Source organism: Rousettus aegyptiacus, unplaced genomic scaffold (genome assembly GCF_014176215.1).
Source record: "Rousettus aegyptiacus isolate mRouAeg1 unplaced genomic scaffold, mRouAeg1.p scaffold_m13_p_7, whole genome shotgun sequence".
Lineage (NCBI taxonomy): Eukaryota > Metazoa > Chordata > Mammalia > Chiroptera > Pteropodidae > Rousettus > Rousettus aegyptiacus.
In genome coordinates this window covers 103,259,645-103,381,540 of record NW_023416310.1, presented here as the reverse complement: position 1 = coordinate 103,381,540, position 121,896 = coordinate 103,259,645, and the positions used below count along the sequence as shown (strand labels likewise).

The following is a 121,896-nucleotide window of genomic DNA, read 5'->3' as shown; positions in this document are numbered from 1 at the left end:
AAGAAGTCCATGAATATGCACATACTATTCTTGAAGTAGTTGTATATTATATTTTTTCTAGGTAGTTACTGAATATTTTAAGGAGCTTTTAAATGAGAAAATGTATTGAAAGATCTTTGTAACATGTTTTATAAATATAACATTTGTTTTAAGAATATCTGAATTTGCCTTTTTTGTGAAAAGTAAAATTTAGGAAAACTTTTTCACATCAATAAGGATTGTCATGTTTAAGGAATCTGAACTTATGTACAATGTGAGCTATCATGTTTTGTTGTACCATGATTCCGTACACCTAGTTTTAGTTTTAAAGTGTGATTTAATTATGATTTTGCCAATCAGTTATTGAATGAGGTAGTCCACATTGCCTAGATATTTGCTGTATCTAATTACTATTCCACAAATAATTAAGTACAATATATCAGTTATGTTTTCCTTTATGTTTAATAGGAGTGCTCTGAACATTGAGAATATATATCTTTTAGTGGTACACAGTTCTTGAAAAAAGTCTTGATTTTTACATTGCCATTTGCAATATTTTTAGCAGCTTGCTACAATATCATTTTAATAAAAATAAAGTGTACTCGATGATGATAGAGAAAATATTGTTAAAGACCTCTTGGGGCAGGAAAAGGCTCAGTCATAAGGTCACGTGCTTATTCATTTTCGGCTGCATCATTCTGACTTATTACTTTCAAGAATAACTATAATATTGCTACAAAGTCCATTGTACTGAGAAGAACTTCCCTTGAACTTCACATGGAGACTGAGTAAAGCTCTTCTATTTGTTTTTTGAAGTACTCTCTCAGTTCAGGTCTCTTAGCCTTTAATGTTGGTGTCAGCAAGCCATTTTGAACTGAGAACATGTCCGAATGGATGTGAATGGCTTTAACCTAAAAACCAAATGCAGAATACATCTTTATCAGGAATATAACAGCATTTACAGCATACATGATAAAAATAAACAGGCTTATGAGAGTAAGTATATTAACATAAAAACACTGACTATTTAAAAGTCAAAATTATGTTAATAACATTTCAGCCTATTTGATGTGTCTGAAAGCCACCTTTTTTCCTTCCTACTTCATTTAGCCAGTCAACAGAAAAGAATTGGTTACTTACTCTGTGCCAGGCACTGAGGACACGAAGCGGAATCACGAGTGCCCCTGTCCTCAGGGAGTGCACATTCACATCCAGTACAGCAGACACAGTGGGCAATTATTAGACAGTGGGGTATACATGGGATGCAGGGCAACTGAACTCAGTTATTGCAGGGCAGCAGGAGGAACAGTCAGGGAAGGCTTCCTCAACCAGGTGAGTGTTAAAGAATGAGTAAGAGTTTGCCAGCAAGGGAAGAGAGGTTGGCGGAAAAGGGCTTTCCAGGCAGAGGCAACCCAAAGAACAAAGCTGTGGAAGTGAGAAATGGCTGACCGTGGGAAGGGAAATCCAAGTGGTTTCTTGTAATAACATAAAATAGGAGGTGAAGGGGATGAGAGATGAAGCTAAAGTGGTGGATGGGACAGTTTATGAAGGAGCTCCAACTTTATGCTGAAGACAACAAGGAGGGACTGAAGGTTTTTATAGGGGGAAATGACATGGCTGAATACGCATTTCTCTTGAGAGAAAAGTGAAAATGGCTTTTAATAACGTTAAGACTCAATGCAGAGAAACCAATCAGAAGGACCTGGCTGATCCACAGCAGAGAAGATAAGGGTCTGCACTTAGAGCAGTGGCAGAGATAGAAACAAATAGCAGTTCTAAGAATGATTCAGAGATAAACGTGCAAAATACAGTGAAGAGGGAGGCAGGTGGCCCGAGGGTCTCCCAGGTTTCCAGCGTGAAAGGCTGCATGGATGATGGGACCACTCACAAGAGGAATATAAAGTCTAGGCAGGACGTGGTGAGTCTGCCTGTACAAAAAAGTTTTGCCATGGAATTTTATCACTTCTCTTGGAAGGAAGCATGGAGGGATCAGACTTAGTGATCACACTGCCTATTTCCATGAGGTCTCCCCATGCAAAGTCTCTTTGCAAGGCTAAATGGAGGGCCAGTGACAGATGAACTGATCTACGGGTCTGGGTAGGCTCCTCCCACATGGGGTTCCAGTTGAAAAGGTCACTGTCATTTCTACGAGAATTTCATAACCTGGGCTTGAGCTGAATCCTGAAATAACATTGTCTCCAAGACATTGTATCCTGACTGACAACAGAGTCTAACTTCAATGATTTTGGTGAGATAATAGACCCAGACCATTAAATAGCAAACAGGGTTATCAATTGCTGTAACATAGACTTTTAAAACTTAATCCAAAATACATGCTAAATACACATATACGTACATTTTGTTGTTTTGTGTAATTGATATTTATTGAGCAACTCCTATGCACCAGGTATTGTGTCAGGCACTAGGGATACAGAAAAGAATAAGACATGGTCCCTACCCACACAGAGCTTATCATCTCCTTAGAGAGATGCTACAGTATGAAATGCTACTACAGAGACAAGCACAGAGAGGGGCACCTTTGGCAGGCAGAGTCAGTTGCTTTTCTAGTACCCATTCTCTACTTCTTCCATGCTAATAGAACCCTAATTTGGATTCTATTTTGGGGACCCTAATTTGGGGCCAAAACAATCTATGTTAATCATGATATGACTGTTCCCCCATTTCCCAGCCTCTCTTGCAGCTAGGGGGTAGCCATGGGATATATTTTTGGCTAATGAGAAGGGAAAGTTTTTCTTTCCTAATAAAAGATTCAGAGATAGCTATATCTACTCACTCTCCCTTTTTCTTTTCTTGAATATGAACAATGTTCAAAGCTATAGCAGCCACCTTGTGAACACTAAGAATGGAATGTGGAAAGACAGGCAGAGCCTAGGTCTTTGAGGACCTGTACCTGCCCTGGGCTGCCTATCTTTGAATTTCCTATGTAAAAAAGAACACAAAACACACCCTAGGTATTTAAGACACTGTGGGTTTTTTTGTTAGGACTGAATGCATTTCTGATACAGCACCCAACCCAGGCTTGGGCAGGATTCATTAAGAGGGATGCCAGAGATGAACTCTGAAGGACAAGAAGGCTTTGGCCAGATGAAGATAGCAAATGAGGGGGCATGACTGTTATATGGCCTGAGGCGATGAGGATGCTCTAAGCAGGGGCAACTTGTGCCAAAGCACATTTAGGGCATCACAAATGTAAGCTGAAAAGTATATAGTAAAAATGAAGAAGAAGAAGAAGAAAGAGATGGGGCTAGGGAGACAGACTGGAAACAAATTATAAAGAATCAACATGACAAAGTAGGAAGTTTGGACATGATCCTTTAAACAATTTTTAAGCAGTGAGAGAAAGAGCCAATGGCTGTTTAGAAAGATTACTCTTAGTCATGTATGAATTGAAGTGAGATAAAAGTGGAAGTTGGAAGACCAGCCAAGAGGCAACACTGATGGTGATTTGGGCTGTAAAGTTGGCTGTGTAGATGGAAATAAATTTAGGGGGTAGAAAGGACAGAACTTACAACTGGTTTGGGTAAGTAGTAAAGGGAGATAATAAAAATGGCTTGAGGTTTGTGCTTGAGGAGAAAAACTGGAGAAGGAACAGAGAGATCCTTTGAAGATGAGAAGATTAAATAATCATGTTAGGTTTAAAATGCTTCTCAGACACTCAGGTGGTCTTTGGACATAAGCTATGTAAGTATTAGTATGTACGACAGAGCTGCATCCTGGGCTTGAGACAGAGAAGAAGCGACTTGAGAAGTAGAAAGAAACTGGAGTGTCGGTTACAAAAGCCGAGAAAACAAGAGAGAGTGATCACTGTTATCAGATGCTACTCTCACATGAGAAATGTAAATAAAATCAATGAACATAATTGGAAAATGACTTATCTCAAAGATTAATGTATACATCACCTCATACCCATTAGGATGGCTCTCAACCAAAAAACAGAAGATAATAAATGCTGATGAGGATATAGAGAAATCGGAACTCTTGTGCATTGTCAGTGGGACTATACAATGGTGCAGCCACTTTGGAAAACAGTATGGCAGCTCCTCAAAAAATTAAAAATAGAGTTACCATATGACCCAGCAATTCCACTTCTGAAAATATCTCCAAAAGAATTGAAAGCAGGGTCTCAGATATTTGTATAGTCATGTTCATAGTAGCATTATTCACAATAGCCAACATGAGGAATTAACCCAAAAGTCCATCAATAGATGAATGGATAAGCAAAATGTGTTATATACATACAATAGAATATTATTCACTCTAAAACAGGAAGGAAATTCTGACAAACACTATAACATGGATGAACCTTGAGGACATTATGCTAAATGAAATAAGCCAGTCACAAAAAGACAAATACTATATGATTCCATTTATATAAAGTACCTGGAGTGGTGAAATTTATAGAGGCAGAAAACAGAATGATGGCCTGGGGGATTGGGGAATAGGGAGTTGTTTCATGGGTATAGAGTTACGGTTCTAAAATATGAAGAGTTATGGAGACGGATGGTGGTGATAGTTGTACATTACAAATATATCTAATATCCCTCAAATGGAACACTTAAAATATATAAGATGATAAATTTTACGTTATGTGTGTTTTACCACAATAAAAATTTAGGAAAAAAATCAATATATGCAAATAGTGGCAAAAATTCAACATGTCACTGATTGTTTTCAAAATCTCTGATGCTAACAGTCTAGTGCCCTGGCAGGAGGGTATTTTGAGATGTGATTCACTGATTTTTCAGATCAGAAACTCAATAAAACAGCTATATTTCCAACTTCCCAAAAAGCTTCTAAGATAAGTTCTAACAAATTCTAACTTTTTTAAACCCATGCTTGTAATTTAAATAGGAACGTTTTCAAATGAGCACAGCATTCATAAATCAGATTTAACTTAGTCTCTTAGAAATTTGTTCAAATGAAGGATTCACTTTTGTTATAAGAGGAACAGAGTTTTAAGGGATTCATATGTGTGGTGGGGGACTCTAGGCTAAAACTAGAGCTCACATTATAGGCAGCTGCCTCAACTTTACACATTAAAAGGATTTCTATTTGGATATCCAATATCAGTAGCTGGAAATTTGGGCTATACATAGGTATTACCAAATGTTTCAAAATTAGTTAAGGTTTTCAGAAAAAATGTTTTGTTTAAAAACTTAGTGTTCTTGATAGTCAAAGGAAAAAGGAATTGGTAGGGAATATGGCTGCTGTTTTTTGTAACCTCTGGAATATACTTTTTTCATTTGTTTTTATCAACATAAACCATCCTAGGGGACCCAAAATTCACTGGAAACAGGTCCCAAGGGAGATGTTTTCAGACTAGAGTGTGCTGGGAACTAGGGGTTCTGTAATGGCTATTGCTGCGTGTGGCATGGAGGTGGGCATGGATAGGTAGGGGTGAGATGAGGTGGGGGAGGGATGAAATGAGGTGGTTGGCTTGAGGTAGGTGGAAGAGAGGCTGAACCTCCCGGAACAGCACTGCTCTAATGTTTAGTGCATGCTTGACTTTCATAGAAGTTGTCATCTAAGTTCTGCTACTTAAATAAATCACTGTTTGACAAAAAACTAGTAGCTTGAAGAAAACACGAACATAATCTAAATCAAATTCAATTCTAAATTCAGTGATTTAATTTAGTAACTTATGGTAACTGTAATAAAATGAAAAATTAAAAAACTGACAGTGCTGATGTCCTTAATTTTTTTTTTTTTAAAGTTCTCTTCTGATAGAAATAGTATCACAAAAAAAGACTTTTAGGGGAGCTTTTGAATCTTGTTTGCTGGTATATGTCGTCAGTTTGGCTCAATAAACTCTTACAAAAATTTTTTTAAAAAAGACTTTTGGTTAAGTACAAACCATCTATCCACCTTCTTCTGTAAATGAAATAAATCATATACATTTAAAAAGAGATGCAACTGACTAGATTTCAGCTCAGGATTTCAGCCTGGGTTTCAGTTCCTCTGTGTCCCTAACAGCATGTGGAGAACACTGTGCAACTGGGACACGAGTCCATGCTCAGTACAGGGATTGAGGTGAACACTTTTAAAAATCCAGTAGTGACGAGAGAAGCTAAAACCAATACAGTTCAGGAAAGATGGATTTCAGAGGGAGAGCTACAGAATGCTATTTAGATGGTGATTAGAATGTAAAGGAAAACATTATAGTCTTAGGAAGAAAGGACTGCATCAACAGGTAGATTTTGAATATCCGTCAAAACAGCTATCTGCAACAAGCCTAAAAGGATGATGGGGGAATATGCAGTTCAGTGTGACTCTGCAAAATAGTCTCTATCTGAGCAGAGAAAAATATCATTATATTTTCTACTAAAAACAAACTGTTAAACGTGGGGGGGTGGGGCGGGGAAGGAACACGAATCTTTAATGTCCCTTTACACTTAACACAACATGAAACTCATTTTCCAATTTGTAATAAGCAAATAAGCAAGTTTTTTGTTGAGGAAAGATGTTTAATGTTAGCTTCCTTTCTGAAACTATACTCTTGTCACTGAAAAGTGATTCAGAAGTTAAAAGTTAAATTTAAAAGTGATTCAGAAACAGAAAAGTTAAATTTAGAAATACTGTAGAAAACATTTAACTATTGTATTGGAATAAAATACCTGAAAAGTGTCGATTTATGTCAACTCATTAAAGCACAGAACTTTTCATAATTTTTAAGAAACATAGTATTTTGTGTTTTTCAATGGTATTACTCAATGAAATACCTTAACACATAATATTGCTTGCAGATAATAAACACAGAGTGAATAATTTAGGACAGAAGAATAAAATTTTTAAAAACCATTTAAATTAATTAGGAAAATGCTTAATTCATTTTTATTTTAAAGGCAAATTGGTTAGGTAAGTATTCATTTTAATGACAGGAAATACAATTAAATATTTTTAGTGAGGGCTTCCCGGTCAGAATTTGAAAAATCTATCAAGTGTCAAAGTTCACTTTGTATTGCCTATGAAAACTAACAAGGCATATACAATATCAAGAAAATGGTTAAATCATAGTTAAATATGCTCAAATACTTCCCAGGTACCTGCATATTTTAATTATTGATAGTTATTGCTATCTACTTATTAAAATATACCTTCCAAAGATCTCCATAAATTAATATTGTCTGGCTTAGTTTTAGGAATTGTCTATTTCTAGAAATTAAATTACATTAATTTTTTACCTAATTCAAAGATTGATTCATATCAACCTTGCCCATTAAGTCTGAATTCTTAAAGCTTTTGTTGAATGATTTAAGCCTGGGCTTGGATACCTGTGTGTGCGTGTGTGTTTTTTTTAAAAAATTAAATGTTAAACCTTAACTAATCATTCATTGTTGAGGAAAAGGAAAAGGACAAGATGACAATGGATCGAGAATTAACTCAATTAACATTGAGCTTTGCAACACAACTGGACCATCCTCAGGGATGAGGCTTGGCCCTTACTCTCCTGTGGTTGACTAAGGGCACATGCTGGCTGTGGTGGGGAGGATGCCACTGACCAACAAAGAAGTAAAAATCTTGGCAACAAAACTCAGGCCTTTGGGATGCCACATGACTTCTCTGTATTTGATGTTACCATGGTGAAGGCAGAGTATTAGAGCAGTAACTCTGCTCGAGGTGTATGGAAAGTCAAGAACAAATCTCCTTTCAGTGAAAGCTCTAACATGAGCAAATAGTTAACATGGAAACTTAGCCAAAGGTCCCTCTTAAGTGTTATCTTAAGAGTTGGTATTTTTTTCCAGGAGGAGGAATCTAAATATTACCATTCTCCACAGCCCTGGGGCAGGTCACAAAATCTCACACCCAGCAGGGGGCGTGCAGGCCTTAGGAATCACAGGAACTAACCAGCTTAGCAGCCATGACCCCAGGCCTCCTGCATCCCCCATGCTCTTATGAGCCAGCCCTTCAGATCAACACTTAGGCCCAGACCAGCCAGGTCTCTGACCACCAATTTTTGGCCTCTGTTCTACATGGATCATGCGATCTGGTCAACAGCTCCCATTCATGGAAGAGCAATGAAGTCAGTTCTACCAAATTTAGAAATCGAAATAATTATTATGCCAGAACTGACCTTTCATTTAGAAAGATAAATAAAATTTGCCTGAATGCTTCAGATTTTATAATTTTTTAAAATGAAGATTTATTCACCCAGGTCTTATTTGACCTAAAACATGCTGTCAGATGAGAGTAAGGCAGTGTTTCTCAAACTAGGTTAATGTAAAGATCTATTTCAAAAGAAAAACAATTCTCTCAGTCCCTGAAACTATATTTAGATTTCCTCAGATTGAAACTTTAAAAAATTAGTCTCAATCTATGGCAATGTTTTTTAATTGCAAATAATTGCCATGAGAACTTTATATTTAAAACTGGTTTTAAAATGTTCTTAGGTTATTATCAAAATGAACATACAAAAAATTTAAATTCTCACAAAACTTGCAGATCCCTAATACTATATTTGGGGACTCTACTAGAAATACAAAGTTTTATGAAAAAATAATTATATTAATTACAAAACAGAAATACTTAAATATCACTATATTAATATTTTTATGCCAGAATTTTTCTTTCTGAATTTTTGACTAAAGAGGATGTATAAATGGTATATGAAGGACCAAGTATGCTTACGAACTTCATTATAACAAGAACCCCAGCGTTGAAAGGACAGAAAGTCTTAGAGAACGGCTGTGTCCTCTCCTAATATATTCTTTGTTTCTTCCCCTTTGGAGAGGTCATGCTGGGCTGACAGATCACTGGCCACAATTTTTCCCATGTCCTGGCAAGTAAGCTTGCCTGCTGCAGCCAAGAAGACTGTCCCCATAAAAATAAAAATAAGACAGGAACAGGACTCTGGCCTGGAGAACTGCAGGCAGCTTGGAGACAGACCGGGTACACGTGATCTACTAGTGATGGCTAGAGTAATATTTCAGTTTTATAAATGTTTGTGATTATAAGGACAGTCTCACTTGACATATGACCTAATATTTTGGTTCAAGACACACACTGTTACAAAGTCAGCCTGGAAAAGGCCTTCAGGGGTCTGTTGGAATACAGATGGCCTGCAGGCCACAAGCGTGGAGCGGGGAATCTAGGTCAGGGTCACTGTGAGTTAATTTAATTCTCATCACTGCATGAAGGACTGTAAGAAGTATGGGAAAGGTAATAGTTACCTGTTCAAAAGAATGGAGCCCACTTTCTTTCCCTAACTTCACCATGTCTTCCAAAATAGCTTTCTTCAGCTCCTGAATTAAACCATATAGGTAAAATTAACAAGACCAAACACACATTTCACACCAACATGCTCCCTTTCTCCCCAACTGGGGCTGACTCCCTGGCTATGTACCAATTACCACCTCTCATCTGGCAAGTTAAGTGCCTGGCATGGCCAAAGGAGTAACCACAAACAGGCTAACAGACTACTTGATTTTTTTAAGTAACATTCTGGTCAGTCTGGTGAGTCCCAGGGTCTCTGTCACCCCCAGAAGAGCCCAGGGCCCAGTGAGAATGTTAGGGCCCATGGCTGCTGTTGAGAAACAGGCCAAGTGACTGGAGGGGCTGCTGCTAAGCATAGAGGCCCTCTTCCCCAGGATCCTACATGTGCCACAAGAAGGTTTCTGGAAAGTGTGAGTGACTAATGCTCTAAGCAGGAAGAACTGCTGCTTCTTCAATTCCATTACTGTCTTTCTAAGCCCAGTAGATACGAAATCCACCTCACATGTGGAGAAAGCATGGCCAGTGAGTCAGAAGGCCTAAGCTCACATCTGACACCGCTGTTAACCAGTTGTATGGCCTTGGGCAAGCCACCACCCTCTCTGGACTCTCCTGCAAGTTGCAAAATAAGAGAGCTGGACAAGCTTTATGTGATGTTCAATAGTTTCTCAAATTTTCTAAGACATGTGACTCCCTTCAACAATGAAACAGATGAACTTGTGTTTTAGGATTCCCACTATTTATAAAGTTAGAAACTTCCCTATGTGTTTAAATTTCACTGGTCTACTGTTTTTCTGTCCCCTCATTATAAAAGGCCCAGCAACCTTTTAGGGAACAGTCCCACAGTACAGACCTTATTTGTGCAGAGCTCTGCATACGTCCCTTCAATTCCTCTCTTCTGGGCCCAGGAAGGCATAACTTCAGGGTCGGGCACTACGATGCCCACCAAATAGGCCTGCAATCCCAGCGAAGAAACATGGTCATGATGAAAGCTTTTTTTTACTCTGCCATATTTATTTCAATTTTTTTTTCTAAAAACATTTTTGAAAATTTTGATATAGATACAAAATTAAAGATATTAGTACAAGATATACCAATCACCAAGATAAGACAATTACCAAAATTGACAAAAGCTTTTTTAAATCACGAAAGTACTTTATTATTTTTTTAAAAAATACTTTATTAGAGTGCAGTTGGCATACGATATTATATTAGTGACAGAAGCTTTTAAAGTGGTTATTTGTGGTCCAGCATTAAAAATAATCTCTTAGTATTCTCAGACTCCACCCTTTTCCAAAAAGTATATGCCTATGTTATGAAATATTTCTACCAATATATCATACATTCTTGACTGTTTATTTTGTGATCTATTTCTCTAACTTCATTAAAAAATTAATAAAGTACAAGCTTAAGGATATTAAGAATCAGTTAAGTTAGGCCCATAAGTACTTTTGAGTCTCATGCTAACCTTAAATGAGTACATCTTCAGGATGCTAACAAAATAACTCTATGAACCAAAGCATATATTTCTCAAGATGTCTAGACCATTTTAAAATGGTTTCATCGATACGGTCCTCCATTTCATTAATATAGTTCATTATTTAAAAATAATTTAATAATAGTTAATTACATAAAGCCAATGATAGCACAGAATATAGTCACAGTGATCTGACTTTGAATCTAAGTAATTTTGAAAGCAGAATAAAAATCCTCTCCAAATAATTTAATCTCGAAGTATATTAATATATTAGCTTAATATATTAAGTTATATTATCATCGGTGCCATTATTTGCAATACTATACCCATTTATCTGTAAAGTTCATCTGTATGTTTCAAAATCAAAACAGTAGGAACCCTGAATCTTGCTTTAGCATCTTGCCCCAAAATTCCTCTTGTAAGTAGGTAGAGCATAAGTTAAAAGTAGTGGGAGTGTCTATTACTATTGCTCCAAGCAACTTACTTACCTAACTACAATTTATATTACTATAAGCTATTAAGATTTTTCCTTTATAAAGGAATTTTCTCTCATGAGCTAGTATGTCGGATTAGATATTAATGTTTACCACTTTAATTAAATACCAAATGCGTATGGAATTATTCTGAGATAACACTGGCTTTTTCAGCAGACCCAGTGACTGCGGAAGGGCTGCAGCACAGGGGACTCACCTTTAAGCTGTCCCCATGGACATAGGTTTGTGCCACAGGTTCACTCCGGACATAGATGTTTTCGATCTTCTCCGGTGCGACATATTCTCCCTGAGCAAGTTTAAATATGTGCTTCTTCCGATCAATAATTTTAAGAGTTCCTGCCTGCGGAGTTGGACGAACAGCTTTATAAAGAGATGGCATTCAGAGCCTGAACCTCTCGCTCCTTAGGGCCGCAGCCCCTCCCTCCTGTCCTGTCCCACCCTGCAGACCCCACCCAGATGCTTTTCCATCTGACGCCTCTGCTCTTACAGAGCCACCAGTCAGCAGGAGAGCCACCACGCACCACAGGCTGATGGCTCCTGAGCTCTGTTGGGCCCTAAGTGTCCAGCCCTTTCTTTCCCCTCAGTATCGACACCCCCCTTACTCCCCCACCCTAGTCCTGCCACCCTCACACCCAGCAACAGGCATCCTCCTCAGAAGGCCTTCCCACTGGGCTACCCTCTCCCCCAGGCCCTTGCTGTACCTTGCTCTAGTTGTCCCTTTTCTCACGGGCATCTTCAGATTCACTCCCTTAAGCCATGCTTAGGTCTCTTGCCCCAGCTACTGCCCCCACTCCTCTAAGTGCGGGCTTTCCATACCCTGACACGTGGCACAGCTCTGGCAGAGGCCCCCAGTGATACCCATCTGATGAGCCAGACAGCATTAGGAGTCCTCACCCTCCAGGACCTCTGCAGCAGGCAGGCTAGCCCTTGGGCAGTGAGTGCTTGCGCCCCCCCCCCCCACTCCCCCAACTCCAGGACTCCCACTCACCTCCCTGCCTCCCTTCGACCTTTTTTGAGTTTCTCAGGTGATTAGGTGGGTCTCTCTCCTTTGGCTCAACTCTTCAAAGTTGCACATTCCTCACCTCCACTGACAGTTCTTGAGGTAACTACCATTTATCTTTTCGTTGGCCACTCCCATGTCTATCTAAGCTTCCAGCTAGACCTCTTTACTGAGTTCCACACCCAAAACCTAACAGTCCTCAGAACGTTTCAGAAGCGAGGCCGTTTGCAGAATGCAACATGCCCTAAGGGAAGCTCATTGCATCCTCTTCATGCCTGTTTCAGTCCCCAACCCCCAAACCTGGAGATGGCCTTGCCATTTGCCTCTCTTGGGACTTCCAGCAGTCAGGTTCATCCATCTTCACTCACAAATGCCTCTCCCAACTCCCTTCCTTTCCCACCCAAACCACTTCCTGACCAGACTTCTGCCTACATCTGTCCCTGCTCCATCTGTTCCATCCACTAGAACTGGAGCAATCTCTACAGAAGAGAAAAATAAGTAGGCCCTGTTTTGCTCGAAATCTAGGCTGGACATCATGTGCTTTATCTGCACTGGCTCCTTTGGTTTTCACGGCACCCCATGAGCTGGGATCACCACCTCCATTTCACCAATGAGGAAAGTGAGGATCAGTGAGGTTACTTAACTCCTCCAAAGCCACACAGCTAGGAGGTAGGGGAGCAAGGATTTGAATCAGGTCTTTCTGGATTAGAAGCCTATACTTTATTCTTGATCTATATAATACTATTTCAAAATAATAATAATTTTAAAAAATTGACTCCCACAGACTGCCTGCCTGCTGTCTTGGGCTTTGAGTTCAAGCACAACGTCAGGTGCTTTACATGAATTAATTCACCTCCTTCTCACAACCCTCTGCAAGGCAGGTGGTTTCATCCAAGTTACAAGGCCTCAGTGCCAGAGCCAAGGTTTTGTGGGACTTCAAGCTTTTTACAATTTTGGGGAGCCCTCTTTAAGAAAAATAATATAAAGTGCAGACCTTGGAAGGGGTCTGTGCAAGTGAGGGGACCTAACGCCTAAGCTTCCTTAGCTGACGGGACGATCTACCCTCTTCCAGTGTGCAGGGCCCTGCTGACTTCTCCAGCCTCTATGGGTCCTCAGAACTGCCCGCTTCACACCTAGTGTCTCTCCACTGTGCACGTGCTGTTACTCCTGCCCTGACTGTCCTCACTCTCTCCTCTCACTCAGAACATGACTCATACCCTGAGACTTAGATCCAGCAGATGCCTGTCCTCCTTTGCCCCTCTCCTCAGGAGGGTTTGGCCCAGAGTTCAGGGCCACCACACTGGGCGGCGAACTGTCTAAAGAAACGTCTCTCCCCTGAGCACAGCCAGTCTCTGGCCCAGGGTACACACCAAGGACACATCCATGTCTGCTGCAGGCATGAGGGGTTTCTTAGATCCAAGCAGGGGAAAATCAGCTCGCCAGCCCAGAGGACCCCTGGAGAGCTCATCACTGCTCACATGCCCAAAAATTCAGCTTCTCAGAACATCCACTCAACACCTTAGCACCTTCCTGGAGACCCAGAAAAGCTTCCTGGGGCTGGGGGGTGGGGGCTGCATCAGGCAAGGGCTCTCAGTTTCAGCGACACACTTTTTCTGGTACTAGCTTTCATAAGCATCTCCTATGCGCCATGCATTGTGCTTACCTCAGAGGTAAGCGATGGTATTACCCTATTTTTGAAATGACAGAATGAGGCACAATAACTGGTTTGGGCTAACCGCTGGAGACCACAGCCAAACAATGCCACGTAGCCTCATACTCTTATTCAACAAGTGAGTCAATCTGGAGTCCCGGAGAGGGATGAGGCTTTGCTCACATTCATGAGAGCGACTGCTGGCAGAGCCAAAGGAACTCAGCCATCTTTCCACCCATTACCAAGCTTTTCCACCCATTACCAAGCTTTTCCTACTGCTCAGTGCCACCTCTCAGCTGGTGGCTGGTGGCTGTGGGCTCCCAGCCCCTGCCTTTCTCAGACCTCCCAGAGCTTTGAACCCCTGCTCCACGTCCTCTACCCATCGAACTCCACAGCACTGTCAGGCCTCTTTCTGAAAACCATTAAGGGTAGGGAGTGGGTCTTACACTCCAGCTTTACCTTCCCACAAAGATCCCTATCACCTGCCTCCGGAGGGTGGAGAAGAAGCTTTGGAAGTGAGGTAAGAAAGAACCTCTCAAGCACTGGAGGTGTTCCTGAATGACTAGCTGTCGGGGAGAACATGGAAAAGACTCCTGTCTCAGAATGAATCAGATTTACACCCTCCCACCACCCAAATGTTTGGAGCTCCCTGGTTCTAAACATACGTACCGGCAGCCACTGCCCGATGTCTCCGGTGTGAAGCCAGCCATCGCTGTCCAGGGCCTCCTTTGTCTTATCTGGATCTTTCAAGTAACCTTTGAACACATTTGGTCCTCTCACACATATCTGTAGGGACAAACACCCAGCTTCTCTCAGCCCAAAGCATAAGGGTTCCTGGTGTGAAGCTGTCATGAGGTATGTGTAGAAAAATGTACACTGTCCCTCAGGAAAATCCACTGTGGAAACTGCAGCGATGAAAACAGGACAGGCACAGCCACCGGAGGTCTGAACTGTCTCCTGGCTTCTCTCAAGCAGCATCTTCTCCATCCTTCCTCTTGGCCCTGGCCACCCCCGGCCTCACTCCATCATCCCTTCTTTCTCAGGGACACCCTGGCATTTGGCATATGTTGCTTTGTGTCACTGCATAGGATCTCATCACATACCAGTGGCTGGCTGATTCTGCCGGAGGTGCTTAAGCCCCCTGCTTCGTGACCAGGCAGTCAATCAACCTTCTTAGTCACTCCCTCTGAATGAACAAGTACAGGCCAGCTCTATCTACCCCATCTGGCCTATTTGCAAATGGTCATATTTCTGCTGGGACAGATCCTCAAAAGCAGGCCATGCCAGTTAGGAAAAAATGGATTTTTAAAAAACCTCAGGAATTCCAAATCTTGATTTAGACTGGCCCAGTCCCAGCCTTGTTTCATTAAGAGGAGAAAAAATGCTGATTCAGTTGAGTTAAATTCATTAGTAATTTAAAGTGATCTTACACATCGAGTTAAAGGAAAATAATTCCACTTCTATTTTTCTTCTTTTACTCACTGTATGTAACATCCTCAGACATAAATGGCTAAATGCTAAAGTTTACCTCTCCCTCTCCTTTGCGGGTCCAATAGTTCAGTTCCTCGACATCAACGAGCTTGATATGGTTGCAGGGCAGAGGCGCGCCTACGTGCCCTAGAAGATCAAAGCAATATAGTCAGACCAATTTCATCACTGAAGATGCTCCATGCCATGCAAAACCCCCAAGTGGGCAGGAAATTATGGATGGAAAGCAATACACTTTTAGATGTGCAGTTGTCACAGGCAAGCACTCACAATAAAACAAAGTTCTAGAGAAAGGAGAGGCCGACTTCTGCAGGGCCTTTGTTTTACACTTGATTCTTAAAGAGCCGGACAGGCTTAGCTGGCCTAGCACCAACCTACACGGGGTCCAGAGTGGGGCTCATACTCACAGCAACCACACCGTCAGGGTATGTTACAACAGAACCCATATTAAAACATTTTCCCCATTGTCAGATCACATGTCTCAGTTTGGTTTTCATAAAATATAGTCACCATCAACTTTCCTCCAGTCACCAGACTGTTAAAATGTGCATGGTAATGATCTACACATCTTGTCAAAATGTGGATTCTGATCAGTAGATCTGGGAGGAGGCCTGAGATTCTGTGTTTCTTACAGGCACCCAAGTCATGTTTCTGATCCACGGACTATAATTTGAGTAACAAAGGAATGGAAAGCTAGACAAGGTAACTCGCCCCTTAAAAATAAGACTTCATATCTTCTTGGTGTTATATACTCCAACCAGAAAATTACATCGAAGTCATCTTCTAGTAATTTTCTTGTGGTTGTTAGAGAAGTCACTGGCAAGGTGGAGTTTTAATTAGGTGCTGGCCAAGGTCCTGAAAGAAGAGTGAGCCTCGTAGGTGAATGAAGCAGTGACACTTTGGTTTCTCTCTTAAATGAGAGGTCGCAAAATCTTTTACATCATTGTACAAAGATATCTATCTTCTCATACTCAATAGCCTTTGCAAGTTTTCATGGAAAGGCTAAATGAAAAAGGCAACACCTCAAAAGTCTTACACAGGAAAATGGAGAAGATGATACAGAGGGAAGAGTGTCCAAAAGGAAGGGTATACATGAGCGTGATCTGTAAATGTGACGGCAGCAATAAGAAAAAGTTAGTGAACTGGGACCTCAGAAGACAGTTCTTGTAGTAGATTTGCCAGTGGTAGAAACATCAAAGAATTTATAAATCAAAAGGCTTTATTCAGCTAGAGTTTAAGAGATAAAACTCAGGGTGGGGGGAGGGGTGGAGAAGTGCTTCTGTACTTGATTTGGCCAAATATGATTTCAATTTAGAATCCACCTATCGTATTTCTGCTGACCACCCCAAGGTGCCCTGAAAACAGGTATTGCATTACTGAGCATATTTCTTGTGCATGCACATTTCTCAAGTCTTCTAGTTTGTAGCTGAGCAAACTTAAGCATAAAGAATGGCCCCAAGCTCACAGAGAAAGTTGGTGCCTGGAATGATTCTTTGGCGGAATGGTTTTCAGATTTCTCCAGTTCATAGTCTAAAGTTGTGATAGACAATACAGGGGCTACCTACTGCTTCCTTCTTGCCCTGAAAGAGGAGTGTCTTTAGAATGAGGGCTTGGACAGGAAGGAGCTGTTCCTTCCTGAGGCTGCCACTGCCTTCTAGACCTTAACATACCCGAAGGGCCCTTTGAGAAATAGTGCTCTGGCCATTAGAAAGTTGCCCCTCCTTCCTTAATCACATCCAAGTCACAGCCTGCTTTCCTTCATTCCAAATCGACTGTAAGCAACACTGTGCGGTATTTAGATTCTATGAAATTTAACATACTGACATTTACTGATATTATAATCATTTTTCTACCTGGAGCTCTAATTTATGATCCACTATTTTACTTTTTATATGACTTCTATTTATCTATAAAAGAAATGGAAAACTACAAAAAAAAAAGGTAGGAAAATACAAAATATGTAACAAAGAGAACAGATCCATAATGCTACAACCTGAACGTTACCACCATCAGTATTGTTCTTCTATTTCTGTTGCTTTCTTCCAAAGTGCCCAAGTAAATTTACTGTCCATAAGAAAGTTTGGGAGCCATTTTAACTCAGCAGTGCCTTGTGAACCACTTCCACATCTCCCATCCATCCTACCTGAGGTCCAGTCCCCAGGTGTGGTGAAGGTACATCCAGCTGTGCACTCAGTTTGGCCGTAACCTTCATAAACCTTCAGCCAAAACACAGAAACTGCACTGTAGGCACACACACTCCTGAAACTGGCTGGCTTCCCTCTTCAGCCAGCTAAGTTCCCACTGAACATCTGGCTGCTCCATGCTGGGCACAGGAGAGGGGAGGTGCTCTGGAGGTAGGGAACCCCAGCTGAAGCTGAACGCAGACAACAGGTGTGGCTACTTTGCATGGAAGGAATGTTATTTTTACCACAGACACTTAGTAGATAAAGTTATGTGGTTTGGGGCTAAATATTTCTGACCTATTTTCAACCACTGATGCTATTTTTCATTTGGATAATATGTATTAAAGACAAATACTTTAAAATCTACCCTATGTTTTATTTTCTCTCTGTAAGATATTCCCCACCAGAGCCCCATGTGTTTGCAGGACTACACCACATGACAGCTTGTCCTTAGCAGTGGTCAGGCCGTACTGGTGTAGAAGAGGAGGACATGGCTTCAAAAGGATAAGAATTACAGCATGCACACTGATGAAACAGTGTGCCTACTTTACTTAAAACCCATCAGTCACAACAATGTTACTACACTCTGCACATGTAGGAACTTAATATATATTAATTGAAAGGATAAATGAAGGAATGGATTTCTTAGAGATGACAAAACTTATTGAACCAAATGACAAAACACGAATGGACTTTCATCATCCCCTCCCTTGTGCTCTTTTTCTGGATTGGGCAATATATTGCAGGCTGGAGAATGCAGAGATGCTGTTACAGGTATGGTACAGGTTCTTCAGCACATTGATGATCCACGTCGAGTTTATCAAAACCCTTTTCCCAGAATGAATACACCTGGGCTCTCCAGAATGCCTCAAGGTCATCCTGGCTTTCACTGGCTCTGGGATTTTTTCATCTTCAGAGGAGGGAGTTTTTTTTTCTCCACTAAAATATTACCCCCAGGATCTTTCTCTGTATAGTAAAGGGTTTGATGTGTTTCTGGCCATGCCCTAGCAAACATCTCATTGCCCCTAGGAAAGGCCACAGAAGGGCAATACCTGGCACCCTAGAGCCGCCCGGAGGAATCCCAGGACTTCTGGGGATGCGGGGGCTGCTCCAGTCACAATCATCCGTACACACCCACCAAGACTGGCCTGTGGAGAGAAAGAAGAACCTGCCAAGGTTTGTGCTGCTGGAGGTGACATCTATCCCATCTGGGACTCATCCAAAGGTCAACATTCAACAACCAGATGACACATGGACCCTCATATAGGGATCAAATGGAAGGCTTGAGCTTGCACAACACATGAGTTGAGGACATCCCTTCTCTTTCAAAATGAACCAACCCAACCAGCTTTGCAACTCAACCCACAATATGGCCAACTCTTTTATGTTCTTTGAGATAAGTGCCATTAATCTATGTGGCATTCCATAATTTTGGATCTTTCCTTAAAGCACATAGCCACTCTCTCAGTCCCCCATCATTTGTGAGTACCCAAAACAGTTACTGAGGGCAATTCCGCCTCACTGCCACCTCAATGGCCTGGCCTCATGTCCTTTATAAATCAATGCCATGCTCCACTATATTTACCATGCGCTGCAGAGGACAAGGAATTCTTTTAAGGAAATTGTTTCTTTAAGTTGAGCCCAGAGAGTTTAAATATTAATTTTCATAGCTAAAAATAGAGTAGTAAGAAAAAAGCAAGTAATGATACTAATTAACTACAAATTCCTTGGGTAATGCGAAGCTTGAAAGCTTTAGTGGGGATCCAGAAATGAGTATTTCATGATCACCCTGGTTTGGGAGAGGTTGGAAGGAAACAAGAAGAGAAAGGAAGATTCTTGGCTAGCTGTCTAGAACCTGGTACTGCTGGAAAGCCACCATGGTCAGGCCATAGAAAGGGCCAAAAGAACCTCAGGCCCCAGGAGCTCCTGGGTGAACTTGACACCCAAGGGCAAAGCTACCCAATACCTGTGGAGGCCAAGGGACTGACTCCTCAGAAGTTCCTCTTGCTGGTTGCCTTTTGACAAATATAATACAACTCCAAATAACAAAAATGAGTCCTTTAAGATTTTGATGGGGAGCTTAAGCTTTGATTTCATGACAGAATAATTATTATAGGCCACTGGGGGTAAATTTCTCTGATTTTTCTGTAAGGCCATCCTTTGGACATCTGAGTGTCTTTCTATAATCACTTGTTCTTTTCCCTACCTGAATCTTATTAAAGAAGAGTTCATCCCAGATACTATCATTCCTGATGATTCCACTTCGGACTTCGGCCTGTTTACGCTTTGCTGCAAACTCCAGAAGCCAGCGCTTTAATGGTGTGTCTGCCTGGCTGAAGATCTGAGGAACAGAAGTTGGAAATAGCTGTCAGGCCTGCATGTCCCATCTCTAAACATACCCATCCTCACCCTCCAGCCCCCCACCTCAGGAAGAAGGCCCAGAGTGGCCAACAGAGAAGCCACACTCCATTTAGCCCTGAAGGTCAGTGAATGTGTGACATTCAACTAAAGGTTAACACTACTGAGATCTGGACATGTTGTGGAAATAGTAATTCCTGAAAAAAAAATCTCCCAAATGAGAGTTCTGGACAACAGGAAGAAAACAGGAAAAGGAAGGGTGAGAGTCAGGGAATACAAGAGAGGAGGCAACTTCTAGAGCTTGGGGAAAGTCTGCCTGGGGCTCCAGACCCCATCCATACAAGTAGAAATCCAGCCCTTCAGCCTGACCAGAGACTCCTTTTTGGGCTCACCTTGTCATACATCCGGTTCAGCAGTCGTGGGACCACAGGAAATATGGTGGGGCACAAAGCCTTCATATCATCCGAAAGGAGACGGATATCTCCTTGAAAGAAACCGACACGCCCTCCATGGCAGTAGACGACAGACTGGAGGGAGAGGAGAGGAAAGAAGGAGTCTCTCAGGGTGGTCACTCCTGGCTGCAGTCCAGAGCTGTCCACAGTTCTGCCCTACATGGAGGGCGCCCATGACCCCCTAGCCCAGCTCTGGCTGCTGCCACGAGACACTGGATACCATCTGAGGTGACACCCTCCCCACTCATCTCAACCCCTTCCACTTAGACCCAGTCAGGCATGGGGAGAAGCAGAAGACAGAGTAGAATCAGAGCCCTCGGGAGATCGAAGTCTCACTGTGCCTGCCCCTCTTGCTCACGACCAAACCCTGGACAGGGGCCTTCTTTGGTGAATCAGATCTACTGAGCAGTACTAGACTCTATGAATGGGTCTGCTCCAGGTCTAAGAGTCTGTGGCTTTTCCTGGGGTATCTCAGCAACTCTGAAAGGGTGTGCAGTGCCCACGTGTACTGGAAATGCTGCTGACATTGGGTGGGAGGCCAAGGCAGAGCCTGGCTGGTTGCTAATGGGGCTAGGAGTGTGCCAGGAGCCTAAGATATGCTCTTTCTCTAATATAATCCAATAAGCGAGACAGTATTTATATCTCCATTCTACAGAAGAGGAATGCGAAGCTCAGAGAGGTAAAGGGACCTGCCCAGAGTCACAAAACTAGTTTATAGTAATTGCTGGCATTCTAATCTAGGTCTGGAAAGCCGGAAAGCATGCAGATATCCTAGATATCCCCCAAGGCAAGAAAGGAGAAGCCGGGAAGATATAGTTTATTCACAGGCTAGTTCCTTGAGTGACACATGCATGGAAAATTCTTTGTCAACAGCATGTGGACTCCTCTCTCCCACTCCTCCTGCACCCCCATAAGACCTGTCTCAGGGCCGATCATAATGCCAGTCCCACCCACAGCCTGAGGGATCATGACAGTTTGATTCCCCAACTTTACTGTCTTTGCTTTTTCAGAAATTCCTGAGTAATTTAAGTCAAGGAATATCAGTGTTTTGGCCATAAATGGAGCCATACTGCACAGTGCTTGAATGGTAAAAGCACTTCTGCAAAGCTGTGGCGCTCCCTGAGCAGATGCCATATGCTGGGGCCTCTTTCAGCCCTGGTGTGTCCACAGGTAAGACAGGTCAGACTTGGGATCTTCCCTGGAGCAATGCTCCTAAGAGGGACAGATGGGGTAGCCAAAGCCCTCTGACCCCTCTGGCTCCTGTGGAACCTTCTGAAGATAAAGCTATTTAGTTCTACTCCCTGGCACCACTGACAAGTGATACATCCTGCTAGGGTTCTAGGTCTGGACACAGATTGTGCCTCCCTGAAGCCAGGGCCTTACCTGCACCATTCGCTCAAACATGTGTGCTAAAGGCAAATAGGAAATGTGCACATCCGCACAAGTGGGAGCCCACTGACTCTGCAAGAAAACAGAAGGAGCCCAGGCAAGGCCCGTCAGTCCGGTGGGTGTCTTACCTGGATCACTCTCTCAAACATGTGAGCCAGAGGCAGGAAGGAGATGAGCACATCGTCCTGTCTCGGAAAGATCACTTTCTGCAGGTGACGGGCATGGGAGACAGAAAGGAAAGAAACACTGACAGGAAGACAACAAGAGAGTCATAAAACAATAAAGAGAAAATGGTCCTGAGGGGGGCAAACAGGAAGAGGGGGAAGGGAGGTGAGGAGGTAGGGCAGACAGAGAGAGGTGAGATGGGAGAGAAAAAGATGAGAGAGAGAGAAAAGGAGGGAGGGAGGGAGGGAGGGAGAGGAAGAAAAAGGGGAGAGGGAGAGAGAAGAGAAGAGAAGAGAAGAGAAGAGAAGAGAAGAGAAGAGAAGAGAAGAGAAGAGAAGAGAAGAGAAGAGAAGAGAAGAGAAAAGTTGAAGGAAAAAAAGAGAGAGAGGGAGAAAGACAAGGCAGCATAGGAAGCGGAGCGTTAGGTCACAGCGCCAGTGGGTCTAGGTTATCTGCAGAAGCAAAGAGCCAAATGAAGCACACATAAACCAGCAGAGCAGAGCTCCGCAGTGAAGTCTCCTTTTGGGAAGGGCCTGCATCTCACTCGTAGTCAGTCGGCACCAGACCGCGGCCCGCCTCCTGCCCCACAGGCCCCAGTTCACCAGTCTCCTTGAGCCACCTGGGCAGGGATTCAGAGGTCCCGGCTTGTCAGCACATACTAATCCCCTTTCCAGAGAAAGAGACCCAGAGAACCCTAGATCTATAGCAACCGTGGCTAGGGTACCTGTCCCACACGGAGGAGGGGGCGAGGCCAAGCCCCAAACGGATGGCTGAGTCAGGCCTCACAAGCCATGGCCTGGAAACAGGGCCTTTAAGAGAGGGAGCCGAGAGGGAGCCCTACTGTGTCTGCCCAGCCCACGGCTCACAGATGGACTGACTTCAGAGACAGGGATGGGGCTGAGGGATAGGCCACGCCTTCGGGAGCAATCCTTTGCTGGACTTTGCCGCTCTCCGTCATTTGTAGACACCTGCATTCTCCTGGGCTGACTTTTGGACAAGTTCGGAAAAGCTCTGGGAACCTGGCTCATGATTCCTGACCTGGGTTGTACCAAAATATGTAACTGTTTGGGGCACGTGCTCCATTATGCCACCTGCCATGGATGTGGTTAGTGATCTTTCTCCACAATAGTGAAAAAGCTTAACTTCTATGAAAAAATGCATTGCTTTCTCCTTAAGGAAACTGCAGGACATTCAGAAACTCGCCACTTATGGGAAAAAGGTTCTTTCTCTTAGCCAGTTATAAGATGCTAACATGCTTTTTGTCAGTCCAAGATATCAAGCTTTTTGATTGTATATTTGCCTTTTTAACTACAGCCTTATAAATTAGCAGTTGCCACTGTTTCTCAGACTCTAGCAGTCTTTAAACACAAAATGATTGAATTAAACCCTGACCTGAAAATCAGGCTATTAAGGATTACTTTCTAAACAAAGGTACACACAAAACCACAGGTAACTCACTTTTTGAAGTTAAAAATGCAAAAACAGATTTAGGTGTTTTTCCTTCTCGGATCTTAGCACTCTTAGAAAAATCAACTGAATGGGCATGGATCATTTCCATGTTTGGGGTTAAAAGTGTCTGTGAAAGTGGGGTTGCCCTAATGAGAATACAAACTCCTGCCTGTGAAAGGCAGTCCAGATTATGTTGGGGAAAAAAAGGAAACAAACATAAAAAAATCTCTCAGGTCTGAAGGTATCCTCAAGAGACACCTGCATTAGTGCGCCTACTTTATTCACCTCTGTCACTTTCAGAAAGCCTGAGAAATCAGCCACCACGTTCCCATGGGTGAGCATCGCACCTTTTGGGTTCCCTGAAAAGAGAAAGCAGGAAGACGAATTAGTTGGAAGCTCAAGGGCCACTCCTTAAGAACAGTGTCCAAGTCAGTAGTCCCAGACATCCTGCACTGTCCACCCAGAACTCTGGCCTTCGTCCACAGCCACCTTCAGAGTTCTAGGCAGATGAATGCTGCTTCAGGGACCTTTATCCTGGAGACACTCGAGGCCCACCTGGAGGCTCCCAGTATCTTAGGACCAGAAGGCAAGTGACACAGCTGCACAGGTGGGGTGCCTCATGGGGCTGGCAACTTGTGGCCTGAGCCTCACCCTCTCCTGCCTCCCTTAGGGAGCACAGCTCTCAGCTCCCAGTCTCACATACACCCAATACCCTATGATGCTCTCTGGGCCTCAGCAGACCTTCTCTCCAGAAACCAGAGGCCGACTCTTCTAGCAGACTTCCTTGCTGCATCCAGCACCTGGAAAAGCCCAGGCTCAAGCCAGGCTGGCAGTCTGAGGGCTGAAGCAGCCCCTCCTGCCTGCTCGTTGGCAGGGATGGGGCATGGATGGTCTTGCTTTGTCATGGCATGACCTTTTGCTACTGCTGGTAAGGAAGCCCAGGGCTGCTAGGATGACTCAGAGCACAGAGGTCTGGTGGGGACCCAGGGTACAACAGGCTGGGGAGGGAGGCTGGCCTGGACACAATTTCATGCCGGGGCGGACACCACACGGCTGCTGCTGCGTGGATCTCACTGATCCTGACCTGGCCTTTCACTGCCAGTGTGACGTCAGCAAGCCATTTCTCCTCTCTCTCTCTCTCCTTACCTGTAAGATAGGGACAGTGATACCCACCTCATAGGGCTTCTATATGCTCTAAGGACACAATCCATGTACAAAAGATGTTAAATTAGAAGTTTCCACTGAGGCAGCAGATACAATAGCTATAAAATCCCAAAAGAAAGGGGCAGGCCGCGTGCAGAATTTCCCCAAGAAATAACAAACCAATATGTTACCTTTGCAACCCTCACCCAGAAATAGGAAATAAAAGGGCTAAGTAGAGATTGAGAGTATTATACTAAATCAGCAAGTGTCCATGAAACAAAGAGCGAGTTTTAAACGTTTGCCACAAACCATCTCCCTGCTTTCCTTTCCCCCTCATTCTCCCTCTTGACTTCCACCTGGTAGCAGAGGGTAGACATCTTCATCAGCAAGAGAAGAAGTACCAGAGTGGCAGAGAGGAAAGGCGGACCACGCCTTGCCCACTGAGCCAGCAGCCAGTTTAGAGAAGTACCAATGAAGCGGATTGGCTGACACTTACAATTCTGAATTAAGTCTCATCACATGCCAAGAAGAAAATCTTCCCCCAAATGGTTCCACCACCAGGATCATGAGCTAAATATCAGGTTCAGATCATATTTCCACCTTTTCCCACTGAAAGAACAATGTGGCTACGGATAAAGCTGGGAGTCAGGACATTTGGTGTAGCAGGGCAGCTGTGTTTGGCTTGGTGATGCTGAGGCCGCACATGGTTGGTGTGCTGACAAACGGGTGACGAACAGTGGCATAGCTCGGGCTTAGACTAATGCCAGGGAAACCCATGTGTGCAGCCAGGGAGGCTTGCTCACTGCCATAGCTCTGCCCTGGCACCAGTCACAGAGCTGGAGCGGGAGGCTTGGGCACTAATTACCACCTGTTTTCCAGGCTCCATACATCCCACTTCTACCACGCAGAGCACAGGCAGGATGGCTTAGCTTCCAATTGTGATTCCATAGCCTGGAAAAGCACTGTACATGAGCCGTGCCCTCTCCGGCTGAGCAAAACACACTTCTGCATCATGAAGATCTTTTCCAGATATGGGGGCAGCATCTGTGACCAAATGACCCATTAAAAGCCTGAGGGCGCTCTTGATGACAAGGGTCCAAAACTAAAGGCCACAGTAGTGACCTGCTCCCCAACTCAGGGCCAAGAGACATGTCACCAAAACTTTACGTTGTGAAACTCGTGACACAAAGCAACATACATCTGAAGGGCATTTTTGAATTCTGGGCTGGCTCTGGATGTCAGCTCCTAGAGAGCGAGGGCTGTGTTCTTCCTCCTCTGTCATGGTTTAGCAGGGTGTGTGGAAATCCTCGAACCCACCTGAGTTCATGGCAAAAAATCCATCTCTATTCATCAAAGCCATGCTGATCATGATCCACCCACATGGAAAGCCCCTCCTGTGGGGCTGGTGTGGATGTGCCAGATGCCTTAGAGGCTGCATCCGCAGAAGGTGGGGGGAGCCCTAGTTCACTACCCACCAAGTGTTATCATCAAGGCGGGCTGTCCCCGGTCTAGAAAAAGAAGGCTGGAAACTTCTTGCCTGTTTAGGGCAGGGCAAGCAACTTCCCAAGTCATCAAATGAGACAGAGAGGCAGTAGCGGAAAAAGCACTGGTCTGGGAGTTGGGAGAGCAGGGCATAAGTCCTCTGCCTTTACTTGCTGGTGACGTCCCCTAGGACAGTCCCCATGCCTGCTCACCTCAGGCCATGCTGAGGCCCCAGCGGCACAGTGAGGGGGTGAACAGGGCACTGCAGACTGCAGAGTGCTGTGCCTGTGACCATGGTCCTCAGGCGCATTCTGCCTCCCCCAAGAAGTAAGTCTTCCTTGGCTGTTTCCGCTGATGCTGGTGCATGTGGCCCTCTGTCAGCACCAGGCATGCAATGTGTCATTTATACTCATCCTCTTCCTGATGGCCTTCCCCATGGCACAACGGCTCCAGCCGGCAGAGCACTTACACCGACCTTTCACACACCATTCCATCTCCTACTTGGCACCTTTAACCACCTTTGTCACAGTTGAGAAATCAGGGACAGTGGTGGCAGAGAGGTTAAGTGACTGGCTTGTAGCCTACCAGCAAATGGCTATCAGCCACCAAACCTCACACTTCTTCTGCAGTCCCTGATGCAAAGGCCAGGCAGGGTCAGGAAGCAGAGGGGTGAGAGCAGTTCTCACAAAAGGCTGATGACACCCCGCAGCCCAGCCCTCCTCTGGCTCCAGTTCCTGGTAGTGGTGCCCCACCCCAGACCTCCCAGTACACACTGTGCATCCATATCCAGCCCTGTGCTGGGCACTGGGAGTAGCAGGAGGGACCCAACATCTGGAGCCAGGCACAGGATAAGTCTCAACCCATGCCTACAGAGGGCACCATTGACCTCTGCAGTCACCCCACCAAGGCTGCCAGGGAAGGGTGCAAGTGGCCCTGGGTGGTGGCCTTTAGTGCCTCCACTTACCTGTCGTGCCACTTGTAAAACACACAATGGAGAGGTCGCTGGGCTTCGGCGGCTGCAGAGGTGAAAAGAGGCGTGTGTTAAAGAGACCTGGTGAGGGGCCTAAGACCCCTGGGCCCCCCCACCAGCCAGCCCCTCTGGGCGCCCCCACCCACGTGTGTGCTGTGCGTCGGTGCACGTGCATGCCCCTGTGTGCTACAGTCACAAAGTGGCCAGGCAAGTCCCCAGGAAAGGGGGAAAGAAGCTGGGGAAACCTAACGGGGGCACGAACATCGACCTGTCCCACCAACCTTACACCCAGTCCCACTGCCTCACCCCCTCGAGTGGATTCTGGGTGGGATCAGGCTGCAGTGGCCACATCTAAGCCTCACCCAAAGCTCTCCCTTTCCTAAAGGATGCAGCCCAGTTCCCTCCCCCCTTCCCACTTTCTCCCAAATGGCTGAGGTTGGACTTAGGAACAGGAACCGAGCTTCCCCTGGTGTCACCGAGACTGCTCTGCATCAGGCCCCTGCCCTGGTGCTGGGCACAGAGTCCTGGAGTCGCCAGGAAGAGCCCACTGTGACCGTTTGCACATAAAGGATGGCTTCCCAGAGGGGGTGACGCAAGTCGAGTACTATCTCTCAGATGAAGCGAGGATGGACATTTCGGGAGAGGAACTAGCCCAGGCACAGGCAGAGGCACAGAGGCAAGGGCACGCTGACGGATCAGAGAGTAGTTCTCTACAACTGGGACGCAGTGTGTGTGAGGTGGGCACGCACCAGGGGATACCCCAAGGGCCCTGGGAAGACAGGATGTGACCTGCTCCGGCCCGAGTATGAGAAAGCCCGTGGGGTGGGGAGGGGTGTGGGGAAGGCTAAGCTGGAGGGAGGGTTGGAGGCAAGAGGCCTTGTTAGAAAGCTGAATACCCCCACACATGGCTCCTCGCAGGAGGCAGTGACCCTCACTGGGGACTAGATCCCAGGCAGAATTGCTAAGGGATGGATGACACACAGAAAAGTTCACACAGCAAAGATGAACAAAGACAGCATATGCCACAAGGCCCCTTGGCCCTGGGGTCCACTTCTGGTTCTGTTGCTGCTTCTGTCCTTCCCATCCTCTGGAGAGTTCACTACATTCAAAGGGAAAAAGTAAGACTCCGAAAGAAAAGGTTACTGGAGAACCAAGGGTGGCCAGGATTGGCTGTCCCTTTTTTCTCCTCCACCCGCAAACGACTGACTCCTGTTCCAGGTCCCTCTCTGGACCCTCGCCCACAGAGGTCTTGGGAGTCTGACTGGGTATTTGCTGAGTTAACACTGGGGTGCCACTCTGGCCTCTCTGCTGAACTCCTGCACATAGGAGGGGCTCTGTGAGGCTGTGCCCTGCACACTATCTTCCTCAATAAAGACCTGCTGGCAGATGAGCTTACCACTGGAACATGATGATTCTGTTGGCCACAGTCCTAGAAGAGGAAAATGCTGATTTTAAGTGCTCAAAAGTTCTCATTAATCAAAGAAAAAATAATCAAAAACAAAACAAAACAAAACAAACAAACATACAAAACAAAAAACAAAAAAACAACTCAGCACAGTGTGCCTTGCTCCTGTGCCAAGCCCAGGGTTCAGGATTCTCTGCCCATGTAGAAACACTGCCTCAGTGGCCTCTTCTCGGATACACGTCAGGGCCTAGGCCACCCCCCACATCACAGACAGGGCAAGAAGGCTTGAGGTGCCCATGGTACATCTGGACACAACCTCAGGACAGAGTGGCTCGGTGGCCTGGGCTTCCAGATTAGTGGGCAGGGCTGAAGGGGCAGGTGGGTCTGCCAGTGTAGGTGTGGCCCCTCAAGCTGTAGAGGCTGAAAGCACATGGGCATTACAGGTACCGTCAGGAGCAGAAGGAGAACTGGAGGGCCCAGGGGCATAGATCCCATATGGCAGAATTGAGGTCAGTTGCTACTGAGCCAGTCCTGAAGCCCTGGAGGCCAGGACATCCTGTGTTACTCCAGCAGGCCACGAACTGCCACCAACCTGACATTTTTGGGGAGGTCATGCACAGAAAAATTGCTTCTATTGGTTGCTGGGGACCTTGGACACATTTGCAAAGACCTCTCCATGGCTCCAGAACCTCACGTCTACTATCCTCAGGCTCAGATAGGCTGACGGCTGGCTGGAAATGAGGAGGCTCTAGGCTGGTACCACCATCTGCCTGTTGGTGCCTGTGCCATTAATTGTGCCAGCCAACTGAACCTGTCACCAAGAGGATGCTGTGGGCACTGACTCCATCACCTACCACCAGCCCTTGTGAATCCTGCCCTTCTCAACCCTGACACATCCTGATGGCCCACGACATCCACCCAAGGGCAGGAGAGGGGCAGATAATCAGCATCTCTGGCTTGGTGGCCAATTAGCTGTGGCCCAGCAAACGATCCCAACAGAAGCAGCACCTCACCTCCACAGCCTGCATAGACTTAATGACCACTCCACACTCCTGCCCTCTGTCTTTCAGGGCTTCCTCGAACGGTTCCATGAGGATGATCAGCTTGAGCCCTGGAGTCTCCTTCCTCTCCACATGCTCCAGCAGAAGCAGGGCCTTCTGGGGTTTATCCACAATCACGGTGCTGATGTCAGCTGCAGGGACCATCAAGAAGAGTCAGGCTATGTGGGCACAGGCCGTGACTGTGGGTGGCATGTAGTGGGCAGCAGAACTATGGGCTGTGTGTGCCACAGCTGGTATGCAAGTGAATAGGTAAGACGGGCCATGTGGGCCATGCGTTATGTACAGAGGAAGGTGCACGGAGCCTGTGGAGCCAAGGGCAGAGGCTGCAGTATCTCCTGGAGCTGATTCTGAGCTCCCCACCTCTGCTTCGGGCTCAGCCCCCATCATCCCAGGTCAGCTTGAGGTATTTACCACCCCAGCATCTGCCCTAAGCTGCAGTGAACCGCACAGGGTAGGCGGCCTGTGTGGGAGGTGGTGCAGAGGCTCCTTCTGGCAGCCAGACCTGTAGAAGGAGCCCGTGATAAAGTCTAACTGGAGACAGCTGGACTCAGGAAGCCAACTCAGGGGCCAAAATGGAAGCCTCTAGCATTCTCTGATAGTGAAAGGAAAGTGCTCTTTTTTAGTGTTACGCAATTGGCACAACCTGAGATGCTGCCAGTGGCAGGGAGGGAGCAGTGGTGGGCTCACCTGTGTTGATGATGTAGCGGATAGACCCAGGGCCCAGGGTGTCATAGAGAGGGACCACCACCATAGAATACGTATAGCAGGCAAGCTCCGCGATGATCCACTGTGGAGACACGTAGGTCAGGGGTCGGGGAACACAGAGCAGAAAGGAGGGCTCAAGCAACCAGGATCCGTGCTGTGGGTCCTGTGCCAAGGGGGCTCTGTTCTAGCCCTCCGCATGTGGCAAGCTAATGGGTTGTGCCTGCCCACCCAGTTTTCTAGACCATGCTCACCCCAGGGAATTCTGGGACTCCAAACAGCCCCAGGCAGAGGTCCTTCCTCCCCACTGGCTGAGGGAGCAGCTGTGTATGGGGCTGGGTTGGGTGTGGATGCAGCTTGGCTAGGATGTCCATTCTCAAGAAAGGGCAAAGCCAAGGGAGGGGGCGGGATGGTGGGTGGCATGGCATGGACCAAGGATCCCCATTTTACTTCTTCTCTCCCAGGCCCTACAATCAATATGCGGGGCCAGGGCTGTTCTATGGTACACAAACCCCTCTCCACCGATACTTCTAAAACCAGTCAAAGCAGATGCTCACCTCTGGTCGATTTTGGGCAAAAACACCAATAAACTGATCTGTACATGCTTTACAATTGTGCTGGAGAAGTCCAGACCCTAGAAATTCAGCTCTGTCGGCCACCTGCACACAGACATGAGAAAGTGATAAGAAGGCAAGGACTCTTCAGCAGGGAAAAGAGAGCCCCAGGTGGGACTTCCACAGATCTGAGAGACCTTGTCCCCAACTCCCTACCCAGGTATACGGGCAGCTCTGCGAGACTGCCGCCAGGGGTTTGGCTGAGAGGCCAGGAAAGAAAAATATGACCCTCTGAGACCCAGCAAGGTACCCACCAGCCCCAAAAGTGCCAGGTCTACATGCGCAGGCAAGATGGAGACTGTCCTCTATCACTTACCTCCTGGTAGGACAGCCACTGATATGGCTGCTTGGGCTTCCTGAAGCCAAGACAGGGTCCATTTCCTGAAGAGAGAAAAGCAGGCTTTGTGCAAGGCAGGAGGACAGGGTGGGGCTGCCACCTGCACCTGCCCATCAGAACACCTGGATGGGCATCCTATATTGTGGGGTGCGCCACAGCCCTCTCTGGCCTGCTGAAACCCCAGAAGGCCTAAAGTCCACAAGCACGGCATCGCCCCAGGGATCAGGGAGGTCCAGGAATGGGGGCTGACACAGTGCTGGTTTCTACCATGACCTGTGTGATGCGGCCTCGAAAGCACATGGAGACCTGGGGCCACTGGACAGAGGTGGTACCTCTGAAACCACCTCGCTTGACCCCATACCCTGGGTCACCCAGACATCTCAGCTCAGGTTCAGAACCATGCCGGATAGTGGCTTTGTAGTTCAAGGTTCACCAGGGGCTGCCAATGGGAGATACAGAGCATGGGCTAAGAGTTGGCTCAAGCTCAAGAAGTCCTAGGGCTGGAACAAAGCTGAGGTCAGTTCTTCAGCCACAGAGAGTAGCTACTTCTCTGACTGGGTAGGAGGAGGGCCAAAAGTGGCCACTGCCCTCTGGACCTGGGCACCACTCGCTTGCCATGCTCCAGTACCATGCTGGCTCGCCCCTACCCTTGCACTGGCTCAACCTCTGCCCTAGCCCCTTCAGACTCCAATGGCCCCTCTCACCTGAGATGCTAAGCCCACGACGGAACACCTGGTACATGGTCCTGGCATCGTCGTAGTAGTGAGTAAGCAGCTGAGGGCCATCCCCGATCACGGATCGCCGGGCCCCACCACTGTCCTATGAGCCAAGCACAGGCCAGAGAAGCTGACTGAGGCAGGCAGGGGCGTCGGGAGGGGGCACCAATACGCATCAGGCTGTATGCAGCTTGGATACACACCCAGGCCACGCCACCCGGCTGGGGCTGGGGCATGCTCTGTGTACACCAACACGCACGGCCTATATTCACTTGGACTGTGCACATACAACTTGTGCACACGTTCATGTCCGGGTGGCTTGTATATACTTGACCTGCATGCATCCACACTCACAGTTGGCTCATGCGCATGGGCCCAGCATACTTGTCTCCCATATGCACACGCAGCACCCACACCCTAAGTCAGCATGTACAAAGTGTCTAGAATTTCAATTGCTGTTCACACTACTATGGTTCACTGTTGGCTGAAGTCAGGCTATCCTTGGTGTCAGGATGAACCTGTCAAGGTGTCCCCATCCCACCATCTGCTGCTGCTATGCTACTAGGTTAAGAATCATTTGGGTGCCATCCATCATTCACATAATAGTGTGAATTAGTTTGAGGAGTGGCTGACAGTACTTTGCCAAAAACAGAGGGCTAGAAGGCTGTGGAGGGAACAAGGCAGTGAGTTCCTGGGTCCTCAGCAGTGGGGATCTAAGTGGGAAGGCAGCAAACACTCTCGATGCCTTGGGCTAGGGAGAGGAGCTGGGCTTCTCCTGTCTCCCCTCCTGGGACTCCCCAAACCCAGAACTCTCCAGTGCCAGCACTCCACCTCTTCGCTGAGCCTAATTTCGGCTGCATTGGGCTAGCCCATGGCTCACCACCTCTTGAAACACTGGGTCTGAGGGAAAATCAACTGTTTTGTAGTGGAAAGTTATGTTTGGCTAGTGAGTGTTTCCTAAGTACCAGACCCATGTAAGACCTGTGTGGGAAGCTGGGGCATGTACCGTCAGACTTGGGTAGCAGTCAGGGTGTCAGAAATGGTAGAGCAAGAGACTGCGCGTGCCAGGAACAGAAGGAGTTCAAGTGGTGAGTGTATCAGGGAGTGGCCAGCTGAGCTGGGATTTGAAGGATGTGCAAGGCGTTGCCAGGCCGTCTAGCCTGACGCAAGAGCAAGTGCAAATGCGTGGGGCAGGAGACACAAGTGCATCCAGGGAACTGTAGGCAATTCATGGAGCTCCAAGTGGTAATGGAGGAAGCTAGAGTGGCTGCAGATGAAGGCAAGGAGTCTGGACTTTAGGTTTAGGACAATGGGTGCCAGGGGAGGATTTTAAGCTGGGGTGAATGATGTGATCCAAATTATGTTTCTCACCCAGCAGCACACAATGTAAACGCTACCAGTCCCTATATGACCTGGGCTCCTCTTACCTCTCTCACCTCATTTCCTACTCTCTCCTTTGCCTGCTCCACTGCAGCCACTCTGGCTTTCTGTGCTCCTGGGGGATGAGGTGAGGGAGGGCTCAGTCTTCCTAGGACGGGAGGCTTTAGCTGTGGCCATGGGCTGTCCTCCCAGCCAAACCCGCAAGGTAACTGTGGCCCCCACACACTGAGCCAGGGCCACTCTCCATCGAGACCCTATCCAGACCACTGTCACCTTCAGCCCAGATGCATCGGTTACCTACTGATGCTTTCGCATGCCACAGCCACCCTTCTACAGCAGAAAGTGGCCCTGTCTCTCTCTACTACTGAACACCCAAAATAAACCCATGCCCACCCCAAGGGGCCCTGCCCAGTTCATGTGACTTTGTCCTTGTTGACCTCTTCAGGTGAGTTGTCATTATAGGTTTACCAAAACCAACCAGTTTTAGTGCTTTCTCTGGATCATCTCTACTCTTTTTATTACTCGCTTCACTGTTGAAATTGAGGCCCAGAGAATTAAAAAACTGCTAAGGACCGTGAGAGGCACAGCCAGGGCTGCTGGTCACCAAAGGCCTCTCTCGCCACCACCCTGCTAGCCCACCCTCCCAACCACACGAATCACCACTTCCCAGAGCCACCAGGTGCATTATCCCATACCTCCACCTTTTCACACATTGGTCCTTCTGCTGGAAAATGCCTTGAGGGTCCTGGCCCTACCTTGACCTGCGCCCTCTCCTACCAGGCAAAACTCTGCCATGCTCATGATCACCAGGATGCACTGTTAAGAGCAAAACTCAAGGTGCTGCACAGTGTACATAAAGTGATATCATTCTAAAGGGGGGGGGGGGTGGATATCTATGCGCTTGCTCATAGACAACTGTTAGCACGGTTCTCAGGGGAGGAGAACTGGGAGGCCAGAAGAAGAAGAGGGAAGCTTTTCAGTATGTGTCCTTTCGTTCCCCTTGAAAGTGTGGATATGTTATCTATCCGGAATGAATACAATTAAAGTTTCAAATAAGGCAATTTTTTAAAGGGCGAAATAAATTCCATAAGCTTAATAGAAAACCAATCTCACCAGTCCTTCTAGACTGAGCCCGGAACACCCCTGTGTAGGCCGGGCCACTGCACCTTCTTCCCCTTATGTGCCCAGGGAGGCAGTATGCTGTGGTGAGCTCAGCTCTGCGTCCTAGCACCAGACCAGGGCTGGGTAGAGGGAGGGTTTGCAAGGGAATTTACCTGGCAGCCCCCTGAGAACCTGCTTAGAGGCCTCCTATTGAGGCACCATTGAGCCAAGGTCCCTACCTAAAAAGCAGGCAAACTGAAGACCAGGGCAAGGCCAAGGTCAGGCTCTGCCAAGGGTTTGGGTTCTAGGAGAGGCAGAAGGAGTGCGTGGTAGGAGACCCTGTCCAAGGCCTCTGCGGCTTGCTGGCTGGCTGCCAGGGGAACCTGGGCTTCTCATTTGAGGTCAAACAAGCCACAAGTTTACTTCTACCTTCAAGATGTCTGTCCTCTGCTCACTAGTTCCCACAGCTCATCTGCTCCCACCCTACTCACCTCCACTTCCTCTGACTGCATCAGGAGATCGCACGGTGGTTTCAAGGCCTTTGGCCGGTGAGTGAACCAGTAGGCGAGGATGGCGGCCAGCGCACCCATACTCACGAGGGTAGTGGCTGAAAGACTGCGGAAAAACTGACCCAAGTCACCCAGCTCGGGCAGCCGCAGCATCCTCAGGATCTCCTGTGTCTGCATTTTCTCCAGAAGTGAGAGAATGAATTCTGCAGGAAACAAGAGGCAGGTGAGGGTGTATGTCTTCCCACCTGTCTTGGATGACAAGTGACACAATGACGTTGGCCAGGTCTTGGACTTGTGGGATATACAGCCAGTCTCCTGGAAGGGCCTTTCCGGTGATAGGCCAGAACTCTAGCAGTCACACCTGCAGTCAGACATCTAGTCAGTTTTCCCAGGAACCATATGCTCAGGCCCTGGGCCACCACTGACAACCGCTTCCATATTTTCCAAGGGCTCTGAAAGCTCTGAGTCAATGCTTCCTGAGCCTCAGGGCCTGGGTGCTCTGCCTCTGTTGTGTGGTCACAGTATTTTGCTTATCTTTGCTCCTAGGGTGTGCAGAGGACAGATGGCAGCAGGCATGCCTGGCACAGTGCCCAGAATGAGTGGGGTGAAGGCGTGTGGACTCCTCCCACTCCACCTCAAAGCTCCCAGCCCCAGGCCCTGCCCCTGAGGGAGACACTGAAGGCAACACGGGCAGAGCCCACAGACCAACCCTGACAGACACCTCTAGCCCTCATGATGTGAGGGCTAGGAACCACCTGACAAGGGCTCAGTGGGTGGTACTCAGCAGGGTCCCCCCAGGCCCACATCCTGGCCTCCCACGGGCTCGCCTCGTAGCAAATTTGGAGCCAAAAACCTACCAGGGTGAGAGGTGATGCTAGTGCCACCTTTCTGAGGACTAGTTGGCCCCAGACTGCTGACCACTGTGCACTGTGGCTCTGCACCGCCACAAACCAAGCACCAAGAAGAGCAGTTGTCCCCACCTGTGCTATCCTCTCTGGGACCCCATCAGCTAATGTCCAGAGGAAAAGGGGGGTGGCAGAGAGGAGCAGGTGTTAAACTGGTGGGAAGGGAAAGGAACCAAGGCTCAGAGGAAGAGGGCTCAGCAAAGTGCTTGTACAATCCCAGGGTAACCAGCATCTCTTGTGATATTGCATATGGTGGTCATGGTGCCACGTTCACCCACCACGGTCCAGGTGGACACAGTGGGCCTATCGGGGGGACGTGGAGGATGCCCTGGGGTAGGCAGTGGGAGCACTTCTGAGAAGCACTGATGACTGATTTTGATTCAAAGAGAACAGGCTGCCACATCCTCTTATTAGCTGATAAGTGAAGCAGTGCTGGCAGGGCAGAAATACAGCCAGCAGGGCTCAGGGTTCTGCGCTATGCCCAGGACTGAGGAAGGGAGCCAGGGCAGGCCAGGCACTGAGTGCCTTTATCCCCACAAGGACCTCCATGGTGTCACCGCCCAGTACGACCTGAGGCTAGAAGTGCTACATGACGCCTGCAGGTCTGCCAGCCCTGTGGGGCTGGCGGGTCCCAGGCAGCCATGCACTACCCACAGGCTTCCTCCTGGCTCATGACTTTTGGAAGCACGACTGAGGTCTCCCTCCTTGAAGAAATAAGAGGCCCCACAGCAGCCACTCCGCAGCTATGGGATGTGAGCCAGACAGCCACTGCTTGACCCCTGAGAGAGTGGAGATCAGCTGAAAGGCCAATAAATGGTATTTGTGCTAAACTGTAACATCACCACACCAGAGATGAGATCAGTGATGTGCAAAGTCATTGCTGAAAAAGCGAGTAAAGCTCCTCAGTTCAAACCCCTTCTCCTCCACTTAGAAGCTATGCAAGATGGAGCACATACCACCTCTCTGGACCTCCGCTTCCCCATCCTTAAAATGGGGACTGGATCGCTCAGGCATGCAAAGTTCCTTGTACTGCATCTGGCACAGTCGGGTGCATGCCGGGACTAAAGAGATGGCTAAGGGGGTGCTTATCAGACGAAGGAGGCTGCTCAGCCCAGGCTGGCCCCAAAACTGGGCAGAGGTGGCTGGGCCTATGCATTGTGTTTCCATAGGAGTTTATGCTCTACAGATGGTACAATGAGTTGACTGAGTCCCAAGAACACTTACAAACTACCCACAGGCTCTGGGTGCTCCCTGGGGAGCAGAGAAAGTGAGCCCCCAGGCAGCCAGAACATTCTCATGGAATTTCTAAGACAGAAATCCGGTTTGGCCAGCAGCCGCCTTGAGCTGGATTAGTCCTAAAGCCATCCCGCAGGAATGAACCAGTCCTGGCATATTGATCAAATTAAGGTTCTTCATCAGCAAAGTGGAGGCCCAGCTGTGGACCACAGTAAATTCAAAGAAAACTGCTCTGGGAGGGTCTTGGCCAGGTGGCCAGCTGGCTTTCTTGAAACAGTTATTTTCCTAAGCTGCGGATGGGGACACCGAGTCACATCCAAGGTCTATCAGCTAAATGACTCACCTGATAGTGGACAATCCAGATATGCCACCAGCTCCTGGGGGCGGGGGGGCTCTGAGCTGACCGACGTTTCTTCTAATGGGCCAAACTGACTTAAGCAGTTGGGAAGCTGAGCCCGCCCCTAGATGTCCCTGTAGAGCTCCTAAAAGCTCAGTTGTATGGTCCCGAAAGTTTTAGAGAGAATCCTAGAACCTCACTACCACCAGTCCCTTGTCCTTGGCAGTTGCTCATGGGCCCAAAGCTGTAGCAAAACATGGGCATTTGTTGCAATACTGGATTTTCACAGACCACAGCCCAGAATGGCCAAAGCCATATACCTATCCATTGTCCGTCCATCCATCCACCCACCCATCCATCCATGTATTCACTTATCCACCTACCCACCCGCCCATCCAACCACCCATTTACCCATCTACCCACCCACCTACCCATCCATCTACCTGTTCATCTATCACTCACCCACCTACCTATCCATCTACCCACTCACCACTCATCGACCCATCCATCCCGTGCATCCATCCACCCACACATTTACCTAGATGGCCCCACTCTCATCTAGCTCAGTGTTGGGTACTGGGATAAGGCAGATGGGGGCCTGCCCTCAGTCCCACGGGGAGACACGTGATGGAGCAGGCAGTGCTGTGCAGTGTGGTTTGGGCTGTGATCAGGCATGAGGAGCCAAGGAGGTGCTGAAACGGGTATGGAGAATCAGGGCAGACTTCTGGCAGGGACTGAAGAGTAAAGAGGAAAGGGTGTCCCAATCAGAGGGAAGCAAACATACCAAGGCTGGAGTCGAGAGAGGCCAGGGAGCACTTAGGGAACTGAATATTCCAGGCAGGAAGCAAAGTCTTGAGCCCGTGAAATCTTACACAAGGGTCAGCACAAGACAGAGGATGGTCTCCCCAATGTGCCAAGGTTTCAGAAATTACCCAAGTATCACAGTCCCCAGGAGAAAGAGAACAGACCCTGTCTAAACTTCCTAAATTCTCAGGCCCTGGGAAGCCCTTGCCTGCACATTGCACTGTCGGATCCTGACAAGAGCTCCATGAACTCATTATAAAGTGGGAACACAGAGACTCCACTGAAGAAGTTACTTGCCATTTACAGGTACACAGTGAGCGAGTCGGGGAGCCAGGTCTCAAGCCTCAGACTACAGCCTCCCAAATCACTGCCGTACGGTGTGCCACCGCTGCGCCCCTGCCAGCACTGCGCCATCCATATCCACAACCCATGCTCTCCTTTGCAGTGGGAGAGCTCTAGACCGGCTCAGAAGAGCCCAGGCCCAGGCTGCAGGGGCTAGGGGGCAGCACTGGGCACCAGAGCTTGCAAGCAGCAATAAGCCAGTCAGGCCAGTCACTGGCTGTTTGCCATGCACACTCTACGGGTGGGCTACTCCCCAGCCTCGCATCAAGCACTGGCCATCTTCTCATGGCTGGGTCATTCTCCAAGAATCCCACTCACCTGGGGCAATGGAATCGATGGGAAAAGGACTTGGCCACCCACTCCTCCCTGGGCGCCTACATAGGTGGCTACCACCTAAGGAGGTGTCTGAGGTGGCTGCAGCTCTGTGCTGGGGCAAGGCCTGCACTCTGCTCTGGCTTCACAGAGTCAGGACTGCTCACATTTACCCTGAGATTCCCTTCAGACGTGGGGGCCACTATAGGGCAGAGCTACAAATTCAGGTCCTCTGAGGACATGAGCCTCAGAGCCAGCCTGCACCACCAAACCCTTGGCATGTGACAAGGCAAAGCCTAGGTCTGGGAGTCCAGCCTCATCTCGTTATTTCACAGGGCCTTGGCCTCCTCTGACTGCCATGCCCTCCCTCTCTGTTGACCTGGGGTGGGGCTTGGTGGTCCCTAGGATACTAGCCATGGCTACCTCCTTCTGTGCCCAGGAGGCTCTCCTAGTTGTAACAGCCTGGGGCGGGGGGTTGGGGGAGGATGGCACCCAAGGGAATCAGTGGTGCTGGTGTTGCCAAGCGAGTGGCTGTGAGTGTTTGTAAATATTCACCTGGCAGGAGGACCCAGCCCTCAGCAGGAACTAACTTTCTCTTCTCCAGCACAGCCTATTCTTTCTTCTCCGGCACAGACTAGTTCAGAATACCAAGTGGTGGCACAGGCTGGGGGTCTGGAGCTCCCCTGACTCGCCATGTCCTCTGCTGATTCGAGGCACATGGAAGGTAAGTGGTGGGTAGTTCTCAAAAGCCAGGAAGGGAGAGAATGGGAGGAAAGGGGCCCTGGTGGGAAGCATATTGGCTTCAAGGTGGCAGCAGAGGCAAAGCCCCACCCAGAGCACTGCTCCTGTGAGGATGACCCTGGGGACCATGTCTTGGCTCTAAGGACCCTGTGCCAGTCCAGTCTCCTAAGCTCAGCACTCTGGACCTTCACGGTCTAACTCAATGGATGTCAGGACCAGCTCCAAAATACCTCTCCACCTCCACAGCCCTTGGCCTGGTACGGCAACCACTGAGTGCCGTCCAGACCCCGACACGAGCCTCATCACATGTCTCCTTACTCTGACCCATGGTTTCACTGATACCAAAGTTACTTTCCTGATACACAGATGTGACTATATCATGCCACTGCTCAGAAACCTCATCTGGCTCCCTACCATCTCAGGACAAAAGTCCAAACTCATCATGCTGCCACTGAGGTCCTCCATGATCCTCATATTTTCCCCTTAGAATCCCCCCAGCTTCCCTGTGTTAGCCTGGAGTGGAGTGGGGGTTCTTATGATGGGGTTCCGGGCCTCTGCAAACTTCTCAGGCCTACAGAAAGGGTGGCAAAACACAAGATAAGCCACCAAATCATTAAAGGACCTGCTCAACTCCCAATGAATAGCTCAAAAAAGAAAATCGCAATCTCTCTCAAGGCCCAGGGTTCTCGGAAATGATCTAGGGAAAGGGCCCGAAGGAGCATCCTGGTGCTGAACTGACCTGTGTCCAAATCCTGACTCAGACACTTGATAGCTGTATGACCTTGGACAAGTCACTTCACCCCTCTGGGCCTCATCTCGAAAAAAGCTCATGGACAGAGAGTATGGTGCCAGGCACATAGAGAAAGAAAGACTCAGTAGACAGTAGTTAGCTGAAGCGGTTCCTCCATCTCTTTGCCAGCCATGAGGGCTCAAAGACAACTTGCAAAAGTACATGCATTCACATCCTACCTTTCCAGCGGGCTCCTGGCACTGGGGAGGCAGCTGAGCTGGTCCCACTAGTACCAGCCTCTATTTATAAAGGGTGTGTGGGGCTCAGGGAGAGAGCTTACCACATCTTGATCAAAGCACAAAAGTGGCGAAGGCCCTGCCCCAAGTCTGCCCTCCTGGGGATAGCCGATTGCAATGGCCTCCTGCTCTGAGAAGCCGGATGGTGTCGGAGTCGTTAGCAGTGGTGGCAGAGGCTCCCTGGCAGCCGTGGGAGCAGGTCTGGCAGGGACCGGGGCACAGAACAGCTCTATGAAAAGCTGCTGGCCCCTCAAGGGCCCCGCTGCCCCACCCCCTCCATCTGCACACTGGGCGGTGCTGGCTCAGATCAGCTCAGAGCCAAGCAACCCAGCCTTAACCCCCATTCTGCCAGGTTGCCAGCGCCTCAGTTCACACCCCTCTGCACTCTCCACCCCCACTCCATCTTCAGTCCTGGAGAAGAGTTTGCCAAATGGGTTACTTAAGGACAAAGCCTCTTTACACATCCATCTGTGACACTGACTACGGGCCAGGGCCTCAGCCATGGGATGGAAGAGACTGGAGACCTGCAGCCAGCAGGAGTGCTGAGGTGGTGGGAAGGAGTGGGAGTGGGGCTGGGGATGCCAGGTCTCTGGCGCTGAAGGGGGCCTGCACCACCACCAAAGAACCTCCACCTCTAGCCCCACCCAGGGGCTGCCCCCTCTCCCCATGCCAACAAGGTCACAACCAGTTTACTCGGGGAGAGGAAGGAAGCTGAGCATGGTCTCAAACAAAACATCTGCTCAGAGATGCTCTGGGCAGTGGGCACACTGCAGACTTAGGGTCAGGGCACAATAGCTCCTTCTATAATGCCACTTTCCTGGGTTGCCAGGGGGTGGCCAACCTGGAGTCAGAATCCATACCTTGGCCTGTTGGAACCAAAACTGAGCTCTGAACTCTTTCAGCCTCTGGGAGACAGACTGAAACACTAAGGTCCCAGGGCCTCATTCCTGCAAGGTCTGTTTCCATAGAGTGAGGGTTGGGGATGAGGATTGGGTATAGCCTTTTGTTCATGTCTACTTTGTGGCCGAGCACACAGTAGGCACATAGTGGTTACTGCTAGAGAGTAAAAGGCAGGTCCAGGCTACATGACCCAGCTCACCGCCCACCCCTGCTAGGCCCTAGCCACAAGAGGTACTTCTGAGCCTTCCAGGACTAGGCTACTGCCCACCCAAATCCAACTCACTTCTTCTGTAGCAAGACCACCCCAGGCCATGGCTCCCTCTTCAGAGCTGTTTGCACAATCTGCCTGGCAACTCTAGCGCCCACAGGCCTTGCAATACCTTCCCTGGGGCTGATACAACTTTTACTTCTCAGCCTGCCACCTGGAGTGAGCCATGAGGAGAGAACTTCCTACCCCAGCAGCCCTCACGGGGAACTTGGCACAAGCCTTTCTGGGCCCCCAGGCTCCAGCCCTCCCTAATCCACTTGGAGGAAGATTTCAAATGCACAACTGCCTGAGGACCCACGTTTGGCCCACAAAGCCCTTTGTCCTTCCTTCTTGGCAGGTCCCCTACTTTTCTGTAGATGTTTTCTGAGATGTCTGTAAGTAAGAGGAAAGCTTCCTTTAATGCTTCTCAAGGGGCAGAAGCATTAAATGCTTCTGGGGAAGAAAATCCAACGGTCACAACCAATGTCCTGGCTGAAAGAAAACTACCCAGGGTGCCAGAGACACGAGGCCATGGCAGCAGTTCTATCCCAGGAAGCGTGTGGCCCAGTCACTAGGTTAAGAAAAACACAAATCTCATCAACACCCGTGCGACCCTGACCAGCAGAGACACAAACACGGAAGCCCGCACTTAACTCAGTATCCACCCCGTCCACACAGGGATTCACACTGGTCTCCGCTGTGAGAGAGAGGCTTTCTCTCCATCTTCCTCTTGGGTTTTAATTAGCATCACAGAACCACTGATGTCTGGGGCAGAGATGGGGCCAAGAGCCTCCCCAAGCCAGGAACTGCCAGGTGAGACCAACTGCACATCCCCTGGGAGAGAAGCGAAGTTGCTGGGTTACAGGGTGGCTTACCCACCGAGCTCCCGAGGAGCCTGATTAGAGCTCTGAAGGTTCAATTAAGTCTCTTGAATGTGAAAGGCCCAACTGAGGTCGGCTCTCCCTGACCACCATGCAGGGCCATCTGTCCCAACTAGCTCAAACTCACTGTGAACAAGCCCCTCACAGCAATACACTCTGTGGAAAGCAGCCTCCACTGCCCTCCGCCCCCCATCCTCATGCCAGCACCTCTCAAGAATCTCACTCACCCTAAGACCTGGTCAGGGACCATGGGCCCACATTCCTGACGACAGCACCGGGAAACCAGGCTCAAACAACACTTTCAGGAACTGAAAAATATAAACAGCCTTGAGAACAGAAGAGAAAAGAGCAACACAGTGTCTTTCACAAGCTCTGAGATAAACGTTGTCCTTACTAAAAATCAAGCCCTACAAAATTCTTAGAACAAAGCTGGGCAGCAGAGGCTAAGACAGTGGCAGCGTTCCCTTTGGAAACATTTACAGGTGACGATGACCTGGACCGATGGTATAGATGAACCTGAGCCTCATCGTCCTTCCTTCCACACCAAGCCCTGGGACAGCAGGCATGACCCTGGGGTACTGGCGAGGGCTGTGAGTGCCACACAAGCAGAGGAAAACCCCCTGGCCAGGCCCCACTATGCAGACAGCCAAATCCTGGGGCTGCAACATGACCCTCTCTCCTCCCTTCTGGCCAGTCCTGGGCTCAGGAACAGCAATCCATTTCGACACTGGCCCAGACCAAGGACACATGGCAAACCGTACGGCTTCAAGCTCAGTAAAGAAAACATGTGTTGCTCCTGGCATGCTCTCAGAGCTTAACTGCAGGTGGCCAGGGTACAGGGTACAGGATGTGACCTCCTCTAGCTAAGAGGAGCTCCATAAAATAGGGAGGGTCCTTCTAAGATATGGCTGGGGCCGTTGAAGTGGGGGTAGCACGAGAGGGATTTGTTTGCTTGCTTGTTCAGCTGGGGACACCCTGCTCAGGGATCAATGCACAAAAGGCAGAACCTAAGGCACATCCTCAGTCGAGGGGGGGGGAGCAAAGAGAGGAGCAGAAGGGGGAGTGTTCTGAGAAAGGGACAGAGACACAAGCAGGTTGGTAAGTCACAGGAAGGGACTGTGAGATGTCGGGGCTCCTGGGAAGCAGGCAGGGGCCTGGCTGCGCTGAAGCCTGGGGCAGGAAGCTGAGGCTGGGTGGGTAGCCATTTCACTGCAGAAGGAAAAGACTGGTTGGTACTGTACATATGCCTCATGCCTGTGAAGTCGCAGCCACAAGCTAAGGGCACCCACCAGCTCCCCAGACCTAGTGCCCTGTGGTTTTCGGATGTAACGGTGCCCTAGGCAAGCTGTGCCTCTAGGTCCCTGCCAAAGAAATGGCTGCTGCAGTGAGAAATCAACATATGTCCTTTACCCAGCATTCCAGGTGTCATTGTTTTTTCATATACCAGACAATGAGCAGAGAAAAGAAAGGGTCCTGCAAAGGACACATTTACCGTCTACCCTTTGGTTAAAGGTAGGTTTTCCAGCAAATTTGATAAATAGCGTAATTTTCTGGTTTCCCCATACTTTGACAAAGTTCCTCTTCTAAATGCCAGAAAAACCAAATCTGAATTTCACTTAGTTCAGCTGAGCTGGTGAATGGGACCCTGACACCTCCTGGATCAGCCCTCTGGAGGCCCGAGCCACACAGCAGCTGCTACTGCCTCTCACTGATCTCTGGCTGTGAAGCCCTATAGTTGGCCAGTAAGAGCCCTTGGCGTCCACAGAGTTAATGCCAAGGCTCAAGCAGCTCAGCCCTCAGCTGGGCAGGGAGCACTGAGAACTCAGGCCTCCTTTTCAAGGCCAGGGTGAATGGGAAATATGCAAATGACCACCTCCAAGCAGTGGCAGGGGAGGGCATGCTGCTGGCAGGCCTGTATCTCTCCACTCTGAGCCTGTCACATGAAAGGGTTTGTATTCCTGCCACTGGCTCCAGCCTGGCCAGGCTGGGGCTGTTCTCACCAGAAAACAAAAATCTCTTTCAGACCAAAGTAAAATGAGGCCCTGGCTGGCTGGGGAGGGATGCAGCCGTTGTTCACACTGGCCCACAGAGAGCACCAGCACTTGGAGTCTCACTGAACCCGCCATCTTTCCAGAGGGAGCCGGAGGCTCTGTGGCTGCAGAGGAAAGCAGTGCGTCAGGTCAGGGGGAGGTGGGACCAAGAAATGGGATGGCCCATTCTGAAGCTGCATTGGTTTTGTCCTTTTCAAAAATAGTAATGGCTGTGTCTCAGGGAGCAATCTTTTTTTTATATGAGGAAACTTCAGGAATTCTCACAGTGTTGATGGTAAACATGGACAAAGAAATGGGAAGAAAAATGTGATGGTAAACAAAAGACCTTGCAGTGCACAGAGAGGACTTTTAGGAATGGCGGCCATGTGTATCCTCTGCCTGCCACCCACAGCACTGCTACCAAAAGCACGCTTGAGCTGTGGATTTATAGTAACCCGGAGCCTAGCTTCTGGGACACTCCAGGGCTTAGGACGCCATCTTCAACAGAGGCACCATGACAGGTCAGACTTCAATTTTGTTCAGTCTTTCAGAGGCCAGAAATGTTAGGGTCACCAGGAGCTGTCCATTAACCACAGCACAAACCTTGTACCCTATGGAGCATGGAGACTACTCAGACTCCCACTAATAGGAGACAATGACACAGTAAGATCATTTAGCTTGAGAGGAAATCTAGGACAAAACCACTTAAGAACTGCTTCTGAACCAATAGGAGGGGTGGCGGCCCCTCCACAGACCTCCTGCAATCAAAGGAAAAGGAGCCTTGCCAGCCTCTCAGCCCAAAGAAAACGCCCATCTCTGATGGCTGGCCACTGTTGCCTCCCTCTGCGGGTCTTCCCACTGTTAGTCGGGGCCATACAGCGTGCACAGAGTTCATGGAGCTGCCCCGGGGAGGAATAGCAGGGGACAAAAGCAGAGGAGAAAGGACACCTCGGTCCAGATGGAAAAGAGGGTTTCACAGGTCACAGCCTTCCCTGATGTCCGACCTAGGCAAAGAGAACAGGGACACATGTACCCAAATCTCCCACAAGCCTGCTGGCCAGGGAAGACCTGCTCTCCCGTTCTATCCACCACCCCAGGCAGAGCCAGGCTTGGGGGGGAGAGCCTGAAGACAGGGCTGGGCGCTGAGTATGGGTAAGTCAAAGGTATCCCCCAGAGAGCCACACCAAATCATCTGCTGGGTGGCACAGTCACCATTAACCCTGAAGTCCTCTAGCCACTGAGCAGGATCCTGGGATCTAGGTGGCTTCATGCAGCCTCAGCTCTAGGGGGCCAGAAGCTCTGCACCTTCCAAAGGCAAGGGGCCACTGTAGGTCTGGATGGGGCCCAGCTGAGTGCTCCTTCTCCAGGCTGATTACAGCCTTCCTCTCATTGGCCTCCAGGGCCTCACCATCCAGCCTCTGGCCAACCTCCCTGTCCGGTCTCACTGGCTGGCCCACATCCCATCTTGCTGCTCTCTCTGTCCCAGCTCTAACTAACTTCCCATCCCAGTCTCTGACTGTCCTAGCTGGCCTTGCTATCTTATCTCTGGTTGACTTCACTGTCCCTCCCAGTGGCCCTTCTGCCTATTCAGCAGGATCTACAGTCAGTGCCCAGAAGTGTTTACAGCCAGAGCAGGGGCAGGAGGTAGTGGTCAGGAGGAACCCCACCGGGGATCTCAGCCCCAACAACAGTCCACACACTAAAGGCAGAAACAGCATTTTGTAGCATGGCCAAGTCATACTTGGTCCCTCAAGATCCATCTCTTGTGCTGGTGGGCTAGGCTGCGGTGTGCTAGGAGCAAAGCAAGGTTCCTGGCAGGGATGGTTAGTGGGATCTGTCTCAGCGTCACCCGTTCAACCTCTCCTCTCTCATTCCTCAAATAGCCATCAATAACCAGCTCTGTTCCTGTTCCCTACAGGTACCAATGCAGATTTGCTTCTCCCGAGGTCTGAAAACAGTTGCTGATTGTTCTCTCACTGGTACCACCCTGGCCTGGCTTCCTGCTCTAAAGCCCCAGGAGACAGCACCTCAGACAGCAGGCTCGAATGGGCAGATGGCAAATTAGAACCTAGCCATCTCCAACTCTCCACAGATACCTCCAGAAAATACCTGGAGTAGCTTTTGAAAGAGGAAAGGTATCTCTAGGAAGAGCAAGTGAATAGGCACAGGTGAGACTTCTGAGGATTTGAAATCCTTCAGGTGCTGAGATTACAGGCTGGGCCTTAGAATGGCTAGCTTAGCTCGGCTCAGAATCTGTCCTAACCCACTTGCCATCTTCCCACTTCTGCCAGTCACAGACCTCAAGCCTCACAGGAAGCCACACAAAGGAACCACACAAAGGAACTAGGTCTGGGAATGACCACACCAACCATGGGCTCCTAGAGCAGCTGAGTGGCGACAGGAGACCACCCCTGGGCATGCTGAAGGACAAGCCTAGGGCACAAAGTAGCATCTCGCCCATCACGTTCCCTTCCTGGGACCCACGGGTGTGGTTAGTGGGGACTCTGGCCAAGCTAAGTAGCGAGTGACCAGACCAGCCAGTGAGCTGTGGACTTTGACCTCTCACCACTGCTTGGCCGGAGCTCCCAGCCTACCAGGAGACTGGAAATGGAACTCCAAGGAAACAGTGGGCTCTTGTCCTCAGAGAAGTCTACGTTTCCCAAAACCATTTACCCTGCAGCTGTAGGTTCCATCATTCGTTCTTTCACTTATTCACTCATTCATTCCTTCATTAAACACTTCTGGGACACCTCCTCTGTTCTGGGTTGTTGGCACCAAAGGATCTCCAGTGAAGGCTGACTTGGCCATGCCTGCAAGGAGTTCACACCTGCCTTCCCCTACTGTTTCTACCATATTGGCATTGTCCCCCAGCTGGATATACAGCCTGGTACCTAGTAGGAGCACAGTCAAGGATGGTTTTTTGTTAATTAACTTGTGGCAAGAAAATAGTATATAAAACACTTCATCATTAAAATAAATTATTTTCAGAAATCTCTTCATATCACTCACTTATGCAATACACACTGTATGCTGAGCCCTGGGTTGGGGCACAGAGAGGAGACACCCTGGCCCTGCCCTCAAGGAGGTCACAGGGCTAGTGGAGGAGGCCAAAGACTGTAGTTCAGTGGAACATGTGCCACCAGTGGAGGTATATGGCTTGTACAGTGCCGGGGTAGTGCCGCCTTGGCCATCCACATGCCCAGTTTTGGCCATATGTCCCTGATAAAGTCCATGCAGCCTGGTCTGACATTCTAGGGCCTACATAGCTCAGCCCCGACCATCACCTCATTGGCTACACAGTATGTCCCTAGATCTCATTCATTACTACTGCCAATCTTTCTTACACGGGTCCCTCGGCCTAGAATGGCTTTTCTTTCCTTACTTCCTTTCTGCATGTCAGAATCCTACACTCTCTTTCAGGAGAGCTTAGCTCAGGTGGTGATAACTTTAGCTAACACTTAATGAGCTCTTTCCTGTGCGCCGGCTCCTGCCCTTGGCATTTTACACCTATCCTCTCTTTGCCTTCCCTGTCCAGGGACCACTCCCTTGCTTGTACCCTTTGACGAGTCTGCTGGAGGGGCTCAGACCTTGCCTGATCGTGCCTGGTGCTCCTTCCCCAGACTGGAAGCCTGAGAATGGGGTCTAGCTCACAGCTCTTAGGAGTCACTTCCCCATTGAACTTTCCTGTGTCTCAGTACCTCATCTATTAAATGGGATAACACAGCACCGTGTTGTGGGAAAGATTAAAGATTAAAGGAAAGCTTGGGGAATTGTAGAACACAGTGCTTGACACATGGTAGGTGCTCAGGGAAACAGTAGTCAAGTCAGCATGTTTGCAACAATACTTGCCCCTATAAAAAAACTTCCCCCGCTCACAGTACTTCATTCAGTGAATATCTGAATACCTACTAAGTGCCAGGCACTGGCTAGTTACCCAGCACAGGTTCTGTTATAAAAAGACCTATAACTTTTGCTTCTTTTTTCAAATAAGCCAGAGCTTCATGCTCACTTATCCTGCTTGCTGCGTGTATGGGACAGCTCTGGGTCCCAAAAGGGACTGTGGCTGAGCCAAATTCGGCCTTCTGAAGATCAACCTAGGAGTCCTTATAATCAATCACGAGGGACAGAAAACTAGCCGTAGAGTAGAATGGCCGGGTTCTGCTGCCCCCTGGTGTCGGTATGCTCTCACTGGGACCACCTCTATGTCCTACCACAGGCTGGGCAGGGTGAGAAGGCACTGAAGTGGTGTACCATGTACAAATCCGGGACTTCTTTTGTGTCCTCAGCTGTTCTGCTTGGAACTCCACCACCTATCGGGGTCCTACCTGCCTTCTTGGGCCCCCTGCCATGGCCCCAGACCTCATACTAGTCCCCTACCCTCTTGGGAGCCTAGGATGGGGGTAAGATCTGATAGGGGTGAGCTGAGCCAGACTGTGCAAGTCTGAACCTGCCTAAAGCCAGAAGGCTACCACACTGGTCTCCGGCACCAGGGCCATCCTCCATTCTTCCAAGGTCACAGCTGATAGCCCCTTCCTGGAGCCCAGCCTCGAATGGGCTATCCTCAGGCTCTATCCATTCTCGGAAATAACATCACAACAGCCTCCCACTGCTCTCCCAGCCTTCACTCCCTTCCTGCTGGCTTATCCAGGCCACTGCAGCTAAATTGAGGGTTTCTCTCCCCCCTAAATGAAACTCTCTCCTATCCAGACTCCATCTTCCTCTCGCAACCTAGGCTCCCCAGTCACAAGACCCTGAAGACCTACCTCCACCACAGTTTTTCCTCCATACCTTTGCTGGCCTGACTTTCTCTATCTGGACTTTGGCCTCCCTGGCTTTGATAAAGACCCCTATATGCTGCAGAAGCCCATTCAGTTGTTACTGCTGGCTAGGTAAATGGTTGAGCAGACTGGACCCTGTACAATAGCACCAGACTGCATCAGCCTAGAAGAAGGGGTGCTGTTTTAGAAATTCATAGACTAAGAGAACTGCCTCTTTCTACTTTGCACAATGGTGCCATATAAGCAGGCAGAACTACCAATCCATTGCTCCCATAGTCCTCTGAGTGCTGAGGGCACTGAGATCAGGCACAGCATCTGACTCATGCCGGATCTATTTTATCGGTTTCCTTGTTTACTACTTAACACACAGGTAGAATTGTGGGCTGGCCTCCCCGGTCGGGAGCAGGACAGATGTAGCCCTTGCTCTCCAAAGACTCAGAGCACCCTGCTGCTCCCTCCAGATAGTCAGTTCCTCCTCCAGGTGGCTCCCCCCACCTTGCACGTCACTCTCTCCTTGTGGCCCCTTGAAGGCAGCCCTCGTTGCACTAGGCCAGATTAGGTGGCAAAAAGCATGCAACTCTACTAAAGGGTGACATCACCTCAGGAGTATTCTCCTGTTTCTGGCTGAGCCAAAGGGATCTGGCAGCTGCCATGGGACCCTGGAGATTATAAGGCGGAATGTGCTCTCAGTTTTAGCTTGGGAGTCCCCTCTGCCCCCAGAGAAAGGCTGGGTCCAGGCAAAGTCCAAAACAAAGTGGATGCAAGATCTGGGAACGCTGTGACGTATGTCTGTGGTGTTCTGTCCAATGAACACCACACGCCAGCCTCAGTCTCTCACTCTTACAGTCAACGTGGCAACTTTGAGGAAACTCCTGTTTGCATTGAGAAGTTTGGCCCCTATAGAAGCAGCTGCCACTTGCCCCAAGACTCCCCCTGCTTGACCACTCCGAGGCCAAGGTCAGTCCCTGAGGCAGTTTTCCTATTTGGAGAGGCACCTGACCACTTTGGGAAATGCTCCACAACAAAGCAGGAGAGAAGGCCAGGCTGAGTCAGTGCCTGCTAAACCCCACTTTCAGACAAGGACCTTGCACTGTGTGGGGCTCTTTATCATGGGCTGCTGATGACTCCTGCCACATGTGGCCCTGTAGCCCTCAGGCACCTCTTTGCAGCCACAGAAACCAGTGCTCCAGAGAACTGCCCTTAGACCAAACCATGGCTAGATGGAGGCCTCCGAAGGGTAGGGCAAAGGGGTCCTGGTACTGGGGAAAGGCTCTGAGACTATTGCCCAGACAATAAATGGCGGCTATTACTACTATCGTCATTGTATTGATAAATCCTGCCCCTTACCCCTGTCCCCAGCTCTAGGCCCAACCTTGCCTGTTGGATGAGCACATCAGGCCCAGAGTGGCCCTGCACGGCCTGTCCTCAGACACTAGCAGACAGAAGGAGCTTAGGGAGAGAAGGGGATTAGAGAGGCCTTACCCGCTCCCCTCCCCGGCTCAGGGGAGGTGTCTCTGTGGTCTCAGGGCAACGGGCAGTGAGTGGGGGAGCGATAACCTGGCCCACAAACTTCCTAGGTTCAAGCCTAATTCCACCAAGGACTTGGCAATAAGTGATCAATTAAAACCTCAGAAGGAACCCCAGTCTGCCAGATATTATTTGTGTGACATTGGTCAAGCCAATTAGCCTCTGAACCTCCATAAAATGGAGAAAGCACCACCAACCTCCTAGGATTTGCTGTGAATATTAAATAACGCGTGCAGAGTTTCAGGTAAGGATTCCGAAAGGGTCAACTTCTTTCCCTTCTTTGGCTTAAAAAAGACTTTATTACCTCCATTGATGCTGCTGTTTGAATGTGAAACAATAAACACTATAACGTTCATAGAGGATTTGCTCTGGGCTAGGTCCTGTTTAAGGCCGGTGTAAGGTTCAAGCACTTCACATACATTAACAGTCTGAATCTGCACATGGGGGTGATGGAGTGGGGGTGGGGTGTAAACTCTTTAGAGTATTATTCCATGCTCATAGAGGAGAGCCGCTGGTGCAGGCAGCAGAACTGGTGGATGAACCGGCCTGTGGTGACACCCCAGGTGTGTGGGGAGAGCGCTGAGCTGGGGGACCTAGCCCTGGGCAGAGCTGAGGAGACCAGTGAACCCTGGCTTTACAGATATCTTGTATTCTGGCTGAAGGGTAGGCAGGGATGGGTCGTGAGGAGAACCCCTTACCGGGATCAGGAAGTCCCAGGTTACCTGGCTGACCTGCTGCAGGACCTCTGCGACCAACACCCTCAGTTTCTAGACTCTGGAGACGGACAAGGATGCATTAAGCCTGTCACTGGACTTGGACTTGGAGGACGAATGGGCTCAGGGCCTAGTCTGAACAGTGGACGACCCCCGGCATAAGGGGAGGAGGACATGGTAACTGGAAGGAGGTTGTTGTTTGGTCGCAGAGAGCAAGGCCCCTTATTTCTGCAGACCCAGTTGCTTCCCAACCCGTCCGTCCGGAGACCACCAGAATTTGGGCTGTGGTGACTTGGGCGACCCGGCGGGGGGCGGGGGGCGGGGGAAGGGGGCGTTCCTTGAAGGGACCGCTCAGCAGCTGGGGCTGAGGGATCACCCCCACCCTGGACCAGGACACCAAAGCGTGCGAGGGTTGGAGGTCAGGGACGAGGACAGGACGGCGACTTACCCGCGAACAGCCACAGAGAGCCCCCCGAGACGAGGAAGAAGGTCAGCATGTCGGTCAGCGGGGCCCGCCCTCGCCCCCGCACAGCCTCCCGGGCTGCAGCCCCGCAGCTCCACAGCCTCAGCGGTCGTCGCGCCGCCGCCGCCGCCGCCGCCGCCGGGTATTTTTAGCCCCCGCCCCCTGCTCCGCAGCGCCCCCTCCCTGTGCCTCTGCGGAGACTCTGCGGGAGGGGGAGGGCGCGGCGCGCGCTCCGCACCGGAGCCCCCCGCCTGCCCGCAGACCGCCCGGGCCTGGGGCGTCCCCCGCGCTCAGAGGCGCGGCTGAACCGCCGAGGCCCCGGGCGGGGGAGGGGCCGGGCCGCAGCGCGGAACAGCAGTCTCCGCCCTTGCCCCCAACGTCAGGACCCGGCGTTCTGGGGAAACCGGCAGGAGAGGCGCGCACCGGCAACCAGCGCGGGAGCGTGACGCCGCACCCACCCCACCAATTAGCGACTCTTACCTCGCGCGACGCTGGCTTTCGTGGCTGAGCAGGCTCAGGTGGCAGAGGGGTCGCGGTCCTAGGAGGCATACATACCTGTGGGCCAGTGCCCTCTGACGCAGATGCCCCCAAGGGCCTTAATTTGCGGACACGCGGACACTGGGAGACTCTGGGTGCCAAATCTGCGAGCCAGTAGGAGGGGGGCAGTGAGCGTCTCTCCAGCCACTAGCTAAGGAGGCTAGGCCAGACAGTGCCCAGATTCTCCAGGAAACCAACTTTAGATCTCCCCTTCTGAGAAGATTGGATCTGAGGCCACCCAAGGTCAGAGGGGGCTCCATACAGTTGCAGGCTTCCAAACGAGGTCATATGAGGTTACAGGAAGACACATGGAATCACAAGTGTCTCATGAGGACGCAGGCAATCATGGTCTTCATACACAACTATAAGTGGCAACACATAGCTACAATGAATGGCCACACAGTCACAGATGGACACACCTTCTGTTTCAGTGTTTGTGATTAAAAGGAGGAAGCCCAGCTGTACATTCTTTGGAAAAAATAAACGTAGATATTCTGGTGGGCTGGACTTATATCTAAATTTCAGGGTCAGCCCCTCAAAACAAGCTTGTCCTACTAGGCCTCCAGCACCGAGGACAGCGCTTAGGCAGCCCAACTCTGTCTCCAGACAGCCCTCCCAGAGCAGGCACTAGCTGACCCAAGGAGAGGAGGATAGGAAACCAGAGAGCTGAAGTCAGGCAGCAGGGGGTGGAAGAGCCAGCGAGCGGTCTCTTCAGATCTACCAGAGACCACCTACCCAGGCCTGTCTGTTGTTGGTGCAAGTGTGCAGATGTGTGCCTTAGAGACACTTCCCATGTTTATAGTAGGATCCTCCACCTTCTTCCCCATCATAGGATCTGTACTCCTGGGAAAGATGCTCCTGCTGTAACTCAGGAGCAGTCTGGTCAGGACTTTGATGGAATCTCTCATGCTCCAGGCTTGGTGGGACTCCTTCAAGAGAGTCGCATGGCTGTCAGAATCCCTCCCTCCTCCACACCCTCCGCAGCAGTTAACTGAAGACCTGCTGCTGCTCAGGAGGAGACCCATAGGGAACCAGAAGACTGGGCAGAAAGAAGGTATATTTCCAGACTAGACTGGCCTAGAGAGGTTGGCAGACAATATCCTACATAAGCCAGGGGCCCACAAAGCATTTCTTCGCAGAGCAGGGGCCCGGGAGCCAGGCAGCAAGCCCCAGGCCTAGCCCTCCTCTGCGGCACTCAGCTGCAGAACTGTTTCAGGACCTTGTGTGGCTCCTGGCAGCCTCTTCTGTAGAGTGATGTCATGGGACACATTTAGCCTGGCCTCCTGCAGGATGTTGCATCCAGTTACTCTTCCTACAGATGTCTCTGCTACTTGTGAATATTTTAATTCAAAAACCTGTGCTGGAGCTGTGACAGATTACAGCTTAACTGAGTATTTTTCTGTTTTCCTCTGAGCATGGCTTGGTCCTGCCTAACGGATGAGGATAGGAAAGCCTTGGGCCTGACTGTGGGATCATAGCTAAGTATCTTTCCTTTCTAGGTCTGTTCCCACCACTGCGTAAGGGGGAAATGTTCTTTTCTGTGGGTTCTTGAGGTCTTCTTCCTCTCTGTGAGTCTCTATCTATGGACCATCTGTAGGCCTGGGCAGTTGTGACTCAGGCTTCCAGACTGTATGGGTGTGGCAGTCATGGAACCCAGCAGGAGGGAACATGGGGCCCACGGATACCTAGACCAAGCTGGAGGGTCCTTGAATTTCTCTCTCAGTAAGGTCAGCCATGTTAGTGGCATCTCTGTCAACATCTATGTCCTCCAAGATCAGGACCTCTGAGAGAGCAGGCAGGCAGGATCCTGATCATGTTTTTAAGCCTGGCACAGGATCTGGCCCAGAGAATGCTGAGAATGTTATCCCACTCAACAGAGCAGTAGACTGAAGCCTACAAAGAAGAGCATCTGCCTCAGGTCATATAGCAGTTCTGGCCTCTACACTCGCATTCATTCATCCTTTCCTTCACTTGAAGACGTTCAGAACAGGCTTCCCGAAGATGTGCCACTTGGGCATATGAATTATTTTGAGTTAAAGGAATTCAAGACCCTGTGGGCTCAGAAGAAACTTCTACCTCAACCTTAGATAGAGAATTTAAATTAGGGGCCTTGCCCATAATAAGGATTATCACCAGTAATAACTTTTTCTGACCTATCTACAGGGCAGGGCAAACTACTAATGACTGAACATCTGGTCTTCTTATCATCCTGCAATGACGTGCCTTCCCTCTGAAGCCCCAAGGCACCTTATCTCCTCCTTAGCTCAGAATGTTACACATATCTCATTTTAACTTTCTATCTCTGAACCTCTCATGTATGTGGTGTCTCTGACTCTCTTGTGTACATGGGGTTCTTTATATATATATATATATATATATTTATATTTATATATAAATATATATAGTTACATAGTTATATAGTTATTTTCTCTGGTTAATCTGTCTCATGTTGCTTTAATGATTAGACCAGCCAGAAGAACCTAGAAGGACAAAAGTTTCCTCCTTACACCCCTACACAGTCATTCAGTCATTCAACGAATGTTCATTAATATGTGTCCTGCCCCCTGCTGGGCACTGGGGGTGGGGCGGAAAATACAAATAGGAAGCAGCAATAACAGCAGTCTAGACCTCCTGGAGGAGGAAATATTTGAGTTGTGCCTCAAATCTTGCCAGGTATCGAAGTTGGACAAAGGATATCAATCCCAGTCCTGGCTTCTGATTTTGTTAAGCTGTGAAGTTCTGGGCAAGCCTCTGCCCCTTTCTGTGTCCATTGGTATAAGTTGGGGATTATCTAGAGGCTTCTGGGCATCAGGACTAATTAATCATGACTCTGTTGCCTCTGTCATCACAAGTGACCACCCTCTGGTCTATGGGGCCCAGTGTCCACTCTGTGTCCAACCTGCTAGTGGCCCTAAAAGCCAGCCAAGAATGGGCTCAGCCACTCTGGGCTCAGGTTTCTTGCAATGAAGTCATCTTGGACATCTGGGCCGTAATTCTCTGACAGTGGTGGATCCTCTGTTTTTTGAGCTTGCTAACATTTTTTTTAACACTCTCCTATAATTTGATAGTTCCCCACATTGTAAGTGCCTCCTTCTCATGGTAGAATCCAGAAAACCCTCTTTTCCAGCCTCTCTTTCAGGAAGAGGTGGATAAATGACTTAGACTGTGCTAGCGTGATGCACCCTCATGACTCTGATTCCAAAGTCGGCGATGAGCAGAAGGAAGTCCCATCTTGTTGTCACAGGGCTGGGAGAAGAAACTGTGGACAGGGGCTAGTTTTGGGATTTGTTCCTAGAAGCCAAGATTCGACCCTGTTTCTTGAACCCTCCCAAATATGCTGTGACCGTAACGTTCTTTAATATGCTCCTTTTCTGCTTAAAATGGCCAGTATGAATTTCGTTGTTTGCAACCAAGAACTCAGACTGACATACTTACTGTCCCACTACTAAAGGTCTTTCTAGCCCTCTAGAGGGTGTGGGTAGGGCTGGGCACACAGCATACTTCCCCCTACCCCCACCACAGCATACACTAAAAGATGAAAGCTCTGGCTGGTGGGCTTGGGTGAGTTGAGCCAGATCTATGTTTCTGTTTATTCTGACAACCATGAATCTGGAGAGCTAGGCCAAAAACTGGAAACCCTATCCAGAACAAAGTCTTTGAATATATGATGAAACAGTTGAAGAGCTGCAACAAAGTTCAACCCATGTATTTTACTGAATAGCGGTGTTCCCTCCCCAGCCCCAGATTAATAAAATTGTTCAATGTAAAAATGTTGGAAAATACAGAAAAACATAAACTAAAGTCACTCGTAATCTCATTCTCCAAGGATAATGACCAAAGCAATTTTGTGTATTTCCTAATAATACTATCTAACATGTATATAGTGCTTAGGATGTGCCTGGCACAATTTCTAAGCATTTTACATATGGACTGAATTGTGCCCCGCCAATTCATATGTTGAAGCCCTAACCTGCAATGTGATTATATTTGGAGTCGGGCCTTTAAGGAGGTAATTACAGTTAAATAAGGCCATAAGAGTAGAGTCCTAGTTCAGTAAGACTAGTGTCCACATAAGAAGAGAGACACCAAGGAGCGCATGCACACAGAGAAAAGGCCGTGTGAGGACACAGCAACAAGGTGGCCATCTGCAAGCCAAGGAGAGAGGCCTCACCAGGAACCAAGTGTGCCAATTCCCTGATCTTGGACTTCCAGCCTCTAGAACTGTGAGAAAATAAATTTCTGTTGTTTAAGCCACCCAGTCTGTGATTATGGCAGCCCTAGAAGACTCATACAGTATGTTTATTTAATCTTTACATCAACCCTGTCTTTTCTCTGTGCATAGCACAGTTCGATAAATATTTGTTAAACGGATGAATGATGGATAGTTTATTCAGTACTATATGCTACTTTAAAAAATATGGCCACATGAGTATTTTCCCAATGTTATTACCTTTTTAAATTTAAAAAGAAATGGATACATAATAGTCATTCATGCACTCATTCAGTTATCAAGTATATGTTGAGTCCCCACTATGTGCAAGGCACTGAGTAGGTACTGGGGATATAGCAGTGAAAAAACAAGAAGTTCCTGCCTACACGGAGTGCACCTGCTCTATGGAAATGCCAGTGGCCCACTGTCAGACATGAATCAACCTCCTTCATTGGGAATATTGCTTTTAATTAAAAATTCTCTGATGAGCCAGCCAAGCAAACACAACAACCAGATAATTTTCCTTTAAAAAGGCCAATAAAATAACTAGAGGGCCTCTGGGACTTACCCAGAGTTATAGAAGGACAAAGATAAAGCCTTTGGAATTTGTCCTGGGCCCAGAGGGTTGGGAGTTAGGGCTGATCAAGCTACCAGCACTGGTCTCTGAGAAGACATCTGTGCATGTCTCCCACTCACACAAGGTCAGGATTTGATGAGAAATAAACCATATTTTTAAGAATTTGAAAATGAAACAAACAAAAAAAAATTGAAATATAAATGAATATTTATACCATCTTGGAGTAGAGGATATCTTTTTAAGCACAACAAAGAGGGCAGAAACCACAAAGGAAAAAGATGGGTAGATTTGAAGATCTGACTATTTAAATGTCTGCATGTTAAAAACCGCCATTAAAAAGTCTAAAAGATAAATAGATAACTTGCAAAAAATATTTATACTACAGGCAACAGATAATGGGTTTGATATGCAACCCAAATCAAGAAGAAAAAGACAAATAAGCAAAGGACATGGACAGGCAATTGAAAAAAGAACTGTTGTCCTCTGCCTAGCTGCCCACCCAGGTGAAACGTGAAGCTACTGCCTGAATGGCAACATCCATTTTTGTGTCTTTTCCTCCAAAGACTGTGGCAGGGTCCCCTCTCCCAGACATGTCACGGGGATGCTAATCCCTGTAAGAGGAAGGAGGATCAGCATTCCATAAACCCACCTCACTCATCTGGACGCTCCTGCCCCCACCATCACTATTCTCATCTACCCAGAATCAAGACTCTTTTTCCTAGTAGCCACCTGAGCAACTCAGTCCTGAGCAACTCAGCAAGGCCAGATGATCTCAACAATAAAAGAAGGGTAGAGATCAGGAAAAAGTGTGGACATCTGAGGGGCTAATATCCAGCAAAGTCTTTTTTGAAGGGAGTTTGGCAAGGTGTGACACAACCTTAAAAAATTCTTAACATTTGACCACCAACAGCAGGATTAACGCAAAGGGGAAGAAGATCAGGACTTATATATTCCAAGGATTGTCATTGAAACATTATTTACAATAATTTGGAAACTATCCAAATGTCCAATCACGAAGCTGAGTTCGTTTTTGTACATCCATAGGACAGTATATGCTCTGCTACCCACAAAAATGATGATGCTGAAGATTGCACAATGACAGAGAGAGATGTTCATGGCACGTGGCCAATTGAAAAATGCAGGTTATAAAACAGTACACTCAATATGATTCCAATTATGTTTAACAGCATTTATATATTCGTGGGAAAATGGAAGAAAGGTTAATAGTTCTTATCACCGAGTGATGAGATTATAAATTTTTTTCTTTGAATTTAACTGTATTTTCCAAATGAATAGACATTTTCGTAACAAGTAAAAACCTAATATAAGAAGAAGTAATTTCTAGACCCCTTTCTTGGTTCAGAAAGGGCTAGGGTGCTGGAGAGGGAGACGCAGGTCATGGGAGGGTCATTACAGAAATCAGAATGATGTCTCCTCCCACATGGCACAAACTACAGGGTATGAGTAGAGGGACTCACACCGGACTCCTTGCTTCCTGGGTCTTTTGGTATCTGCCCCAGGCCTCTCCTTCTTTGGTGGCTTTGAGGAAACCACACTGAGCTTGGCCTGGGGAGAGAGGTCAGGGCTAGAGGTGGCCAAGAGGACCTTCAGAGCAGCTCGTGTTGGTCCACAGGAAGTTGCTAAGGGAGGGGAGCAGGGCAGAGGCAGAGGCAGAGGTAGACCTTCTTAGAAGTGGTGGAAAGAGACGCTCTTGAGGAGGGGCCAGGTCCACAGCAGTCAAAAGAGAAAGACTTTCCCAAAGAGGATGGGACATCCCCTGGAGGCAGGCAGGAGACCTCCCAGCCTCAAAGCTCATTACAGGGAACCAAAAAATCAATGCCTAAGACACTCCCTAAAATCAAAAACAAAACCAATGCTTTGGGAGGTCACCCTCAGGGCCAGGAAAGAAGCAAAGTACTTCAAAGGTGAGGAAAAAAACCACTAGCCAGAAACCTGCTAGAGGCACCGGAAAGGTGCAGAACCTAGAAAGACCAACTGGGTGGAGCCTGAGACATTTGAGCTGGCTGTCCTATCCTCCCTAATCCTACAGAGGCCCAAGAAGGGGCAGGGTCTTGCTCAAGGTCCCATAGAAAATTAAGACTAAGACCAAACCAAAACTCCGGCAGTCTGACTCCTAGCCTAATGTACTATCCGCTACTCCCTAGGAAGAATTTTTTAAACTTGAAAACACATGTAATCTCATATTATAGAAATTATTTGAAATCATTTAAAAATATTATTTATCATCCAATTCGATTTACTAGGTAAATGTAGACAGAAATCCAAAACTTGATGTGACATTAAAACTTTAAACAACTAAAAAAATAGGTCAATATCAGATATAAATATAGGTACAAAAATCCTAAATGAGATTTTAAACAGATGGATTACATATGTAAATTGAATTTTACTAAAATAAAATAGAGGCTATCTCCAGGGATCCAGGCTGGTATGGACGAAGCAGCCAGGGGTAGTGCCTGAAGATTTGCTAAGCACCATCCAGGAGCAATTGCATGGTGAGCTCATGTTCTACCCCTAGCAACTATATGATATAAGAATTATTTATTATTATCTAAAATCATAAGGATTATCTCTGTAGCAGCTTCTTTGGAAAATATTGGTCTCACTCTCTCCTTCATTCCATTGAGGGGGAAGAAGAAACTTTCCCCTACAGTCCTAGGTTCTTTCAGCTAGGAAATAATGAAATTAACATGAGACAGATTAACCAGAGAAAATAACCAAATTTAATTACATATATATGCATGGAACCCCACATACGTGAGTGAGTCAGAGACCCCACATACATGAGAGGTTCAGAGACAGGAAGTTAAAATGAGAAATGTGTGACATTCTGAGCTGAGGAAGAGAAAAGGGCTTCAGAGGGGAGGAAGGTCATTGAAGGGTAATAAGAAGAGCAGATATTCAGTCATTAGAAGTTTGCCCTACCCTGTAGATAAGTCAGAAGATTCTGGCAGAGAACTCTGGACTTCCATTGCAGTGGGGTGGAAAGTCCCATGGCAGCAAGGCCTTGACCATCTTTTACTTCTGCGATGGTCACAAACATTGCCAGAATTCACATGCTGTCCAAACGCAACGAATATTCATTCAGCAATATTAAGTCATATACAGCAATGAACAAGACCAAACCTGCATCAGGGACATCCCAAGAGAGACAGACAATTAAAAAGTGAACACACACAAAGAAGATGATTTCAGACAGTGATAAGTGTTATTAACAAAACATATTGACTGGGTAGGTGCCATGAACTTGGGGTCCTCATGCCTGGGGATGAGAGGGCACTGACTCGTGAGAAAGACACTGTAATTAGGATCAATATGATTTTGTGGTGAAGGATATTAAAGACCCATAAGATGTTCCTTTTCTTTCTTCCCACTGCTCATCCTGTGTTATCTGGATCCCACACTCACTTCTGCTGATGTGGCCCTTACCCCCATGCCCTCTCACCTCCATTTCCAGAGTAGCCAGCCCACCCCCATTTAGCCTGTCTCCTCTACAGCAGTAAGCAGTGTATTCACAAAAAGCCAAACCCATTATTGAAAAGCCACCTATGACATGTCTCCACTTGCATTCTTTGAAAAAAGATGACATTTATTTGGTTTTCATTCTGGCTATTACAAATCTAATAATACACGTTCGTTACGAAGAGTTGGAAAACTCAGAAAAGCACCAAAAGAGTACAACCCCACCCCTCAATCCCAAACTCAGAGACAATCACTTACTTTTGACACATTGGCTTGTGTCTTTCCTGACTTCTTTTTAATCACATCTTTTTTTTTAAAAAATTTAAACCATACCTTATGTTCCAGTTCATAAATTTTATAATGGAATGTAAGAGTCCATGAGAGTAGGAATTTTATGTAGTTTGTTCACTGCTGTTTACTAGCACATGGTAGTCACTCAATGTTGAAAGAATGTATTTCATAACTTATTTTCACTTAACGCAATGTAACCATTTTCTGGCATCATGTGTATTCTCTTATGCCATTATTTTAAATGTTTGCATAGTATTTTGTCCTATGTGTTCACAAAAACTTATTTATCTAACCCCGTGTTGTTAGATATTGAATTTGCCTTGAATTTTTTATACTTTAGATAACATCATGCCGACCATCTTTGAATACTCATATATAACTATTTCTGTACATTATTTCCTGAAGATAAAATCCTAGAAGTGGAATTGCCGGATCAAATGTGCTTACTTAAAATTATGTACATTTTGCCAGATTGCCCTTCCATTCCCAAAAGGCTGATCAAAACCCATTTCCTCAATCCTTTGCAGTGGAATCTATTACCGTGTTTTAAATTTCGATGACTGATAGAAAAAAAATGCGCCTTATTTGAGTTTGTCTTTACTTGTGATATTGACTAATTTTTATGTTTACTAGCCTTTTCTGTTTTTTCTTTTTTGTATTGCTTAGTCACCTTCTTGTCCCTTATTCTTTTCATATGTTTAATTGATTTGTAAGAGCTCCTCATATGATAAATATTTTAGGGATGCAAAATTTTTAAATTTTCTGTAATATTTCATTTAGTATTTTAGCTTTCTAATTCAGTTGGCCTATTTCTTGCTGGTAACCACAGACTTAATTTTTGTGTTATTTATTAATTATTTATTGTGTTATTTTAATTTTTAGTGTTATTCTCCTTTCAAAAACATCTTCTGGCCAGTATTGTACGTGTATGTACATTCTTTAATTAAATGTAAATTTATTCTGTTAAGTTTAAAATTGAGATGGCATTAAACATAAACATACTTTGGGGAGAATCGACATCTTTGTAATATTTAGTATTTTAATCCTGGAGTATAGTTCATTTCTTCATTCACTGAAGTCTTCTTTTATGTCCTTCTATTAAGTTTTAGTGTTTTTCATCCAGGTCCTGCACATATCTTGTTTATTCTTAGTTATATTTCTATTTTTTGTTGCTCTTGTGAATGAAATATTTTTCCTGCGTATTTAGTTATATGCATTTTCTATTTAATAAATATTCAGCCACCTTATTAACACTCTTATTTAGTACAAAAGTCCTTTGTTGCTTCTCTTGGAGTCTCTACCCTCTGGGTACTCACTTGAGGTCTTTCCTCTTTCTTTCTTCCTTCCACAGATGGAGCCAGAACTAGGCTTGAGTACCTCACAGCAGGAGAACTGATGTGCCCAATGCTCCTTTTTCCTTCAAGTGCTGTTGTCTGCCCCTCACCACCTGAGGATATCCTCATCCTTCCTAAGGGCGTAGTTTAGAGGCCCATCCTCCCTGCTCCCAAAAGGCCCAGAGTGACTCTGGCCCAAAAAGTACTGCCCCAGGGGAAATTGTTCCTAATTATCCACCAGAACAGGTTCTACTGGTACTTATTTCTGCTTAATGATTTCTCCTTCATTCTAAAGTTCCACAACACGTAACTCTTATTAAGTGTCTCCTGAATGCCAGATGGCTGAGCAAAAGTGGGTACGGAGTGGAGGAGGCTGCATGGAGAAGAAGCTCTGTGGCTTTCGGTCTGACTCTCTGCAGGTGCTGGTGGTTGAATCACCTACCACCCTCACTCCTTCCCCACGGTCTCTGAGAATTCACCTTGGGAAATTGTCCTCTCTTCACTGCACACATGGCCCAGCCTGTCTATCCTGCTGTGTTTTACATTCCCCCCACCCCCACCTCCTTTATTATTTTTTTTTAACTTGAAGGCTTTCATTCTACAGGTTAAAAATACTTTATCGAAATTATTTTGAACAGGGTTGGAGCAGCACAGCACACGTACGCAGGACGTGCTGGTGTTTTGGGTGGATTCCCCTGGCTGCTCTGTCATCACTGAGAGTTCGTGGTCGGCCCTGGGTGTTTCTACAAATCAGGGAGTATTCTCTTTCTTTCCCTCCAGGGTTTGTCCCCACATTAACCACAATGACACTATAATATCTTCAGGGAGGAGAGGCAATACCCTGGTTACTGGGGCTATACTTGCCATCTTCTCCCACTAAAAATATACATGGGCTCCTAAATTCAAATCTTCTCTTGCCAAGAAATTAACTCTTGCTTTTCCTTTTTTACATTAAAAATCCTCTATTCCTAATTTTAAGAGAATTTATTGAGAAAATATGTTGCATTGTGGATTCCCGTTTATATAATTTTAGTCAGTTCCTGTTAATAGGTATAATGGAGAGAACACAGGTTTGGGAGTTGGTTGGCTTTGGGTTCAAATCTCATACCAGCTATGGGATCTCAGGCAAGTGACTTCAGTTTTCTAAGCCTCTATAACCTCATCTGCAAAATTACAAATATTAGTACAAGTGACCATAAGCAATAGTGACCTAGCAGCAGTCCCCAACCTTTTTTGGCACCACAGACCGGTGCTCCTATGAGAATCTAATGCCTAATGATCCCTCCTAGGGAGTGGCTGCAAATACAGATAAAGCTTCACTCACTCACCTGCTGCTCACCTCCTGCTGTGTGGCCCTATTGCTAACAGGCCACGAACCTATACCAGTCTGTGGCCCTGGGGTTGGGGACCCTTGAACTAAAGGTTAATTAGAGGGTCACTGGGAAGTATATCTCACATGCTCCAAATGCAAGAATATGGCAGGGCCTACGGGGCACATTTGGACACAGGGATGCGGGTGCGGTTGGAAATGAGGGCCCCTGAAAGTTCAGACCGCATTATGGACTAGCTAAAAATCTTTACCTAGGATTTGCTTTGAAATACAGCATGGTTGGGCCAGAGCCCACTTCTAGTCTCGTTTTTTGTATTGCTGTCTTCCACCTCTCACTGGCACTGTAGAGACTCAACAATGGATTCCTCTGTTTCTTAACTCTGCTTCTCTGGGCACACTTGCTTCATTTTTCATGTTCTCTGCACGTGTGCACTCTTTACAGCAAAAGGACTAAAATTCTAATTCCAAATTCCCAGGGAAGAACTCTAGCAAGTCCAGCTATTAGGCTAGTTATTGGTCATCATGACCAGGGGACAGGGTCACATCATGTGAACATGGCAGCCCCTATTATAAACTTGTGGATAGTGAAAGAATTCAGAAAAGGTCTCCGCAGAATGTGCCACTTTGACATATAAATTATTTTGAGTTAAAGGCATTCAAGACCCTGTGGGCTCACAGGAAACTTCTACCTCTCTCTTGGAGAATTTAAATTAGGGGCCTTGCCCATAATCAGCATTATCCTACCCTGTAGATAAGTCAGAAGAAATAACTTCTTCTGGGCAGAGCAGAGGTATGGAGGCAGATGAGAGGATTCAGGGGAGAAACTTGAGGTTTTCAGGGACTGGGGGCTCCAGATGGTGGTTTACATCAGCTCCCAGTTGTTCTATGGAAAAAGCGTCAGAGAAAAGTGGCCCGAGAAACCTCTGTGGCTGCAGTCATGGGAAGCCCCACCTGAGAGAGGCCATGGAGTGGGGTGTGTGTGGGCAGGTATCAAGTCACCCTGAAGCTTTTGGTCATAGATTCCACATTTGCTGGGGCCTGGAATCCCTGGTGCCAGTGACCATCTTGACCACTACAGCTCCAAAGGCAGGCAATGCCATATCGGAGAGGCTAGAGGCTAGACACTGCTGCCCTCGTGAGCCTGCAGTCAGACCTAGGATTCTGCCGAACTGAGGCCACTCAGGCCAGAGGGGGGCTGCTGCACACATTTCCTTTCTACTTTTAGTTGAGCCAATGTTGTTGCTGGGGCCTTGGCCACAGCTTCCTGCCTTCTTCTAAGATCAGAAGCCACAGCCACAGTCTCGGTGACTGCCCTACCAGACTAGTGTTGGCTTCAGAGACACACTGCCCCCACTCTCAGCCTTTCCCAAGGTAGGTGCTCTATGACTTGGGGCAGGGGTGGGGCGGTGGGGGACTTTGTGGCAGCCAGCTTGATGTCATGAGAAAAGGTAGCTCAGGCCCTGGATAGATGGGATAGCTCTGGGCAGACCTGCATTTCGCAGAGGTGGGGCAGAGCACTTGCTATTCCAACTCCATACTCTGGAGCATCCCGCTGATCCACTGGGCAAGGCCACAGATACAGGTACTGAGGGGCCACCCGCGGTCTAACATCCCTAGGCTGTGACCTTCACCCAAGCTCTCACTGGCCCCAGGATGGAAACCTCTCACTCACACCCCACCCCTGCTCTCTCACCAGAGTAATTTGTCTGTGGTGCTCTGTGGAGCCACTCTCCCCATCACATCCAGACTGTTGCCCATGTGTGAAGGAGATTCTGTTCCATGACATGACTGCTGCGGAAACTTTGTGCTAGATCCAGCTAGATTTGGGCCAGAACAGAACTGCTTCTTGTAAATTTCCTCAGAGACTGACAGACCTCTCGCCTGTGCCCCAGGGGTGCTGGTTCTTGAAACAGGCCCTGCCTTGGGCAGGTACGTAAAGTGTTTCCCCTTATCTAAGGTGGGTCATGTCCCCGTACCCCTATCCATCCTGTTCTGCTCTATGTAACCCTTGAGCGCCATGCCTGTCACATGGTGTGGAGGACATCCACGTCCTTTTGCCAAATACATACCTAGTATATAAGTTCCCTTAATACACTTTTGATATAATGATGAAATTATCAGCCTCTTTCTTCAGTCTTTATACCCTGGGAAATTTTATCTAACACCATGCTGCTTCTTCTGACTGGAACACCTTTCCCCCTGTCTTCACTTGGCTGGCTTCTTATCTTATCCTTCAAGAGTCAGTTCACGGAGCCCTCCTCCCGGAAGCCCTCCATAAATCCCCACTGGGTTGGCAGAGAGCACTGTTCTCTGCTCCCACAGCCCCTCACTACACTGTACTTCTCAAGGAGACTGCTCTGGGCTCCCTGAGAGCCACCTTGACCATCATATTTAAAAACACTATCCTTCCTTTCTCTTAACAACATTACTGGTTCTCTTATCCTGCTCTACTTTTTTCAAAGCATTTGTTACTTTCTAACATGCCATATACTCTTTCATTAGGGCCTTATTATTATATCTCTCTTTCTGTTAAGCTTCTCAAGAAGAGTTCTTAGGCTATTTTGTTCACTTATGTGTCCTAGACCCTTAGAACAGTGCCTGGCAATTAGTGGGTGACCAATAAATATTAGTAGAATGAATGAATAAATAAATGAATCATTGTTCTCTGTTTACTTGTTGGTGAGCTTCTTGAGAGCAAGGCCTGCAGAGAAGCCAACTTTGCTCACTCAGTGCACCACACAGGACCGTGCACAGAGCAGGCATCGATAAATTAGTCCTTGGTCTAGCATTCAAAACTCCCATCATCTATAATCAAGCTTTCTTGCTGTCTTCATTCAACAAAATGGAGTGGGAAGAGGTTCTGGCCAAAAGAGTAGCCACATGGGTTGGCGTTGCCCTCTTTACTATAGGTCACACACAGTTGCCCACTTTATCAATGCCTGGATCACTGCATAAATGGAACAGATGTTGCCCAAATCTCCTGCCAACCTAGAAATGGGCAGTTGTACTTGGATGTGAGTGATTCTAACATCTGAGCAAGTGTGTGGGCATGAATTGTATGTGACAATAGGGTACTGCTGTGGGGATGTTCAGAAATAATTGAGGGATATTGTAGGGACTTGGATACATGCGGGCAAAGGGCAATTTACGCAATTGTCCCAATTCCTCAAACTACAGTGGGAGAGGGAGTTACAAATCACAAATCAATGAGAAAGAAACCAATTCTTTATTAAATGGTGATGATAAAAATGACTATTTGGGTCAGGGGGAGGCCAGTTAAAATTCCTACACCATGCTAAACAAAATTAATTCCAGCTGAATAAAAACATAGTGAGAAAGGTGGACAAATGGCAATTAAAAGAGGAGAATAAAGTTTTCCATTCACTGGGGCATTCTAAGCCCTGAGCAGGTGTCTGATCTAGCAGTGGAGGTTTCCTGGATGGAAAAGTGTCTGAGATGAAGCCTGAAAGGAGGTATGGGAGTTGGGGTAGAGGACATCAGTGTTCCAGAACAAAAGAACAACTTGAGCAAAGGTCAGGAAGGGAGAAGAAGGAGCACGAGCTGTTCAGCCTGGGTGAGCACGGGGAATGACAGAAGATGAGGCTAAAGGAATGAGGAGCCATGGCCTTGAACACCGAACAACAGAGATTTAGAGGAGCAGGGGAGTGAAATGATGATTTAAATTTAAGAAAGGTCCCATCTGCCTTCTGGGTGGGGGCGTAATTGGCAGGGCAGGACGGGAGGATGGGATGCTAGTAAAGTGGCTGTAGCAGACACCAAGCGACAGGCCAAGAGGATGGGGATAGGGCACAGAGCCAGGAAGAGCTTCCCTTACAGAAGCGAGTGACTGCTTAGAGGTGGAAGTGAGCAATGTGAGGGTAGGATGACCACTCGTCTTGGGTTTCTGGGTGAATGGAGGTACCAGTCATGGGGATGACAAAGACTATGGGAAGAGAAGACTCAGCTGGTGCAGGATGACCCAGATTACAATGAGATGAGTTTGAGGTCCTTATGGAGTACCCAAGGGGAGACAGCCTAGAGGTGGTAAAGGAGCTGTGGGATGGTGGCTGTCCCAGTCTAACTAGCAGAGTCCCAAGACTAAGCCTAAGGAAGGCTGTTTGGGGAAGCAGACAAAGGTAGAGGAACAAGTTATAGAGACTAAAAGGGCTGTCAGACAGATAACCAGGAAGGCCTAGCACTAGGAGCCTGATGAGTAGTGATGTGGCTATGGCAACCAAATAAGGATTCTGAAACCATTTGGTGAGATCCCTGGGGTAGATGCCCCCTAAAATTAAATGCCCATGTACTTCAACTATGGCAAGGCCTCGGGCAGTGTCCACTTTATGGCAGCCTCTTTGGGTGGTGGGCTCACAGACCACATTAGAGCAGAGGAAAAGGAGAGATGAGGTTGGAGAGAAAAGAACTATTACCCAGACCTCAATCATCCTCCTTGTCACTTGTAGTCCCTGGGCCATTGCTTTCCTAATTAATTTTCATTATTTCCCAAGAAGCCAAGTAAAGGAGACCAGATAACAATGACATAAAAGAAGAACAGTAAGAAATATTAACCTGGTTGTGTTTTCTTGGTAAATTCCGTAGCCCCACAAGGCTTCCCCAATTCCTATAGCTGGAATATGAAGCATACAGGACGTTCAGGGAGCGATGTCACCTCAGAAAGAGAAAAAAGAATTTTGACTTTCAAAAACCCTAGACTCACGGTATTCAGGACACAAAGAATGAATATAAGATGATTTAGGGCTAGACTTCTTGCCCAATTTGATAAAGGTTCCCTGGACTGGTGGGAGGGAGCATTTGTGGTAAGGGCAACCAAGGGGAGAGTGAAGATGTCTGAGAAAATGGAAGCCAAGGTCCTATCCCTTCCTTGGGTTTGGCCAGAAGGATTTGAGGGATCTCAGTGCAGAAGGGTTGTCCCTTGTCTAGGTTAGCTGGAGGTCTTCCAAACTAGTAGAGGAGGGGGAAATGATTTAAAAAAAAAAAAAACTATTACAAAAGAACAAAAGAAAAGAAATAGAACAGGTAGAAAAAATAGAAGTCACTGTATAAAATGATAAATTTATTTATCATTTAACAGTAATATTACATTCAAATTAAAAACAACTAAACATTCTAGGTAAAAAATAAAGACTGTCAGACTAGATTTAAAAGAAAAATGAGAGATACAACTAAATATAATAAAGTTTAAAGTAAAAGACTGGAGAAAGATATACCATGCAAGTGATAACCAAAAGAAAGTGAAGTAAGACAAAGCGAAATAAACACTTTAAGGCAAACATCTTTTATAAACAAAAGAATTTTTAACATTCATTGTCATTTGATAACAATGAACTTTTTGATTCAAGAAGATACAATATTATATTCATAACCTCAAAATGTGTAATGAAAAACAGACAGAACTACAAGGATAAAAGATTTTATCCTTAGTGAAAGATTTTCATATACCATTCTGTGAGTGACAGAATAACATACCAAAAATTTTAAGAATTCAGTAAGGATACAAAGATTAAAATGACACAGTGAGAAAACTGGACCAAATGGACATTTTGACAAATGTATTTTGTATAAAATGCTGTGTCCAATAACTAAAGAATATAGATTCTTTTCAAATATACAAAGAACATTTAAAAAACTGACCATATACTAGACCATAAGTAAGTCTTAGTAAATACCCAAAAATGGTATCATCTATAGGTACACTGACTAAAGTGGAATCTACTAGGCACATGCTAAGCACCTGAAATGTGGCTAGTCCTAATTAAGATGTTCTCTATGTGTAAAATATATACTGTATTGAAGACTTGGCATGAAAAAAAGAAAAGAATCTAAAATAAGGCATCGATGATTTTTTTTATATTGATTACATGTTGAAATGACAATATTTGGGTGATACAAGGTTAAATAAAATCCATTATTAAAATTGATTTCCACCTGCTTCTTTTTACTTTTTTTAATGTGTCTACTAGGAAAGTTTAAATCACATATGTGGCTTGCATTATATTTCTATTGAATAGCACTGCTATAGAGCATATTCTCTGCCCACAATACAATTGAGAAGAAATTAATAGCTGAAAAGAAAGAAAAAAATCTAGAAATCCCTAAATACTTGGACATTAGAAAACACACTACGAAAATGAACTACATGTCAAAGAATTCAAAATGGAAATTAGAAAATATTTGAACTGAATAACAAAATACAACTTATCAAAATTTGTGAGATATTGTTAAGGCAATACATAGAGCAACGTTTAGAGTAAGTGTTCAAAATCCAGCCCACAAGCCAAATCCAACCCATAGCCTAATTTTGTAAATAAAGTTTTATTGGAACCCGGTTACACTTCCATTTATTTATTGCCTGTTGCTGCTTTTGTGCTACAATGGCAGAATTGAGTAGTTCTGAGATACCTTCTAAGCCAAATATATTTATTATCTGGTGTTTTATAGAAAAAAAAATTGGTTTAGAGCCTTAAGTACACATATTAGAAAAGAATAAAGAATGAAAAGTAACAAGTTAGTGATACATTTAGAAGTTTGGCAAAAACAGCAAAATAAACCCAAAGAAAATATGTGAAAAAAAAATAAGAGAGAGGAAACAGTAATGAAATAGAAAATGAGTATACAATAGAAATGATCAACAAAGCTCAAAGTTGGTTTTTAAAAAAAGACTAAAACAATTAACAAACCTCTATGGAATAATAAAGAGAGAGAAGAATTAATAACCAATATCAGAATCACAACTACTGATGCTGCAGACATTAAAAAGAGCATATTTTTAAAAGCCGAATGCTAACAAAATTTAGAAAAATTGACGAATTAGTATAAAATTATAACCTCAAAATTGACTCAAGGAGAAATAGAAAACACGCATAATCCTATAATCTATAAAATAATGTATTTGGTAAGAAAACTCTGACCCTAAATAGCTTCCACAGTAAATTCCACCAAACATTTAAGGGAGACATAGTGTCAATTTTATACAAATGCTTCCAGGTAGTATAAAGTGAGAAAGCATTGCTGTGATACCAAAACTGCACAGATTATATGAAAAGGCACTATCATGCCATTCTCACTAGAGTGGTTATTTACCTTATCACCCAAACCAGGGAACTATTGAGATGAAGCGGAAGTGCTATTAATCATAATGCCAGGATGACGATTATAAACTGGGATGTACCAAGAAAATCAGGACATACGTTCACCTAACTCTCACTCATAAACAGATGTAAATTTTTTTTTAATTAGGACATGCAAAGTAGCAATACAAAAAAAAATAATAATAATGTATGATAGGTTTACCTGGAATACAGATTATTTTAACATTAGAAAATAAATGAATGTGAGTTACCACTTTAGCAAATTAAAGAAGAAAACACACATGATCATCTCACTATATATGGAAAAAAAATCTGATAAAATCAACATTCATTCATGATAAAAAATGCTGAACAAATCTAGCAATAGAAGGGAACTTCCTTAATCTGATAAAGGATATCTGCAGTGTACTTAGAAGAAACATCATACTTAATGGTAAAACAACTAAATCTTTCCTTTTGAGATCTGTACCTAGACAAGGATGCTTGATACCACCACTTCTATTTGACAACGTACAGGATGTCTTCGCCCATGTAGTAAAGAAAGAAAAAGAAATAAAATATAAAAATAAGAAAAATTAAAGTAAAATGTTACTATTCACAGATTATGTATTTATATATGTATAAAATCCAAAAAGATCTATAGGTAAAGTTTTAATATTGATAAGAGAGTTTACAAGTTTGCTGGATATAAAATCAATCTACAAAAACCAATTATATTTCTCTATGCCAGAAAAAGACCTTTATTCATATGAAATTTTAAAAAATATACAATTTTTACTATTACACCTAAATACCAAGTTCCTAGGAATAAATCTAACAAAAGTTCTCTACTGAGAAAATTTAAACTTTATTAGAGACATCAAAGATACATAAAAAAAGGACTATATTATATTCATGGATTATAAGGATACCATTTTACTTAAATTGATATGTAGAATCGATGAAATCCCAAAGTCGCAGCATTTTAGGGAGTGGAGTAGGGGTGGGGGAGAAATTGAATAAAGAACAGCTAGGTCATTTTGGAAAAAAAAAAAAAAGTCAAGGTAGGAGAACCTGCTCTACCAGATACCAATATATAAAATCATATTATTTAAAACAGTGTGGTAATGATTCAAGGAGAGACAAATAGTCTAAAGGAACAGAACAGAAAGCTCAGAAAGAGACACACACCACATATATACGAATCCTCGAAATACAACATAGATGGTGATGGAAATTAATAGGGAAATGAACAAATGAGTATTAATATGGAAATAATTTAAAGCAGAGCCCTACCTCATACAATCCCAGGTCAATTAAAGACATCGATGTGAAAACCAAAATTATAAAGCTGTTAGATAGTATACAAGAAAATCTCATAGTTTCAAGGAATTCCTAAACAAGATACAAAAGCACTACCCAACAAGAAAATATTTGACTACATTAAAACGAAGAACTTTGATTCCTCAAAAGATACTGCGGGTGATAAGATAAAAAAAAAAAGAGAGAGAGAGAGAGAGAGAGAGAGTAGAAGAAGACATGTACAACATATATAACTCACAGGGCATTAGTATCCAGAATATTAAAAGAAATTCTACAAATAACAAAATTGCAGAATCCCAGAGAAAACTGAGCAAAATGTGAAAAGTTACTTCACATTTGACGAAATTCAAATGGCTAATAAACATATGCAAAGTTTCTTAACCTCACTGATAATCAAGACAAGGCAAATTTAAATTTTGAAAATCTGACCATTTCAGACAATTTCACATGCTGGCAATGACATGCAGCAACAGGAATTCTCAAATACTCCTGGTGGGAACATAAATTGTATAACATTATGAAATCATTTAATATTATCTTGTCAAGTTGACTGTATTCCATGACCAAGCAATTCCACTCCTGAGTGTGTGTATATACCACATAGAATAACAGACTTAGTGGCTTAAAATAACACAAACTGTCTTTCGGTCCTTGAAGTGAGAAGTCCTAAAATCAAGATATTCGTAAGGCTGCATTCCTTTTGAAAGAACCTTTTCCAGCTTCTAGATGCCTCCTGCATTCCTTGACTAGCGGCTCCTTCTTCTAACTTTAACGCTCAGTGTAGCATTTTCAAATCAGTCTCTCTCTCCTTTTCTCTCTCTCCATCTCCCTCTCTCTCTCTGGCTGTCTCTCTACCTCTCTGACCTTTGCTTCCCTTGCTTCATTTCCTCCAGATCTGATCCTTCTGACTCCCTCTTATAAGGACACTTGTGATTCTATTGGAACCACTCAGATAATTCAGAATAAATCTTCCCATCTCAAAATCTTTAATTTGTTTAATCACGTTTACAAAAGTAAAATAACATATTCATAGGTTCCAGTGATTAGGACATGAACAACTTTCACAGGGCAGGGATGCATCATTCTGTCTAGTAAATATACGCACCAGAATAATGTTCATAGCATATTTGTTTACAATACACACTGGAAACAACTCAAATCCATTTAACCTTTACAAACAGGCAAAGCCAAATCATATTGTTTAAGACTGTTTATGTTGGTGATATACCAAAAAGAAAACCAAGAAATAATCATCATAAAAGACAGGCTAATAGGTTACCTCAAAGTGGGAGGAGATTGTGATCAGAAGGCAAATGTGGGGAAAATTCTGGAGCTTTGGTAATGTTTTATATTTTGATGAGCACTGGTCACAGGAGTGATTGCTTTATAATTATTTGTTAAGCCGTGCATACATGTTTGAAACCCTTTTCTGTATGTGTGTTCTATTTCCATTTTTTAAATGTAAAAAATAAAATAAAATTTCTTGCACTTCGAATACAGAAAAATCAAAGAGAACTAGAAAAACCTTTAGAATGAAGAGGGTTTGGCAAGATGGCAGAACCACTGCCTTTTCCATCAGCCTCTCTTCCTCCCACCCTCAGAGTGCTCCATGGGAGATCTAAATCTATTTAGCTGATTTTCCCAAGTGTCAAATGCACAGAGTACAAATTTTCAAGGAGAGCCTAGGGCTGCACCGGACCTTGCTGTGAGCTATAGGTTCACAGCCACTAGTGCCACCCTCACGTGGCACTTCCACCTACTTGCCGTCCTACTGCCCAGTGTCTGAGCCCAGGATGTTTATTATCCCAGGACTCTCAGACCAGTCAGTCCCTTACCCCTCCCTGCCACCCAGGACTCCTAAGGCTCAGGGAGGAAGCTGACACGGCCTCACCATGGAAACCTCTGGGTCTGGTACACATGGTCTCATAAATGGGGGGAGGACTACGGGCTAACCAAGACACACAGGAAGGCAGGCACTGCCCTCTGGGTGAGTGAGGAGGCTGGGGGTGCAACACAGAGGAGAAACCGAGTCTCAAGGTGAAGAGGCAGTTCCAGGCTGGCAAGTGGCCAAGGTCTCCTAGGCTGAGGAAGGACAAGGGATCGGGGTGGCGAGAACGCTTGCCTTGGCGCTTCGAGGGCCCTGTTGCTGCACTGAGAGACCTGGGTAATGGGAAACCTCAGAAGAGTCTCGGGCTCTATTGAGAAAACACCTAGACTGGGCTTTTTTTTTTTTTTTTTTTTTTGTGGTAAGATACATATACATAAAATGTCAGATTTACCATTTTAACCACTTTTTAAATATACAGTTCAATGGTATTGCATACATTCATATTATTGTATAACTACCATCACCATTTATCTCCAGAACCTTCTCATTTTCCCAAACTGAAACTGTACCTATTAAACACTAACTGCTCACTCTCCCCTTCCGCCAGCTTCTGGCAACCACCGTTGTGTTTCCTGTCTCTGAAGGAGTGCAATATATGTCCTTTTGTGTCTAGCTTGTTTCGTTTAGCACATAAGATTCATCCATGTTGTAGCATGTATCAAAATTTCCTTCCCTTTTAAGGCCGCATAATATTCCATTGTATGTATATCCACATTTTGTTGATGGATACTTGGGTCGTTTCTACCTTTTGGCTATTGAAAATAATGCTGTTGCTACAGACTGAATGATTTTGTCCCTCCAAGATCTAATCCCCAATGTGATGGTTTTTGGAGGTGGGGCCTTTGGGAGGTGATCAAGTCATGAGGGCAGAGACTTCATGAATGGGATTAGTGTCCTTATAAAAAAGAACCCAGAGAGTTCCCTTGCCTCTTCTTCCATGTGAGGTTGTAGTGAAACGCGGCCACCTCTGAGCCAGGAAACAATGACTCATCAGACACCCAATATGCCAGCATCTTGATCTGGAATTTCTCAGCCTCCGGAACTGCAGGAAATAAATCTCTGTTGTTTATTAGCTACCCAGTCTATGGTGTTTTCTTAAAGCAGCCCAACAGACTAAAATAGCTGCTATAAACATTGGTGTACAAATACAGACTAGATGTTTCAAATAAGGAATTAAGGCAACTTCAGTTAAGAAAACAGATATGAAAGAGACCAGTACCATCACAACAACCAAGATCAGCGAGACCATAGGCTCCACATCCACTTCCTACCTGCCGTCAGTGACCTCATGGTCCTGTTGGGCAGAAATAAAGTGTGGCATTCCTGGCCATGGATCTCCTGAACTCACCACAGGCTTATGGAGTACTGGACAGTGGAATGACAAGGACGACAAGAATATAACACAGTAGTTAAATCTGAAGACGTTGTTTGAATTAAAAAAGTCCCTTGCAAACCTATGAGACTAGTACACAAGGAAATGTCTGGAAAACGTTAGTACCCAATAGCCAAGCAAATGTCTCAACCTCATCTCCTGCAGATTTAAGATAAGCTACATAAGCAGCCAAATGCAGGGTCCCGTTTGCCGAGGGGAGGAGGAGAAGAGGAGGGATAGGACCCACCAATCATAGAGCCCCATACGGAGGGCTGTGGGAGTCACCCACAGAGAGGTGAAAATGCACCCAAACTGTCTTCTCTCAGTCTCAGGGAACTTTCTCTTCTTCTGTAGAAGTGCAATTTTACCCACACTTGACAGATCTCCTACAGAAGTTAGGGCATTTGAACTGGGAGGCAAATACATGGAGATAATTGGCTTTGGAGATAATTGGCTTTGAGTGAAGGGCATGGAAGAAACTTCAGCAGGGGCCATACGCAGGGCTTACAACGCTCTATGACTGCAAGTGTCCGTGGAATGACTGCAACATGGCGGGGACACAAATGAAACATCACGTTTAGTTTTGCCAGTTACTCCCTTCGATTGTGTCCCTTCCCACCCCTCATTCGTGATTCCAGTCAACTTTTTGGACAGATTTCCGATTCTGGAGTCGCTTGCAATATAAAAGAAAATCTAGCGCAGCTTAGAGACAGTCTGACACCCGTTTCTTCCCCTCCCCACGGCTGGCCAGCTCTGGCCACAGAGAGCTGGCATGGTGGGGGGAGGGGAGGGCATGGTCTTATCTTTCTCCACTCTCCTCCCTCTTCAGGGCCCTTTCCTTACTGGAAAGAGATCTCTTACATGGCAGATACTATTGTCATCCTCTTATCTGTTGTTAATTTTCAGATGGGGCTTTTCTGTGGCAGGTGCATCCCCACAGGGTACGTGCACGCATTCTTCAGGACAGGAAGAAACCTCCTGACTTCACAGTTCCTCGTCAAGGGAAAACTCCTTGCTCTAGTCCCTGTGGTCATCCTATAACCTCTTCCTCATGGATCACCTTACCTGGCAGGTGGCCTTCTTCATTGGGGATTTAAGCCCTTCTAACTTCTCAGTGTCTACTTAGGCCATAGGAAACCATATATTTTTGCTCCACGAAACTGGGGGAGGACAGAAGGCTACAGGGCCCTCTGTCCTAATGGCTGTTGTCTTGGCTCAGACAGAGGCACAGGGTTGTCTTTTCCAGGGTTATGGGTAAAAGCCTCCTCAGCATCCTGTTAAACTGTCATTTAATCCTGAGGGGATAGTAAACAAGTAAATGACCTCTAGTTGACAGTTAACTAGGTAGAAGGCAGCATTGCAGTTCCTTAGTGTCTGTCTACTAGAGTCTGATGGAAGGGGATTAGAATATGAAAAATGGAAGTACGTTTCATATCATGTGGTATGGGCTACATTCGCCTCATCCCCTAGACCTCCAGCTATGGCTTCCAGGAGGTAGAAGGGGCAGGAGGAGTGAGACAGACCCAAAGGCTTAAATAGGAGTAAGGGGATTGGAGTGGGGGTGGGGGGTGTCAAGATCCCAAGCTAATGAGGACTACCTACCTACCTGTTCCTTGGACTGGAAGGAGCCTTACAGATCCTTAATGGAGATTTCCTTAGGAAGACAACTGGGCTGCATTTTCCCTGAGGCCTGGCCCAACTGGGCTAACCACAGTCACCAACTGGGCAACGGCAGGGGTGATGTGAGTAGAGAGCTGTCCAGAAAGGCTGCTCTGACAGCGGCAGGAAACAGGGAGCAGTGGGAATTCAGGCAGCCAGGCCGGGGTCAGAATGGGGGTGCTCCTGGGAATGACAAGAAGCGGACAGAGCAGAGAGAGGTACTAGGAGGCGGTGTGGGCAGTGGGTAGAGGGATGAGTACAGGGCTGGGGGTGATGGTGGTGAACAAGCCATGGAGGAGGAGCAGGGTCTGGGTGGGCCCAGTCAAGAGACAGCACAGGAAAATACGATGGAGACACTCAAAAACAGAGTCCCAACAGGAATCAAAACCACAGCATGAAAGAGGCTAACTGAGGAGTGTGGACACTGAGACCTAGACCCAAATCTGGTGTCGAAAGCCTCTAGAAACGCAACACTAGGCACTAAGTGACTCTTTATAAAGTGTTCCCACCTCCCCCACCCCGCCCCGCCCCGCCCCGTCTCCCCTCGCCCCACTCCCCAGAGGAGAGGGGACCCTTTTGAAGTCTGAGTTACATGTGAAGATGACTTCGCTCTCTCTCAGAGCTCTGCTCAGGGGCTCCTGAGAGGGCTCCAATATTAAAGTAAATAACTCCACAATTGGGAGGGATGATTAATAACTGAACTGAAACCAAACTCGAGCAGTGCAGTTCAGAAAGGCAGACATTCAACAGCTGAGATCTGAGACAGAGTGAAGATTATCGATGAGGTGGGCTGGAGACCAGGACCGGAGCCCAGCTCCGAGCCCTGGGGGGTGTGAAGGCCTGGACTAAGCGTGTCCACACAAGGTCGAGAGAGTTTGTGGGCAGCTCAGTGAGGACTTCAGGGCATCACCCAGCGTTTTAAGGAAGATACTCAAGTTCCTTGAGAATTCATTACGATCTTCTGCTAGGATGTGTGCTCTTCTCCCTTTGAAGAAATCAGAAACTTGGGTCAGGTGTAGAGAAGGTGGAAGGGGCGTGGCAAGTGCCAGGCTCATCCTGGGCAGGGGGCCTCCCAGCCCCGCTGCAGGCAGCTTACTGGAGACGTGGGTGTGTTTATGCGAAAGGTTTGCAGGCGTTTCTGCTCCTGCGGGCCAGAGGCAAGAGAAGCGTCAGCCTTCTGGGGAAGCCGGGAAGGTAACAAGGGTCTCACTGGGAACCGCGGGGCCTCTGCGACTAAGAAGGTGCTGGTGGCAGCTCTGGCCCCAGCTCCGGAGGGGTTGGTGGCAGGGGTGGCAGTAATGTCAACCTAAGAAATGTCCAAACCTATAGAGAGTTTTTACAAGAGTTCATTTGAGTCAAACTGACAAACAACATGCGGGAGAGCAAGATCTCAAATGTGCCGGAGAATAACGGTTTTGCAGCTGCTTCTGTGCATTTGAAAGTAGAGGGAATTTAAGGAAGATTACATGAAGGAGGTAAAAAAGGCAAGGCAGGGACTGGATTACAGGATAGTCAAAATTATGTGCTCCTGATATTTCAAAGATGTGTTAACCTAGATGCACAGAAATATTGGACAGGGCTTGCTTACCTTTCGCTAAAGAAGTTACAGGCCCGGGGTACTGACGACCCACCAGGACCTGCCCAGTGAGGAATTTATGACTAGATCACTCCGTGAGGTTCTTTCCCACAGAACCCACTTTTTTCATCCACAGTAGGGACTAGGGGGTGAAGGTGAAAATGCTGCTCCTGTTTGGGGAAGGGCAAGGCAAGGTCATACACTTTGACCTGGAGTGGGCTCTTCTAGGTACGTGGAGACTCCAATGCTGGAGGAATGCTTCCCAGCCTCACATACCTCAAGCTTCTTCAGGTATTTATGACGGTTAAAGATAAATTAGAGAGACGGATGGAATTTCTCTAAGGTGTTCCAGAAGGCGGCAGGTGAGACTTCCAAAGGGTCTTGTTTCACAGGGACAAAGTGTGTATAAAGTAAAGCTGGGGAGGGGCTGTCCTTCGTGTGGTCTTATCTGCTATCCCTCCTGCCTCCTTCCTGGGGAGGCCTTCACAGCACTTTCCATCATCTCTCCCAGCCTTCTGCCTCACCAGTTCCATCCAGTCCCAGACCCCAAGGAGCACCTAGCTGCTTCAAGAGCACAGCACCTAAAGTCATCACAGCTTATTCTGGCAAAGCCTAATCAAGGCAGGGCCAGTCTCAGCTCCTGTCTCCAGGCGGGTGGTGGAAGGGGCCTGGATGAATGGGGGAACTTTCTGAAGCAACCACCAGAGAACCCAAAAGGAAGGAGGCCAGCTTTGCCAACATAAAATTTGAGCACTCCCAAACTTGGGAAAAAACAACTACTACACAACCTCCACATGAAGCAAAGAACAGGCTGATGGCAGTGTTTGCAGTGAAGACGCCAGATGAAGGTTTAAGACAGGCGGGGCCATCCAGGCATGCCTGGCCCAAAAAGCAACAGATAAGGGCAGTCACCCAGTGGGAGGCAGTGGGCCCTCAGGGCTGAGCTCCCACTTTGGACACATGCTGCTGATTAAAGTCTCTAGCTTCCTGCAGGTGAAAAGAGAACTAAATAAGTGCTGTTGGCCTGGGGCCAGCATGGCCAGGTGCTCACAAAGGTGCATTTAGAGATGACGCACCAGGAGCAGCAGGCTTCAGGTTGAGCTCCAGAGGTGCCTAAGGGCAGGGGGTTTGGAAGGCTGAGGGGAAGAAAGAGGATGAGAAACGGGAGGCAAGAGGATCTCCACTTCTCTGACCTGCTGGGAGCTGCGGTGGTCCTGCCTGACCCTATAGAAATCTGAAGAGGCCTGGCCTGCATCCTCTCTTAAAGGCCCAGTGGTGGGGGCAGGGCGGGAAATGGGGTGATCGGTGGGGAGAATTTATTTGAGCCAAAACTGACTACAACTGCCAGGGAGCAAGATCTCAAATCCTCCAGAGGACAGTTTTGCAGTTTCTTTTATTTTTATTTCTTAATTTCCCTCCTTGAAATTAAGGAGGGAATTTAAGGAAGATTACATAAAGGTGGGAGAAAGCAAGGTGGGGACCGGATTCCAGGATGGTTTACAAGATAATGTGCTCTCTTGAGGGCAGTTACACCTATTTCAAGAGGCTGTTAACTTAGTGCACAGAAACAACGGACAGGGCTTGCTTAAGGCAAAAATAAACCTTTCACTAAAGAAGTTATAGGCCAGGGCGTGACTATCCACCAGGACCTGTCCAGTGAGGAATTCATGATTAGATCACTCTATGAGGTTCTTTCTTTGTAGATACCCTTTTTTATCCACAGAACTTCCATGCCAAACACATCGACTAATTCATGATGTTCTAGAACTCAAGATCAGTAAAACTCGAAAAAAAATATTCTCAAATGGTTTCACCTCACTCAGCAAGAAAGATAAGAGCCACTTCCCATGGGACAGAGTGGGCACAGGTCGGAGGACAGCCTGGCTCTGAGCTCAGCGTATAGCTGGAAGGCAACTGAGTCCAGGGCTCGTGCTGCCTGTTGTGTCAACCAATAGACTGACATGGGAGTTGGACTTTTTAGAATAAGCGTTTCTTGTCAGAGCACTGGTGATCTGAGGAGGCAGCGCTCACAAGGTGAAGCCCACTGCTCCTGGTGCGTCATCTCTAAATTCACCTTCGTGAGTATCTTCAAAAACTGCCTTGCCATCTCAGTCCAGCTTAGGGTATTTAAGGGAAAATCTGCACATTATTCCAGGGGCTACGTGGCAGTTCTGGGGGAGGGTCCGTTGTGCTTCATGGAGCCGTTTCTCTGGCAGTGTGGTCATCCGGTGGCATTAGCAACTCAGGAACAAAGATGGGAGCAGTCTGGAAAGAACACTAGACCAGAAGGATTGTGATCAGTAAGCATAAGGCCATGAACCATAAGTTTCAGGGCAACTTTCTATGGCAGGGGACGTTCCAAGCTTGGGGTCAAGCTGCTGGGGACAATCTATTGTTAAACTAGAGGGCAAGGAAAAGTGAAGCTGAGGATGCTGCGAGATCTCTACTCCACGAGTCCCAACCGGGCCTCTCTTCAAGCTGGGCCTGTCTGTGCCTCTGCCCCACCGGGATCTGGTCCTGCTATCCCCCGCACGGCCCACCGGGATCTGGTCCTGCTATCCCCCGGCCCACCGGGATCTGGTCCTGCTATCCCCCACAGCTCTGACCCTCTGCCACTCCCACTGGCCTCCCACTCTCTTCCCGAGAGGCAGACAAGATTTTACCTGGCAATATCATCTACATGGCTAACAATCTGTGTGAAGTCTCAACCATTTAGAAGACTACTTCTTAAGAGCCAGGAATGCTGTGTTACTACTATTTAAGTCCCAACATTGTCACCTCATAGTTTTTGGATAGCTTCTTTGAGAATGGAAAGTATGAGGCTATATGCCTGTCCCTCCCCTGGCTCTTGGTTTTGTCTGAAATAAATATGATGAACACAGTAGGAATGCATGTCCCAAATCTCTGTGTCCCAGGTGGAAGACAATAGAGTGATGGGCACTGAGTCACTCAACATTTATTAATAACAAGAACATGATCACTCCCAGTTACCCCAGTATCAGAGCTGTGACTAGTAGGCTTGAGGTCAACAGACAGAACATTTGCATCTCCAAACCCAGCTCTGCTTAGGAGCACTTCCTCTGTGACATTCCTGGCTCCAGACCATCCTTCAGGTCTTAGCTGTCCATTCTTCCAGCCTTCCCCGATAGGCCAGCCTAGGCGAGGCTGCCCCATTCCTGGGTTCCCCTACCTTCCCCAGGCTTATCATTCTAAACTCAGATTCTCCATCTATGTTCTCTTAGATTGGACGTGGGGAGGAGGTCCACTCTGCACAGATGGGCCCCAAGGTGGCCATGTCCGTGCAGCATGAGCTAGAAAGCTGAGGGTGTACAGATTGAGCTATACAGGCTCTAGGGAAAGACAGAGCTGGTCAGGACAGGAGGCCAGGTCTTTCCATCTGGGCCCACCCAGGCAGCTTTTTCCTAAACTTTTTGCTCAGGTGGACACGTGAAACCTAATGGCACTGCTTGGCCAGCCAGGAGCCCTGAGCTGCCTTCTGTATTGACAAAAGCAGGTGATGTGGTCAAGGCCACCAACGGAAGTGTGACTGAGATCATGGGCAGACTTAATCTGACCCATGATGCCAGAGAGAGAGTGGCAGGGAAGACTGTCATGATGACTGAGGCCTGGGGCCCTGCTGGTGGTGGGCACCCCAGAAAATCCCACTAGGCCTGTGGGGGTGAGTGACAGAAAGGAGCAAGTGTGCACCCTTGGGGCTAGGACCTTGGACACTGTGCCCACTTGAGAGAACCGAGGCCACAGATGGGACAGAGCCAGGCCTGCAGGTAACCAGCAGATAGGGCCCAGAGACCCTCAGGGTCTCTTTCCTGCAGACCCCAGGCAGCAGTCCTGGGCTGGCTCTCCTGCCCCAGCCCTAGCAGGGCCCTTCGTGCCTGCCCAGAGCTGGACGCCCTCAGCTCATTTCCCTTCCTGATTGCAATCAGCCCAGCTTGTAGAAGAGGCTCTCTCCCTGGGCTGGGCTGATGAAGATGCCGCGGTGGAATCATTTTCATACAGACGGCCAGGCCTCTCCCACGAGTCACGCAGGACTGTGGCCTGTGGGGAGACGAGAGGGGCTTTCTATGATTTCACTCGAAGCACCTTCTTTAGAGTCAAGGCCAAACTCCAAGGAGATTCCCAGGGGGAAGCCGAGTCCTCTGGTCCTGTGAGATCCCAGAAGTGCTATGGAGGGTACCCAGTTGTCCTCTACAGCAGCAGCTGGCAGCCCCCTCTGAATCACATTTGCGTGGTGGTAGAGACTGTCTGTTCCTCACACAGGAATAGGTGTTGGGTTGCACTCACTGGATAAGACCATATCTTATCCTCACCCTACTGTCCTACCTCCTACCTCCTTCGCTCTAGCCGTCCTTGCTCCCTTCCCTGCCCACCAGGGCCTCCTCCCATGGTCCCATCACCCTGCCTCAGGGGCCTTCCATTCTACACTCTGGCCCAGTGAACCCTTGAATTTTCCCAACCTCTTCATACTTTGACCCCAGGCTGCCAGCCCTCAAGGTCATCCCCAGACAGTCAGCTCACAGATTCCCAAATGTGCCACCCAGCATGCTTCTAACCCATGTCCCCAAACCCTCAAGAGCTGACTGCCTATTTCACTGGGAACACAGAAGCCATTGCTCACTCCTGCCACCAAACCCACGGACTCAAGTCACTGCATCTTCCCCACCAGATAGCCTGGGCCCACGCACGCAGCCTTTCCCTGAGCTCTGTGCTCAGGGCGGCATGTGACACCTGATGGTGGGAGCCCGCCAGGCACCCACTGTGCCGGCCCAGCTTCCAGCTATCTCACTCACTCCCCGCTCCTCTCCGGCAGAGAGGTACTCGGGCCTCAGTGTTCGGACAGATCCTTCTCTGACACCTTGACTCTTCCAGCTGCCCCTGTCTCTCTCCTTCCCTTCAGAATAAAACTTCAGTCTTCTACTCTCTCTGTCTCACCCTAACTTCCTACTCGGCCCATTGCCAGTGGTACCTGCCTCCATTACACACTAAAACTGCTACCTCCGAAGCTCCAGTGGCCTTCTTGTCCATAATCCCAGAGACCCTACTGTCCCCTCCCCACCACCCTGCATCAAAGCCTGATCTGTCACTTTCCAGTGCTGTTGAGGTGGGTGCTCAACCTCTACGCTCAGACAGACCTGCTTGCAATCAGTCCTGGAGGTGTCACTTCCTGGCTAAGTGAACGCAGCCTCCCTGAGCCTCAGCTTCCTCATCTGTAAAATGGGGATAAGAGCAGTACCTGCCTCATAGGCTTGTTATGAAGATAAATGAGTTAATCCATAAAAAGAACTGAGTGCCTGGCATTTACTGAGTGCGGCTCAACCAAAGTTACCTGTTAAAGTCTACATTTATCCAGTGGAATCAACCACTGGAATCAACCAGATCCAGCCTCCTTATCCTCTATGGTCCAGAGACCCACCCCCACCCAAGGTCCCCTCACTGGCCACCCTGCTGTCCTACTTCTTCCCAGCCTTTCTTCCTACAGTAGCTAGAGTGGGCGTCCTGGACCCAAAGTTTCAAGGGACCACAGCCCTCCCTGACTGAAAGCTCCCCAGTGCTTCCAATGTTCCTTGTCTGAAGCCTACATTTCCTTCTCCTATAAAGGTCAAGATGTAAAATAGCACTACTCTGTGCTACAACACAAAGTCAGGACTTCTAAAGAAACATTTGTTGGAATGTTCAGCTTTTATTGCTTTAAAATTCACTGAGCTTTAAAATTCCCTCAAAAGGCCATTTACATGAAAAAATATAGAGAGAGAGACTTTCCTCCATAAGAAATCACATCTTTCTTTGTACATAGGTCCATAAAACTTTTATATAGAGGGTAACACTGAGCTGCAGTTGAGTAGTCAAGAAGCCCTGGGTCTATTTATATGGGCAAATACTTTTCGACAAAGAAGCCAAAAACATACAGTGGAGAAAGGAAAGCCTCTTCAATTAATGGTGCTGGGAAAACTGGAAAGCCACCTGCAAAAGAATGAAACTAGACTGTTGTCTATCATCATACACCAAATTTAACTCAAAATGGATTAAGGTCGTAAACATAAGACCTGAAACAATAAAATGCATAGAAAAAAAAACATAGGAACTAAACTCAAGGACCTTGGACTTAAAGAGGATTTTATGAATTTGACCTCAAAAGCAAGGGAAGTAAAAGCTAAAATAAATGAATGGGACTATATCAAACTAAAAAGCTTCTGCTTAGCAAGAGAAACCATCGACAAGGTAAAGAGATAACCATCCAAATGGGAAAATATATTTGCAAGCGACACCTCCGATAAGGGCCTAATATCCAAAATATACAAAGAACCATACAACTCAATAACAACAAAAAACAAATGATCCAATCAAAAAAAGGCAGAGGACCTCAATAGTCACTTCTCCCTAGAGGACATATAAATGGCCAAAAAATATTTGAAAAGATGCTCAACATCACTAGCTATTAGGGAAATGCAAACCAAAACCACAGTGAGATACCATCTCATACCTGTTAGAATAGCTATAACCAACAGGACAAGTAATAACAAATGCTGGAGAGGACATAGAGAAGAAGGAACCATCCTACACTGCTGGGGGACTGCAAATTGGTACAGCCACTGTTGAAATCAGTATGGAGGTTCCTCAAAAACCTAAGAATTGATCTACCATATGATCCAGCAATCCCTCTACTGGGTATTTATCCCAAAGACTTGAAAACTCATATCCAAAAATATATTTGCACACCGATGTTCATAGCAGCATTATTCACAGTGGCCAGGACATGAAAGCAACTAAAGTGTCCTATGATAGATGATTGGCTATAGAAGCTGTGATGCATATATACAATGGAATACTACTCAGCCATTAGAGGAGATGAAATACTGCCATTTGCAACCATATGGATGAACGTTGAGATAATCATGCTAAGTGAAATAAGCCAGACAGAAAAAGTTGAAAATCACATGATAACACTTATATATGGGATATAAACCTAAAAGCAACAAAGAAGCAGGACAAACAGACAGAGACTCATAGACATGGAGCATAGGCCTAGTGGTTGGTTACAAGAGGACTAATGACTAATGGTTACTAGTGGGGTGGGGAAGGAAGGAGGAAGTAGATGTGGTAGAGGGGGTCAAATATAGGGTTTAGGGGGAAGGTTAAGTGAGTAAAGGAGATCGAATATACGGTAGCTGAAGGAAACCGGACTTTGGGTGGTAAACACACAATAGAATATACAGATATCAAATGATAATGTATACCTGAAAATTATATAATTGTATTAACCAATGTTACCTCAATAAACTTAATCTAAAAATTTTTTTTAAGATAAATAAGTAAATAAATAAATAGCCCTGGGTCTCTAGGGCCCAGACCCCTATCCATATCCAAGCTCAATGTTTAGATCAGAACATCTTAAATATCACGTGAATTGCCTGATAATCTTGTCAAAAGGCAATTTTCAATTCAGAAAGCCTGAGTTAAAGCCTGAGGGTCTGCACTTGTAACCATCCCCAAGGTAATGCTGAAACTGCAGAACCGAAGTCCCAGCTGAGAGTAGCAAGGCTTTCAGTCTGTCCCTCCCCACAAGACTGTGAGCTTCTTAAGCAGAGGGACATGTCTGTTTCATTCACAGTGCCTGCACAAGCAAGTGCTAAATAAAAGTTGGTGGAATAAATTGTGCCTAGTGGGTCTCCAGTCCTAAGGCTCCTCATATGTGGCCTCATTTCATGTGTGCCTTTGAGATACTCTACATACTTTCTATGGATGGTCTGGGCCCAGATCCCAGGCTCCTCCCAGCCCAGGGCCTGGCCCACAGCTGAGTCAGGAGCCATGTGTTTGGCTACAGGCATTATTCTCACAGCATGGCCCTGGGTCACAGCCTCTTCACCTGCCTCCTCTGCAGCCACATCCTGGTCCTTGTCTTACCAGATCAGCTCCTGCTCAGAAGTCTGAAACACCCAAATTCCCCTGCCTCAGCATAACCTGCCTCACCTCCCCACACTGAGTGCGTCACAATGCACCTCGACCCTGGCTTTTCCATCCTGCCTCTCTTCTTCCCCTTACCCCGTCCCAACCAATTCAAAGAACTCTTCTCATGCCCTCATCACACTCACCCCTTTACCAAAACTCCTGTCCTGGGCCAGTGTCAGGGCCTGACAGTCCCACGGGGCAGGGATCTGCCTCTTCCTTCAGGAGCTGCCCTCTGAGCCCCCACCTGCCTGGTTTTTCTGCTTCCAATCTGGCCGCTGCTTTCCTGGTCCTTTATGGCCTCCCCCAGGGTCAGTCCCTGCCCCTTCCTTGCTCTGCAAACCCTTCCCACTGGGCCTGCATCTACCAAATCCAGGCTCCAGCAAAGACCGGGATCCAGACCCCTGCAACACTGGCCCAAAATTGGCCTCCAACACGAGCCTAAAACCAGGGGGTTGCCTTCCTCTATTCTCTTCCATCACCCCTCAGAAGCTGCCAATCCCGCCATCTAAACCTCCTCAGGCCAGCCCCCTCGCCCTATCTCCCAGTAACAGCTTCTTCAAGGATCCCTATCCTCAGGTCACTGAGCCCAGCTCCTTTGTGCCACCAGAGGGACTGCCTAGTACCTGGAGCCAGGCGTCCAGCAGGGGCTAAGATCCCACAGCACAGGACAGAGTTGGGCTGCACTAATGCACCATTAAAAGAATGGGCATTTGGTGCCTGGGTTCCTCCCAGGAACAGAAAGTGTCAAGGATAAGCTGCCCAAACTCCATGAGGCAAACCAATGGGGGCTTTAACCCCAGTAACTCAGTTTGGGAGGAGTGTCAAGAAGTGTGCTTCTTAGTGGATAAGCTCACACATGGATGGTTAGCTGTGTGACAGGCTGCTGGACAAACTCGTCTGTTCCAGTGGGCCTTTACCTGGCCACTCACACAGGAGTAGGCTGTGCCAGGCGGGGCGGGCAGCAGGTCGTGGCTGTCCAGGGGATGGCAAGACCAGGTCCCACTGAGCAGGAGGCTCAAGGATGCTCAGAGTCAGGCAGTCCCTCACTTGTAAGAGAGGTCCTCTCACCTACCCCCACTCTGCCCAGCGGCTAGCCCATCTCTTACCCTCCTTGGCAAGACAAGGAGATACCCTTTGAGTAATTTCTTCCCAAGTTTCACTGATCTCGAGTACTAGAAAGTGATGAATAAGTCTGTGGTTTGCTGTGGAGGTTCCAAATGAGATAAAGATTCTTCCGATGCCCGCCCCCCAACCCATTTGTGGGCACACTGCCACTGTGTATAAAAGACAGGAGTCTGTCTCGGACACTTCAGAACACCACGAAGGACCAGGACAACACAGAATGCATCCTACCAACCCAAAGATGAGCAGCCTCCCCATCCTGCGCCTTCTCCTGCTCCTGCTCACAGCCCATGCCCCTCAAGCACAGGGGCGGCCCTTGATGACAAGCTTGACTGAGGAAGACGTCAACATGATGATAAAGGAAATTAAGAGCATCCTGCCCAAGCCGCCTTTGCCTCCACAAGTGAGTAGCTGGGACAAGGTTGGCACAGCATGGGGTCAGGCAGGTAGGTGCCACAGTCCAGCAGGACTCACGGGCTTTCTCTTTCTCTTCCTTTACAGGAACCGTTGGACGTAAACGAGATATTCATCCTAACGGTAAGCTCAGCGCCGTACTTGGGCACATCTGGGTCCCGATCCACTTCCTGCCTGGCGTACCTCAGACATGTCAGGCCACTTTGCCTAGCCTTGGTTTTTATATCTGTAAATAGGGTTAAAGCACCGATTTCAGTGGGGTTATTATGAGAATTAAATGGCACAATGTGCATAAAGTTCCCAGGTCAGTGTCTGGTGCTTAACAGGTGTTCAATGTATTTCCCAATGTATTTCCCATAGCTATAATATGAAATGGTTTTTTGTTTTCTTCTGTTTGTTTTTAATTAAAACACGAAAAGGCAGCTCTAGGTGAACAATACCAAAGGCTTTAAGCTCAGTTTTTGGGTGCAGGGAGCGGCCTCTGAACTGGCAGGCTAACATTCCGCCATGAACTTGCCTGCTTCCTTCCTTTCCCTTAAAAACTGCCCTCACCAGCCCTGGGCACTATCATTTGTAGTTATTTTTCTAGCTCCAGTTGGCTTTAGTGATTATCTCACTTGTGTGCATTTCTTGGGTCAAACAGGGGGCTGAACTCTGCCGAGCGTATTGGCCGTTTGTGTTTCCCCTTTTAGCCACGTGCGGTTCATGTGCTGCACCCACTTCCATGTTGGAGTCTCTGATTGTCTTCCTGATGCCTAAGACCTCTTAACTCAGTCAAGGCATTATCTCTGTTATCTGGCCTCTGGGCTGCAAATATTTCCCTTGGCCAGCCCTCCACCTTCTGCCCAGCTCCTTTTGAAAAATGCTGTTTCCCTAAGTGCGGAGAGGTCCGCCTAGGCCCTCTAGAGGCTCCAGCAGGGGGAAGTATGCCTTGCTAGGGTATGCGCTCACCTCTATGCCTATGCCCTTTGGGGGCATAACCTGGGCAAGGAGATGAGGAGGGGACTGTCCAAGGATGTCCCTGAAAGAAGTCGTAGGCAGGCTATGGGGAGGATACTGCCCAAATTCCCCCTCTTACATGTATTCTTTGTCCCCTTAGAATGAGGCCTTTCTGAGGCAAAACCTGGATACATTCCTGGAAGCTACCACGAATTTGCCGCCCGATAATGGAATGAAAATTAAGAAAATTCTTGAGGTATGTAAAGCTGTCTGAGGGGTTTTGGGATCCCTGCCCTCCCTCTGGGGAGGATAGAAGCAGGGCCTGGTCCTTTTCTCTGACTGTTTGCCTTGCTCTCTTCCCACAGAAACTAAAAGAGACAATCTCGTCCGCCCCCATGACCACGGTAAGCCACCCCCGAAGATGGCCCTACAGGTGGTGATACCATCCATAATCTGACCCCCAGCCTGTCGTCTGCCTTCCACCCCAGCCTCATCTAACACTACTTTCCTGGTTTCTTTACAGGAAGAGCCAATCTCTATAGAGAAAGGTAACTTGGACGATTTCGTGACGAAAATGACTAAATATCTGTACTTCCTTCAGAACTACCTCAAGAAGTCCTAGAATTTTTGGTTCCATGTCCAGCTACTCCCCAGGCCTTCTCACCACAGGGCCTTGGGGCCTCAGGAGCAGCAGAATACTGGAAGACTCTGGGGCGTCTCTCACACAGTCTGGGACTGGAAGAGTTTTGTTTTCTTCTGTGGAGTCAGAGGAATTGTTAATTATTAATTTCTGAAATGTGTAGCCCCATTTGACCTTTTGCGATTACCTTCTCGTTTTTATTCTATCAAGATTATTTATTTATGTATGTATTTATTTATTATCTTATATAATGTGAAGTATATTTATTTTGACAAAGGAGCCATGTCCTGTTCCTTCTGAATAAGAATCAAGAGGGGGACTCAAGGGCATCTTCATCTGTATCTCAGATTTTGAACCAGTTTCTATGCATCTGTGAAAATAAACCATACTCTAAGCAACTGCTTTGTTACGAGTGTCTCAATGTGACTCAGGTCTTAATAAGTCTCTTGCTTGATAATTTAGTAGCCCTCTCCCACCCCCTCCCACCTACTCACCCCTCGCCCCTCAGACTGGTTGGATACTCAATTTTCCAAGCCTCAGGGTCTGTGGACCTTGCCTGTATCCTTAGGAGAAGATAAAAGGCCACCTTCCACCTGTGCTCTTCTTTCCTTACTCTCACAGCTACGAATTTCCTCAATGCTCCAGCCAACAGAAGCATGGCTTCCTATATGAACCACCTGTTTCCTACCTCTAAACCTTTACGCATACCGTCACCTCACCTCACATGCCCTGATCCTGACTCAGCATGGTGAATTCCTGCTTCAGAGACCAACACAAATGCTCTCTGCCTCTGGCTTGTCCACACTACTCCAGGATGGAGGGCACTACATTCCTCCCAAAATTTGAAGTTCATACACTCAGCAAACAGTGGCTGAGCACCCATATATCAGGCCCTGTACTGGGTGCTGGGGATCTGGCAGTGAGCTAAACAGGTGCAAGGGGTCCGAGGAAGGTGCTTTAGACTGAATCTTCTGGGAAGGTGGTGACATATTGGTTTAAACCTGTATGACAAGAAAGTGTCAGCCATGTGGCCATCAGGGAGGACAGAGCACTAGACAGAGGGAGCAACACAGTGTAACAATCCGGAGACTGAAATGGGCTGAAAGCATTCATGAAACGAGGGAAGACCTGTAGTAGGAGTGAATTTTGTAGGGGGCCCACAGCTCCACCTCAGCCTCTTTCCCCTCCCTCCTCAGGCCCAAGCCCTGTGTTGGCGGCTGATCGCTACAGGCGGTGAGGGTCAGTGGTCAGGCCAGACACAGACCTGATGTGGGGAGATCAGAGGGAGTGGGAGAGGGAGAATAGCATAGCCAGGACCCAGGGTGGGAGTGGTGGTGACAGTGGAGGTGACACGCTTGAGAGCAGGGTGGGCCTTTTGAGATGTTCCGGGGGCGCATCATTGCCCTTCCTAGAGAATACTCCAGCCTGCTCCAGGTTGGACTGGGATGAACATGGACCTGGGCCACTCAGGCTCACCCTTGACTCCAAACCCCAGACCCTGCCTGGGGCTGGCAAAACCAGGCCCAAGCATATCCCTGGCCTGGGGCCCAGAACCAAGTGGTGCTCAGTCCCCAATCAAGTTGGGGCATTTCTACATCATGCTCAAGCACCTGCAGGGAGAGGGCTGATGATCACCTGACCCAATGGAAGACCCTGGGGTGCTTACCTCTCCCCTGCAGGTCTGTCAGTTTTATAACTTACACGTCCCCACCCCACCCAAACACATACATTCCCTTCTACCAACCTGCATAGATAGGCCTAGTACCAAGTCTATAAGTCAAGTTGCCACCAGGGGGCAGCAAAGCCCCACAGTAAATTCAAGGATGGCCAACAGAAAGCCAAGTTCCCTCCTTCCCAAATCCAAGGTACCTCTTCGCCAGAAAAGAAGATTACCTCAACCAGGAATTTTACTTAGATTTTTGAAAATTGTAGCTTTGCATTGGGAAAGAAATATGAGAGAGCATATATGCTCTTTAACTGAAAAACTTGGAAATACAGAAAAATAGAGCAAAGAGAAATTCTCAGGAAGGCAAGGGCCTACGAGGAGAACTCAGTGAGGCGTCGCCCACCTCATGCCACCATGTAAACCTTCTTACTCCAGGAAGCAGCTCTGCTTCCCCCACCATGGCCTCGAATCTGCATTTGACTCAGTTCAGCAAACACCCTGAGGACCCTCCATGGCTTGCCCAGGCTGGGGCAGTGTTGGGAAGACACTGAGTCAGGCTTCTGGGGACCTCTTGGCCCTGTCCAGTTGGCGCAGCACAGTGCGGTGGGGGTTACTGCAGACAAAGTGATGGATAGATGGCTGTGGATCTCGTGAGAGGTGCTTCCCACAGGAGGTGATGCACAGGAGTTTGAGAAAGGAGTAGCTGTTTGTCAGGAAGAGAGAGGTGAGGAGAGGACGCCGGGCACATGGCACTGGGGGCAAGGGTATGCAGTCTAAGAATTCAGGGTGAGCTGGGACATCTAGGCAGTTTATAGGGCTAGAGTATGGGTGCCAGGTTGCCAGGAGGAGGCAGGTCCCCTATAGATCCCTTGGTCACCGCCTTTGCCCCTGGAGCCGAGCCACTCTGGGCCCCAGGAACCTTTGGATATCAGCCCGGTTCCCTCCTCCCACTCCTTCCTCACTCATCCCAGGTCAGCTCACCTGGCCTGGTCACTGTGGAGACAGCAAGACTGGATAACAATGGCCCAAGGAATCATGGGTGTATGGAGGAGAAGAGATAGGATGGAGCCACATCAGGGATAGGATGGCTGTGTTTAAAGCCAATGGGAAGGAGCCAGGGTAGAGTGAGAGAGGTGATGGAGGAAAGAGGGGCCGGCCAAATAGAACAGGATCCTTGGGCTTACTGTGGGAGGGAGGGAGAGGCAGAGATATTGTGGAATAGAGTAGAGGGCTGAGTTAGTCCTCGTCAGGGGTCAGGGCTCAATTTTCCCTTTGGAAACCTCAGATCAGGCTCACAGAGGCCGAGATGAATCAGGAAAAAAGATGATGCTACTCTCCTGGACTGGGGAGGGATGCAAGGAATCCCCTCAATGACCCAATGAAGTCATTATCTTACATACAGAGAAATTGAGGCACAAGGAAATTAGGAGTCTGACTGCAAAGAGCCTGAATCCTCAAGCCACAGTGCTTCTCCCAATGCCTACTGAGGCCCAGAGCCCACTGGGGGTCTCCGCTCGATTGGATCCAGGCCTCCAGAGGTACTTGCTGGCTCCACAGACCTCCTGGTTCTAGCCCCAGGAGCACGCAGCACGACCATGGTGCTTCGGCTCCATCCTCCATCCACCATACCACCATACAATTATTGTCAAAATCCTCTACATGCCACCTGTCTTTCCTCCCATCCAGTATGTCCCTCCCGCCCACATATACACAATGGAACTTAGAGCTCCTGTCCCTGTGCCTCTAATCCCACACCTCACGAAGCTTCTGAGAGAGACAACTGGCTCATAGCCATCACCTGCCTTGGTTGGCAGTCAAGGCCTTCTCCCTTCTACCCGGGTCCTACAAAACCCCAGGCTCAACTTCCACCTCTAGCCTTGGCTCATACTGTGACATCTCCCTTTCCTTTCTATGAGCCCACCCTGCTCTCCCAGGTCCTTGGAATCCTCTCTGAGGCTTCTCACCTCTTCAGGAAGCATGCCCTTGACCCCAGCTGCCCCTGGAACTTCTTTCAGCAGACACTGGGTGAGCTTCTTGGCTCATCCCTGCCCTGGAGGACACATGGGCTATGCCAGAGACCAACCAGATGCAGCCAGGAACAGAACACTGTGACCATGAAGATGTGCACTCTAAAGTGGGCCGTGTCAAGAAGGTATGGGGAGGGAAGCCCACTGGAGGGGGAGGGACAGCATGGCCAGGGCAGGCGCGAGGGGATACAGCCACAGCAGAGTAGGAGGAGCACCTGGGTGTGGTGAGTGGGCTGGTGGGCTATGGGCTACAGAGCGCTGAGAGTAAGGGCCCACCCTGGGTGATGGTGGTGGGTGCTCTCCCCTCCTGATCCCCGTGGGGCCCTCCTGAGCATGGATAATAAAACAGTGGACAGCCACTGCTGCCCCTCAAAGGGGCTATGAGCCTTGGATCGGAAAGCAGGGCTGAAACACCCAGCCAGGCCCACCCCACATCAGTGGGTGACTCCCTGTTCTCCTCAGGCTGAGGGCCAGACTCAATGGCTGTTTGTTCCTATAAGCCAGAGCTCTGAGCCCCTGGCAGCCTGGGACCGCTTCCTTCCAGCCAGGACAGGAGTCCCCTGTCCTGATGTTCTCAATTGGCTCTTTCCAGGAAAATCCATGTGACTGAGTCATTTCCTAGTCAGCCGACCTCAGCATACCCAAGGTGCCTGTCATGATTTGCCTCTTGGGCTGGGTATGGGGAGGCATTGAGGCACTGGGGAAGGGTTTGCACAGGGACCCCCCACCCCCACCCCAATCATGGAATCCTAAATCCATCCCTACCACCAGGACACAAGAAGGCAAGGGAACTGAGGCTGGGGAGCAACGTCCGTCAGGCAAAACAGAAAACATCTCTCCATGCAGCCCAGCACTCTGCTGCAATCCACAAACTGGGCCTCCAGCCCTTGTGGAGATGAGCCAACTGGGGTTCCGAGATGCAAGTTACAGCTTTACAGCTTTAGGTCATGTGGTGGGGAGTGGCCAAGACTGAAGGCAAGGCTACCACCTCCAACTCTGCATTCCTCAGAGGCAGCTGCTGTGCCCCCAGGAGGCTAAAGCAGGGGACTGGGCACACCCCTCCTGGGATGTGGCTGTGGGAGAGGGAATGGGTGTATGTTATGAAGAGAGAGTTATGAGTTGGTGGCCCTACGGCTGGTAAGAAAGATCCCCGAAGACCTCCTCCAGCCAATCCACAAACACTTTGTGGGCTTCTCCCCTATCCCCTGCAACCCCTAACTAACTCATTCTTACCTTTATCATTACTGCTGGGTCATCAGTTTAAGTAGGGGAGTTGCTCAGAGAAAGAATGGGGTGCATAACAGGGAGAAGTGGCCTTGAAGCTCGAGGCCGGGGCCCTCTGTGACCTGAGGAATCAGAAGCAAGAGACATGCTTACAAAACGTGGCCTCAGTGAGAGTCCAAGGGAGGCCGGCACTTCAGAAAAGTCCTGAAGGAAGCTCATTCCAGAACCATCTGTCCTGCCCACATGGAAAACCTGCATCCGCACCCTTCATTCTGGTGTATCAGCTCCAGAGGGAAGTGCGTGTGAGAGCCGAGCACGGGTCCCCAGGCTCCCACCCAGCACCTCGGCCTGGACTCTAGCCTGACACAGAGGGCAATGAGGGGTACACTCAGGACTGTGGAAAGTTGTGAAGGCTTCTAGTCTAATGATTTCTTCTCCTTTTAATTTTTAATGCAGCCCAATGCCTCTTTCCCAAAGAGGCAGATAAAGGCAAGGGCCCCTTTGGGATGCTTGATGACACTCTCAGCTGGGGTCGAGGCTAAGAGACAGAGACTCACATGTAGAGGATGCATTTGCAGCTCTGGAAGTAGTACTTGGGTAGGCAGGTGGGCGGCATAGGCGGGGGAAGGGCCTCAAGATGGGGAAGGCTGTACCCATGGGTGTCCTTGGCCTGAGGGTGCCATTGCTGAGTCCTGGGGAAGTAGCAAGGAAACCCCAAGAACCAAGAAATAAAGTGAAAAACGAGCTTTCATTGTCCTTGATTCAGTCTTAAAAGTTGGCATCCCTGGGCACTCCCCAAAGCCCGACTCTCTCCATGCAGCCTTCTGCTGTTGGGAACTTCCTCTTTATCGATAATGTCCAAATGTCTAGACTCTGACCTCTCCCTGACCTCTGGGTCCATGTCCTACAACTGACTGGGGTCTTCTGGCCCAAACTTCTTTGCCTACCTTAGGCCTCCCCAATCATAGCAAACGGCCTTCCTGTCTACCCAGCTGCCTGAGCCAGAACTCCAAGTATCAGTGACTCCTTACTCACCTCCTGCCCCAAGACCACACAACCGACAAGACCCCTTGAGGCCTTCTTTTAATTTGCTTCGCTCCTATTTCATGACCACCCCCTCCTGGCCGTTCATTCTCTGTGTGGATCTTGGATGGTGCTCTTAATACTGTGCCTAGAAATCTGGGCCTTGTCCTCCCTGTCCCCTACCCAAAGTGACCACCATACGTGAGCTCTGAACACAGGGGGCTTCGAGGTGGGACACACATGGTAGGCCTTTCTGGAAGTTTTGCTGTATGGAGCTAGAGTCCACACATGGTTGGGAGTTAACTACCCTCAGACACTCCCAAATCAGTCAGGACTCACCAGCACCAGGGTCTGTGGACATTCGGTGAGCAGGAGCATAATGGGGTTTGGCCTGAACGGCCTGGCCTTTTGGAGCTGTACCTCTGGGGACCTAGACACAAGAGATGCAGAAGGGGTCTACCTGAAGCTGCTACCACAAAGGCCAGAGATGTTGCTTTATGTGCCTGGTGTGGCCTGGAGTGACCTGAACCCCCTCCCAGAGACAGTAGGTGCTGTCCCTGCTCTGGGGTCTCCCAAATCTGGCTGGGGGCTGGGCTCTCTACCTCACCACATCTGTCCAGAACGCTGCTATTTGGGGCAAGGGGCAACTGAAAATATAAGCAAGGCTATATAAGCAATATAAGCAAGGCTTATATTGTCCCTGAAAATATAAGCAAGGCTAGTCCTCTGCCCAGTTTGGGCTTCAGATACCTCCCCAAGTGATGGGGAGAGGAGAGGAAAGGTTGAAGCACTGCATATTCCTGGGAGAATCCCCCACAAAGTTTTCTGGGGCAGGTAAGTTTCCTCTGTGAGGCAATGATAATAACACCCATTATACAGAAGAGGAAACAGAGGCTCAGGGAGGAGGAACTTTCTTGGGCTACCCAGGGTCAGTGGCAGGAAGCCCAAGCCTAGGTGGCAGGCTCGGCTGGGGAAATTCTGCTTTTGGCCCTCAGGGCTTCCCTGGAACAGTCACAAGCCACTTTAGCTTTCTTGCCAACACCTGGAGAAGCTCCCTTTCCAGCTGTCCTGAGGGGGATGTCCCTTTGCTGGTCTAGCTGGGTGACCAGTATTTCTTGGTTTTCTAATCCCTGAGATAGTAGAAAATATTAGGGGAGCAGGGATGGGTATGAGTTCAGATCCAGTCTCTGTCATCATTGACTGTATGGGCCACCAGCACAAGGTGAAGTCACCTCCACCGAAGGGAAGGTGACTTCAGCTGAGATGTCCATGCAGAGGTCCCACGAGATGTGAGGCACTCCGAGGCCAATTTCCTTCCCCTTGTGATAACTGCCTGGGGTGGTCACAAGTCCATTTCCTCCGGTCTGTGGAAAAGACACTCACAGGAAACTCCTTCTAGAGAGTTTTCTCCTGGCCCTGTGGAAGGAACCCAAAGAGGAGTCACACCGCCCATCACGGTCCTGTTCCTGCCCTCCCACGGTCCCACTGGGGCCCCTGAGTCAGGGAACTGACGAGACACTATCACTGCCACTTTCCATGCGGTACAATCTAGGAATGCCTGCCCATGTCACAGCCTCAGCCCTGATGTCATCTTTCCAGAAGAAAGATGTACGCCTGCCCACAAACCTCATCACCAAACTCACAGAAAAGACTTCTGCCTTTGTGTGCTGACTTCGATGCCCACAGAGCATGCTGTGGGCATGGACCTCTCCTTGTGGCTCCTGCCTTATCTCCTTTCCTGCTCTCCCAGGGCCTGGGCCACTGGCCAGATCTCTGCCCAGCTATCATGCCCCCGGCTCTTAAATACCACTGTTCTGGCTCTCAGCCCTTCTTCTTGAATAACCCTCTGTGGCCTTGCCAATCACATGGACAGCGGCTGCCCCAGGTCTGTCCCTGCACAAGAAGCCTCTGAATTGCCAAACCTTTCCATGGGCCCATAGACCCTGCAGACCTGCTCCCTTGTCCCCTGGGTCCCCACCTTAGACACCTGGAGAGTAGTTCTAACTCTTCTTACTTACATTCAAAAGTACCCTTTGGGGAAGGGAGCGAGCAGGTTAATCTTGTTTCTCCATCCATAGCACTATGAAGTCCATAAAGGCAGGACCCTGCAGTTTTTCATCATCCTTGTATCACCCTTGCCTGCTGAGACCAAGTAGATGCTCAATAAATATTGAAGGAATCAGTCCATTACATCACCAAGTCTTACCAAGATTCTACCTCCTAAATCTCTCTGGAACCTGCTTCCTTTTCACCATACCTGCTCTTCAATCCCTCTGCCTCTCTGCACCCTAAGTGCTCTCCCCCATCCCACCTTGCCCCTCCCTCCAAAACTTGACTCGCCCAACTACTCTACTTGTCCTTTCAGGGTATGCAGGGAGGCAGCATCTCCCGGAAAGCTCTCTGGTCTCCTTGAACTCCCAAGCTGGGAGACGGTGATTCCTTGGAATTCCTCAGCACTGAACTTCCCCCATCCCAGCCTGGAACACTCAATGGGAGTGTCTACAGCTGTCTGCTGCCCCACCAGACTGAGAATCTCCAGGACCAGATGTGAGGGTCACTGGGAAAGTCCCATCTACCTTCTCTCCAGCACAGGGCCTGATGCAGACTGAAGAAGTTTGTTGACTAACGGTCAACTCATTTCCTGGAGAAAAGTGACCATCTTAGAGGGCCCACACCAGCTCTCTGCCTCCCTGGCACTAGTTTAGTTGCCGACTGTGACCCCCACGTCTTACCACCCAGCTTCCACTCTGTGTGGCATCAGCATTCTGATCTCCTTTTGCCCCTGAGAGCTCTCTGTAAGGGACTGAGCAGAAGCCTCATGGAAAAGGTGGAGGAAGCGCCAAGGCCCGGACATGCCATACTCTCACCCCCCAGCCTGTCCCTCTAGGAGTGTTCTGCCAGGTTCAGAAGAGCAGGGCGGCCTTATGGTGGGCCTCAGCTCCTGACAGGAAACCCAATGGAGTCTGGAGGACTGGGGCTGGCTTTCCTGCGCAAGGGCAGCAACCCTCCTGCTGTGCAGTGAAACTTTTCAGGTCCTGCAGCCCCAGTACTCAGACCACGAGTTCTACCTCCTCTCGAGGGCTGTCCATTTAAGCCCAACAGATGTCCTGGCTTTTGTCCTACCCCATCCGTCTCGGCTGAATCAGCCTCTGGGACCTAGAAACATTGCACCCAACGTGGAGGGCTTCTCTCGTATCTGAGCGGCACCTGCAGAGGCATGGGGGCTCGCACAAATGACCTCGTGTAAAATGTACCCCCACAATACACCCGCAAGTACAGACACATCCAACCACACAGGCACACCGACACCCGGAAAGGTACACATGTGGATCCATACCCCTGCAGCCACGACGCTCACGGCACGGGGCGGCAAACACAGCGTGTGCTGTCTGAGGTGATGGGGAGACGGATGAAAAAGGCGAAAGAGAAAAGAGATATATAAACTCCAAGTTACAAAATAAATAAGCCCTGGGGATATAATGTACAGCAGAAGGAATATAGTCAACAGTATCCTAATACCTTGGTATGGTGTCAGATGATTACTAGACTTAGTGGGGCGATCATATCATATGGTATAGAAGTATCAAATCACTATGTTGTACACCCGAAAGTGACATAATATTATATGCCAACTATACTTTAATAAAAAAAAAAACTTTAAAAACAAAAAAACCCAACCTCGTGCTGTCCTCTCCAAACTCCATTGTGAAAATCAAACACTTGTCAGACCCTCAAGAGCCTGTGGCTTTTCCAGAAACAGTTCCTGTTCCACAGAGAGGCCTCTGGAGCTGAAAGTAGGCTGGGGGGCAGGGGACATGTGGGAAATTAAGCCTGGAAGATCTTGTTAGAGAGGACATTGTCCCCTGTACCTGGTGTGGATCCAGCCACGACCCCGCAACAAGCCCCTGAAGCTCCTGGCGCCTGCCAGGGACTGTAGGTAGGAGTGCAGTACCCACCTTGGGGAGGCAATTTGCCCTGCAGCGGGGGGTGAGGCTCAGAGGGAATAGTCACTCAGCTCAGTGGTGCTGGAGCCAGGAGTCACAGAGTCCTGACCCACCCAGCTGAGAGCCCCAGCTCACCTCTGCAGTGTGGGGGGTTGAATGCGGCTACGTAAACTAGGATTGGCTGTCAGATGGGATCGCACGGTGAAGGAATACTCTGCAATCTTGCTGGTTGAACAGACACATGGTTGTCATTCCCTCTGCTCACAGGGGCTGTAAGGAAGGGGTCCCTGCCTGAGCAGAGCTTGCTGACTGCTCTGGGTTCCAGGCTGGCGCTACGGTGTGCTATAAAGGACTGTACCATTTGGCTGGAATCTGCCTAGGCAGACAGTGAGACAGGCCTGTGAGAGTCCTCCTCACACTCAGTTCTCTCACTGTGGCCAGAGGCGCCGGCTCTAGAAAGGAAGGCTGGGATTGGAATGAGCCCCAGGGTGGGCACAGCCAGCCTAAAGGCCTCCTGGGGTAACAGGCAGGATGGAGAGCCTAGGAGTAGGCGCTGGGTTGAGTGTCTCCCAGGCCCTGCCCTGGCCACTCATAGCCAAGAAGTCCAAACTGTGCCCGGAGGCCCCTCAGAGGGACGTGGCAGCTTCAGCGGGCTGTCAGACTGCCTAGGGAGGGCTGGAGAGCACACTCAGGAGGCAGGCGGGTGGGCTGCTGATTCTTGGAAGGGCTCATTAATGAAAACCCCCTATGGTGACCACCTGGGGGAAAGGCTCACCTTTCCCATGTGTAGCTGATAAGGGCCAGGAGATTCCACAGTTCAGGTAGTTCCCCCGCCCCCCTGGTGTTTTGTGGTCACCATTAATCATTTCCTCTAACTGTGTATATAAAAGCTCTTTTGCCAGTGAGCCCAGTGCTCAGAGAGAAAGGCTAAAGTCTTCAGGAGGATGTGGCTACAGAACTTGCTTCTCCTGGGCACTGTGGTCTGCAGCATCTCCGCACCCACTCGCCCGCCCAGCCCTGTCACCCGGGCCTTTCAACATGTGGATGCCATCAAAGAGGCCCTGAGCATTCTGAACCACAGTGATGACACTGCCGATGTGATGGTGAGTGAGAGAAGGAGTGCAGGTCATGCCTGGGCCACCTTGCTGGTCCACCTCGCGGGCTCGGACTAGCCCTGCCTGTCAGCTCAATAACACCATCTTTTCCTTTTCTACAGAATGGAGCTGTAGAAGTCGTCTCTGACATTTTTGACCCCCAGGTAAGATGCTGGTCTCTGCCTTGGGGATGGCTCCATTTTAGATGGATCCTCATAGGGCTGTGAACTTTCTCTCCATTCAGCTGGCTGCCAAGAGGAGGTATGCTCAGAAGGCCCCCGGCCTTTGCCCTTGTGGCAGTAACATGAGCTCCTGTATTATCTGAGCAGCCACAGACAGACATAGCATTCAAGGGGCCAAGGGGCACCAGGGAACAGGTGGGTAAGCAGTGATTAGTTTATGAGACAGGGGCTGTGGGCTTGGCCCACTCACCGTGCCCTGAGACCAAGCCCTGTGGAGACAGGGTGCTGGCTACAGAGGGGCACAGAGGGGTTTTAGAAACGAGCCTTGCTTATTCACATGGCAGGTCTGGGCAATGCCCTGCCCCTTCTCCCTGAATGGTTAGGGGATAGTGACCACCCTTCCTAGGGGTTGAGACCCTTTAGTGATGCCAGGCCAAAGGAATGTGGCTATGCTGACTAAGGGTGGCTTGAGTTGAGTGGTGAAGAGGAATCAGATTCACGCCTGCAGTGGACAGGAGGGCAGGGCAGTATGTATGATTGGACCTGCCCGAGACTAGTTGGAAATCATTCTGTGCCCCTCCTGGGCCCTGATCTTGGGGAATGGAGATGAGAACAGGAAGAAGTGATGGGGAGGACACCTGGCCACTGCTTACCACGGAATGGACTTTTTCCACAGGAGCCGACATGTGTGCAGACCCGCCTGAAGCTGTACATGCAGGGCTTGCGGGGCAGCCTCGCCAGGCTCAAGGGCCCCTTAACCATGATGGCCAGCTACTATGAGCAGCACTGCCCCCGAACCCTGGTGAGTGCCCATGCCTGGGCTCCAAGTAGAAGAATCTCATCTAGGAATTGGTAGGGAGAGACCTGTGGGTGTGGCTGTTCAGGATCCCAAGGGGTTTCTGAGTCAACTGATCTGTAATGATTAGACCCTCCAGAGACGAAGCAGCCCAGCTCATTTTCAACTCTAGGAGTTAAGGCATAGAACTCTGAAGCTGGCAGGGCTCCCTAGTGCTCTTGTCATTAATGAGGTCAGAGGTGAGGCAAACCCAAGGAAAAACGGCCCGCCTACGATACAGAGGAAGTTCCTGGGCACGAGTGCCACCTCCCGGCAAGACTTTCCCTTGGCCCTTTGAGGGGCTCCTGGATTGCATGGAAGCAGGAAGGGAGGCATATCCGGAATGTAAAAAGGTCCCAAACACTCCTTTCCTGTGAAAAGTGAGTGAAGCCTGTGGCCATAACTCCTACACTGTCCCTTCTGGGCTTACAGAGCCAACCTTAGTAGCCAAATTGCTCTGTCCTGGCCTGGGACCAAAGGATCAGCGGCCTAACTGCCCAGCAGACCAGCCTCAGGCTGGCACTTTGTCAGGTCCCTGGCTCCAGCTGCCACTGGTAGAGCTGTGTACCCTTTGGATAACACATAGGAGGTGGCAACATGGAACCTGACCCAGGTCAGCAGGTGGGCCCCAGATGGCCTTCTGGCCTCTGAGTTCCAAGAGGCAGCACATAAGTGAGCTAATGATGCCCCCACATTACCTACTCATGTCTAGACTCAAGGTTTTTTTTTTTTCTTTTGCTTTAAGGAAACTTCCTGTGCATCCCAGAATATCACCTTGCAGAATTTCAAGAAGAACCTGCATGACTTTCTACTTAACATCCCCTTTGACTGCTGGGAGCAAGTGCAGAAGTGAGGCAGGCCAGTTCCAGACCTAGCCCTGGGAGCTTACCTCACAGACCGTGGTCCTCCCACCCATAAGGAGCCCAAGGAAACTCAGCGTCTGCCTAAGATCTTCACCTTGGAGGGACCACAGGGTGGACCTGTGCCACGGGAGCCACGGATTTGCTCTGAGCCATGCTGACCCATACGGGTGCTGTAGAAGGGAGGAGATTTTTACATCGGCAGGGACCAGTAATATTTATTTATATATTTATGTATTTTAATATTTATTTATTTATTTAAGTCCACACTGCATATTTATTCCAGATATTTTATCATCATAATAAATTATTACAAGTCTGTTCTTATTTGTGTATTGTTGCAGTCGTTTTCATCATAAGCAAATGCTAGAGGTGCTCTCCTCCCCACAGGCCAGGGAGGGGAGGAAGCAGGGAGGTGGGGGAAGGGGCAGGGGCACTGATAGAGGGGCAGTGCTGTTGGAGCAGAGGGGCGGGGAGAGCTGGCCCAGGCACAGCATTTTGCATACCCGGATGTGCTTCCTGGAATGCTCAGGGCTCCCGCCCCAGAGGGAGGTTTCCAGGTTCACTTAGAAATCCAAGGGACCCAGCCAGCCAGTGGGAAACTTGCTCCAGAGAAGGGGCATCATCCTTCCCAGGAAGGCCTGGGGTTTGCTCGAGCTTGGCTGGTCGCTGGTTGAGTAGGTACCCCCTAAGGTCAGACGAAGCACCTATGCCCCTCGGAGACCACATCCTGCCCCTCAAGCTCAGGGCTCCGACCACTCCTAAGATGAATCAGCACATGGACTAGCCAGCTGTTTAGGGGGAAAAACCAAACCACAGGGGTCAGAACTCAGCATATTTACCAAACATTCCCCAAAACGGGTGATCTTAATCTTGAGAGTCAAAACGTAAATTCATAATTTGTTGGTACATGGCTATAGTGTGGCATTTTTCTGAGCTGGTTTTGTTTTCACTTGAAGTTTTGCATCCATTCATCTAAATTCATAGCCTTTGGGATGAGAGCACAGCGGCTCTCCTTCCTCCTCCTGCTTTGCCAACAGGGCTGGAGGCCTTGTTCCTGAACCTGTCCTCCCTCCCTGCATATCCCTCCTGGGGACTGTGAAGAAGTGGGTATGTCTCCAGGTGTCAGGTAGGCAGTGGGGTAGGGGGAGTCTTCTTCCTAACAAGTAGGCCCTACTGGCTCTCCCTCCACCTCACCTGCTCTCTCCGGACAGCACCAGTCCTGGCCAAAGACCTGCCCCACATGCCGGCGGAAAGGTCAGGACTCTGCGATGTGAATATGAAATAAAATCTCAGAGACCACGCCTGAGTTTCAGCGAAGACAAGAATCCATGAAGTGTGCTGTGGTCATAGAAAATGCATGAAAAGCACATCTCACCCAGCGATAAGGTCCCCTCTATCTTCCACGTAAGTTGGTGATGACTTGATAAGACAGTTAGCGTTTCCTTAGACTCACATATATAGGTACCCTCTCCCCACAGAAATGCTGCCAGGCCCAGGGCTCGGATCGGCTTGGAGCCACTCTTAAGTTATACCATGTACGTGTACATACTCCTGGCTTGTGTGCTCTGGGGCTTGGAGAGCCATTCTGCCCCAATGAAGACAACCAGTGAGTCTCTCTACGACAATCACACGGAAGTCTGTGCTGAGATTCAGCATGAACTTACATCTGACAACATTACATACAAGGTAAGTCTGGATCTTCATCAAACATCACTTGGCTCTCAGTGGCCCTATGTGTTTCTGACCAACTTTTCCTGCTTCCAGGGTTCCTTTGAAAGGCCCCAGAACACCAGTAAGGTAAGCAGCAGTCACCACATGGGCCTTTCTGACCACATTTCAAAGGGATTGCCCCAGGTGGCACCTAGGGCAGAGATGCAAACAAAAGATATTGGAGAGGGAAATCTGGGGAGAAAGCTGAGAGTTTGAGGATGGCGCCTCCAGCCCAGTCAACAGATGAAGCAATGGTCAGGTCCTGAGCTTTGCTGGGCTCTCTGCTCACCATCCTAGGTCGGCCCTGGGTCTGAGGAGAAACCAGACACCTGCTGCACAGCCTACAGTGCCCGCACCTCTCTTGTAGGAGAATTAGGGTAGGGCTTGAATATGAGTCCAGCGCTCCATCTGGCCAAAGTGACCAGGGATGGATGAGGCTAGGGGTCAGCTGGTGCTCTGCTGTGCACCACCAACATCCTAGTGCCCCTAAACCTGTTTCAGGAATCATGCTATGGGGACTTTATAAAGGACTTCATCTCTACCCTGCACAAACTTCTTACAAAACATAAAGATAATCACCTAAAAAAGGTTTATAAGAACATGGAGGAACTCCCCCGAATCTGCACAAAACTACAGGTAAGTTGCCGTTTGTTCTTAGGGGAATCAGGACATCATTTTTCTTGTTATCGTAGCCAGAGGCCCAGGCAGAGGGCATCTTATGGCCCCCACCTGCCGCATGTGAAGCCTTTGGTACTACTTTCCAATCCAAAAGAAGCCCACTTGCAGACAGGAGCTAGAACTTAGGGGAGTGGGAACTCAGAGGTCGTTCTGAAGGTGTCTGTCACGCCCTCTGCTAAGCCCCCCACAAAGGATAAGTGTGAAGCAGGTCTGAGATGAGTCAGAGCAGGTCTGGTCATAGACTCAGCCTGGGGAGAGGGAAGTGCCACTCAGTGCTAACCCAGATTGGGCTTCTGGGCAATGTGGAGATGGGCAGTGGTTTGGGGGGGGGGGCATGTTGTAGGATAACATTACTGAGGTGCTCCTCTCTCTTTGCCCACTGCTTGCACAGGCAGTCCCCTGTGCGCTCCCATCCTGCTCATCCTCATGTTCCTGTCCTGGGCAGCTGTGGAACCTGTCCACACCCTGCTGGCTTTCTCCCCAGGGCCATGGATGGTCCTCAGACAGCTGGCCTCCAATGCCCTCCCTAAGACAGATGGAGAGGGTCTGCTGAGTTACCTTCTAGGGGATGGGAGGGTTACTATATGACCCTTTTGGTTGGGAGAATAGAGTTTGCTTTTATTTTTTTTCTGCTGAGAAGATAAATATATATTTCTTATTTAGCCAACAGAATCACCTAAGAACTGTACTACTGAGAAAAGTAATTTCTCACAGTTCAAGGAAGCCTTACAGAATGTTGTCATATCTATAGAAGGATGGAAATCATGTAAAAAGACCTAGGACAGCCTCTGAGACTCTTTCCTCCCATGGGAGCCTGGTGCACGTGGTTAGAGCTGCACAAAATGGGACTGAAGGAGCATCAAGAACAACTTACATCAGGGATGGGTGGGAGTTCGCTGGCCCTCGGTGGGCAGACAAGGCTTCAAGCGGGTAATGGAGGGGATGTGCCTGAAGAAATATTTCTGTAACCGATACATCAGCACCACTGCCTCAATAAAGGTGGGGTATGCGAATACTGGTGAGTGGGAGTCATGATATAGTCCAGTCTCCTTGGGACCTGGATAGATTGGAAGGGGAAGGAAGGTGGGGTTGATGGCAACATAACTGGGCTCCAGACCTGGAAGGCCAGAAGAGGTCTCTCAGAAGGAGGGGCCTAGGAGGGTGAGTGGGAAGCCCACTTTATCTGCCCCTGCACTACACCTCCAGTGCTGTGAACACACAGTAGGAGCTCCATCAATGTCTGTGTAGCTTATTGCTGCCCCACTTCTCCCTGTGTCCTTCAGATCCTTTCCTAGACTGCCTTGCCCAGCCTTGGTCAGCACCCATTCACCCCTAGATCCAAAGGCCAAGCCTCAATACTCAAGATCCTCCCTCCTTTGGTCTTTACTACAGCTCCTGGGGAGCTCTAGGTTTAATTCACCCCATCCCCCACATTGAGGGTTCGGTATGAACACAGAAGGGTCAGCTCTGGTTAATGGCTCAAGGGAACTGGGGCCTTCAGGCTACTCACAGAGGGCCGAGCGCAGAGGGGGACCTGAACAAGGTAGGGCCTACAAGGGCCAAGGACAGCTCCAAACCCCCAGCTTCTTCTAGACCAGCAAAGAGCTATCTGGCTTCAAAGTCGAGTCCCTCATCTGGCCTGCAAAACCCCTCACAACACACTCCAGTGTCTCCTTGGCATAACGGCCCCTCCCTGACTATTAATTTCCTAAGCCCTGGAGTACAAGGTCCTGCACATGGTGGATCCACCAGCTACTTGGGCCTTGAAGTGCTGTCAGATCAGGCCACCGAGCTCTGACCCATTATCCTCAATTCTAACTCTAATCAACTGAACAGTTTCTTGGAGGTGAGTGAGATTGTCCCACAATCCAAACAACTTCCTACTATAGTTTAAACCTCTCAGACCATGAGCTTCTTCACCAAATCAAGAAAGGTAAAAATCTAGTGTTCTGGAATATAACTAGGCATCAAGCTGTAACCACAACTTAGCCCAGGCCAGGCCTGCAGTCTGCAGCATCTACCCACTGACAGACCTTGCTAAGCTGTAGAGCCTCGGTCTGTGCCTGCAGCCAGTGCACAGATCCACCACAGTCCTACCTATCCCCACCCCTTGCCCTATGATTCCTAGGCCACCCCGCCTCTAGGGGCCACATCAGGCTAGAGGTCAGGAAGTGTGACTGAGAAAAGTTGTCAAATTATCTCAGAACACAGAGGGTGGACCCGTGACTTGGATTTGGGTGTCAGGGCTAGTATAGGGCCAGGGGTCAAGGGTGGTTTCAGCCCCAAGAAAGCCCCCAGTCCAGTTCCCAGGGGCAGTGAGCTCCTGTCCCTTGGGCACACCACACAGGTGCTCAGGGTTCTGAAGACCACTCTTCTGTGACAGGCAGTGGAGTCTGAGCGGTGCATGGCAGGACGGGGTCGCTGAGACCTGGTGGCAGGAAGACCCACCGCTTCACTGACCCAGCTTCCTCTTAGCTTGAGGCACCTAACAGGAGAAGGTCGGGGGCTTGCATGTACATCCTTGTCATCTCACTGCTGTGTTTGGGACAGCAGAGGATGTACAAGCCTACCCTACCAGTAGCTTGCTGTGCGACCTTAAACAGGTGCTTCAATCTCTCAGCCAGAGTCCATAAAGGTGAGGAAGACTCTAGCCCCTGAGGCCAGACCACGGCCTAAGTTCAGGGTCTTTGTCAAGCTAGAGGGCCACAGGGCATCTGGCTCAACACTAGGGAAACTGAGGTTGACAGAGAGTCTCTGGTGCCTCTCCTAGAAAATAGAAAGTTGGGAAGGTATAGGTATGAAGGTGCCTCTCCCGGGAAACAAGAAAATTGGGAAGGTATAGGTGCAAAGGTGGTCATACCACAGTGAAAACTGCCTTCATCTCCCTGACAGCCTTAAGCCCTGGCAAGGTCACCAAACAGCTACCCATGAAGAGATCATGCGTTGAGAGCCACTTGGGTTTTCTATGTGCCCTAGTTTTCCCTCCAACTACGCTCAGATCTGGATAATGGTGATGGGGAGCCTTCTGGGGGCTGGGACCAAGTGGGAGGGCCTTTTGGGTATAGCTCCGGAGATCCAGGCAGGCCTGAGCTCACGGTTCCTTGGGAATTTACTGGCACTACTGCCTCAGGGTCTAAGGGAGGCTGGTACACGGGAAGGCTGGAGCTCTGAGCCGGACACCTAAGCACAAGAGGCATGGCCCTGACCCCCAATTGGCTGAGATTGGCCCTATACACCCCATTTTCCTAGGATGCCAGAAAATAGGTCCAAATTATATCCCTCCATAGAAGATAACCATGGGCAGGCCTGGGGCAGATCCAGCTCAACCCTGAGGAACTCTTGACTTTGCTAGGCCCATCTCTAGACCAGGAGAGAGAATGGGGCTGGGTGGCCTGAGGAGACAGGCTCATTCACACTCAAGATTTCTCAGGATAGTAGAACAGTTCCCCCACTCCCTTCACAGGACCTCTCCAAGGGCCACCTCAACTCTCTATCATCTCTGCCTCCTAGGGTCCCCATTCCCCCTCAGAAATCAATAGGACTGAGTCAGACATCAAAGGCATGCACTAAAGCAGCAGTGCGACCCTCTCTCATTTGCCAGACCTTGAGAATGGGAACAGTTTCATTGGCAGCCACAGTCTCTGTCAGAGGCCATAATGTGGCCATATCTTTTGACTCAGCATTCACGTTCAAGGGCTCACACTGAAGGAGAGAAGCTTCATCCACAGCAATAGCCAATCTTTCAGTCCATGAAATAAAATGATGGACATGAGGCTAACACTGCACCATGGCAAGGCACCTATAAAAGGTCCAGAATGGCATCGATACTGGAATGATCCTGTGTGAACCAAGGGTTGGAAAGGAACTGGGATGACACCTTGGGTAGTGGGATGGCACATGAGCTTTCTACTGGTTTTCCATCCTGTGATAGCTGTAAATGTGGCCATGGTTGGAACTGAGGAGAGAGGCTAAGTGCCAAGGTCAGTGGGTATCATCATGTGGTCAGTCTGCTTGCTAATAGAAAATTTGCATCCTCAGTGTCTCCAGCTAAATGCAGGTCGTCATGGTGGCTTGCATTATAACAACCGATCCATCAAATATTGTTCAGCCAAGAGGCTTGTGATTAGCTTACAATGGGGGCTGCTCCCCTCAAAGCCCAGAGTGCTGGTACCCTCTTTCTGGGATAGTATGGAGAGCAGAAGAGGCCTGTCTGCTCTTCCTTGTCAGGCAGGACAGCTCAGTGTGGGCCCGGAGGTTGCAAGGTGCTATCCAGACATCCTTAACTAACTTTACATCTGTCCTGTGTCTGGAGTGGCTGGGGGCTACACATGTAGCCTGTATCACACAGCTCCAAGTGGGCAGGACAGGCCCTGAAAACTGGGTGTGCTATTCCTGAGCCCTTACTCCTCTTGCTTCCTGGCCATGTGCACATGTATGTGTTTGGAGATTCTCAGTTTGTATGATTAGAACTGGAAGGCAGGCCGCATGGACCAGGCACATTTTGTGCTAACCTGGGCTTCTGTACAAGCTGCTGTTTGTGTTGAAGGCACATTGGCTGATTGTTCTGGATCCAGCAGCTCCTGCCCTAAAACCCTGCATCATGTTACACAGGCTTCACAAATAACAAATCTGGCATGCAGCTCTCTTCTGGGCCTCAGTTTTTTAATCTGTGAAGTGGAGTTGTGGCAAGAACAAAGATGCCCCAGCCAGAGACCAGCCTGCCCTGACACAAGGAGTGCTAGATAGACGGGAGCCCTGCTGCCAGGAGGCCTAAGGGGAGAGTCAGGAAAACCAGTCTCTGCCGAAAATGCCCTGATGCCTCTGTTCCTCTAAGGAATGATCATGGCATCAGGGTCCCCAGGGCAGATAAGAGCAGGGACAGCCCCCAAACCAGAGCTGAGATGTGAAGGGGCCATCTCACCTACTGTCAGTGCTGGAAGCTCCCCACCCCAAGGCCCAGAGAGGCCAGGGACTTCCTCAGGACTACAAAGAAGGTGAGCTAGATAGAATCCTCAGGTCTCGCCCCAAAGAAGTCCCCTTCCAGACCCTCAGAAGGGCTGCTGGGCAGACCTCGCCTTCACAAACAGCTGACCAATTTCCCTCCTATGAGGAGACCCTGGGCTATGGCTGCCAGGAAAGATGCAACTTCACAAGTTATTTTTCACTGTGGTTTGAGATAAGAGCAATGTAATAGTTTCATGTTGCTGCCACTGATGTTATCTCTGGCCTAGACCTGCTCTTTCAACCGAAAAGATGATTACTTAAAAAACCTTTCTCCTTTTTTTCTTTTTTAAACTTAACTTCAAAGGAAGATGAGCATAAACTCCCCAGGTTCTACCCTAAAACATACTTCCAGGGCTCTCACCAAAGGGGAAGGTCAGCATTTCCTTCAAGATCCTGCAGTTCTTCTGGAGGTGGGGAAAAGCCTTTTTTAAAATTATGTTCTTTTTAATTGAAAAAAAAAACACACAAAACTTAAGTAGACATTTCAGTGGTTTTTTATATATGTTTAAACTGATATAACCAGCACCCAGAGCAAGATACAGAACATTTTCCAGCGCCCCAGAGGCTTCCTGTGCTTTCTCCATCCTAGTCAGTACCCATTCCCCTGAGTATAGCCACCATTCCAACGAATCACCATAAAATTGTTTTACCCATTTTTGAACTTTAAGTGGAACTGTAGACTGTACTCTTATGTTTGACTTCTTTTGTTCACCACTATATCTGTGCAATCTTTCTAGTTGTTGCATGTAGTTGTAGCCTGTTACTTTTGTTTCTGTGTACTGTACCATTGTGTCTCACAACATATTTTCCCATTCTACTGTCGATAAAGCTACTATGAACATTCTTGTACTCAGATTTTGGTGAGCATATACTTGCATTTCTGTTGCAAATGCCGGGAACTGTGTGGAATTACTGGGTCATAGGATAAACAGGATATACATATTCTAGCTTTAGTAAGTAGTGCCAAACACTTTCTCAAGGAAGAGTCTTTCATAAACTTTGTTGTTTGTTTTTATAGACACTGCTTGTCCATCAGACACGAGGTCTCTTCCTCTACTTTCACACATTCTAAAGCTGCTTCCCAAATTCCCTCATCATTATTGGAAATTCTTCTCTATACTGTTCAGTCTTACCCAACTGTGCACATTCTGATAAGCCAAATGCTGGAAAACAAAAGCCAAATCCAACTAAGTCTGGGCCAAGGTCAGAGCTTGCTCACAGAGCTGTGAGGCCTGTCCTTGGGGACTTCGGCTTGCGCAGACTGCAGTGAAGTTTCTCATTGAAAAGAAAAGAAACCAGCCAGTTTATCACTCACCAGTTCCTCATGCTGCCACAGCTATGAAGGGACTGCCGTCACTTCCAGTGTCTCCTTTTTGAGGGAGCTAGCTCAAGAAGGGCCCAGTCTGACATGGATGTGGATGGTGTCTTGCCAGCGCATTACAGGGTGCAGCCATTGTCCCAAGTCTCTGGCCCCAGAGGAAACTGTGATATGCTGCCATCCTAGGGGAGAGACCAGGCCGAGGGGCTCAGTGCTGGGTAGTGATCTGGGTTCCTCTCGGGGTCTCAGTCCCCTAGTCAGTCCTACAGCCTTGCCCTGGCCCAGCCTACCTCTCCAATGCAGATGACCAACTCAAATGCTCCATGGGTACTCGTCTTTAGACAGACCTCTTCTGCTTCTCTCCCCATGGATTCATGCACCAAATATTTGATTCAACAAATATTTACTCAGTGCTTGAAAAGTATCAGGAACTCTGCCAGGTTCAGAGGGGAAACCGACACTGGAGGTGCTTTCATTTTAAGGGATGAGTCTGGTTGTGTTCCATATGGGCTGCCTACTAGCTCAGTGTGAACTCCAAGCACTTTGGTCTGGTCTAAGACTCTACTCTGCCACTTTGGTTCCTATGCCCCCTGCAAGATCTCCTAGTGTAATTGCTCACAGCCCTCTGTCTCCCTCACAGCAGCCCTGGGCCCCAGGAACACAAACCAGCCACAGCTCTCTCACCATCCTTCTGCCCTGTGCCTGGAATGCATTCCAGCCAAGTGGCTGATATCTGTCTCCCTGCAGACCAGTGTCCAGTGGGAGGTAGACATGTCTTCTACTGGGGCGTCCTCCTCAACACTTACTCTGGGGCTTGCCTTCCCACGTCTTAGGCCACAGCGGTGCACTGTGGTCTGTCCCTCAGGTGACTGAGATCTCTGCTCTGAACTCCCGCTCTGTCTTCCAGGTCTGGGGAGGGCTCCTCACTGCACGGGTGTCAGCAGTGGCTATGTCCAGGGTCTAATGAAAGTGAGTCTCTTCTCTGCTTGGATTAAGAGAGCTGCACACGAGTTTTATGAAGTCGGAATGGAAAAGCAGCACGAATTTCCCAAAGTTTGGAAAATGCTCTGTGGAGCAAAGATAAGCACCAGGCTATAAGGTACTTACTACACAGCCGGGGATGTTACCATTATCCGTATCAACGATATCCGAGAGGTGAATCAACAGGGTGACCTTGGGCTACCCAGGAGCCAGGGAAGCTGGGAACCTAACACCAGTACAGCTGCCTGCTCCCTTTCCCACTTAACTGATTTGGGAACTGCCTCAAAGGAAGCAGGAGGGAAGCCCTGGCAATGTGTCACACTTCCTCCGGCCCAGAGCCTGGGGCAGCCCCATGGTCTCCTGGTGAAGGCCCTGGCTCCTGCCCAGTCCTCTTCTACCCATGGGGCTGGATAAGAGTAGAGTCATTTAATGTGCTAGGAGGGCAGGCCAGGGAAACAGCAACCACTGCTGGAGCCATAGCTCCAAGTCAGAAACTACTCGATAATTCAGTCTCCCCTCTCCCCCCACACCCCAGGATGTTTGCCTTGACTGACCCCCACAGCTCCCAGGCCTCTTCTCCCACCAGGATCTGAGGCAATTGTGTGGGCCCCTCCCAGGTCCTCGACTGAAACAGAAGCTCTAGTCCTCCTTAGGGCTGGGGGCAGGGTTGCACCCAGCCCAGATTCACAGAAGGGCTATGACTCAGATAGACCCTAAAACTCCCTCCCAGCCTTCCAACCCCTGGAAATGCATATCAACCAGTGTTGGAACCCAGGTAGAAATCAGAGAAAGGTGCAAGAGCCTTAGGCCATGTCCCTGGGCCACAGTCACAACAGAGGCTCCTGTGCCTATTCAGCTCAAGGATGGAAAGACACAACCTTAGGTTCCATGACCAAACAAAAATACCAAGCATGGCCATGGGCCTGGGTCCCCTAATTACTGTGAACCCACAAAGAGTTGGCCATTCTGAAGGTCTACAGTCATAGGCCAACACACAGAGTAGGCCCATGACAATTATGGACAAGCAAATAGACAGGGCTTCTGACCATAACAGATGGACGAACACTGACAGCGTTCCTGGCACTGACAGACAAATTAAGCTAGAAATTGTAAGGGACAGAAGACTTTGTCTCCTGTCAGAGACTAAGACATAGCTGCTACTGTAGTCGCAGTAAAAGGTGGTAGTTCTGTCCTGAGCTTAGCGATTTCTGGAGTTTCTCCTACTTGGCACTGTGATCAGAGGCTTTGAGAGATTCTTTCCAGGGCAATAATTTCCCCTACCCCATGGTCTCCAGGAAGGGAGCAGGCTGTGGCCCTCACTTCCATGGAGACAGACTCAAGAATCAAGCCATTTCCTGTCCCCACTTCCCCTTCCTAGTCTTGTGGCACAGACAGAGATTAGCATGCAGGATTGCTTGAGGAGGAGAAGGGAAGGGGAAATGGAAGAGAAAGAAAAAGGGAAGGAGGCATGATTGAACAGAGAAAGAAGCTGGATTCAATGCAATCACAGCAAAATCTTGGCTGACCCACAGGAGAGTTCTAGACTGGAAGATGGCCCATTGGAGTTTTCCTAAATTGGGGCAAGGAGGAGGTCAAGCCTTTCTTCATGTTGATCAGTAATTAGATGTAGGCTGACACTGGAAAAAGCCATGACTTTAGGTGTGGCAAATATTTTCAGTCAAGGAAATCCCCAAAGAGCAGATTCCTACAGAGAGATGTCTTCCAGCAGTACTCCTAAACTGGGCGAATAAGCCCTGACTCCTGAAGGGTGTTGTAGGTAGCACATCATCACATCCACTCCAGCCCACTCAAGCTGTTTTGATCTACTTCATCTAACCACTTCCCACAAGTCTGGAAGCTCCTCCAGGATTCCAGTGCTATTTTGTTACATTTTTAACAACTGGCTCTGTGAAGAAAAAAAAAAAAAAAAAAGGCCAAATCTCTATTTGTAACATTTGTAAATTGTCATGATACAAACACCCCCACCAGGGCTGATCTGAAGCTCCTAATGGTTTGAAAACCAGCAGGCAAGAATTTAACAGTGGGCTCTCACAAGCCAGGTTGAGCCAGCTCGGGCTGCAGCACGCCAGTGGTTCTGATGGGCTTCACTTTCTGGAGGACATTTAGAACAAGAAGGCTAGCTAAGATGAACTACAGCCCCTACTGTTGTAGATTATCTCAGAGCTGCAATTCATACTCATCTTCTTCTCTATTATCTATTCCCGATTCCCCCCTCCCCTAACTGAGCACATATGCTCATCCTGTTGGCTTCTCTGATGTCATGACCCCAGCCCCTGAGGGGTCTGTTTCTTGGTCTGATTCCATTTTAGTGCAGGATTGCTGTGCCTGCCTCTTTACTGTCAAAATCGGGGGAGTATTAAAGAGGCGCCCACGTGGATCTTACTATGTAGTACTGTGCAGCAATAGCTTTACCTCCTCCTGATGATCAGGCTCAGGTGCTCCGGCCGAGATGATGACTGCCCTTCTTTTCTGCTGGTCTTTGGCCACAAGGAGGTCAAAGTACCCTGGCAGCAGCCTTGGCTTATAGTTTATTAAGATGCTTACTGTGACCTCTGGTGGAAGTGTTTCCTCATGGGGAAACAGGATCTCTAAACCCACAGGGTCCGGAGTTGCAGGCATGGGAAGCACAAATTTCCCAAGCGGGTCACTGGTGCTGATGGTAAAAGGAGCCACTCCTGCTTCTATCTCTTAGTTCTCAGACCTTTGTATTATACCTATTGGAACATGGCTCCATATAAAGGTCTTTGACATAATGAGAACTGTGTTCTAGATGATGGCTCCTAAGATGGCACTGCAACTACATAAAGTACCACTTGTAAAGTACCACTCCTAAAATGCACTGCAACTATGCCCTCTGCAATCTGTTGCCCAACACGATTAGGCTGGCAGTTCCTGGATAGTGCAATATGTGACATGACCAGTAGACCTTATGGTTATGAACCCACTCCTCCATATTCTTTGCTGTAAAGTGGATCCTTTGGTTTGACAAGGTATTATATGAGATCTCATGCTGATGGATCAAAACTTTTGAAAGCCCTTGGATAGTGGTCTCATTGAGGACTTGCAGATAGGAAAGGCAACCCTATACCTGGAATGTGTATTTGTTTTTGTCAAAATGATTCACTGGCCCTTCCCAGGTGGCAAGAGGGCCAATGCTGTTAATTAGCAACCAAGTGAATTGAAAACTGGTTCAGATCTGGAAACCTGGCAAGGGACTTTTGACTGAGATTACTGGACTCATGATCCTAAATTCATTTCTTTTGATGGTAGAGAATGAGCAGTATTGATAGTGAGCTTAGTTCTGTCGGTCCTGACGTATAGAGGACAGCCCCAACTTGACTTATTGATATTGGGGCCCATCTTTCCAGCACATTCTTTATTGTTTTGGTATCTTATGGGCCCTTGGGCGGGTTTTCCAACCTTGCTTAGTATATCTCCTCTGCACACCCACTTCCTCCACAGTCTGTCACAGCAATTCTGGCACATCTCACTATTCTAACGGAGCCATTCTAATGGTGCATTTGCACCATCTCCTGGGGGCCTTGCCACAGTTTTAAATACTATATTCTTGGAAAGTGACCCCATATCCATAACCTCTTTTTTCCAAATTTCTGTTCCATCCTCTTGATCCAGAACCCAGTCCCGTGTATATTCTCCCACCTCCTGTTAGTACTTGTTAGCCAGCTCCTGCATTTGTTTTGAGGTACAGATCTTTTTTTCCCTTAGCAGGTCCAGCACATCTCTGGCCAGGTTATGTTTTGACTTAACCCTAATTACTGGCCTAGGGGCCAAAAGTGGAGGTGGGAGTAGATCCTGGGAGAATGAGCGAACATGTCTTGCAGGACAGAGGACTCTGCATCATTTTCAGTTAGGAAAGAGTTGGAGTCCCCAACTCTTACTAGGAATGAATGTGCCACTTATGTAGGCTCAGAGGATTCTGGGTAATCTGAAGATTCAAGATTTTTAGGTGCAACAGCGATCCCAGGTAGGAACCTTAGGATAGAAGACCTGTCTTGATTGGGAGTTTAACCTTCGAATGGAGTTTCATACTTTGACAAGTCCTGGTTATCAGCTTTTTCCTTCTCTTCCACTGCATTTGAACTTAGCGTTCAAATGTCAATTAATCACTGTAATCTTTTCATTATCTCTTTTCTGAGTCAGTCAAGTTTAGCAATAGTTACCCAATTCCATTGTCCTTAGAGAAGGGCTGGGTCCTCATTGGCAGCCAGATGGTTAATCCAGTTCCAAAATCTTATCTTGGCACCTCCTTAACAAAAATCACTCCTAGAACCAAGCACCATAGATTAGGTGCCCTGGGAAGCAGGTTCTAGGTCAAAGATCAGCATGCCGGACCTTTCTTGGGAAAAGAGAGGTTGGAAGCAGAATTAGGTAGAGGGAAGTTGAGCTGCAATGCAGCTCCAACAAAGATTCCAGCTGAGCCCGAGGAAATCTTCTGGGATGGTTGGTCCTTCAGAGTTTTACCAAGATGGGGAACGGAATCGCGCCTTTATTTTCTCACATTTATCTGTCATTAGATGTGAGTTCCCCATGAAAGCAGGTGTGACCTTACACGAAGCAAGTTTCTTTAGCAGAGACAAGTCCCCAAGAGGACTGACAGCTAAGGCTATCTTCTGGTAGCCTTCCCAACAGCTGGTAGAATAAATCCTTCATTCATAAGTTGGGGTCTGGGCTGCATACCACAGTATCTACCATACCACTCTCAAAATGCCATGCAGAAAGCCAGCCCCTGGGCAAATGAGTGATAAGCCTGATGCTTAGAAATCCCTCATAAAGATTTTATTGCTTTAGTTTATAAGCCTCTTTCCTATTGGGACATATAAACTCAGGAAAGGGCCTTGTCAGGGGCTGTTTTGACTAAGATGGCTGCCAGGCCGAAAATGGCTGCTCAGCAGGGCTTCCCGCCAAGGCCACGTAAGCCTCCTGGATGTATCTGCCTCGCTTCCCGCCAAAGGGACTTTTCGCGGGTCTTTCCGCCCGGCCCCTTTGTGTTACACAGTATCTCCTGACTGCCTCTGGCCAATCAGCCCCGCTAACGCAACATCACCCGATCACGCCCTATATAAGCCTGCAGCGAGCCTTAATAAACGAGACTTGATCAGAAAGCCTGTCTTGTCTCCATTCTTTTCATCGTCTTGTCTCCCTCCCCTCCCCGTTCTGTCTTAGGGTCCCTGTTGACTGTCCCGCGGGCCGGGACAACTGGCGCCCAACGTGGGGCCCGACGCTGCGGAGAGACGGAGAGCGAGAGATCGTCCTGAAAAATAGACTGCAGTCCCCGAAAAAGAAAATTGAAAAAGTGGTCGCCGCGAGAGTGCCTGCCTCGTGAAGACGGCTGATGAGGTAAGAGGGCGATTTCTAAGAGACAAGATAAGGGGTCGTAACCCCCGGGGCCTGAGCCCCAAAGAGAGAAAAAAAGGGTGTCCGTTTATAGAGACACAATTCAAGGCGCAAAGAAATAGGTTTTATATTTTAGGCTAAAATCCTTTTCATGGTGCTCGCCTCAGGGCAATACTTCTATTTAAAAAATGGGGCAAGAGATAAGTGCGCAAGAAACATTTATCGGAGGTCTCAAAGAATCACTCCGATCAAGGAGAGTAAAGGTTAAGAAAAAAGATCTAGTAAAATTTTTTAACTTCCTCAAGGATGTGTGCCCCTGGCTTCCCCAAGAAGGAACGATAGATGAAAAGAGATGGAAAAGGGTTGGAGATGCTCTTAATGATTACTATAGAACTTTTGGCCCTGATAAGGTCCCCATAACTGCTTTTAACTATTGGAACTGCATCAATGATCTCCTATGCGTGCACCGACATACTCCAGATGTAGATCAAGTACTTAGAGAAAGCACCTCCTTTTTAGAAAAAGAGTGTCAATGTAATACTCCTCCCCTAAAACCCTCCAGCCCCCGAAGACCTGTCGCAACAGGTTCAAAAATTACGTAAAACTGTTCAGCTCCAAAAAGAGCGTAATGCCTTAGTAAAAGAACTCTATAAGTTAGACCTGGACTTTAAGTCCACCATTTCCAAGACCCCGCCCAAAACGAAAACTCTCAAGAAATCTGTAGGCCTAGGCCTTTTCCCTGTTCTTGAACGGCCAGCTATTAAAGTAGAGGGGGAAAACAGTGATGAAGAGAGAGGGGACCCCCCTGCTCGCGAGTACAAACGCCTTGACTTCAAAACCCTAAAAGAACTAAAATTGGCAGTCTCGCAGTTCGGTCCGGTTGCCCCCTTCACACTCTCCATTTTAGAGGCATTAGATGACCTTTGGCTCACCACCAATGACTGGCAACATCTTGCCCGGGCCACTTTAACGGGGAGATTTTGTTTTATGGAAGTCAGAATTTTCTGAAGTATGTAAAGACACTGCCCGTTGCAATTTAGAGGCGGGGGGCGACAGTGCCGAGTGGACCTATGAAAAACTTAGAGGGCATAGACCTTATGATACTAATGAAGCTCAACTTGAGTATCCTGCTGGTCTTTTCGCCCAGATACATCATGCAGCCACTAAGGCTTGGAAAAGGCTCCCTCAAAAGGGGGCCGCAACAACATCCTTAGCAAGTATTAGACAGGGGCCTGAAGAGCCCTATTCAGAGTTTGTTAGCCGCCTTACCAGCGCAGCCGAAAGGCTTCTGGGCGGTGCCGAAACTGATAGTGATTTTCTCAAACAATTGGCTTTTGAAAATGCAAACTCCGCCTGCCAGGCAGCAATTCGCCCTCACAAAAGAGGGAGGAGTCTTTCGGACTACATCCGTCTCTGTTCAGAAATAGGCTCCAGTCATCAGTTAGGCTTAGCTATCTGGGGCGGCGATAAAGGGAGCCTTAATAATCCTAGTCAATCTAAATGCTTCAGCTGTGGACAGCCCGGACATTTTGCAAAAAATTGTACTGCTCCCCGTCAGGGACGCAATGTTAACCCAAAGCTGTGTCCCAGGTGTAAAAAAGGGGCTCATTGAGCAAATCAATGTTATTCTAAGACAGATGTACAAGGTAATCCTCTCCCTCCAAATCAGGGAGACTTCTGGAGGGGCCCGCCCCAGGCCCCCAAAAAGAGTCCAAACCTTGGGGCAATCAGGTTTGTTCCCCAGACAAAAGTTACCGAACAATTTCAGACCTCCGAGCCACTTCAGGTAGCACAGGATTGGACCTCTGTTGCTCCTCCGACACAATATTAGCCCCCGAGACGGGGGTACAACTCCTGCCTACAGGCGTTTATGGCCCCCTGCCCTCCAACACTTTTGGGTTACTGATAGGGAGAGGCAGTGCCACCCTAAATGGGCTATTTGTTCATCCTGGAGTAATAGATAATGATTATACTGGAGAAATTAAAGTCATGGCATCCTCACACAAAGCGCCCGCATTTGTTAAAAATGGGCAGAGGATTGCTCAGTTGCTTTTGTTACCCCTCACTGCAACAAACGCTGCGGTCACAAACATGCCCAAAGGAAAAGACAGTTTCAGATCCTCTGACACCTACTGGGTACGGCATTTGCTTGGCCCTAGGAGAAAAATGTTGTTTTCATGCCAATAAACCAGGAATTGTTCGAGATAAAATAAAACAACTACAAGAAGATTTAGAAAGGCGACGAAAAGAAATAACCTCTAATCCCTTTTGGTCGGGGATGGATGGGATGTTGCCCTATTTGCTGCCCCTGCTTGGCCCGCTACTTGGCTTGTTGATTCTGCTTTCATTAGGGCCAGTTTTATTCCAGAAGCTCATGACCTTCATTCGCCAACAGATAGAGGCCTTACAAGCAAAACCTATACAGGTTCATTATACTCGCCTAGAGAGGCTTGAGAGAGGTGATGCCTACATCCACTTAGGAGAGGACTGACCACCACGTCCCTCCTTTAAATAAAGACGTCAACAGCAAGACCCCCCAAGCAGAGGCTGGTAGTCAAAGACGGGTAAGAATTCTCTAAGACTGAGACCAACCTAAGACAGGGCATGACAGCATGACACTCATGTACCAATGACGGGTAAGGCTCGTGTCTGTAGAGAGTCGCCTAAGACGGGCACAGTCTATCTGCTCCAAAGCTGTGAAAGTTTTGGCCCCTTCCATTTAATAAAGAAAAAAGGGGAACCTGTCGGGGGCTGTTTTGACTAAGATGGCTGCCAGGCCGAAAATGGCTGCTCAGCAGGGCTTCCCGCCAAGGCCACGTAAGCCTCCTGGATGTATCTGCCTCGCTTCCCGCCAAAGGGACTTTTCGCGGGTCTTTCCGCCCGGCCCCTTTGTGTTACACAGTATCTCCTGACTGCCTCTGGCCAATCAGCCCCGCTAACGCAACATCACCCGATCACGCCCTATATAAGCCTGCAGCGAGCCTTAATAAACGAGACTTGATCAGAAAGCCTGTCTTGTCTCCATTCTTTTCGTCGTCTTGTCTCCCTCCCCTCCCCGTTCTGTCTTAGGGTCCCTGTTGACTGTCCCGCGGGCCAGGACAGGGCCTCATTCTGCTGTTCTCATTGTAAGTCAAAAACCAATCCCTCAGAACAAACAACTTCAGAGTCCACCTTACCTCCCTAACACTGAGTATTCACTATGCCTCAGCCATCAGGTATGAGGGGCATCTATCAGGCAATGAGCAGAATTAGTCCCATCTAGGTTAGGCGGTGGGGCAGTCAGGTATAATTCCTTGGAAAGGTAGTTCCAGGGAAGTTTTTGAAGGGAGGAGGCAGGGCAGTGGGGAGAAGGAGGACAAGGGAGGAAGGAGGGGGAGTAACCATTTACCAAGTGGCAAATTGCAGGGAAGAATGACAGGATACCTTACAAAGAGCCCTTCATTGCAGGAGGCCTGGTGTAAGGCATGACAGGGATGAGCTGATGCTGGGGTGGAGGCTGAAGTCAGATGGAAGAATTCTAGGCCCAGTAGCTCACAGTTAGGGTGGCTCCATAATTAAGGAATTATTCCCCAAATAAGAGCATGCAGAAGTCTGAGGAATACCATGAGCCTGAGGTGCTATTTATGTGGTAGCATGTTTTTTTTAAAAAAAAAAAAGCAGAAACCCTGGTTGGACATATAGGCCCTGATTTTGCCCTCAGACCACAAGTTTGAGGCATCTAGGGTAGCTGAGGAGATACAGAACCAAGTACCAAGGAACTTGCAAACCTAGAATGTGGGCAGAGAAGGAGGCGGCTGCAGGAGAGGCTAGTAAGGATTGGTCACAGAGGAGGGAGCTGGGAGTAGTGACATCATGGAGGCAGGAAGGTCAGAAAAAAATCTTGATTCTGGAGAAAGCAGTCGGTGCAGGGTGGGGTGGCGTTTGTTGGCAGGGGCCTTGGGGCAGGTGGGGTTGGGGGGACGATGGTGATGGATGTGACAGAGCATAGTTTAGGGACTGGGGGCTGGGATCTTTAGATAGGCTGGATGTTGAGCAGGATTCATGTGAGAGCAGCCCTTGACCTGTGGGTCACTCCAGCCTCCCTTCTCAAGCTTTCCTCAGAGCCTTGTTGGAGCAGGATGGACAGGAACCGCACTCTGGTCTAGGTGCCAGCTCATGCCTGGGTTTCCCCAGGGGGCGGGTCAAACTGGTCCACCCGTCTCTTCTGGCAGTTCTGAGCCCTTCTCCAGCAGGGCTATCTCTACCCAT

The 121,896-nt window shown here is 48.1% G+C and overlaps 2 protein-coding genes across 7 annotated transcripts; one reads left to right on the top strand and one right to left on the bottom strand.

Moving 5' to 3' along the window:
• Positions 1–427: 427 nt before the first annotated feature.
• Positions 428–111,517, bottom strand: ACSL6 (acyl-CoA synthetase long chain family member 6). Of its 6 annotated transcripts, none has more exons than XM_016118434.2 (21): positions 111,289–111,517; positions 34,716–34,936; positions 31,732–31,846; positions 31,007–31,071; positions 30,634–30,735; positions 30,062–30,161; positions 29,327–29,505; positions 28,305–28,337; positions 26,903–26,954; positions 23,599–23,672; positions 21,828–21,905; positions 20,251–20,385; positions 19,707–19,841; positions 18,553–18,648; positions 17,461–17,533; positions 15,358–15,446; positions 14,499–14,615; positions 11,375–11,518; positions 10,061–10,162; positions 9,168–9,239; positions 428–890 (listed from the first exon to the last, which is right to left on the bottom strand). In XM_016118434.2, exons 2-21 carry the CDS (start codon positions 34,908–34,910, stop codon positions 753–755), a joined length of 2,094 nt encoding a protein of 697 aa, XP_015973920.1. In that variant the 5' UTR covers positions 34,911–34,936; positions 111,289–111,517; the 3' UTR covers positions 428–752. The 6 variants fall into 6 exon arrangements, with proteins under 6 accessions (XP_015973920.1, XP_015973916.1, XP_015973918.1 ...); XM_016118430.2 differs by lacking the exon at positions 111,289–111,517 and adding an exon at positions 51,961–52,082; XM_016118432.2 differs by lacking the exon at positions 111,289–111,517 and adding an exon at positions 42,692–51,795.
• CSF2 (colony stimulating factor 2) lies at positions 100,427–102,784 on the top strand. The gene is made up of 4 exons (XM_016118436.2): positions 100,427–100,710; positions 100,824–100,865; positions 101,560–101,685; positions 102,464–102,784. The coding sequence occupies exons 1-4, from the start codon at positions 100,552–100,554 to the stop codon at positions 102,569–102,571; spliced, it is 435 nt and encodes a 144-aa protein (XP_015973922.1). The 5' UTR covers positions 100,427–100,551; the 3' UTR covers positions 102,572–102,784.
• Positions 111,518–121,896: the final 10,379 nt, after the last annotated feature.

Bases quoted from the DNA above. Each gene is read 5' to 3' on its own strand.
- ACSL6 (XM_016118430.2), bottom strand. From the start codon at position 52,009: ATGCTGACCTTCTTCCTCGTCTCGGGGGGCTCTCTGTGGCTGTTCGCG. The intron at 31,847-34,715 runs GTGAGTAGGGTG...CTTGGCTCATAG, and splicing joins TGCAGTCAGAGGAAGTGGAG to GACAGTGGTGGGGCCCGGCG. The intron at 21,906-23,598 runs GTGAATAAAGTA...CGTCACCTGCAG, and splicing joins GCTTTCTGAAAGTGACAGAG to AAAGTGATCTTTCCGAGACA.
- CSF2 (XM_016118436.2), top strand. From the start codon at position 100,552: ATGTGGCTACAGAACTTGCTTCTCCTGGGCACTGTGGTCTGCAGCATC. The intron at 100,711-100,823 runs GTGAGTGAGAGA...CCTTTTCTACAG, and splicing joins ATGACACTGCCGATGTGATG to AATGGAGCTGTAGAAGTCGT. The intron at 101,686-102,463 runs GTGAGTGCCCAT...TTTTGCTTTAAG, and splicing joins AGCACTGCCCCCGAACCCTG to GAAACTTCCTGTGCATCCCA.